We start from the raw sequence: 144,179 nt of genomic DNA, 5'->3' as shown, positions 1-144,179 counted from the left end.
AGAAGCCTGGTGGGCTGCAGTCCATGGGGTCGCTAAGAGTCGGACATGACTGAGCGACTTCACTTTCACTTCTCACTTTCATGCATTGGAGAAGGAAATGGCAACCCACTCCAGTGTTCTTGCCTGGAGAATCCCAGGGATGGGGGAGCCTGGTGGGCTACCGTCTGTGGGGTCGCACAGAGTCAGACACGACTGAAGCGACTTAGCAGCAGCAGCAGCAGTAGGGAGAAAGAAAATTAGCCAAGATGGGGTGTTCAGGCTCTCTGGCCCCACATTTAATAAATAATGACTACCTAACAGCTGAGATCATTTATAGCACTGCACAGGCACATCACGAGGTACTTGTTTGGTTACAGGCTACTTTGTGTGGTACACCTGTGTGAGCTCCACCTAAGAAAAGTGCCAGCAGGAGAGAATACTGTTATGACCACTGTGCCAGCCAGGAGAGGGGTTGCGTTATGTTAGGTTATGCTATGGCTGCTGCTTTGGCTGCAGCGTCAACCAGGAGAGAATGAATGTGTCTGCAGTTCCTGTGGCTCCTTGAGTCTCCTTCCAGCCTCTTGGCTTGTGCCTTGCTTACCCTGGGTTCAGCGAACAGTGAGGACAGTGAAATACAGTGAGACAACTGGTGCCAGGAACAGGATGAAGAGAAATACAACTGGCGTGGTTGGTAGATACCCAGTGGGTAGAGGAGCCTGAGGCTCCACTGGATGGAGGAAGCCAGTGCCCACTATGTGGCATGTGGTACCACATGGCCATGATCCTCTTGATGTGGGCTCTGGTGGAAGACTGGGAAACGGTGGATGGGTTATCAGATAGCCTTGAAAATGCATTACAAGCGGTGAGTTATCATTTTCCAAACAAGGTGGTATGCACTGCCACCCAGCATTTCTGACAGTGAGGTGGTAAGTGACAGTGATGATGAACATTGTGAGACTAAGGATGTTGATGATGAACGTTGTGAGACTGTGGGTCCCCACTTGACAGTGAGGCCACTCTGTAGCAGAAAGTGAAGCATGAGCAGCCTATAGCCTAGGGGGGCATCCTTAAAGGGTCCCCGATGTGATTGAGTTCACGATGTATTGAACATATAGTCAGGTGGAGCTGGTTGACTTGGGTAAGCAGTTTTGATAAACATAACGGGAAATCTTGGCAGCTTGGCTTTTGTGACTCTGGGACACAGGGTGGGCCTGGCACCTGTGGTGGAGGTTTGTGAGTCCTTACTGAGAGAAATAGAGGGACAGCATGTGAGATGCTATTTCGAACATGTGAGGACCCCAAAGAGGGCCTGAGCCGGCAGGGGCCCATCTGGGTTATGTGGATGCAGATGTGGGCTGATTTGTGTGGAGGTGTACTGTAAAGGTTGTCCTGTGATGTAGATTTAGGTTGTGTCTGTAGATTTAGTGGAACAGTGAACTGTGAAGGCTGTGTCCTGTGATGTGCTACTAACCTCTGATTCTTTTGCAGATTTATAACAATGTGAAAGCATTTGCAATCTTGTGGATGAGCTGTGAATGCCACAAAAATCCCCTCTTTGAAGTGGTGGACCCATGCCTGTGGGGGTTTTTGCAGGTCCTTAATAAAAAACCCTGCAGAAGTGGAGTTGCCTCTGTGGAGGCTTTCCTGAAATCTCACAAGGGCAGACGGTGGACTGGACTTGGCCATGGAAGACAAAGGGACTCCACGGGCAGTGGGTGGCTCTTCTAGCCCCATGAGGTCAGGGACTGCAACATGAGTTCCAGGTGATACCTGGTGTTGGGTTTTTGCTATGTATTGGGGCTGTAACTGTTTGTTTTTGTAGCTACTGATATTGTGAGATGCAAATCCAAGGGTTATTGTTACTTGCCAAGGGACTATTGCAGAAGATAGACTACGCATAGAACATGAGTTGAGAGACCCTGAAGGGGCAGAGAGTGGGGAGAGAGAAAATTGGCCAAGATGTGGTGTTCAGGCTCTCTGGCCCCACGTTTTGTAGATAATGACAATGTAACAGGTGAGATCATTTACAGCACTGCACAAGCACATCATGGGGTACTCACTTTGTCACAGGCTACTTTGTGCAGTACACCTGTGTGAGCTCCACCTAAGAAAAGCGCCAGGCAGGAGAGAATACTGTTATGACCACTGTTCCAGCCAGGAGAGAGGTTGTGTTATTTTAGGTTATGCTATGGCTGCTGCTTTGGCTGCAGCGTCAACCAGGAGAGAATGAATGTGTCTGCAGTTCCTGTGGCTCCTTGAGTCTCCTTCCAGCCTGTTAGCTCGTGCCTTGCCTACTCTGGGTTCAGTGAACAGTGAGGACAGTGAGATACATTGAGACAACTGGTGCCAGGAAGAGGATGAAGAGCAATGCACTAGGTATTTTATTCTTTTCGATGCGATTGTAAATGGAATTGCTTCCTAAATTTTTCTTTCTGATGCTTCTACTTCTTTATTACTGTATAGCAACTCAACTGCTTTCTGTGTATTGCTTTTTATTATGCAGCTTTGCTAAATTCTTGTATTACTTGTACTGTTTGGTGGTTTGATGTGGAAAATTATAATTCAAAAATCCCTTTGCTTCTACCATATCTCAAGTCATTCACAACATAGATGACATAGTAACTACTAATATAATCTTCACATATTACCTCTTAATAATATATAGATTACTACAGGAACAATCAGCTTAACCCTTTTGAGTAAACTGAATCTGAGTAAGGCTTGGCTGCTGTAATGAAGCTTGACATCTTATTTTACTTTTCTGGCATGGTACTGACATGTTTGTTTTGAAAAGTTATTTACTTTCTAAACATACAGAAAACTTGCAGTAGCAGTACAAGGTACTCTTATCTGTAAGTTCAGTGTCCTCAATCCTGATTGATTTATGACACACGCCAATTTAAAGGACAACTTCCACTATGTTTTACCCGCAAAAGGAACATTTTCCCAGGGAACTCCCACTTAACCCACAAATGAGAAATCACTGTGATTTTCACCTTCTATAATACATTCCACAGGCCCACTTCCACTTTTACCAGCTGCCCCAGAGCATGAAAATATCTTTTTCCATTCTCATCCAGTTTTGTTTTTCTTGAAGTGTTCTTGAGACTTTCCCTCATTTTCACAACCTTGATGGAATTAAAACACATAAGATGAGTATGACCTGGGTGGACTTTTCTGTATGACTTCTTTCACTTAGGATGTTTTCAGCAGTCATGTATAACATGTGTTAGTATGTCATTCATGTTTTTTATGATGAGTAAATCTATTGTGCATGCTTGTGTGCTCAGTTATGTCCAACTCTTTGCGACCCTATCAACTGTAGCCCACCAGGCGCCTCTGTCCATGGGATTCTCCAGACAAGAATACTGGAGTGGGTTACTATTCCCTTCTCCAGGGGATCTTCCTGACCCAGGGATTGAACCTGAGTCTCCTACATCTCCGGCATTGGCAGGTGGATTCTTTACCACTAGTGGCAGCTGGGAAACCGTTTAAAGTGCATAGTTCTGTGACATTAACTACATTTACATTATTGCACAAATATCTTTACCATCCATCTCATACTTTTTCATTTTTTCCAAGTGAAACTGCATCTGTTAAATGCTACTTTCTTCAATTCTTATCAACCACATTCTACCTTATGTCTCTAAATCTCACCTCTCTAGATACTTCATAAAAATGCAATAATATAATTGTCCTTTTGTGACCAGTTTAATTCAGTTAGCATGATGACTTTAGGGCTCATACATATTGTGGCATTGTCTGAATTTCCTTAGTTCTTGAGGCTAATTAATATCACTTTGTATATATATCACATTTTGTTTATAGATTCATTTATCCATGGATACTTGGGTTGCATTCACATTTTGGCTGGTTTGAGTAATGCTGCTATGAATATAGGTGTACAAATATGTTTCAATTTCTACTTTCAAAACTTGAATATATGTACTGAAGTGGAATTAACAGATTGTTCATTAATTTATGCTTAATGTTTTAACAAACCACCATACAGTTTTCTAGAGCAGATGTACCATTTTACTCCATTTCTGTATATGACAGAATGATATGGAACTTTATAGATCTACCCCCCTTTTGCTAATTCATTCATTCACTGATGGAATTGTTTTTATCATTGGGTCAATGTCAACAATGCTGTTGTAAATATTTCTGTACAAGTTTTTATTGAACAACTGATTTCAGTTCTTTGTGGTATATGTCTAGGAACGGCATTCTTGAACCAAACTGTAATTTTATTTTTTATCTTTTTAAGCAAATGCCAAACTACTGTACGTAATGTCTGCACCAATTTACATTTCCACAAGCAATGTGTTAAAGTTTCTAATTTCTCTACATATTATTGCCAGCATTTTAAAATGTGTTTGTTCTTGATTATAATCATTTATTGCATGTGAAAAAACAATCTTATCCAGTCCTAACAACCAGTTGTAACATAATGTAACATCCAGTTATTGTCTAGGATTTTCTGATGATTCATGGTGGTTTCTATATTGTGGATGTTAGGGGAAGGCCCTAGTGATTTCATTAGGTCCAGATGTGGCTCCTCTTAATCCATAGATCTGTGAGCTAAAAAGATTAGCTATGTGTTTTTCAAACCAAATATACAGTGGTTGAGCAGGACAAGTAGAATAAACATTCTTGTTTGGTAATAGAAAGGAAGACTCACAGAAGTCATGGTTCACAGCCATTCTAAGCATCATTATTAGGGAGAATTTGCAAGGGCTTGCTACCCTATTTGCCTCAGTCCTGATTCTGATTCCTAAGAGGGGTCCTCAGTCCATGGGTCTTTAGGCCTTAGCTCTAACATCTCTGGGGCTCTTCCTTTTTCATTACCCTCTTTGACTCTACCTGAGAATGTGCCTTCCCTTTGGTTGATCTGCTTTTCATTGAGCATCCTTTTCACAGGACAAGTCAAAGAGCCATTCTTAAAAATTCAAGAATTTCTTCTCCCCTTTCCCCACCAACTCTCTATTTCCTTAGTCTTCTTTCACAGGTTTCAGATTTATTTGACTTACAGGTATTAGTCCCCTCCATTTGCCAGTAAGCATACTCTATCTACAGAGAAGGCAATGGCACCCCACTCCAGTACCCTTGCCTGGAAAATCCCATGGACAGAGGGGCCTGGTAGGTTGCAGTCCATGGGGTTGCGAAGAGTCGGACATGACGGAGGGACTTCATTTTCACTTTTCAATTTCATGCATTGGAGAAGGAAATGGCTACCCACTCCAGTGTTCTTGCCTGGAGAATCCCAGGGATGGTGGAGCCTGGTGGGCTGCTGTCTATATGGTCGCACAGACTCGGACACGACTGAAGTGACTTAGCAGTAGCATACTCTATCTACCTATCTGACAGAGAACTACACTTAAGGTTTGTTTCTCCTTGAATAATTTTGACAAGTTGAAAGGATTTACACTGTTCCACCTTAATCCATTGAGAGATTTTTAACAATGAGTCTAAGGATATACCTTGATTTAATTCTTGCTGTTAGATTAAGTCTAATTTTTCTTATTTGAGATTGAGAAATACTTACCTCTTCCAGTTCTAGGAGTCCCTAAGTATAAATTTCAAGTCTCTGTTATTCCTGCTTAAAACTGGATCAGGTTTTTTATTTTTTTCCTGAGCCTACTTTTTTCTTTTAGTACTTTGCAAAGTACAACAAACAGCAACTGGGACACATTGCTAACCTCCCAGGAGAAATGCAAGGTCGTTAGATGTGGAGTCTGTCTTATAAATTATAGCATTCAGTGTCGTGGTGGTAAATGTTTAATAGCTGGCTCTTCATAAAAAAAAGCCTTGATTTGTAGTGCTTCTCAATTTCAGTGGTATAAATTCTCACACTATGGCAGATTTGTTAGCAACATGCATTACAAAACCTGAAGTTGGGAAGAGATACTTACTTATCTCTTGGATGCGCTTTTGGACACAGCCAGCTCTAGAACACTACTGATTGCAGGTGATTGTTTTACCAAATATTTCATAATTGCTTCACATAGAGTGTCATCCTTTCAGTGTCTCTCAACATGCTGCCTGGCCCAAATATAATGCCATAAACTTTAGATTATTTTTAATGACAACTCTTATATTCTAGATACTAACTTCTCTACTCATTAGAATAGATTGCAGTAGCAGATAAAGGCAAAATCTCTGTGGCTTAAAAGGAAAAAAAGGTTTATTTCTCACTTATACTGCCATGCCCATTCAAATATTCCTGGGACCAAAACCCAGGTACTACCATGGGGTCACCTGAACTTCTGGATGTTCAAGCTGATTTTATAAAAGGCAGAGGAACCAGAGATCAAATTGCCAACATTCACTGGATCATCAAAAAAGCAAAAGTTACTGAAAAATGTATATTTCTGCTTTATTGACTGTGCCAAAGTCTTTGACTGTGTGGATCACAATAACCTGTGGAAAATTCTGAAAGAGATGGGAATACCAGACCACCTGACCTGCCTCTTGAGAAACCTATATGCAAGTCAGAAAACAACAATTAGAACTGGACATGGAACAATAGACTGGTTTCAAATAGGAAAAGGAGTACATCAAGGCTGTCTATTATCACCCTGCTTATTTAACTTCTATGCAGAGTACATCATGAGAAATGCTGGGCTGGATGAAGCATAAGCTGGAATCAAGATTTCCAGGAGAAATATCAATAACCTCTTATATGTAGATGACACCACCCTTATGGCAGAAAGTGAAGAAGAACTAAAGAGCCTCTTGATGAAAGTGAAAGAGGATAGTGAAAGAGTTGGCTTAAAGCTCAACATTCAGAAAATGAAAATCATGGCATCCAGTCCCATCACTTCATGGAAAATAGATGGGGAAACAATGGAAAGAGTGGCTGACTTTATTTTTTGGGGGCTCCAAAATCACTACAGATAGTGACTGCTGCCATGAACTTAAAAGATACTTACTCCTTGGAAGGAAAGTTATGACCAACCTAGACAGCATATTGAAAAGCAGAGACATTACTTTGTCAGCAAAGGTCCATCTAGTCAAGGCTATGGTTTTCCACACAGGTGGTCATGTATGGATGTGAGATTTTGACTATAAAGAAAGCTGAGCACCGAAGAATTGATGCTTTTGAACTGTGATGTTGCAGAAGACTCTTACAAGTTCCTTGGACGGCAAGGAGATCCAACTAGTCCATCCTAAAGGAGATCAGTCTTGAGTGTCCATTGGAAGGACTGATGTTGAAGCTGAAGCTCCAATACTTTGGCCATGTGATGCGAAGAACTGACTCATTTGAAAAGATCCTGATGCTGGGAAAGATTGAAGGCGGGAGGAGAAGGGGACGATAGAGGATGAGATCACTGGATGGCATCACCAACTCAATGGACATGCGTTTGGGTAAACTCCGGGAGTTGGTGATGGATAGGGAGGCCTGGCATGCTGCGGTTCATGGGGTCACAAAGAGTTGGACACGACTAAGTGACTGAACTGACTGAACTGAACCACCTGAAACACTGTAAATCAACCTGATTGGGGTGGGTGGGAGAATTGTAGAGGGTGTGAACTGTCAACTGAGTGAATTGTTTTAAGATATACTGGGTACACTTTTGTTCACAATTCATTGACCAGGATTAGTGACAAAACTAAAAGAGGAAAGGAAGGAGAAATCAAGTGTGAACCTACAAAGTACCAGAACAGAGAATGATTTGTGGTCAATGCTAGCAGCTATCACAACTCTATAACAGTAAAAGAGCCTCCATCCACAGAGCTTACACAATTTTGAAGCAACTTGAGCAGTGTTTTCTTATTTTTCTTTATTTTATATAGATTTTAAGACTAAGAAAATACAAAATGGCACTAATTATATTTTACCAAATTCTTCATGTAATGATTCAACAAAGACTTTTGATTACTCTCATGGTGACTGCAGCAATGAAATTAAGAAACACTTACTCCTTGAAAGAAAACTTATGACCAACCTAGATAGCATATTACTTTGCCAACTAAGGTCCGTCTAGTCAAGTCTATGGTTTTTCCTGTGGTCATGTATGGATGTGAGAGTTGGACTGTGAGGAAGGCTGAGCACCGAAGAATTGATGCTTTTGAATTGTGGTGTTGGAGAAGACTCTTGAGAGTCCCTTGGACTGCAAGGAGACCCAACCAGTCCATTCTGAAGGAGATCAGCCCTGGGATTTCTTTGGAAAGAATGATGATAAAGCTGAAACTCCAGTACTTTGGCCACCTCATGCAAAGAGTTGACTCATTGGAAAAGACTGATGCTGGGAGGGATTGGGGGCAGGAGGAGAAGGGGGTGACAGAGGATGAGATGGCTGGATGGCATCACTGACTCGATGGACGTGAATCTGGGTGAACTCCGGGAGTTGGTGATGGACAGGGAGGCCTGGCGTGCTGTGATTCATGGGGTCTCAAAGAGTCGGAGATGACTGAGCAACTGAACTGAACTGAACTGAACTGATACTTTGCCAGAAATTGGTAAATACAGTATGATATCTAACAGATTAAGACACACATCAAATATCATAAGAAAATAATAGGAAAATTGCTATCATTGAAATCTCTTAAGTTTCATATTCTGTAGCTGTAGACATGTACCTCCTTTATCATGAGAAAAATTCAGATATTAAAATTAATTTTTCATAATATATTTTCATACAGCTATGTAAAAATATAATTACAGAGATGAGGGATCTAGAAAGAAGTGCATTAAAATATTCTGCATTTGTTCAGAGTAATAGAATTAGGTCTGTTTTTTAAAAAATATTTTTAATTTTTTCAGATTTCCTCTAATGATTGTCATTATAATTTAAAAATGTTATTATATTATTATTATTACATTTTCTCTATACTCACAGCTCACTCTCAAAAAGTTGAGTCTTTACCATAAATGCATGCTGACTTTTGTCATGTGGTTTTCTTATATCTATTGAGATGATTGTATAATTTTCATTCCTTTGTGTTGTTAATGTGGTGTATCACAATGACTGATTTGTGGATGTTGAACCATCTTTGAATTCCTGGAATAAATCCCACTTAATCACGGTATATGATCCTTTTAATGTATTGTTAAATTTGGTTTGTTAATATTTTGTTGAAGATTTTTGAATCATTTTCATCATGGATATTGACCTTTTATCATCTTTTCTTCGGTTATTCTTGTCTGGTTTTGCTATCAGGGTAATGCCAATCTTGTAAAATGAGTTTGGGAGAGTTTGAGAAGAGCTGATATTAATTCTTCTTTGAATGTTTGGTAGAATTCACCAAAATATCTGGCTCTGAGCTGTTGTTTATTGGGAGGTTTTTGATTACAAATTCAATCTTCTTACTAGTAATTGGTTGCTCAGGTCTTCTTTTTCTTCATTATACAGTCTTGATAGGTTTTATATTTCTAGGAGTTTATCCATTTCTTCTAAGTTGTCCAACTCTGAATGTAAAATTGAGCATAGTTAGTTTCTTCGAAACCTCTTTATTTCTGTGGTATCCATTGTGACATCTCAACCGTTTTTCTGGTTTATTTATTTGAGTTCTCTTTCTTTTTGTGTATATTTAAGTCTAGGATTCCTTGGTGGCTCAGCTGGTAAAGAATCCACCTGCAATGCAGGAGACCCTGGTTCAATTTCTGGGTTGGGAAGATCCACTGGAGAAGGATAGGCTATCCACTCCAGTATTCTTGGGCTTCCCTAGTAGCTCAGCTGGTAAATAATCTGCCTGCAATGTGGGAGACCTGGGTTTGATCTCTGGGTTAGGAGGATCCCCTGGAAAAGGGAACAGCTACCCACTCTAGTATTCTGGTATTCTGGCCTGGAGAATTCCATGGCCTGTATAGTTCATGGGGCCGTGAAGAGTCGGGCATGACTGCGTGACTTTCACTAGCTTCCCAGGTGGTACAGTGGTAAAAGAAGCTGCTTGATAATGCAGGAGACACAAGAGACACCAGTTTGGTCCCAGGTCAGGAAGATCCCCTGGAATAGGAAATGGCAACTCTCTCCAGTATTCTTGCCTGGAAAATTCCATGGACAGAGGAACCAGGCGGCTACACAGCTCATGGGGTTGCAAAGAGTTGCACACCACTGAGCATGCACATTATCTCAAAATTTGTCAATTTTACCTTTTCAAAGAACCATCTCTAAGTTTTATCAGTATTCTCAACTCTTTTTGGACTCTACTTTTTTTTACTTTGGCTTTGATATTTGTTATTTCCTTGGCTGAGTTCCACTGACTTGTCTTTGAATTCACTGATCATTTCTTCTACTTCATCTATTCTGCTTTTGAACAACTCTAGTATATCATTCAGTTCAGTTATTGTATTCTTCAACTCTGTGACTTTTATTTAGTACTTTCTTATATTTTCTATCTCTTTGCTGAGATTCTCACTAAGTTCATTTATTCTTTTCCCAAGTTTGGCTAGCGTGTTTGTTACCCTTATTTTCAACTCTTCATCTGGTAAACTACCTATCTCCATTTTGTTAGGGTTGTTATTATTATTATTATATTTTTTTTTTTAGGTTTCATCATATTCTTTCATTTGGAACACATTCCTGTTCATTTTGCTTGATTCTCTGTATCAGTTTATATACAGCAGATGGAACAACCATGTCTCTCAGTTTTGAAGACTGGCTTTGTGTAGATGAAACTTGTTATTGAATTCTGCCCTAGGTCTTAGTAGTCTCTCAGTCCTTCATGATTCCCCAAGTAGTTTATTATAGGCTTAATAACTTCTAATAGTTAAGATTTCTCCCAGAATTGTCAATGTCCCAAAAGGGAGGATCTCAACACCTATATTCAGGCTGATTGGAAGCCAGACCCTTTGACTAAGGCTATATTTTTCTTTAAAGTTTTATTTTTTTTTTGATGTGGACCATTTAAAAAATCTTTATTGAATTGTTACAATATTGCTTCTGTTTCATGCTTTGGCTTTTTGGCCATAAAGCACTTGGTATGTTAGCTCCCTGACCAGGGATCAAACCCACACCGTACACTGAAAGCCCTAACCACTGGACTGCCAGAGAAGTCCCCAAGTATGAAAATATATGCAGTCTCTGGAACTTTAAGAGTAAGTCCTGCTGGTCACTCGAGCAAGGCTAATAGAGATGTTCCTTGGATGGTAGTACCAAAAATGGGGCTCCAGATGAGTGTCTAAGCTCTTTTCTGGGAGATTCTGGTGAGTTGGGGTGAGGCAGATGGTGAGTGAAGGATGGCATCCACCATTCTATGTTCCCTGAGAGCAGCTCTGTAGGTCCTTAGTTATGAGTCAAACCTGAAGCATGACACTCAAGCTAAAGCTCCAGGACAAGCAGCTAGGCCTCTTTCACAGAAAGAGTAGATATGTGTTTCAGTCACTGTGCAGTGTACTTTGGGTAGTAGCCTACCCAGAATGGTCTCTCTGATTGTTACTGTCCTGTGGGATCCAGGAATGCAAGCTCCCATGACCACCAGAGCCAGGGATTGAGGCGTGTCCCCTTAGCAGCAGTCACAAAAATCAGAGCACCAGACATTAAAAGGCAGGGCAACAGAAATGTATAAAAGATCCCCTCTGGGAGATTTTGGCTTTCTTTTGTGCAGCAGCAGGAGAGACTGCACATAGCTCCTGCCTTCAGAGGTCTCTAGAAGGGATTACAGCCAGTCCTTAGATGTGAGTTTGATTGGAAGACTGCCCCTCAGGCTGCAGCTAGGATGATTAGGTAGCAGCCTTCTTTCACAGAAAGTCTGAGCTCTTGTATCTGTTGCTTCTTGCTGTGCCCTGGGTGTATGCATGTGTGTGTGTTAAGTTGCTTCAGTTGTTCCCAACTCTTTATGACCCTATGGACTGTAGCCTAGCCCGCCAGGCTTCTCTGTCCTTGGAATTCTCTACCCAACTGGAGTGGGTTGCCCTTTCCTTTCCAGGGGATCTTCCCAACACAGGGATCAAACCCATGTCTCTGATGTTTCCTGCCTTGGCAGGTGGCTTCTTTACCACTAGCACTACCTGGGAAGCCCGTGCTGTTGGGTTGGTAGATGTTTAAGAGATCTTTTTCTGTTGGTTACAGTCCTGGGGAATGGTGAGCATAAGCCCCATTGGCCACCAGAGCCAAACCATGTACCCTGATGGCAACTGCAAAAATGGGGGTGCCAGACAAGGGTACAAGCTCCTTTTGGGGGAGACACCAATGAGGCAGAGGGAGTGTTCTCTGGCCTCTGTTCCTTGAGAGCAAGCCACTAGAAGCATGTCAGACAGAGCCTGCCCTTCAGGGCAGAGTTTCTGCACGAGCAAATAGGCCTCTTTCATGGAAAACCTTAGTGTATGTTTCAGTCTACTGTCTGTGCAGTGCCTTGGCAGTGAGAGTTTGCAAAAACTCTCTACAATTGCTACAGTCCCATGGGACCCAGGAATGTAGTCTCCCCTGGTCTCCAGAGCCAGCAATCAAAGGGCATCCCCTGGGCGGCAGTCACAAAATTCAGGCACCAAATGTATGTAAATCCTGCCTTTTAGAAGATAGTGCTTTGGAGTGTGGCAGAAGGGGAGTGCAACATGGCCTACTGGCTGTGGAAAGGCAGAGGGAAAGTGTAGAGATCATATCTACAGGAAAAAGAAAAAAATAAGAGAAAAATAAAAGCCCTGGAATTAAAAAAATATATAGATGATGCCAGCTAGCTGGAGCCAGGCAGAGGGAGATTGTGAAAGCAGTGCCTGCTGTCTTAATCCCCAGAGAGGGTTCCAGCAAACTTCTAGATATGCACATTAAATTAGATGCCTGCCCCTCAGGGGAGCTTTCCTTGAAGCTCAGTCGGTAAACAGCCTGCAATGCAGAAGACTGGGGTTCTATTCCTGGATTGAGAAGATCCCCTGGAAAAGGAAATGGCAACTCACTCCAGTATTCTTGTCTGGGGAATCCCATGGACCATGGAGCCTGGCGGGCTACAGTCCATGGGGTCACAAGGGTCAGACATGTCTTAGGATTAAACCACCACTCCACTGCCCCTTAGAACCAGTGCTTTGGTATTAGCAAATGAGCTTCTTTCGCTTTATTTCTGGGTGTGATCTGTGGCCTCTGACCTGAGACCTTGGCTGAGACCTTTAAGAGTTGTTTTCTCAGATCAAACAGTCCTGTGGATCTTGTGTTTGAGAGCCCTGTTGGCTTTCAAAGCTAGATGTTTTGGAAGCTTGTCTTTCAAGAGCAGATCTTATAAGTTGGGGTGTCTGATGTGAGTTTCAAATATTTTGCTTCTCAGGGAGGAACTTCCAGGTTTTGAGTTCTCTGCAACTGTGGGTCACCGTGATGGGGGTGAAAAGTGAAAGTGTTAGCTGCTCAGTCGTGTCCGACTCTTTGCAACCCCGTGGACTGTAGCCCACCAGGCTCCTCCATCCATGGAATTCTCCAGGCAAGAATACCGGAGTGGGTAGCCATTCCCTTCTTTAGGGGATCTTCCCAACCCAGGGATTGAACCCAGGTCTGCTGCATTGCAGGCAGATTCTTTACCATCTGAGCCAACAGGGAAACCTTGGTGGGGGCGGGGTGGGGTTCATGATGTGATCGCATCCCGGTATCTTCTACCTATTTTGGTGTTTTTTTTCTTGTTTGCATTGCTCAGCCACCCTTTCAGTTTTTCCAGAGAAAATTGCTTCAGAAGTAGTTTTAGACTCAAGTCTTGTGGAAGGAGCTGAATTCAGGATCTTCCTATGCCATCATCTCGAACCAGAACTTTAAAGCTCAGGTCTTGATTCTAATATATAAAGAACTCTTGATTCCAATATATAAAGAGACTCAACAGTAAGGAAATTTAAAAATGATGAAAGACTTGGACTGGAGTGGGTAGCCTATCCCTTCTCCAGTGGCTCTTCCTGACCCAGGGATCATACTGGGGTCTCCTGCATTGCAGGTGGATTCTTTACCAGCTGAGCTACCAGGGAAGCCCAGTAGTCTTAACTCCTAGGTATTTAAACTCTAGAAAATAAAAACTTATTTTCACACACAAATTGTGCACGAACATTTATAGTAGCTTTCTTCATAATCACCAGAATTGAAAATAATTCCAATGTCATTCAACCTGTAATTGCATAAACAGATTATGCATAAACAGACTATACAATGGAATATTGCTCAGCAATAAAAAGAACTGAGTGACTGGTACACACTACCTTTTGTACCTATCAGACACAATCCCAAATGGTTATATACTGTATGATTCATTTATATGAAGATTTCAAAAATCCAAAGCTACAGGTGCAGAGCTACTGCCAGGGACTAAGGGTGAGGCAAGGTATTACTATCAAAGGATAACAAGAGGGAATTTGGCAGGATAATAGAAAAAATAAAAAACTCAGTTCAAGTTGAGAGGATTTCCATAGAAACATCTGTCATTAATTTCTTTCCACATTTACTTGATTTTCATTATGAAACTTACACTTAAATTATTTGTCCAGTTACTTTCTTTTGTTTAGTGAATTTCCTCAGAATGCCAGCTCCATGAGAACAGGCTCCTAATTTATCTTTTGCCCCATTTTCTTCCCAGCACTCAGATCGTGCCTGGCCCATAGTAGGTACTCAAACATTACTTGTTGAGAGAATAAATGGTGAGCAATGGACTGTGGTCTATTTTAATCAGGAAAAATGGTCATGCAAAGTAATAAAAGGAGCAACTGCCTATGTAGGCAAGACTTGGTTCTTGCCAGAAACTTAATGGTCAAAGGAGTCACATCATACATGAAACCCAAAATATTATCAAAGATCAAAAAGAATAAGGTAGAACAATAAGTCAGGAGTTTCCCAAGTGTAAGAGGAAATGATTTGTAAAATCAAACAATGAGATAACAAAATGTACCCTTACTGACTTTAGGAGGTCATTTAATTAGCCTTAGTGGCTCAGACAATAAAGAATATGCCTGTAATGCAGGAGACCCGGGTTGAATCCCTAGGTAAGAAGATCCCCTGGAGAAGGAAATGGCTACCCACTCCAGTTTTTTTGCCTATAGAATTCTGTAGACAGAGAAGCCTGTCAGGTTACAGTCCATGGGGTTGCAAAGAGTCAGACACAACTGAATGACTAACACTAACGCTTGATTAGGCTACAGTTCAATGTGCAGAACAAACAATCCCAATGTCACCAAAATCTCTGCTGTTGTAATGTCTAGGATAAGGTTGCATCTCTGGATATAATGTAGATTCTCTAATATCTATTTTTGCTATTCTACAGAATCACAGTAAGATAGCGTATATGTGTGGGGACTTTTTGAAGGTCCCAGAGGGTGCTACTCTTCTACATAAGTGTTTACAATATAATTCAGGACAACGTTCACTCCCCTGCTTCAGAAATTAAAACGCCCAAGGGCTTCAGTGAACTACATAGCATTGAAGATGGTGAATGAATTTTGTGCAAAAAGCAGCTTAAGAGTAATGAGAAGTTGGCTTAAAAGAGAACACTTCAAACATGTCAGTGTTAGAAGTTATGAAAATCAAAACTGTGTACAGACTATCACTACAGGATCTGTTTGCATAGCATAACTCTAAAACTTTTCTAAAGTTTCCAGTTAGTGAGTTTTTAGAATATTTTAATCCTTAGGTAAAATCTATTCCATAAGGTGTAGATTTTTCATCTTATTATGGTTATTTGGAGATGACTTGCTTTGGGCATCCTTCTCCTGAGATGGGACATAGACCAGGCTTGCCTCTGGGAACTTCATGTTTTTCCTGTGAGAAACCCATTCACTTTAGGGAGTGAATGTTTACCTTAGAATATAGTTAAATGTGTTCCCACATCATGTTTCCAGAGATGCCTCTTATCTACTCCATCTAAAATTGCTCTCTACTGACAAGCCATATTTCTTTTCTTCCTTTTCCTCCTGTGCACTTACCAATACCTAAAAAAGTACATATTTATTGTTTGTCTATATCCCCTCGAGTGTAAATTCCATAAGCATAGATATTCATGTCTGTTTAATTCACAGATTTGTCCCCCAGTGTCTAAATAGCATTTTGTCCATGATATCACTCATTGAGTTTTTTTTTGAATGAGTAAATTAATTTGTGCATTGAATTGGCATAGTACTGCAGAGCAGCTTTGTTAGTTTCCATAAACTTGGTAAAATGATGCTGCTATTATTGGAAATTTGCCAGTAATGATTGTCTGCCTCACATATTTCATAGTGTAAGGTCTATGATGGTAAGTACTTTGAAACTTCCTAGAACATAAGATAGTAAGAGTTACTTTTTTAAATGAATGAAAGAATAAATATATGAAATTATTTATAGAATTCCTCTTTTTTTAGAACTGCATTCAAAACCAGTCTATGGTGCAGATAAGAAAATCAACCTAATTTCACATCCACATATTGCTTTTAACCAAAAGTGGCCAAGCTTAGTGAGTTGTTTCTTACTAGAGAAAATGATGCCCATGTCATAACTTTGCTTATGGACAATATCCTATATGCTGAATTATGGACAATAAAAGATAAGAAAGGTAAACTAACACAGCTAAATCCTGTCAGGTGACAGTCTTGTAAAGCAGTTCAATTTAATACCTTGGGACATATTTGGTGATAAGCATTTGGCAAACCCATCTTACATTTTGCTATGGTGTGTAGCATAGCTTAGCTGAGATTCTTTAAAAACACTGGGAGAAAAGTACAAACATGAAATATTAGAAATTCTTAATGACATCTCCTGAGTCTATTCTGTTTGAAGTCTGGCTGCCAAAAATATCTGTACCTCTAACATTAACGGTCTTTTATTTTTAACTAACACATCAGGAATGTAAAGGAGATGTAAACCACTTTGGATATCTAACCAGCATGATTCATTTGATTTCTGCTCACTGCTGATAGCAGCACATTTATATTTCATGGTTTCTGAATTCAAAGTACTATAATATCCAGATGTGGTCGACTGCCTTCAAGACCAAATGATAAACAGCATTGTCCCTTGAAGTTAGATAGCTGTGCCGAAGAACAGTCCATTCAGCAACAAATCAAAAGATTTATATGAGTGGGAAAGTCAGGTTAATCTTGTCTAGGTATCCCTGGTGTCGAAAACTTATTTGTAAGAAAAGTGAAAAGTGTTATATGAAAGAAGTGGTTTACACACAGCCTATAAGGAACTCAAACCAAGGCTCTGTAACAACCTAGAGGGGTGGACGGTAGGAGGGTGGTTCAACAGGGAGTGGACATATGTATATCTGTGGCTGATTCATGTTGATGTATGGCAGAAACCAACACAATATTATAAAGCAATAATCTTTTAATTAAAAATAAATAAATTTCAAAAAATTAAAAAAAATTTAGCAGAGAAAGTGAAGTTGCTCAGTCATGTCTGACTCTTTGAGACCCCATGGACTATAGCCCATCAGGCTCCTCCATCCATGGAATTTTCCAGGCAAGAGTACTGGAGTGGGTTGCCATTTCCTTCTCCAGAGAATCTTCCTCACCCAGGGATCGAACCCAGGTCTCCTGCATTGCAAGCAGATGCTTTTACCATCTGAGCCACAAGGGAAGCTCCAGCAGAGAAAGCTGATATATAATTTAGAACTAGTTCCTGAAAACTATTTATAATGGCTAGCACAGCATCACAGTCCACAACCTTACTGTCGTTTTGCCAATCAGAAGGTAAATATGTAATTCTGGAATGTTTCACGATCGTAGAAAGAAGTCTATGTTAAAGACACAGTCATGTTAAATTATAGGTGGGATCCTTCTATGAGTTTTCAAGAGTATGATGCTTTCAAAATGCCATGGTGATGTGGGTTTTCTACTGCCACCAGGTTCTCTGCTGCTGAAGATGATTTTTTAATATTGCTGCTCATGGTTGTTGTAGGATAGAGCATAATGATCTAAAACTTGTGTGAGTGTTTTGAACAGGCAAGGAATTCTATATAATTCTATATATAGAATTCTATAAAATTCTATATAAATATGACATTTTCATTTCAGTATATATTTACATATATATGAAAAAAGTGCTCTTTATCATTTCCTTCTCATGCAATTTTAAGCCTGAAAAGTATATCTGCTCTGTATTTTGGCAAGCTTGCCTGTAGAGTAGATGGTAGGGTTAATGAGAGAAGAAGCTTTCTGATGAGACAAGAAACATTCTGCTTGGTTAATGAAGGATATCATTATTATAATCTCTAGGTATTTCATCTTTTCTAAAAATAGTACTTTAACTGTACTTGGTTAAGCTGAAATTCAAGCAGCAATCAATAGCAGCATAGACTTAAATTCTGGGGCATCTTAACTCAAAAGTCAATTTTTAGATCATGTTCCTTGGATCATTTCTCCCTTTTATTCTAAGTCATTATGTTCACTTAAGATAAGTTCAGTTGCTTAGTCTTGTCCAAGTCTTTGCGGCCCCATGAACTGCAGCATGCTAGGTTTCCTTGTCCATCACCAACTCCCGGAGCTTACTCAAACTCATGTCCATTGAGTTGGTGATGCCATACAACCATCTCATCTTCTGTCGTTCCCTTTTTCTCCTGCCTTCAATCTTTCCCAGCGTCAGGGTCTTTTCCAATGAGTCAGTTATCCGCATCAGGTGGCCAAAGTATTGGAGTTTCAGCTTCAGCATAAATTCTCCCAAAAATGAACATTCAGGACTGATTTTCTTTTGGATTGACTGGTTGGATTTCCTTGGAGTCCAAGGGAGGCTCAGGAGTCTTCTCCAACACCACAGTTCAAAAGCATTAGTTCTTCAGCACTTATCTTTCTTTATAGTCCAACTCTCACATCCATATATGACTACTGGAAAAACCATAGCTTTGACTAGACAGACCATTGTTGGCAAAGTAATGTCTCTGCTTTTTAATATGCTGTCTGGTTTGGTCATAGCTTTTCTTCCAAGGAGCAAGTGTGTTTTAATTTCATGGCTGCAATCACCATCTGCAGTGATTTTGGAGCCCCCCAAAATAAAATTTCTCATTGTTTCCCCATCTATTTGCCATGAAGTGGTGGGACCGGATACCATGATCTTAGTTTTTTGAATGTTCAGTTTTAAGCCAACTTTTTTACTCTGCTCTTTCACTTTCATCAAGAGGCTCTTTAGTTCTTCTTCACTTTCTGCCATAATGTGGTGTCATCTGCATATCTGAGATTATTATCAAGATCCTAGCAATCTTGATTCCAGCTTGTGCTTCATCCAGCCTGGCATTTCACATGATGTACTCTGCAAGGTGCAATATACAGCTTTGACATACTTCTTTCCCGATTTGGAACCAGACTGTTGTTCCATGTGCAGTTCTAACTGTTCCTGGACACAGGTCAGGTGGTATGGTATTCCCGTCTCTTGAAGAATTTTCCACAGTTTGTTGTGATCCACACAGTCAAAGGTTTTAGCATAGTCAATAAAGCAGAAGTAGATGTTTTTCTGGAACTCTCTTGCTTTCTCTATGATCCAACGGATGTTGAGAGTTTAATCTCTGGGTCCTCTGCCTTTTCTAAATCGAGGCTGAACATCTGAAACTTCATGGTTCACATACTGTTGAAGCCTGGCTTGCAGAATTTTGAGCATTACTTTGCTAGCGTGTGAGATGAGTGCAATGTGTGGTAGTTTGAGCATTTTTTGGTATTACCTTTCTTTGGGATTGGAATGAAAAACTGAACTTTTCCAGTCCTGTGGCCACTGCTGAGTTTTCAAAATTTGCTCCAAGATAGTAAGAAATATATGACATAAACAAACAGGGTCATGAGAGGAGTTTAATGAAGGTGTGGGCAGGGTTGAAATAACCCAAAAAGTATACTGGACAAGTTACTCTCAAACTGAGTATCAGGACAGATTAGTTGTGTAGAGGGTCACCTGAAGAAGGAATAGACTTAAATGGAGGGACATAGCCAACAAACTTACCTTATTGGAAAGGAGTTGGTGAATAAATATTTAAAATTTTATTCTTCTCCGCCCTATGATCTTCTAAAATATAAGTTCTATGAGGAGAGAAACTTTGTCTCATTTACTTATATACATAGCAAAAATAATATAAGGCATGTGATGCATTCTGTTTAATGAATGAATGAATGAATGAATGAAAAAATGAGTAGATGAGTGAATAGAAGACTCATACTGAGTTCCTTAGTCTCTTGAAAATCAAAAAGCAAATTCTACTTCCTTTGCCTTACTAATGCATATCAATGCCATGAGATCTCATTATTTTATTTTTAGAGAAAATGATCAATGAGAACATTGTGGTAGAGAATCCTCACTGGGACTTTTGAATTGAACACATTACTTAGCAAATGCTAACATGGGAACTTAGAGATTTTTAATGAACCTGCTGAAGTCAACACATTAATGCAACTGAAACCAGTAGAGAAGCAACTATCTGTTAACCTCAGCACTGTCAAGTCTAAAAAGTCTTTTACTCATTATTTGGGCTTGTAACCTGTAAAATAAATCAGAACATAATAACAGCTAACCATGAGAACTTTTTGACTACCTCCCAGGAGTTAATTTTCTTGAAGACAGCATAGTGTATGTGAGAGAAAAATCCTGTACTTTGAGTTAAGCAAAACTCTTATCAAACTCTTGCTCTGATATTTACTAATCATATAACATGAGAACTTTACTTAAATTAAAAAATCTTAATTATATAATTTATTAATCAGAATAATGTCATTTAAATATTGTGTCAAAAATTTAATAAGATGTATTTGTAGTGTCTTGCACATGGTATGTGTTCTGTACATGTAAGTTTACTGCTCCCCTTGGGGTTCATTAATTTTCTATTTTCTTTTAGTTCTCTTTGATTTTATAAAATTTTGGAAAATTCTTGATATTATTGTATTGTATGTATAGTTGATTGCATCAATTTCATAACCTCTATAAAAAAAGGAAGAAGAAGAAAAATGGCATTTTTTAATATTCGGAAGATTTATTTTTCTGTTAGATATAGATGGCCCCCAGTGATATTTGTTTTGGCTTTAAAATAGTTTTTAATTTATTTTTAATTGGATGATAATTGCTTTACAATGTTGTGTTGGTTTCTGCCATAAAGCAAGGTGAATCAGTCATAGTCATACATATATCACCTCCCTGGGGAGCCTCCCTCCCAGGCCCATTCCCATCCCTCTAGGTTGTCACAGAGCACTAGGTTGAGCTCCTTGCGTTATACAACAACTTCCCACTATCTATTTTACATATGGTAATGTATATGTTTCAGTGCTACTCTCTCAATTCATCCCACCCTACCATGGAGAAGACTCCTTGAAGACTCTTGAGAGTCATTTGGACTGCAAGGAGATCAAACCATTCCATCCTTAAGGAAATGAGTTCTGAATATTCGTTGGAAGGATTGATGCTGAAGCTGAAACTCCAATACTTTGGCCACCTGATGTGAAGAGCTGACTCATTGGAAAAGACCCTGATGCTGGGAAAGATTGAAGGCAGGAGGAGAAGGGGACGACAGAGGATGAGATGACTGGATAGCATCACCGATTCAATGGACATGAGTTTGAGTAAGCTCCAGGAGTTTTTGATGGACAGGGAAGCCTGGTATGCTACAGTCCATGGGGTCACAAAGAGCTGGACACAACTGAGCCACTGAACTGAACTGAACTGAACTGAATTGAGCCCCTCCCCCTCTGTGTCCACAAGTCTGTTCGTTATGTCTGCATCTCTATTTCTGCCCTACAGATAGGCTCATCAGCACCATTTTACTAGTTTCCATATATGCATATATATATATGTACATGCATTAATATATGACATTTGTTTTCCTATTTCTGACATTTCACTCTGTACAATGACAGCATGCTTTTACATAATGCTATCCCTTTTCCATTTATATTTTGAACCTGAGATCTAGAAATAGTCTTAATCCTGAGATGGTGATAACCACAAAACCTAATTTTAAAGTGGAAATAAACATAAATTATTAGATTTCATAGAAACCTTAATTCCTGTGTGCAAATGACTATATTGAGCAGAAATCCTGGAATTCTCATACAGAAAACTTAAATATTGCCATATCATTATTATATGCTATTTTTCCTGTTATAAAGGGAAATATAAGCAATTTTTGAATTCTTTTGTGCTTAATAGAATTCTATTATTCAGCAACATTGTTTTATAACATACAACAAAACAATAGTAGCTTTCGTGGATTTTATTCTTTTTGTAAATATTCACATTCAGCATTGAGTTAAGATGAGTTAACAACTCATTGGTTCTGGGGTAACATTCAGTTTTCTAAAAGAGGCAATAGGCAAATGAGGCCCTAAAAGAACAAATGTACATAATATCAACAAGTACTTTCCAAAAATGATTTATTTTTGCCAGTGTTTAGAAAATAAGACTTTTAAATTCTTCATACATAAACTCAGCTTACTTTATTTTATTTTTAATTTTTATTTCTACTTTATTTTACTTTACAATACTGTATTGGTTTTGCCATACATTGACATGAATCCACCACGGGTGTACATGCGTTCCCAAATATGAACCCCCCTCCTACCTCCCTCCCCATAACATCTCTCTGGGTCATCCCCGTGCACCAGCCCCAAGCATGCTGTATCCTGCACTGGACATAGACTGGCGATTCGATTCTTATATGATAGTATACATGTTTCAATGCCATTATTTTAAACACACAAAATTAATCTCTTTTTCATTAATTTGTTTATATGAATTATTTGTTAGAAAGTTTTTTCTATCTCAACTTCAAATCATAATATAGTATGATCCATCCCTTGAAGCTAAGCTATGCTTTACTCAGGATTCAAATGTGTTCTGACATGTCTGTAAAACTAGTGAGATGTTCTCCTAGCAACAGGGTCTGAAAAATCCCTCTGGAAAAGAGTTAGTCTTAAGGAAAGAAAGTCCAAGTTCATCTCTTGGTCCATGGATAAAGCTACGATCCGTTTACCAGAGAGGTTAAATGCCCAAGTGTAGGGCAATGGAAGTAGAGACTGGGGATGAGGTAGACGCAGAGCTGGTTTTGTGGGCTGGATGAGAGTAGAAGTCCATCTGTCTCAAGAGCAGGCATTACCTCCCTCTAGGAGGGTGAGCTGTAGACCAGGGTTATTAAAAGCTTCTGTGATTCTACTGATCTAACGTAGGACTGTGAATTATTGCATGCCCCTTTACTTGACCACTTGGGTAGATGGAGAAGGAAACTTAGAAGCAACAAAGATGGTATTTCTTTTGGAGCAGGAAATATTTGCCAATTTCCCTTTTTTATATTTGCCCAATCTTTAAAATTAATGAGATACAACCATCTACATGTTGTAATATCATTGCAAACACTTTGTATCTTTGAAGGCTAACCTACTTTTTTTGAAATAAAATATTTAATAAAATTTGCTTTCTAAAATTAAAAAAAAGAATTTAAACAAAACTTGAGTTGCAATGCAATAAAGTATTTGTGAAAGTATTAAAATATATAGCAAGCAGAGTCACGTTCTCTGAGTAGTCCCAAGGTGTTGAGGAAAACACAGGTTTATTGCAAATATTGCTCCAGTTCATACATTTTAGTCTCCTCAGACTGATCAATCAGCATTTGTACTTCCTATAGCCATTTTACAATCTCAGAGAAACATCATTTCCCCAGAAACAATGAAAAAGAGTGTTTGTAAATGTCTATACATCTCTATATTACATATATAGATTGTCTAACATCTTGAGAAATGCTTAATGGAAAAATTTTTTCAGAAAGCTGGTCATTCCCTTCTTAAATTGTTTGAAGAGCATTGACTCTAGATTTCAAATCTCAAAAAATATATTCCCCTTGCTACACAGAAAGTACTATTGTTTTTCATTGTTTCTGTGAAGCTGTTATGAGTCTGATACAAGATGCATGTGAATTGTTCAGATGTTTGGCAGGTATAATGTAACTATCAAGATTGAAACCAACCAAGGAACTCATTTTTCAGTCCTCTTCAGTCCCATATATGAAACATTTTGGCATACATCATTAATATAGAATTATACAGCTTCATGCTGAATTTCACTAAGGGTTACCAAGTTTATGATTATATCCAGAAAGAATTCTTTGTAATTTTTCTTTGCTAGAAAAATAAAGTATTTATTGTATCAATGAATAAGAAACATTAAGAGTGGATTTACTGTGCAGCTAATGAATTAGATTAAGCAATGTACTCAAATGGTCATGTGTTCTTGGAAAATCTGCAAAAGTTGTATTTTCTAAGAGCAATCACTTAAAATCTAATTTCCATCTCTTTTCCCTCTGATTTTTCCCCTTGCTACCCTCATGTCTGTGACACTGATGTGGTGGGAATTCTTGGAATCTAAGATGAAGTTGAGTTTCAGATACATTTAGTTTGGGTTTGATAGTATGTTTATATGGGTTTCAGTCACTTCTTGGTACAAATAAATTATTGCTAGATGTCATTGCAGGCCATTTCAGTGTACTAGTGTCCTGTCTGCCAACTTAACCATCATTAGGTCAGGAACACCTAGTGCCAGAGATCTCACGGTGATTCAAATGGCCCCTGCAGTACTTAATTCCAGGAGTGTGAGTAGCAGAGAAGACACAATATTTGAAAAGTAAAAACTAGAAACCAACTTAGGGAGAATTTTTCCAAACACCAGAATGTGTAAAATCTTAAGTAGAGGATTTGATTCGCATTGACACCTGATCAAAATGACTTTTTTTTAAGTAATATACTTGATAATGGAATACAGGTATCCCCTATTTTTTGAAAGCTTACTTCATGACCCTTTTCTTTCATGAGAGACCTGTTAATACATTAGTACATGTTTTCCCTAACTTTTTAAGGTTGAAAAAGTATTCTGTCATATATAGATATATCTCACATCTTCTTTATCTGTTCATTCATTGATGGACACTTAGCTTGTTTCCAAATCTTGGCTTTTGTGGATTTTTGCTTTTATGAAAAAATGTAGTTGCTTCTTTGCTATATGCTATTTTGGGTTATGGAAAACTTCATAGGAGCACTCTACTTTTGGACAGTGGAGGAAACCTGTGTTTAATGAAAAATGTACCATAATTTAGAATTTTTAATAAAAAATTTCATAAAATTGAATTTATCCAATTCATAAAAGCACAAAACAGGTAGCATATTACATATAGGGAGCACATCTGTAATGGTTTGTATGTAAAAGAATGGTAAAGATAGTCTCCAAATATGACAACTTCTTAAAAAGTCATGTGACATTACAGTAGTGAGTGGTGATGCTAAAAGAAACATTCATAAACCATCAAAAATAAAACCAAGCTTTAGTTAACCAGGCTAAAGGGAAGACTGAATGATCTTTTCACTTTTTCCGTGGAAAATGTTATAAAAATCATTCTATGAAGAAATAATCAAAGAGTATGCAGCCAAAAACGTGGGGAAAATGTACTCTAGAGACGCATCAGTTAATTAATAAAAATGTCACCTTGTTTTTTCTTAGTTTGTAATGTTTGTAGTTTGTCAGTTTTTTAACATCTGAAATTAGTGGTGGTTTAGTTTCTCATTCTAAATGATTCAGTTCAGTTCAGTTCAGTCGCTCGGTCGTGTCCGACTCTTTGCAACTCCATGAACCGCAGCACGCCAGGCCTCCCTGTCCATTACCAACTCCTGGAGTTCACTCAAACTCACGTCCATCGAGTCGGTGATGCCATCCATCCATCTCATCCTCTGTCGTCCCCTTCTCCTCCTGCCCCCAATCCCTCCCAGCATCAAAGTCTTTTCTAATGAGTCAACTCTTCACATGAAGTGGCCAAAGTATTGGAGTTTCAGCTTTAGCATCATTCCTTCCAAAGAACACCCAGGGCTGATCTTCAGAATGGACTGGTTGGATTTCCTTGCAATTCAAGGGACACTCAAGAGTCTTCTCCAGCACCACAATTCAAAAGCATCAATTCTTTGGCACTCAGCTTTCTTCACAGTCCAACTCTCACATCCATACATGACCACAGGAAAAACCATAGCCTTGACTAGATGGATTTTTGTTGGCAAAGTTATGTCTCTGCTTTTGAATATGCTATCTAGGTTGGTCATAACTTTCCTTCCAAGGAGTAAGCGTCTTTTAATTTCATGGCTGGAGCTGTTAATATATTTTTGTATTTTTTATTAAGGAGGCTACTCAAAATCTCTGAGTTTCTGGTTCGCCAGATCTGATATGCTTCTGTAGATGCAAATTATCTTAAAGTTTAACAGATGAACTTTATGGAGGTATAATTTATATGTAACAAAATGGTTACATTTTTATGTGTAGAGTTTGACGCTATTTGACAAATGTAAATAGCCATCTGGCCACCACCACAATCAAGATATAGACTATTTTATTCACTTCAAAAAGTGCCCTTGTGTCCCTTCTCAGTTGATACTACTTTTTGTCCCCAGCTCTAGGCAACCACTGATCTGATTTCTATCATCATAGATTAGACTTGTCTTTCCAAAAGTTTCATATAAATTGAACCATTCAGTATGTATTGCTTTGTGTCTGGGCTGTTTTTGCTCAGCTTAACATTTTGATATTCATTCATGATGCTGTTGAGAATCAATAGTTAATTCCTTCTTCTTGCTGAGTAGTATTTCTTGACAGACATTTGGATTATGCCCAGTTTTTGTCTATTATGGATAAAGCATTATTCTTGTACATATCTTTATGTGGACATATGTTTTTATTTCTCTTGAGTAAATAACTAGAAGTAGAAATGCTGGGTCACAGTCAATATTATATACATATAAAATTTTATTTTATTATTTATTATTATTTTTTTACTTTACAATATTATATTGGTTTTGCCATACATCAACATGAATCCATCATGAGTGTACACATGTTCCCAATCCTGAACCCCCTTCCCACCTCTCTTTTGTTGTGCTCATTAAGATCTAGCTAAATTTTTCATTTATTCATTCAATAAATACTTACTAAATACACTGTGCAAGATACCAGGGGATCATAGGTGAATATAGCAAAAACTCTACCTAAAGCACACTGAAAAAACATACAAAACTTTCAAAAGAGGAATTTCTCAGGACTGGTGGTCAGGAAAGACATGAGCTGGATCTTAAAGGAGATATAGGAATCCATTAAACAGGCATTGGGTGAGAACACAGCAGTCAGAATTTCCACATTCAAAGGCACAGTGTATGGATATATCATGGGCTTCCACTCTGGCTCAGTGGTAAAAAATCCACTCGCAATGTAGGAGACGTAGAAGACACAGGTTCCATCCCTGGGTCAGGAAGATACCCTGGAGGAGGGCATGGCAACCCACTCTAGCATTCTTGCCTGGAGAATCCTCAAGGACAGAGAGCCTGGTGGGCTCCAGTCCATGGGCTCCCAAAGAGTCAGATACAACTGAAGTGACTGAGCCCACACAGAAATTACACACAGCATGGTACATCTGGGAAACTTTCAGTAGCTGGTATTACAGGTAAGAGAAAAGTTAGATGAAAATATTACATAAAGATAGAGAAGAAAGTTGGGCAGATCAAGGAAAACACTTAATGCTACAGAATTTTTTTTTTTCCCTTTGTGAGGTCTCATCACACCCCTGATGCAGCTAATCATTTCTTTCCTGTGACTGCATCACATTTGGAGCATGGTTCTGTTTAACAAGGGCTTCCCATGTGTCGCTAGTGGCAAAGAACCCGCCTGCCAATGCAGGAGACACAACTGAACTTGGGTTCAGTTCCTGGGTTGGGTAGATCCCCTGCCAGAGGGTATGGCAATCCACTCCTTGCTTGGAGAATCCCATGGACAGAGGAGCCTGGCAGGCTATAGTCTATGGGGTCCCAAGGAGTCAGACAAAACTGAAGCAACCTAGCACAGCACACACAGCACAGAACTCTCTTTAACATATTGTATGATCTTTAGGGATTTGTCTTCTCTACTAGGTTCTTAGATGGTGTCTTTGCTATCTTTGGTGTGCAACACAATCCTTGGCTCCTATTAGGGCCTTAGAAAATTAGTTTCTGCAAGAATGAATGAAAAAATGAGATTTCATGGAATGACTTGCATTCTCCACCATTGAACACGTTCAGAAAATTTTCTTCTTTACCAGAAATCTATGAAACAACTTTTGTGAAGACACATTAGAAATACATATGTATTTCTCTACTGAAGCAAGGTCATGCATACAATCTTCTTATGAACTTGATTATTAATTTCAATTGCCTTTATGATCAATAGTGATTTCATGGCCTCAATGACTTTGGAGTGGTTTGCATGGATGGCTGAGATAGTTGAAATAAATGAATCAACTGTGCTTCAGTTGCCTTAATTTTGTGGTAAAATTGGCCTTAAACTTGTAACACTGAAAAAAAAAAAAAAAGACTTTGCTTAAAAGAAACTAGAAATATTTTGACCATAAACTGATGCTCTATTGTCTGAGTGTTTTCATTTGTTCCAGAACTCATAAAAACTCTATTTTTTTTTTTATGATCTTCATTTAGGCAAGGTCCAACCTTATTTACCAAAAGTGTATTTTGGCAATTTGTTTTCATAATAGATAGTATTTATTTCATCACTCATTCACTTTGGTAATGACAAAATAAATACAGAGTGGGAGAGAAAGGCAGTCTGAAAAATAAGGAAAACAGTTTAGCAAAATAGAATAAGAGCAGAACCAATTAAGAAGGAGATTTGGGGTATCCTAACTGACATCATGAGAAACGCTGGACTGGAAGAAGCACAAGCTGGAATCAAGATTGCTGGGAGAAATATCAATAACCTCAGATGTGCAGATGACACCACCCTTATGGCAGAAAGTGAAGAGGAACTAAAAAGCCTCTTGATGAAAGTGAAAGAGGAGAGTGAAAAAGTTGGCTTAAAGCTCAGCATTCAGAAGACTAAGAAATGGCATTTGGTCCCATCACTTCATGGGGAATAGATGGGGAAACAGTGGAAACAGTGTCAGACTGTATTCTTTTGGGCTCCAAAATCACTGCAGATGGTGACTGCAGCCATGAAATTAAAAGACGCTTACTCCTTGGAAGAAAAGTTATGACCAACCTAGATAGAATATTAAAAAAGCAGAGATATTACTTTGCCAACAAAGGTCCATCTAGTCAAGGCTCTGGTTTTTCCTGTGGTCATGTACGGATGTGAGAGTTGGACTGTGAAGAAAGCTGAGTGCTGAGGAATTGATGCTTTTGAACTGTGGTGTTGGAGAAGACTCTTGAGAGTCCTTGGACTGCAAGGAGATCCAACCAGTCCATTCTGAAGGAGATCAGTCCTGGGTGTTCATTGGAAGGACTGATGCTAAAGCTGAAACTCCAGTACTTTGGCCACCTCATGGGAAGAGTTGACTCATTGGAAAAGACTCTGATGCTGGGAGGGATTGGGGGCAGGGGGAGAAGGGGATGACAGAGGATGAGATGGCTGGATGGCATCACCAACTCGATGGACGTGAGTTTGAGTGAACTCCGGGAATTGGTGATGGACAGGGAGGCCTGGCATGCTGTGATTCATGGGGTTGCAAAGAGTAGGACACGACTGAGTGACTGAACTGAACTGAACTTATTATTGAATTAAAATTGGAACAACTGTATAATTAATCATCTGAATTGAGGTACTTTTGAGAGTTTTGAAAGGGGCATGGCAAATAATCTTGCCAGGACAATAGGTGATATGTGAACTGTTTCACAAGTTCTCTTCCCAAATCTTTTTGTTTCAGATTGTTATCACTTCTTATAACTGGCATCTGCTGTGCTAAGTCCCTTCAATCATGTCTGACTCTGTGTGACCCTATGGGCTGTAGTCCACCAGGCTCCTCTGTCCATGGGTTTCTCCAGGCAAGAATACTGGAGTGGATTGCCATTTCCTTCTCCAGGGGATCTTGCCCACCCAGGGACTGAACTGGCATTTCTTACCTCTAACCTTCATTGGAAGGCAGGTTCTTTACCACTAGTGCCATCTGGAAAGCCCTATAACTGGCATATAAAGTGCTAATTAGTGGATCCAAGATTATCTCTAGCTCTTCAATGTTTTAAAGCTTCCTACAAACACTTTTCTTAATGCAATGGCCAGGGTAGTATTAAGAAAGATATTGACCTCAGGGGATAGTTGATATGAAAGGATAAGAGTCAGTGGATGACAGTATTTTTTCATCGAATTATACTGTCTATTGATAATGAATGAGACAAATCTCAGTCTTCTTCAGGGTAGATGTATTCATTCTTTTATTTTGCAAACTATAAACATTGACTGTTACCCACACATGCTCTGTGGGCTTCTGGGAATACAATAGTGAACCAGATAGTCACTGGTCCTAAAGGACTAAGAGTGGTGATGGATAATGAGGTGAATATTAGTGAAAATAACTTTTGAGGGGTGTGATTCTGAAGTTACCTCTTGAAAAAAGTTAAAAAAAAAAAACAGTTTATCAGTATTCACATAGCTGAATGTAGAGAATTACAAAGGATGATGAGGAAAAATAATTCCTATTTAGATGCGAATGTTCTCTTATGGCTTGCTGTTTGACTTAATTAAGAATGTTTATCTTTCTTATTTTCCTAATTTCCAAGCATCAGTTGGCTTGTTTTGGGAAAACCTTTTGATATTCCTTAGCGTTTTTCCATAGTTTGAACTCAGTTTGTAATCTTGATCTTGCTTTTGAAGTATTTAAAATATAAGTCTCAGAATCTCTTTTTAAAAAGCAATTTGAGTTTTATTGATCTACAGAGCTTGAGTTTAGAATGCACAGATAGGCATTTAAATGCATTTTGGTAATAAACACTTCAAAATTAGATGGCTTGAGAGTTATTGAAGACAAAATTGAATTCTAGAATAAATCTGTTGTGAGATTAACAAGACAGCTTGTAATGTTTTTGCTTTGTATCTTTGGTGAGAATGCACTTTTGTGTATTTCTTTTACCTTGCCTACTTTTGTATTCTATGAAAGATATAAGACATGCAAAGAAATAGCTGGTCTACAGCATTTTACCAACCAGTATAATAGTTAAATCGTTGAGGGTTGAGGAGGGGAGCGCATTCTAGTGTCTTTAAGTCCTAGATTAGAGTATTAGTCTGCCAAGCCATGTAACCTTGATAATGTATTTAACCTCCTCTCACTTCTTTCATCTTCAAAGTGTTTTTTTGGTACCTACTTCATGGGGGTGATTAGGAGAAATAGAGGATTCATAAAAGTGTTTAGCCCAATACCTGGTACTCTAAAGAGCTCAAACAATTCTGGGGATTACAATATCATCACTGCACAGTTCTATGTCACAGGAGGATATGGTCAGTTGTACCAGAAAAGTGACTTTAAGAAACAGTTCATAAAAGGATAAGATAATATTCTGTTTCCTGAATCTATTAGACCTATGTTCCTGAAACTTTTTGGCACCAGGGCCCAGTTTCATGGAGGACAATTTTCCCACTAAAGTGAGTGGGGGGTGGTTTTGGAATGATTCAATACATTGCCTTTATTGTGCACTTTACTTCTCTTATTATTACATTGTGATGTATAATGAAATAATTACACAACTCACCATATTGCAGAATCAGATCATCAGGCATTAGATTAGCAGCCTAGATCCCTCACATGCTCAGTCCACAGTAGGGTTTGTGTTCCTCCGAGAACAGTATGCCACTGCAGATCTGACAAGAGGCAGAGCTCAGGTGGTAATGCGAATGATGGGGGTGGCCGTAAATAGCAATGAAGCTTTGCTTGCTCACCAGCTGCTCACCTCCTGCTGTGCAGCTGGGGCAAGGTGGGGAAAAAGATGTTCGGAGACTCCTGTGTTAGACAATGATCACAATTGTTTTTAGGAATGGATATTCATAAAACAGCTTGATGATGCTATTAATATTCTTTGAGGACATTCTGAAATATGAAACTTTCTCATAAACTACCTCTGATTTGCTTTTCTGTAGGTGATTATACTGCTTTTCTTGCAGGAACCTCTGTTCAGGTACAGTGTATTCCTAAAGTACTAGCAATTTCTCACAAATGAATGGCTAAGGACACAGATATTGACCTTCCTTGAAGGAAGGCATACAAACAGGGAGAAAGAGGGGCAAGGATGTTGAGACACCTTACTAATGGCAAGGGAAAACATACATAGAGTGTGCAGGATGTTGGTTTGTTTGATCTCAGACTCATTCTCTGTCATTTTCTTGTTTTGATCTGACTTCTGCAAACTGCATTTCTCAGGCTTCCTGGTGCTGCTTTCCAGTTTTGCTTTCTGTTGGGAAGCACTGGTGGAGATCAACATCAACATGTAAAGGTCTTGAGTCCTAATTTATCACTGTTGTCGGGGATGGAATGGTACAATTTCTAATTTATCACTGTTGCAGATGATGCAATGGTACCAGGGAATGCCAGCAACACTTAGTATTTATAATAGAGAGATAATTTGAAAGGAATTAGGGGAGTAAGAAAATGCTATTCATAGTATCCTAAGTTCAGTTCAGTCGCTCAGTCATGTCCGACTCTTTGCGACCTCATGAATCCCAGCACGCCAGGCCTCCCTGTCCATCACCAAAACCCGGAGTTCACTCAGACTCACATTCATCGAGTCCGTGATGCCATCCAGCCATCTCATCCTCGGTCGTCCCCTTCTCCTCCTGCCCCCAATCCTTCCCAGCATCAGAGTCTTTTCCAAAGAGTCAACCCTTCGCATGAGGTGGTCAAAGGACTGGAGCTTCAGCTTCAGCATCATTCCTTCCAAAGAAATCCCAGGGCTGATCTCCTTCAGAATGGACTGGTTGGATCTCCTTGCAGTCCAAGGGACTCTCCAGAGTCTTCTCCAACACCACAGTTCAAAAGCATCAATTCTTCGGCGGTCAGCCTTCCTCACAGTCCAACTTTCACATCCATACATGACCACAGGAAAAACCATAGCCTTGAAAAGACGGACGTTAGTCGGCAAAGTAATGTCTCTGCTTTTGAATATGCTATCTAGGCTGGTCATAAGTTTTCTTCCAAGGAGTAAGCGTCTTTTAATTTCATGGCTGCAGTCACCATCTGCAGTGATTTTGGAGCCCAAAAAAATATAGTCTGACACTGTTTCCACTGTTTCCCCATCTATTTCTCATGAAGTGATGGGACTGGATACCATGATCTTCGTTTTCTGAATGTTGAGCTTTAAGACAACATTTTTGCTTTCCTCTTTCACTTTCATCAAGAGGCTTTTTAGTTCCTCTTCACTTTCTGCCATAAGGGTGGTGTCATCTGCATATCTGTGGTTATTGATATTTCTCCCGGCAATCTTGATTCCAGCTTGTGCTTCTTCCAGTCCAGCGTTTCTCAAGATGTACTCTGCATATAAGTTAAATAAGCAGGGTGACAATATACAGCCTTGATGTACTCCTTTTCCTATTTGGAACCAGTCTGTTGTCCCAAGTCCAGTTCTAACTGTTGCTTCCTGACCTGCATACAGATTTCTCAAGAGGCAGGTTAGGTGATCTGGTATTCCCATCTCTTTCAGAATTGTCCACAGTTTCTTGTGATCCACACAGGCAAAGGCTTTGGTATAGTCAATAAAGCAGAAATAGATATTTTTCTGGAACTCTCTTGCTTTTTTGGTGATCCAGCGGATGTTGGCAATTTGATCTCTGCTTCCTCTGCCTTTTCTAAAACCAGCTTGAACACCAGGGATTTCACGGTTCACGTATTGCTGAAGCCTGGCTTGCAGAATTTTGAGCATTACTTTACTAGCATGTGAGAAGAGTGCAATTGTGCGGTAGTTTGAGCATTCTTTGGCATTGCCCTTCTTTGGAATTGGAATGAAAACTGATCTTTTCCAGTCCTGTAGCTGGAATATTGCTAAGCCTGCCTTCACATAGATGAATGCCCTGGACAAGTTACTTCACAGCAGTCTTCTTTCTTTCATAAAATGAGGGGCAAGAGAATATCTTGTTGCTTTGTATTCTTCCTTCAGTTCAGTTCAGTTCAGTTCAGTCACTCAGTCGTGTCTGACTCTTTGCGACCCCATGAATCGTAGCACGCCAGGCCTCCCGGTCCATCACCAACTCCTGGAGTTCACTCAGACTCACGTCCATCGAGTGAGTGATGCCATCCAGTCATCTCATCCTCTGTTGTCCCCTTCTCCTCCTGCCCCCAGTCCCTCCCAGCATCAGAGTCTTTTCCAATGAGTCAACTCTTCGCATGAGGTGGCCAAAGTACTGGAGTTTCAGCTTTAGCATCATTCCCTCCAAAGAAAATCCCAGGGATGATCTCCTTCAGAATGGACTGGTTGGATCTCCTTGCAGTCCAAGGGACTCTCAAGAGTCTTCTCCAACACCACAGTTCAAAAGCATCAATTCTTTGGCGCTCAGCCTTCTTCACAGTCCAACTCTCACATCCATACATATGTGGAAAAGCCATAGCCTTGACTAGACAGACCTGTGTTGGCAAAGTAATGTCTCTGCTTTTCAATATTGTATCTAGGTTGATCATAACTTTTCTTTCAAGGAGTAAGCGTCTTTTAATTTCATGACTGCTTCAGAAAGAGTGGGGACACTTTTCTGGTCATCAGTGGTTAAGAATCTGCCTTCCAAAGCAGGGGACATGGATTTGACCTCTGGTTAAACAGCAAAGATCCCACATGCCTCAGGGTAACTAAGACTGCAAGCCACAAGTACCAAGCCCATGCAACATAACTAGAGATGCCTGCATTCTTAACTAAGACTAGATGCAGCCAAATAAACAAATAAAAGAAATATTAGGAATAGGGTCTCAATATTTTTGTTAAAGTGAAGTCAAAACCATTCATCTGTAAATATGTTGGACTTTTACTTTTTATTATCTGTTTCTTTCTTTATAAGGCACAAGAGAAAAAGTCAGGTAGGAGTGAATATGAACTGATTGTGTAGTAGGGAAGGGAAAACCCAATATATTTGCTGGTGGTTTTATTTTTATTTCATTCAGATGCATGTCATTACTACTTTTCTTATAACTGCTGTAATAGCCCAGTGAATAATTCATCTTTGATGGTAACTATCTCCTCAGTTTACTCTTCCAGGGTCTAGACCCCCAAGTCCCGATTTGTACTTTTGTGTCTCCCATCCCTGTCTTATGCTGTTTGTTCAGTCACTCAGCTGTGTCTGACTCTTTGCGGGACTCCTCACGACCCCATGGACTGTAGCCCGCCAGGCTGTCTATTCATGGAATTCTCCAGGCAAGAGTGGAGCGGGTTGCCATTTCCTCCCCCAGGGGATCTTCTGGACCCAGGAATGGAACCCAAGTCTTCTGTGTTTCCTGCACTGCAGGTGGATTCTTTACCACTGAAATCCGCCTTATGCTCTAGTCACACCAGTTTCCTTTTTCAGTCTTTAAACAGTCCATGTAATTTCATTTTTCTTTGATTTTGTCTAGGCAGGTCTCTCATATTCCTCAAATGCCATCTCCTTTGTGATCTTTCTCAAATGCTCCATCACAAGAATTAGTTCCTTTTTAATTTGTATCTTTCAAAGAACTCTTCACACTGAATTGCAATGTGCGATGCTCTAGGTTTGTGAGCATCTTGGGAGTATGGGCCAATTTTACTAATCTTTTTGTCTTCAATGCCAAGCACTTTGCCTGGTAAATATTCAATAAATGAATATTGACCTACTAGTTCGTTCTGTCTTATCTTATATTGGATCATTTATATTTCAACCTCATTTACTAGATTGTGAGCTCCTTGTGGGGTGGGGAGGTAACCAGGAAAAGTAACACTTCTCCTTAATTCTGTTCTGGATTTGGGATTTTCACTACACTCATTGGTAATATATTACTTGGCAATATTAAGAGTTCAGTAAACTTTGATTGAATTTAGAAAACCTGGGGAGCTTAATCACAGAAGAAAGTTAAGATAACAGTCCAGTGAGAAATAATAGAAATATTTATATATAGCTTTCTGCCTCCAGTTCCTGGCACAGAGCTTCTAAAAATCCTTGTAATTTCCTAGTTGATAAGGTTACTAGGAGTGTGTTTTGATCTTTGACTCTTATTCCTGACACAGAGTTCCTCAATCCCGTGGAATTTTCTGAATGATGGGATTGTTTTTTGTTCTAATGAGGTGATGGTTAGCAGGCTGTTGGATAGGGGCTGGTCATCAAAAAGATCAAGCCACGATTGGAAACTTGGAAGCTTCAGCCCTTACTCAGCCCTTTTTCAAAGAAGGGGAGAATGGCTGAAATCTGAGTTAGTGATCGATCATGCCTACATGATGAAACCTCCATAAAATCCCCAAAGTGTGTGATTTGGGGGAGCTTACAGGTTGGTGAAGGCATTCATGTGCTGGGATGTGTGTGCTGGGATTCGTGTGATGTGTCCCAATTCCATAGAGACAGACTCTCTTGTTCAGGACAATTCTGGACCCTGGTCTATGTATTTCTTTACCTGGATGTTCATCCATATCCTTATAATATCCTTTATTATATAATAAACCAGTAGGTATGAATTATTTCCCCAAGTTCTCTGAGCTATTCTAGCAAATGATCAAACTTGAGGAGGGGGTCATGGGAACTTGATTTAGAGCTGACCAGTCAGAAGTGCAGATGACAATCTGGAACTTGCCCTTGGCATCTGAAATGGGAGGAACCTGGTTTGACTGTTTGAGCCTTTCAGTTGTGGAATCTGATACTAAATCCAGGTAGACAGTGTCAGCACTGAATTGAGTTGTAGGACACAACTCTTGTTGGAACATTGGTTGATGTAGGGGATAAACCCCACACATTTAGTGTCAGAAGGATTTTGAGTGTGACTCTCAAGGAAAACACAAGAGTGTTTTTCCAAGACACCCAAAACATTATTCAGCCCTTGGAAATCAAAACTGTTTTTGAGCAGATGCTTCAGAAAGTCTGTAAGTCACAGAACTGTATTGACCAATGATGGTTTCCCTTTTATAAACAGAATAATCTGGAGATACACAAAATGAGGTCTGACATTTCTATCAGCTTAAGACCAGATAACATTGAGACATTAACTTTAGGTTATTAGTCTTTTAGCGTCACTTAGTGTTTGTCTTGTCTAAACTGTGTTAATTCCTCAGTTGTGTCCTACTCATTGTAACTCCATGGACTGTACTCCATCAGGCTCCTCTGTCCACGGAATTCTCCAAGCAAGAATACTGGAGTGGGTAGCCATTCCCTTCTCCTGGGGATCTTCCCAACCCAGGGATCAAACCTGGGTCTCCTGCATTGCTGGCAGATTTTTTATTTTTACCATATGAGGCACCAGGGAAGCCTAGCAACACTTAGGCATGCATATATAATGTAATTCTCAATTATGGAACTCAGAGAAAAGCATTCAGATGCATCCATATTCCTTGATTGTGCATGTATACCACTTTATTCTTATGGGGTACTGTATCAGTTGAGATTCTTGAAAAAAACAGTTTGTACATTCAGTTTGTACTGGGCAATGTAAGCAGGGTTTAACAAGGGAAGTGCTTATAAAGTAAGCAGGGTTAAACAAACCAGCAAAGAAGAGTTCAGGGCCTTATACCTAGCAACTGAGGGAGCTGTTACCCAGGAGATGAAAAAAAGTGAAAAGTGAAAGTGAAATTCGCTTAGTCCTGTCTGACTCTTTGTGACTTCACGGACTATACAGTCAATGAAATTCTCAAGGCTGGAGCGAGTAAACTTTCCCTTCTCCAGGGGATCGTCCCAACCCAGGTCTCCCACATTGCAGATGGATTCTTTACCAGATGAGCCGCAAGGGAAGCCCGTCCACCAAGGAGATGAAGTAGTTACCAAACATGGAAAGAGAGCTATATGGGAAACACCTGCTGAAAGGAACACCGGGCTTTGGGAGAGCCTCAGCTAACTCGGTAGGAGGCAGTGAGTCAGGCAGGAGATGTCTTGATCACCTCCTTTTGTCCTCTGATCTGCCGGCACCTCATTGGGAGCCAGAAGGCATGAAGTCCATATTATGTAGATTCCCAGGGAATTTAGGAATTTTGTGACAAAGAGCAGAGGAAAACATGAGATAGCTAGTGTAGGCACTGCTTTTGAGGACTATAACCTAGAAGAGTGTCATTACCTATACATTTTCCCCTTGTTTCCAGAATAAGGACTGGTGTTTGTGTAGAAATATAGATAGCTTTTTCCTTGGATGACTCAGGTACTAATTATCACAGGATTCTCATAAGATCCTAGTCTCCTGGTAAGTCATAACTGGGTGTGAAGTTAATCCCCCAAATTTCTAAGGAGACCTTATTCACTGTAAAAATGCACTCATAATCTTCAAATTACCAAACCATCAGCAGAATTAGCTCATATAAGGCAGTTCATTTTCTGCTTCTGATTTACAGTTGAAGTGAGCAATCAGCAAAGGACTAGAGGAATCAGAAGTTGGAACTAGAGATAGACTTTGAAGACTTCCTCTACTCTTGTGGTTCAGAAGCATGAGTGCTGGCTTTCTACTCTAGTTTCTCTAATGCCCTAACTGATTTGTCTGAGGGTTTGGAGAACTAGACCAGTAACATTACACCTTTGCTTTCTCTATTTAGCTCAACTCTGTAGCTTACTCTGATAGAATTTATTTTCTGTTCCTTTATTCATTTTTCCTGCTCTTCTTTGGACTATTTCCAGTTCCTCCACATTCTTTCAAATATAGCTTAACTATTACAAAGGGCTATTCTGGAAAATCATTACTTAAAGGAAGATTGTTAAAGCATTTAAACGTTTAAAAATGGCTATGTAAATGTTAAAGAATGAAATGTTCCTGTCCAATAATGCTGATAGTGGAATTCTAGTAAATTAAATTACATCAGGTCAGAGCAAAATCTTTGAATGAGAGTCAAGTATATCAGGACCTGAGAAAGAAACCCTTTGTTAAGAGAAGTTTATTTTTGCAGAGAACCAAAAGTAAAACTAAGGAGAGAGAACTTTGTTCTATACCAATCACACAAAATCTCTTCTAAGATGAGGATCTAACTCTATGTTTCAGGAAGCTGCGATGCTAAAGTGAACACAAATTTCAAAGCCCAGATACTTTGTTATAACAGGGAAAGAAAAGGAAATTCATAATTCTACTTGGAATAAGTTTGTTACTATTTTATTAGAAGAAGGAAAGCTAACGAATTACCTCAGTATTTTATATAACAAGCAGTGTCCTAGGTGCTTTACATACTTTATTCCATTTTTAAAATCAATAATAAAGAGGTAGAATATTATTTCCCCATTTTTATTAAGATACTTGGCTTGATCCTAAAGCCTGCTTTCTCCTAAATGGTGCTATAGGTAACTTTCTAATAAAAAAATTAATGTGCCAGGAAAGTTCTACATTTTAAAGTATAGAATATTTTTGTTTGTTTATAGGTCAAGTTTTGGGCAATCTGTGATTTTGTGACTTTACAATGCTCAACATGATTGAAGAAAATTATCTTCAAAAATCATTACTTTATCTGTTGAGTCAATGGCATTAAATACATCTTTGCAGGGAAACAGACTGCTTTTTAATGAGAAAGGCTTGAGGAATATCTGATATACACAAATATGAAGATATGACAGAGGATGGAAAAATTCTAATTTTGTATAAGCAAGTTGATAAAATCTGGCGAATGGTGAATATACACATTTACATAGATCTTATCCCAAATTTCTCCTCAAATGTAATTAAATCTACTTGAAATATTTTCAGCACAGGTAGCTTGACATAAAAAGCATCTCATTTCTGGGTTTGAGCAAACAGGATTTAAGTGAATAATGCATCCTGACTCTTAACTATGCAGTAGTAAATCATTCATAGTGTCTTTCCTACAGATTAACTTCATTTTTTTGAGTTTTGAATGTGATACATAAATTCCTTGTTCAATTAAATATGGTTGACAGGCCAGTTTAAAAATTTCCGGTTTGACCTACCTATCATTCTATAAACAGCACCAGAAATTTTAATAGTTAGCATTTATTGAGCACTTACTGAAGGCCTGATATCATGCTAAGCACTTTTTATTATTACTTCAATGTTAAACTCAATTTTACAGGCTAAAAAAAGGTTTACTTCCTTTAAAGGAGATCCTATATAAATTTAAATTGATTAATTCATTATCAACTATTAAACAAAAGTTTTCAAACACCAACCATATGCTGTGCATTGTTCTGGATACTTCAAATACATGATTAAGAGATGATATCTGTGAGCAAAAACCTCCTTATATAATGGAAGCATGTATATACACACAGCTCAGAAGAGAACACCAAAGGGACCTTGGGGAGAGACAGTATTAGAATTAGATCTGCAAGGCTTTGGAACTTGTGGTATGTATCTTCTAAGTGTATGCATCTTCTAAGAAAAAAAAATTGGAATATTTTGAGCCCATGTATACAGGATTTTTGAATAGCCTAAGTTTAACAATTTCTGCATCATAATGTGAGTTGTTTGTGAGTGTCCTTGCTCATTTACTCTTGAGTCCTGCACTGTATGCATTCTGTTTCAGTTGACTGCCTTGGACAGGAGAGCTGGAGCAGTTAAACAAAGGAGCATCCGTGTAGCCCAGTTGAGTGTCTGCAGCTTGGCAGTATACACCTATGCCATAGTTTTGAAAATTCTCCTGTTACACATATGTAAGCCTTGATAACTTTGACTTCATACATTTTTCTTATTTCTCTTAACTTGTATATTTTTATGCAAAATCTCTTTAGTGATTTTGTCACACAGGCTAGACTTGTTAATAAAAATTAAAAGAATTTTATGTTGTCATTATTTTGTCATGGAGAAAAATCTGAAATTATTGGAAAAAGTAATAGTTATTCAGATAAAGGTTAGAGAATTATTGAGAATCCAATAATGATATATAATATTTTTATTATTGTTAGAAATATCTTCTAATTTTATATTTTCTTTGAGAGTAAAACCCTTTATATATCAACCTTTTTGTTTAACTGTTCTTGCTTCAAAGTCTATTATATCTGAAGCACACACTTATTTTGATAAAAATTTAATTTGCAAATATTTTTCCATCTTTTCACTTGAAAATTTTATGTTTTTAAAGTTTTTTGTGTCTCTTGAAATAGAATATACTTAACAATTCTTTAAGTCCAATAGGTAATCTTTGTCTTTTAATTGACATGATTAAAAGTATTGATAGTTTTGTTTTGTTTTTTTTTTGTTGTTTTTTGGTCTTATTTCTTCTTTCTCTCTTTAGAAGCTTTTTGTTTTCTCTTTCTTCTTCCTTTCAGGTAGGCGATCTGTTTTCTTTCTTCTCCCTCATTACAACTCCCTGCCTCACTTGCTTGGGAGTTATTCTTCTCATATTTATTTATTTGTTTGTGTGTATTTGTGTGTGCTCAGTTGCACAGTCATGTCCAACTCTGCAATCCCATGAACCATAGCCCACCAGGCTCCTATGTTCATAGAGATTCTCCAGGCAAGAATACTGGAGTGGGTTGTCATTTCCTATTCCAGGGGATCTTCTTGACCCAGGGATTGAACCCATGTCTCCTGTGTCTCCTGCACTGGCAGGTGAATTTTTTACCACTGCGTCACATGGGAAGCCCATTTACTTATTTACCCCTTGGCAAATTCAGAGGTAAGCCAAGATCTTTACCCTCTTCCCAAGCAAAACTTTGAAACAGAACACTAACTTAGATTACTGCCTTCTAAGTAGATGTTCCTTAAATATGCCCAATATATGTGTCAGATCATTTAGGCTGATCCTATTCCCCTTTCCATCTCACAAATTAGATATTACTGCTATTTTTACATGGTCACATTAGTTTGGATTTCCCCATATCAAATTTTTTGCACTATCTTGTATTCCATACTTCATATTTAGAATTATTTTCTTTCTTCCTGAATAACACCCTTTAGAACTTCTTTCAATGATGTCTGTTGATGAATTCATTCAGTTTTGTTTGTGTGAAAATGTCTTCATTTCTCCATTCTAAAAAATAGTTTAGGTTGGCATAGAATTCAGCTGGAATTCTTTTAGTACTTTCTCTTAGCATGTTGAAGGTTTTTTTCACTAACTACCAGCTTTTATTGCTAATTTTGAAAAGTCAGAATAACTTAATTAAAGCCACTACAGTGGATGTTGGAATACAGCAGTCTGTGTTGACCTGGGCTGGTGGGATGGCAGCAGGTGGGCTGCCAGTTTTCTGTGTCTAAAGGGCACCAGGACAAAAATTTGCAATGCACTTTCCTTAGAATTTCATAGCCTTATGAATTTAGAGAATTCCATTCATCATTGCATATTCTCATTCACTCCACCAAAGGTACACCCACTCTTCAGTATCTTTGCTCTGAGTCCATGTAATGCTGCTTCCTTGGCTTTCTGCCAGCACAGGGCAGAGAAAATCCATCCCGTCTTTCTGTAGGAACACTCAGAGAGCCTGGAGTCCCCACTGCATTCTCCATGCCTAATTTACCTACTGGTGCCAGACACTCAGAAGAGTTTAAAGATTCAGAGAGGCTGTTTACAATTCAAGCTGCCAATATTCTGGAATCCTAGACTCAAGTGTTATTTAGAACAATAAGAGGAAGACTTCAGGAAAGCTTCATGCTTTGTGGAATTGCTTGTCAGAAGCTAAGGTGTTAATTCAGATGAAATGTCAAATTCCTTCAGCATGATTTCAGAGAGCGGGTCCCTCATTTCCAAATGGAGTTCATAGTTTCTTTTTCATGAGACTTTATTCTACAGAAGGGTATTTTACATTTCTGAGGTTTTAGTATACTTGTATATGAAAATTTTCACTATTTTCTTATTAAGATAGTATAAAAATATGTTAATGTCTATAAAATATTTACTCAGGAACAGTGTAAAAAAATGAACTTTATGGTCATTGAGACCCAGCTCCTTATGTTGAATCTGTCTTTTATCAGTTGAGTGACATTGGGTACAAATCACTTGGAAAACCAGAACTGCAACCGACAAATCACCACAGCTTCAGTGATGAGAAGTCTGAGAGTTAAAAACTCCAGGGGAACCCATATGAGAGAGGCCCTTATGTTTTTGTGAGAAATCAGGTTTTCACAGTGAATACAAGAGAAAAATCTCCTTATGCTTCTAGCAGAGGGAGGGAAAAAGGAACCCTTTTGAAATGAAAAATGCCAGACCACTATCTTCTTCTTTACAAAGCCTACCCTTAGATCCTAACCAGCTGGGGTATTACTAGACCCCAACTCATCTGAGAGAAGGGAAATACTGAAGTCCAGTCCACTCCAGCCATCCTCTTCTGCCCAAGTGGGGGAGGAGAATGATAAGAATACCTGTGAAATTCACAGTTCATGGGAATAAGCTTACTAAAAGACCAATACCTAATTATTGGGCTCTAGAATACCTTACCTCCCATACTTCAACATCATATCATGAAAAGCATATTTATGATAGTTCCTTTTACTCAGTACACCAGATCTTGCTATCAAGAAAAAATTACCTGGAGACTAAAAGACAAAAAACACAATTTGAAGAGACAGAGCAAGCCTTAGAACCCGACTTAGCAGGGATGTTGGAATGATCAGATGAAGAATTTTAAACAACTGTGATTACTATGCTAAGGGATCTAATGGATAAAGTACACAACATGCAAGAACAGATGAACACTGTAACAGAGAGATGGAAATTCTAAGTAAAAACCAAAAAGAAATACTACAGATCAGGAACACTGTAGCAGAAGAGTAGAATAACTATGATGGTGTAATTGGTAGACAAGACATGACTGAGGAAAGAATGTCTGTGCTTGAGGATATCTCAGCAAAACCCACTGAAACCTTATCTAGTGAAGAACCATAACAGAAACTGCATCTGACTAATCCTGTGAAACAATTCAAGCAAGAAAAGAAAGGAATAGAGTATTTAAAGTGCTGGGAGAAAATAACCACTGACCTAGAATTTTGTAAATTATGAAATCATCCTTTATTTATTATATTTCTTAAATGTAAATTTATTTATTTTAATTAGAGTTTAATTACTTTAAATATTGTATTGGTTTTGCCATACATCAACATGAATCTGCCACAGGTATACATGTGTTCCCCATCCTGAACTTCCCTCCCTCCTCCCTCCCCTTTAAAATGAAGATGAAACAAAGACTTTCCTAGACAAACAAAAGTTGAGGGAATTTGTTGCTGATAGGGTTGCCTTGCAAGAAATGTTCAAAGAAGTTCTTTAGAGAGGAGAGAATAATATAGGTTAGTAACTTTGGATCTGCATAAAGAAAGGAAGAACACTGAGTATAACTTCATTTATTCCTCCATTGGTAGGCACTTAGGTTGTTTTCCATATGTTGGTCATTATAAATAATGCTGCAATAAACATGAAAGTGAATAATGAAGACTATCTCTTTGAGAGTCTGTTTTCATTTCCTTGACGTATATACCCAGAAGTGGAATTGCTGGGTCATATAGCAGATATATTTTTGATTTTTTTGAGCCATCTCCATATGGTTTTTGAGAGTAATTGAACCAACTTATATTTTCATCAATGGTGTACAAGGGTTCCCTTTTCTTGACACCTTTGTCAACTGGTGGTTATCTCTTATTTATGTGATGACAGCCATTCTAGCAAGTGTGAGGTGACAAGAACATTGTAATTTTGAATAGCAAGAAGAGATAAGAAAGCCTTCTTCAGCGATCAATGCAAAGAAATAGAGGAAAACAACAGAATGGGAAAGACTAGAGATCTCTTCAAGAAAATTAGAGATACCAAGGGACCATTTCATGCAAAGATGGGCTCGATAAAGGACAGAAATGGTATGAACCTAACAGAAGCAGAAGATATTAAGAAGAGGTGGCAAGAATACACAGAAGAACTGTACAGAAAAGATCTTCACAACCCAGATAATCCCGATGGTGTGATCACCCATCTAGAGCCAGACATCCTGGAATGTGAAGTCAAGTGGGCCTTAGAAAGCATCACTACGAACAAAGCTACTGGAGGTGATGAAATTTCAGTTGAGCTATTTCAAATCCTGGAAGATGATGCTGTGAAAGTGCTGCACTCAATATGCCAGCAAATTTGGAAAACTCACCAGTGGCCAAAGGACTGGAAAAGGTCAGTTTTCATTACAATCCCAAAGAAAGGCAATGCCCAAGAACGCTCAAACTATGGCACAATTGCACTCATCTCACACGCTAGTAAAGTAATGCTCAAAATTCTGCAAGCCAGGCTCCAGTAATATGTGAACCGTGAAATTTCAGATGTTCAAGCTGGTTTTAAAAAAGGCAGAGGAAGCAGAGATCAAATTGCCAACATCCACTGGATCACCAAAAAAGCAAGAGAGTTCCAGGAAAACATCTATTTCTGCTTTATTGACTATGCCAAAGCCTTTGACTGTGTGGATCACAATAAACTGTGGACAGTTCTGAAAGAGATGGGAATACCAGATCACCTGACCTGTCTCTTGAGAAATCTGTATGCAGGTCAGGAAACAACAGTTAGAACTGGACATGGAACAATAGACTGGTTCCAAATAGGAAAAGGAGTACGTCAAGGCTGTCTATTGTCACCCTGCTTCTTTAACTTCTATGCAGAATACATCATGAGAAACGCTGGACTGGAAGAAACACAAGCTGGAATCAAGATTGCCAGGAGAAATATCAATAACCTCAGATACGCAGATGACACCACCCTTATGGCAGAAAGTGAAGAGGAACTAAAAAGCCTCTTGATGAAAGTGAAAGAGAAGAGCAAAAAAGTTGGCTTAAAACTCAACATTCAGAAAACGAAGATCATGGCATCTGGTCCCATAACTTCATGGGATATAGATGGGGAAACAGTGGAAACAGTGTCCGACTTTATTTATTTGGGCTCCAAAATCACTGCAGATGGTGATTGCAGCCATGAAATTAAAAGACGCTTACTCCTTGGAAGAAAAGTTATGACCAACCTAGATAGTATATTCAAAAGCAGTGACATTACTTTGCCAACAAAGGTCCATCTAGTCAAGGCCATGGTTTTTCCTGTGGTCATGTATGGATGTGAGAGTTGGACTGTGAGGAAGGCTGAGCACCGAAGAATTGATGCTTTTGAACTGTGGTGTTGGAGAAGACTCTTGAGAGTCCCTTGGACTGCAAGGAGATCCAACCAGTCCATTCTGAAGATCAGCCCTGGGATTTCTTTGGAAGGAATGATGCTGAAGCTGAAGCTCCAGTACTTTGACCACCTCATGCGAAGAGTTGACTCATTGGGAAAGACTCTGATGCTGGGAGGGATTGGGGGCAGGAGGAGAAGGGGACGACAGAGGATAAGATGGCTAGATGGCATCACTGACTTGATGGACGTGAGTCTGAGTGAACTCTGGGAGTTGGTGATGGACCAGGAGGCCTGGCGTGCTGCGATTCATGGGGTCGCAAAGAGTCGGACACAACTGAGGGACTGAACTGAACTGAACTGATGATTACTGATAATAAGCATATTCTTAAATATCTATTGACCATCTGGATATCTTATTTGGAAAAAATGCATCTGTTTATTTTGCCCATTTAAAAATTGAATTGTTTGTTTTTTGTTATTGAGCTGTGTTCTTTATATACTTTGGATATTATTTCCTTGTTTGATAGATGATTTTCTAAAATGTTCTCTCTTTCTGTGGTTTGGCTTTTTGTTTTATTGATGATTCCCTTTGCTCTACAGACGCCTTTAAGTTTGATGCAGTCTCATTTGTTGATTTGTTGTTTATACTTTTGGTGTCATATACAAAAAATCACTGCCAATATTGATAAACTTCTTTCTTACATATTTTTTTTTCTAGGAGTTTTATGGTTTCAGGTCTTGTGCTTATATCTTTCATTCATTCTGAATTAATTTTTGTGAGTGATGTAAGACAGGAATGTAATTTCATTGTTCCTTTTATACCCAATCTACCCAGGGTTTTTATCATGAAAGATTGTTATATTTTGTGCAATGCTTTTTCTGCATCTATTGAAATAATCATGTGATTTTATTTTTCATTTTATTTACATGATGTGTTACAACATACTGATTTGCATACATTGAACTGTTCCTGTGTCTGAGAGATAAATTTGACTTGTCATGATGAATAATTTTCATGTGTTCTTAAATTTGTTTTGATAATATTTTGTTGAGAATTTTTGTGGTTTTATTCATTAAGGATGGTGTTCTATACTTTTCTTGTGATGCTCTTTTCTGTAATGCTGTAATGCTATCCTAATGGAATGAGCTTGAAGTGTTCCTTTCTCCTTTATTTTTTGGAAGAGTTTGAGGACTGTTGCCAATTCTTTAAATGTTTCGTAGAATTCACCAGTGAATCTGTCTGTGTTGGGAGGTTTTTCATTACTGATTCAGTGTTTTTACCCATTGTTTGTTCAGATTTTCTATTTCTTTCTGTTTCAGTTTATTTTGAGGAAGTTTTTTCTAGGTCATCTAATTTGTTGGCATACAGTTGTTCATTGTGCCCTCTAATGATGCCACATATTTCTGTAGTATCAATTATATCACTCCTCTTTCACTTCTAATTTTATGTATTTGAGACTTGTCTCTTTTTTTCTTGGGCACTCTGCCTAAAGAGTTGATTTTGTTTATCCTTTGGAAGATAGTTTGATGAAACTACTGATGAAACTTAGTTTCATCAATCCTTTCTATTACATTTCAGGTCTCTATTTCATTTATTTCTGCTGTAATCTTTATAATAATTTCCTTCTTTTAGTAAATTTGAGTTTAATTTGTTCTTTTGTTGAGGTTAGGTTGTTTATTTGAGATATTTTAAATTTCTTAATATATGCACTTATCAGTCTAAACTTTCTCCTCAGAACTGTTTTTGCTGTATCCCATAAGCTTTCATATGTTATAGTTCCCTTTTCATTTATTTCAAGATAAAGTTTTATTTTTCCTTTGACTTCTCCTTTGATCCATTGGTTCTTCTGAAGAGTGCTCTGTAATTTCCATATATTCATAGATTTTGTAGCTTTCCTATTGTTGTTGATGTGTAGTTCCATACCACTGTGGTCAGGAAAGACAGTTGGTATGATTTTAATCTTCTTAAATTTGTTAAGAATTCTTTTATTTCCTATTATTGTTCTTGACAATGTTCCATGACACTTGAGAAAAATGTGTATTCTGCTGTTGTTGGGTAGCATGTTCTGTATATAGCTATGAAATCCATTTGGTCTGAAGTATATCTTAGATCCAGCGTTTCCTTGTTGATTTTCTTTATAGATAATCTGTCTATTGCTGAGAGTAGGGTATTGAATTCCTCTACTACTATTATATTGTGTCTATTTTTCCATTTAGTCTTAGTATTTCCCTATATTTCAGTGCTCTGATATTTAAAAATTGTTATGTCTTTTTGTGGAGTAGGAAATGGCAACCCACTCTAGTATTCTTGCCTGGAGAATCCCATAGGCAGAGGAGCCTGTGGACTTCAGTCTGTGGCGTTGCAAAGAGTTGGACATGACTGAAGCAACTCACCATACATGCATGCATATCTTCTTGATGTATTGGCCACTTTATCATTATCTAATAACCTTCTTTGTCTCTTGTTGCCATTTTTGGCTTGAAGTTTCTTTTGTCTGATATAAGTATGTCTAGCTCCACTTTCTTTTGGTTTCCGCTTGCATGGAATATTACCTTCCATTCTTTCACTTTGATGCTATGTGTGTCCTTAGAACTGAAATGAGTTTCCTGTAGGCAGCATATAGTTGAGTGTTTTCCTTTTAAAAATCTATCCAGACACTCTGTGCCATTTTACTGGTGAACTCACCCAATTTGCATCTAGAGTGATTATTGATATGTCAGGACTTACTTTTGCCATCTTATTTGCCTTCTGGTGGCTTTGTACCTCCATTTTTTTTTTTCCTTCTGTTTCTGTCTGACCTTGTGAATTCATGATTTTCCAAGGTGATATGCTCAGTATTTTCTCAGCTATTGGATGTCTTTTTGGTTCAGTTTTGTCATTTCAATCTCTTGGTGAAGAATTTTTTCTATTCATTAAGTTTATTCCTGAATTTATTGAATTGCCTTTCTGAGTTTTCTTGTAGCTTTTTGATTTTTTTTTCTTTTGTAATAGGCATTTTTAGTTCTTTATCAGTTAGGTCACAATATTCCCTACCTTTGAGTTTGGTTGCTGGTTGTCCTGGTGAGAGGCATTTTTGTTCTGTTATAAATGTACGATTAGTTGTAAGTTAAAGGGGAGAGAAAAAAGGAATGACATATGTCACCATGATGCTGATGTCACTCCTCAATAATCACTTTGAAGGACAGTGTTCTAAATGCATCAATTAAAAGACAAAGGTTGTCAGAGTGGATTAAAAAAAAACAAGATCCAGCTATACTTTGTGTACAAAAAAAACCCACTTTAGATATAAATATAGATATACAGTAAAAGCAAATGCATGGAAAAGCATACAGGTATCCCCTGATTTCCAAAAGTTTGCTTATATCACTTTGCTTTTACAAAGGACATACATTAGTATAGTGATGACTTTTTTGTAAAAGTGAATATCTTCTTTGGATTTCTTTCAGTTAATAAGAAATGGGGGAGAAGGCAATGGCACTCCACTCCAGTACTCTTGCCTGGAAAACCCCATGGATGGAAGAGCCTGGTAGGCTGCAGTCCATGGGGTCGTGAAGTCAGACACGAGTGAGCGACTTCACTTTCACTTTTCACTTTCATGCATTGGAGAAGGAAATGGCAACCCACTCCAGTGTTCTTGCCTGGAGAATCCCAGGGACGGGGGAGCCTGGTAGGCTGCTGCCTATGGAGTCGCACAGAGTTGGACACGACTGAAGCGACTTAGCAGCAGCAGCAGCAACAAGAAATGGGTACTAATGTAGGGCATTTTTTTTTTTTTTTTGGTGGTGGTGTTGTAAAAGTGAAATGGTGTAATGTGAACTTTGGGAAAGCAGATACTCTTCACTATATGTCATTTGGATTAGGAAAGATTTCTAGTAGGTAAGAATGCTATACTTTCAAATAGAGAGGGAGCCTGTACTATGCTGAAACAAATAAAAAGAAAACATGTATTGCTATATTAACTTCAGACAGTAGATTTCAAATAAGGGAATTATCAGGGATACAGAGCATTACATAATGATAAAGTGGGCAATTCTTCAAAAAGACAAAACAATTCTTAATGTGTATGCACATATCAACAGAGTGCCAAACAACATGAAGCAAAAACTGATAGAAATTCAGAGAAACAGATGGATCCAATATTATAGTTAAAGACTTTAAATCCCCTGTATCAGAAATGGACACATCCATCAGGCAGAATATCAGTTAGGACATAGTTGAATTCAACAAAAATATCAATCACTTAGACACTGGACATCTATAGACTACTTTATCCAACAACCACAGAACACAGTTTTTTCAGTTCACATGGAAACTTCACCAGGATAGATTACATTTTAGGTCACAAAACACACTGTATCAAATTTAAAAGAATAAAAATTGTAAAATTTCTACTTTCAGGCCACAGTGGAATTCAATAAGAACAAAATGATAATGAGAAAATCTCAAAATATATGGAGATTAAGCAACACATTTCCAAATAATACAAGTATCAAAGAGGAAATCTTAGGAGAAATTTTTAAAACTTTGAATTAAATGAAAACATAATTTGTCAAAATTTTGTGGGCAGTGAAAGCAGTGCTTAGAGGGAAAATATATAGCATTAATGCATGTATTAGAAAAGATTAAAAGAACATAGCACATGCATTATTCCCTTCTAGTAGATTGTGATGACTTCTTTGAGACTTTAGTATTTATATAGCTGAATGCTCAAACTACTGCACAATTGTACTCATCATACACACTAGTAAAGTAATGCTCAAAATTCTCCAAGCCAGGCTTCAGCAATATGTGAACCATGAACTTCCTGATGTTCAAGCTGGTTTTAGAAAAGGCAGAGGAAGCAGAGATCAAATAGCCAACATCCACTGGATCATCAAAAAAGCAAGAGAGTTCCAGAAAAACATCTATTTCTGCTTTATTGACTATGCCAAAGCCTTTGACTGTGTGGATCACAATAAACTGTGGACAATTCTGAAAGAGATGGGACTACCAGATCACCTGACCTGTCTCTTGAGAAATCTGTATGCAGGTCAGGAAACAACAGTTAGAACTGGACATGGAACAACAGACTGGTTCCAAAGAGGAAAAGGAGTACGTCAAGGCTGTCTATTGTAACCCTGCTTATTTAACTTCTATGCAGAGTACATCATGAGAAACGCTGGACTGGAAGAAACACAAGCTGGAATCAAGATTGCCAGGAGAAATATCAATAACCTCAGATATGCAGATGACACCACCCTTATGGCAGAAAGTGAAGAGGAACTCAAAAGCCTCTTGATGAAAGTGAAAGAGGAGAGTGAAAAAGTTGGCTTAAAACTCAACATTCAGAAAACGAAGATCATGGCATCTGGTCCCATCACTTCATGGGAAATAGATGGGGAAACAGTGGAAACAGTGTCAGACTTTATTTTTGTGGGCTCCAAAATCACTGCAGATGGTGACTGCAGCCATGAAATTAAAAGACGCTTACTCCTTGGAAGAAAAGTTATGACCAACCTAGATAGTATATTCAAAAGCAGTGACATTACTTTGCCGACTAAGGTCTGTCTAGTCAAGGCTATGGTTTTTCCTGTGGCCATGTATGGATGTGAGAGTTGGACTGTGAGGAAGGCTGAGCGCCAAAGAATTGATGCTTTTGAAGTGTGGTGTTGGAGAAGACTCTTGAGAGTCCCTTGGACTGCAAGGAGATCCAACCAGTCCATTCTGAAGGAGATCAGCCCTGGGATTTCTTTGGAAGGAATGATGCTGAAGCTGAAACTCCAGTACTTTGGCCACCTCATGTGAAGAGTTGACTCATTGGAAAAGACTCTGATGCTGGGAGGGATTGGGGGCAGGAGGAGAAGGGGACAACAGACATGAGATCACTGGACAGCATCACCAACTCGATGGACATGAGTCGGAGTGAACTCTGGGAGTTGATGATGGACAAGGAGTCCTGGCCTGCTGTGATTCATGGAGTCGCAAAGAGTCGGACAGGACTGAGCAACTGAACTGAACTGAACTGAACTGAACATCCAAAATATATCTGTCAACAGTTGATGCTTAGTAAATAACTACTGAGCGTAAAAATGTGTGGCATAGATACTTGAGTAATAAGTCAAAGTAGCATTAAGTTAATATCAAAGGTCAACAGATATTGCTGCAATATCATACAGATACTGACTCCTTTAAAGGCAATGGAAGATCAGTGGTAGTTGGAACAAACAGGAGGTCTATAGACCTAGATAGTATCTTCAAAAGGAAGATAAGAGGTCGCAAAGAGTCGGACACGACTGAGCGAGTGAACTGAACTGAACTGATCAAGGGTAAAATAGAATGATTTTAAAGGTCATCAAGATTTGGATAAGAGCATGAAAGAAATTAGAAATTTTAGAAATTAACACAGTATGAGCATGAAAGTGGATGTGTTAGTCACTCAGCATGTCCAACCCTTTATGATTCCATGGACTGTAGTCCTCCAGTATTCTCTGTCCATGGAATTTTCCAGGCAAAATACTTGAGTGGGTAGCCATTCCTTTTTCCAGGGGAACTCCAGGGATCGAACCTGGGTCTACTGTAGTGCAGCATATTCTATACCATCTGAACTTGGACGTTTAGGAACTAGACCATGGAGAGATAAGACATTATTTTGTACATTGGAGAGACACTGAAAATTTTGAATGGTATACAGGCTTATATTTTAAAAGTTAATGTGCAGAATTTATTGTAAAGAGAAAAAAGTAGAAGTAGGGAGAAGATAATAAGGCTATTGAAGTAGTGTAGGAATTATGCAATAGAAACTTGGGCTAAGGTACTGGTAGGTAGGATAGATTAGTTTGTGTGTGTGTGTGTGTGTGTGTGTGTGTGTGTTTACAAAAGACTTCAGTTCAGTTCAGTTCAGTCTCTCAGTCGTGTCCGACTCTTTGCGACCCCATGAATTGCAGCACCCCAGGCCTCCCTGTCCATCACCAACTCCCAGAGTTCACTCAGACTCACGTCCATTGAGTCGGTGATGCCATCCAGCCATCTCATCCTCTGTCGTCCCCTTCTCCTCCTGCCCTCAATCCCTCCCAACATCAGAATCTTTTCCAATGAGTCAACTCTTTGCATGAAGTGGCCAAAGTACTGGAGTTTCAGCTTCAGCATCATTCCTTCCAAAGAAATCCCAGGGCTGATCTCCTTCAGAATGGACTGGTTGGATCTCCTTGCAGTCCAAGGGACTCCCAAGAGTCTTCTCCAACATCACAGTTCAAAAATATCAATTCTTTGGCACTCAGCTTTCTTCACAGTCCAACTCTCACATCCATACATGACCACTGGAAAAACAATAGCCTTGACTAGATGGACCTTTGTTGGCAAAGTAATGACTCTGCTTTTGAATACGCAATATAGGTTGGTCATAACTTTTCTTCCAAGGAGTAAGCGTCTTTTAATTTCATGACTGCAGTCACCATCTGCAGTGATTTTGGAGCCCCCCAAAATAAAATCTGACACTGTTTCCACTGTTTTCCCATCTTTTTCCCATGAAGTGATGGGACTGGATGCCATGATCTTCGTTTTTCGAATGTTGAGCTTTAAGCCAACTTTTTCACTCTCCTCTTTCACTTTCATCAAGAGGCTTTTGAGTTCCTCTTCACTTTCTGCCATAAGGGTGGTGTCATCTGCATATCTGAGGTCATTGTTATTTCTCCCGGAAATCTTGATTTGAGCTTGTGCTTCTTCCCGCCTCCTAAAGAGTTTAAAGGAAGACTATAAATTACTGAACACGTGATTCAGAGTGCATTGTTTCTAGAATTTTCTCTTTTAAGTGTGAGCAAATACTCATGAACTTTAAGTTATTCATTACAAAACATTTACTGTACACTTCGCATACTTCAGAGCATTTTAGACACCAGAGATGATAATATGGATTAGAAAGACAGTATTTCTGTTGTTTCAGATAATGTGTTAGTCTGGGAAATACAGAAGTTATTAGGAAAGCTCAAAACTGTAAAAAATGATAAAATAATTTCAGTGCTAAGAAATGACAGTATTTGATAAAGGGAGCTTATAAATCCTCTTTGAGAAAGTTCCATATTAACTGAGATCTGAAATCATGAAGAGGTGTCACTAAGCAGTGAAACAGAATTCTGAGGAGAGGAAAAAGCAGGTGAAAAGATCCTGAGGTAGAAATCAGTATGGTATGTTTGAATGTTTGAAAGAAGATTGATGAGGTTGGAGAATAACAAGCAATACCATTTCTCCAAATGGTAAGAAATGAAGTTCTAGAACTTTGTGGTAATTATAGATGCTTTTGAACTGTGATGTTGGAGAAGACTTGAGAGTCCCTTGGACAGCAAGGAGATCCAACCAGTCCATGCTGAGTATTCATTGGAAGGACTGATGTTGAAGCTGAAACTCCAACACTTTGGCCACCTGATGTGAAGAACAGACTCATTTGAAAAGACCCTGATGCTGGGAAAGATCAGGAGAAGAAGGGGACGACAGAGGATGAGATGGTTGGATGGTATCACCACTCAATGGACATGAGTTTGAGTAAACTCTGGGAGTTGGTGATGGGTAGGGAGGCCTGGCGTGCTGCAGTCCATGGGGTTGCAAAGAGTCGGACATGACTGAGTGACTGAACTGAATTGAATTCTATAGAATATTTTATTACTTATGGTAAGACATTTGGATTTCATTTTTAGTGCAATGAGAAAAAATAAGTTTTCAGTTTGAGGTGACTTGGTCATATTTATCTTGTTAAAGTATCATTTAGACTAGTTGAAAAAAATATGAGTAGACAACAATGAAGACAAAAACTAGCTGTCCTACAGTTAGTTGTTCAGGTGAGAACAGTGAGAATTTCTGCTATGACAGCAGTTCTGCTCCACAGCAGTGGAGATGGAGAAAATAAAGTTTGGGGATATGTTTCAGTGGCAGAGTTTACAGGACTTGTTGACTGACTAGATTGGAGATCTGAGGGAAGAAGAAGACTCCAGAATGCCTATTAGGTTTTTGATGTGAATAACTGGGTTATTGAGGTAGAGAATATGACAGTGAGATGAGTTTGCAGAAGCAAAGTAGAGAATTTTGTTTAAGACTTTTAAGCTGTGGAATGCTGGTAGATGTCAAGTGAACATACTTGTGAATGAATTTAGACAGTAGGGGTAAGGGCAGAGTCACAAACAGTTTGAATTTTCACTGTATAGATGATAATCAAAGTCAGTATAGAGAGGAAAATGAGATTACTTAGGACAAGGAAATAGAGAAGTGGAAAGTTCCAAAGATTAGAGATTGACAGTGGAGGAGGAACTAGCAGGTAAAACTGAAAAGGAATGGCCAGAAATGTAGGAAGGAGATGGAGGAGTTAGCACCTAGAGTTAGCACTTCACTTCATGAAGGACATTTGAGGGAGATGAGGGCTGAATTGTGACCATTGGATTGGTAATAAGGAGAATGGATGAAAGAGAAAGAGAAGAGTGAAAAAGTTGGCTTAAAGCTCAACATTCAGAAAACGAAGATCATGGCATCTGGTCTCATCACTTCATGGGAAATAGATGGGGAAACAGTGGAAACAGTGTCAGATTATATTTTGGGGGGGGGGGTCCAAAATCACTGCAGATGGTGACTGCAGCCATGAAATTAAAAGATGCTTACTCCTTGGAAGAAAAGTTATGACCAACCTAGACAGCATATTCAAAAGCAGAGACACTACTTTGCCAACAAAGGTCCATCTAGTCAAGGCTATGGTTTTTCCAGTGGTCACGTATGGATGTGAGACTTGGACTGTAAAGAAAGCTGAGTGCCAAAGAATTGATGCTTTTGAACTGTGTTGTTGGAGAAGACTCTTGAGAGTCTGTTGGACTACAAGGAGGTCCAATCAGTCCATCCTAAAGGCGATCAGTCCTGGGTGTTCATTGGAAGGACTGATGCTGAAGCTGAAACTTCAATACTTTGGCTACCTCATGCGAAGAGTTGACTCATTGGAAAAGACTCTGATGCTGGGAGGGATTGGGGGCAGGGGGAGAAGGGGACAACAGAGGATGATGGACATGAGTCTAGGTGAACTCCGCGAGTTGGTGATGGGCAAGGAGGCCTGGCGTGCTGCAATTCATGGGGTCACAAAGAGTCGGACATGACTGAGCGACTGAAGTGAACTGAACTGAACTCAACTGATGTGACTTCAGAAGTAATTTTTATGTAAAGTAGAAGGACTGGGAGCCTGAGAGATGAGTTGTTGCTATTGTTTAGCCATTAAGTCCTATCTGACTCTTTTCAACCTCATGGATGCAGCATGCCAGGCTTTCCTGTTTTTTTCACTATCTCTTGGAGTTTGTTCAAACTCATGTCCATAGAGTCTATGATGCCATCCAACCATCTCATCTTCTGTTGCCACCTTCACCTTCTGCCCTCAATCTTTCCCAGCATCAGGGTCTTTTCCAATGAGTAAGCTCTTCGCATCAGGTGGCCAAAGTATTGCAGTTTCAATTTCAGCATCAGTCCTTCCAATGAATATTCAGGGTTAATTCCCCTTAGGATTGACTGGTTTGGTCTCCTTGTGGTCCAAGCGACTCTGAAGTCTTCTCCAGCACCAAAATCTGAAAGAATCCATTGCAGCCATCTTTATGGTCCAAATCTCACATCTGTACATGAATACTGGAAAAACCGTAGCTTTGACTATCAGTTCAGTTCAGTTCAGTTCAGTTCAGTTGCTCAGTCTTGTCTGACTCTTTGCAATCCATGGACTTCAGCACACCAGGCCTCCCTGTCCATCACCAACTCCCAGAGTTCACTCAAACTCATCTCCATTGAGTTGGTGATGCCATCCAACCATCTCATCCTCTGTCATCCCCTTCTTCTCCTCCCTTCAATCTTTCTCAGCATACGGGTCTTTTCAAAGACCCTGTTCTTTTCCACCAGGGTATTCACATCAGTTGGCCAAAGTATTGGAGTTTCAGCTTCAACATCAGTCCTTCCAATGAATATTCATGGAATATTAGGAGTGACTGGTTTGATCTCCTTGCAGTCCATGGGACTCTCAAGAGTCTTCTCCAACAACACAGTTCAAAAGCATCAATTCTTCGGTGCTCAGCTTTCTTCACAGTCCAACTCTCACATCCATACATGGCTACTGGAGAAACTATAGTTCTGACTGTATGGATCTTTTTTGGCAAAGTGATGTCTCTGCCCTTTTAATATGCTGTCTAGGTTTGTTATAGGTTTCCTTCCAAGGACCAATTGTCTTTTAATTTCATGACTGCAGTCACCACCTGCAGTAATTTTGAGGCCCAAGAAAATAAAATAAGTCACTGTTTCCACTTTTTCCTATTTTCCATGAAGTCATGGGACTGGATGCTATGATCTTAGTTTGCTGGTGAATTTTAAGCCAGTCTTTTCACTCTCCTCTTTCATGCTCATCCAGAGGCTCTTTAGTTCCTCTTTGCTTTCAGCCATTAAAGTGGTATCTTCTGTATGTCTGAGGTTGTAGATATTTTCCCCAGCAATCTTGATTCCAGCTTGTGATCCATCCAGCCAAGAATTTCACATGATGTACTCTACATAGAAGTTAAATAAGCAGCGTGACAATACACAGCCTTGACGTACTCCTTTCCTAGTTTTGAACCAGTCTGTTCCATGTCCAGTTCTAACTGTTGCTTCTTAACCTGCATACAGGTTTCTCAGGAATGAAAGATGAGTGGATCATTATAATATGAAGATGGTGGGTATAAGCAACACTTCATAAGTTTTACCTGGGTTGGTGAGAAGGCATGTATAGGGAAATAGGATGTGAAGTCATGGGATTATTCTTTGATAGGAGTGGAGGGTTGTCTTCTTCTGGAACAGAAGTAGAGACAGAGTGAGAGAACAACTGTGGTAGCCTGGTGGATTTTGTGGGAGGTTGGGAGGTGCTCATAGGATTTTTTTCAGGGAAATATGAGTCAAGTTTGAAGGGGAAAAGGAAGATGTAGGGGTGAAAGTTTGAGGAAAGAAGACAAAGGGAAAATATGAAATTGTCTGAGAGTAGAAGAGCAAATTTACAAATGAGAAGTAGGAGGGTTGCCAGGCTGTGCTGAGAATCTATAAGATTATGGAGATAAATTTAAAGTGAAACCAGTCAGCACAGTCTTATGATTAAGTTAAAGATCCTTTTAGCCTTAACAAAAATTCTATTTGGAGATAAGTTCATAACAACTAACAAGATGGTAGGAGGAAATAAGATTTGGGGTCAGCAGACCTGCTTTCCAGCCCCTGCTATGTCACTAAACTGTGTGACCTTGAAAAAGATTTTTAATTTGTCTGAATTGTCACTTCTCTTTCAATGGAAAGGGAATAATATTAAAATGCAGCTCATGAGATTGTTGTGATGAAATGGCATATATGGAAAATGGTTTGCAAGTCATACAATCCAATCTAAGTTTTAGTTGTGAAATCATTTTCACAACTGGTTAACATACTGGTTATCAGTATGTTAAATATTATTATTATATCAAGAATGCAATGTGCATCTAAAAATAAACTGTCTTCCTCTACCCAGTGAATATCATTTTGAAAACCTTTAACAGATTTAATAAAATGACTTCATGCATATGTCCCTAAAGTGTATACTAAAGAAAAAGGAAAATTCTAAAAAGACAAAAGCTAAATAAACATTCATTCAAGGAGCATATATTATATAAAATTTGCAATTCAAACACAGACATATACATAATTGATATTTATTTTTACCATACTGAATAATATATTAAATATACAGAAGATAATTTTATTACAAATGAATCAAAATTAAAGAAAATTATTCTTCTATTAGCCATATGTATTTTAAAATAGAATTTATTTGAATTTTGCCAGCCTAGGTAGGATAGCCCTTTTTAAGTACTTTGAAAAAGAAAATGAAAGTAAAATGATTTTAATACTTTAGTCAGATTATTCTAAACCCAATTAATATTATTTAAAATTAGACAAATTTTGTCAGCTGTTCAAAAGAAAGCACCGTAGGTCCTCCAAAAAATTTTTATTTTTTAATCTTCCTTTGTGTGATACAACTTAGGCTTATGAACAGTAAAGTCTGGCCTCTCAGCAAAGTGAAATTATCTTGTTTATCTGCTCACTGGCTCCAGAGTAGTCACCTTTATGCTGCTTGCATTTGCTAAACCAGGACCTAAAGATACCTGCCTCTTAAATAACAAGGAGAGAAGCGAGGTCTAGTGGCTAGAGTATTATTCTGACATCAGCCTTCAGGGATCTGTCTTCGACTAGCTCTTTCATTTAATCATTTGACTGTTTTCATCCTGCAGTTTGTGCATAAAGAGAAAATATTCATCCCATGCCTTAAAAATGTTCCAGGACTTAATTATTGCTTGCAAACTTCCTTGAGCTTTCTGAAAGAGGATAGACATAATTATTCAGTCTTACAGATATGCTCTGCTTAGGGATTTTTCTGAATGCAGAATGGAAGATTATCCAAATTCATCCTGGTGATGTGTGAGAAGTTTTGTGATGTTGATTACATATCACTGGGGATCAAATTAAGCCCATCAAATGCCTTGCATATCAATCTCAAATCACAGTGTACTTGAACCAGGGGCCTGGTGTTCTATTTACTAGATGATCACTTTCTTCTTCAACGAATTAGCTCTTCAACAATTGGCAAAGTAGTTTAGCAGGCCTGGGATTGTGTGTTTCTTGACAAAAGAAGACTTCTTGATGCCTATCTTTTGTGGTGGTATTTTAAAACTGTTAAATAAAATATCAGCCTGCACTATCGATTATTCATTAAAGAACAGGTTAAGCTGAGGATTGTATATTCAGATTTATAAGGGATCATGAAAACATTCTAATGCATTTGAAACATTACCCTTTGGAATATATGAATGTCTATGATTTTTATGAAGTACAGAGAGGATTGGGGGAAGAAATCAATCTACAAATACGTATTTTCATGACTATCAGGTCTCTTTGTATTTTAAAAAATATGAAGTCAGCAAGATAAAATTGACAGCAGAAAGATTAATAACTCAATGGAAAAATAGACAAAGGCTATAAAAAGCCAATTCAGAGAAAAATAATCCAAATGATCAGCAAATATATAATAGAAGCTAAAGTTTTATAGTGGTCAAGATAATGCCAATTAAAGTTAATAGTGAGCTATTACATTATTTATTGCTACTCAATAGCAAGGCAAAAGAATGCCGAATGATTATATCTTGAGTTGGAGCAAATAGGGTGGGAAAAGAGCACTCTGTCACATGTATTACTAGTGGAATTGCAGCGTATTATGACACACTTGGGAAAGCAATGTGACCACATTTATTAAATCATACTTCCATTTCATGGAATTTTTGTAAACAAAAACACTAGTAAGATAAGGGTAAATAAAAGAAAATAAAGATAAATCATTAGGGGAAAGGTTAAAGATATTTAAAAGACGCTTACTCCTTGGAAGAAAAGTTATGACCAACCTAGATAGCATATTCAAAAGCACAGACATTACTTTGCTGACTAACGTCTGTTTAGTCAAGGCTATGGTTTTTTCTGTGGTCATGTATGGATGTGAGAGTTGGACTGTGAAGAAAGCTGGGCACCGAAGAATTGATGCTTTTGAACTGTGGTGTTGGAGAAGACTCTTGAGAGTCCCTTGGACTGCAAGGAGATCCAACCAGTCCATTCTGAAGGAGATCAGCCCTGGGATTTCTTTGGAAGGAATGATGCTGAAGCTGAAACTCCAGTACTTTGGCCACCTCATGTGAAGAGTTGACTCACTGGAAAAGACTCTGATGCTGGGAGGGATTAGGGGCAGGAGAAGAAGGGGACGACAGAGGATGAGATGGCTGGATTGCATCACTGACTCGATGGACATGAATCTGAGTGAACTCTGGGAGTTGGTGATGGACAGGGAGGCCTGGCGTGCTGTGATTCATGGGGTTGCAAAGAGTTGGACACCTCTGAGCAACTGAACTGAACTGAACTGAAGATATTTTGGTAAGTCCATATTGTGGTGAAAGTGCCAGTTGACCACCAACATTTATTTTTTCCTTCTAAAGAAGTCAGGGCAAATCTGGGATGTATGTGGCTGCTTGGCCAGAGTCTTCCAAGGCAGCCCCTCACCCCCCCCCCCCCCCCCCCCCCAAATCCCAAAGCTAAGCGTGGCCTTATAAATTAGTTCTTGTCAATGGGTTGTGACTAGAAGTGACTTATTCAATTGCCAGATCCATATGCATCCTTCAGACTTGTTTCTCCATCCAAGGTGGGGCTAGAAATGACTAGAGCAAACCCTGGAAGCTAGGTGTCCAGGACAGGAGAACTGCCATCAAGCTGGACCCCAAACAGCTGTATGAAACAAAGTAGCCAGTGTATGGAAAGGGAAAAACTGTCTGGAACTATAAGATGAAAGGAAAAAAATTTTTTTTTTTTATCATTGGCATTTTTAGATCTCTTCCTTTTCACAATGTAGTCATATACTCTAATGAGTAGCATACCATGAAATATTATGCAACCATTGGTAAGAATGAGTTAGATCTACACCAGCTGAGTAGAGAGGATTTTATTACAGTGGATAAACTTTATATATGAGCCAATTTTTGTAAAATAAATGCAGAAGTATATGATGTTCAAGCTGGATTTAGAAAAGGCCAAGGACACAGAGATCAAATTGCCAACATCTGTTGGATCATTGAAAACGCGAGTGTTCCAGAAAACATCTACTTCTGCTTTATTGATTACACCAAAGCCTATGACTGTGTTGATCACAACAAACTGTGGAAAATTCTTAAAGAGATAGGAATACCAGACTACCTGACCTGCCTCTTGAGAAATCTGTGTGCAGGTCAAGAAGCAACAGTTAGAACTGCACATGGAACAACAGAGTGGTTGCAAATAGGGAAAGGAGTACGTCAAGGCTGTATTTTGTCACCCTGCTTATTTAACCTATATGCAGAGTATGTCATGCAAAATGCCAGGCTGGATGAAGCCAAGCAGGAATCAAGATTGACAGGAGAACTATCAATAACCTCAGATATGCAGATGACACCACCCTTATGGCAGAAAGTGAAGAGCCATTAAAGAGCCTGTTGATGAAAGTGAAAGAGGAGAGTGAAAAAGCTGGCTTAAAACTCAACATGCAAAAAACAAAAACTATAGCATCTGGTCCTATCACTTGATGGTGAATAGATGGGGAAACAATGGAAACAGTGAGAGACTTCATTTTCTTGGGCTCCAAAATCACTGCAGATGGTGACTGCAGCCATAAGATTGAAACACGCTTGCTCCTTGGAAGAAAAGCTATGACAAATCTAGACAGCATAATAAAAAGCAGAGACATTGCTTTGCCAACAAAGGTGCATCTAGTCAAAGAGATATATATATTTTTTCCAGTAGTCATGTATGGATGTGAGAGGTGCACTATAAAGAAAGCTAAAGTGCCAAAGAATTGATGCTTTTGAACTGTGTTGTTGGAGAAGACTTGAGAATCCCTTGGACTGCAAGGAGATCAAACCAGTCAATCCTAAAGGAAATCAGTCCTGAATATTCATTGGAAGGACTGATACTGAAGCTGAAACTCCAATACTTTGGCCCCCTGATGTGAAGAACTGACTCATTGGAAAAGACCCTGATGCTGGGAAAGATTGAGGGCAGGAGGAAAAGGGGACAACAGAGGATGAGATGGTTGGGTGGCATCACCAACTTGATGGACATGAGTTTGAGCAAGCTCCTGGAGTTGGTGATAGACAGGGAAGCCTGGTGTGCTGTAGTCCATGGGATCGCAAAGAGTCGGACATGACTGAATGACTGAAGTAAATTGATAACTCAGTAGAACACATAGAAATGACTGAATACTGAACTATTAAACACCTAGCCAACAATTCAAGTTAAAATGATCAAGGCAGGAGTTACATAGGTGCTGTATAGTGCAGGATCTGAAAGGAACCATAGAAGTATTAAATGATCTTTTTTTCCAATTTTGTGATTTCAATTTTTACTTGATTACTGAACCCTATCTGTTCTTTTTTTGTTGGGTTTCCAAATGTCTACTTAGTATCAGCACTTGGATGTCCTATAGGTACTTCATAGGTAAAAAGAAGTTAATTGTCTTCTTGGGAAACTACAAAGGATAAACATATGTTGAACAAGTATTTTTGAGCACATACAAAGTGTCAGATCTTGTGATACATGCTGGGTGATACAGAAACTAAAAATAGCCCCTTCCTTACAAGAATACATAGTCAGATGAGAAAGGAACCATGAAGAGGTAATTTCAATAAAATTTAGCAAAACCACTATATTGCTATGCACAGACAAATGTAGAGTTAAAGAAGGGTCCCTTACTCCATTTTAGATGCTCCTGAATTTTCAGGGATAAGTTATACTGAGCCTCTGCTTTGGTGATACATTGTTACTAATTTACAAACATTTATTATATGTTACTGAAAGTTTGTTGCTGAATGAGAAGACACCGGGATTCCTGGCCTCCAGAGAAGAATTCAATCTGGGGCCAGAGACGACCTTGATGGCTCAGAGCTTTTGTGTAACAAAGTTTTATTAAAGTACACAGGAGATAGAGAAAGCTTCTGCATCAGAAGGGGGCAGAAAGAGTTCCCCCCTGCTAGTCTTCAGCTGGATGTTATATAGTCACTAGCAGTTTGTTAATGAAAGAGAGAAATGTTTTAAAACTCAGAATGACACCAGGCCCCTCATCCATAAGATGCATTTTGGGATAATCTTGGGACCAGTCCATTCATCCTGGGCCATAAAATGATTGACTTGAATCTTGTAGAAGGGCAGATTACCATACAAATAGTTTTGTTTACATAGATTAGGGGAACAATATCTGAGTATAACATACTGGTTTGTCAAGTAGGTTCTGAGCCATTAGGCAGAACCAAGTTGAAGACAGCATCTGGGGTAAATGCATAGTACATTAACATAGCTTAAGATAAACATTTCCATAAGAAAAATGCATTGGTTAACTCAAGGTTTGAGAATAGTTAACTTCAGGTGGAACCAGGTGTCATTATGGCAACACAGTATTTTAAGAGAAACCTTCTTTTAAATTTGTATAGAGAAGGAAAAAAAATATCGCTAGTTTGTTTCCTCCTGCCGCTTAAGAGAGATAAAAATATCTGACACTTGCAGCCTATTTCCTCTGTTTGGAGACCCCTGGCCTTCCTGCCTGTTACCCTCTCATCACTATGTTAACTTACTTGTTGGGAGGTAAATTTCAGTTTTGCTCACTACTCCATCTCCAGGCAAAGCACCATGCCTACATTGCTGTATGATGTAAGGGAAAGTGATAAAATAAACATGATTCTTGTCCTCAAGGAACTCAAAGTCTATGGGAAGTAGAGATATATAAGAAAAGGTGTGAAAAAGTGTTCAAATAAATTCAAATTCAGAGAGTATTTCTTTTCTGTTGCTACAAATATTTATCAGGACTAAGATACAGTTCTTCTGGCTCCCAGCTGAGGACTGCTGTTTTATGTTCCACGTGGTACAACCTGGCTTCCGGGCTTCCCTGATCAACACAGACCCTTTGTATTCAGGTGTGTCTTGAGCTTTATAGGAGCTTCAATATCTGGGGTCAGGAGCCAGGCCCTGGAGAGCAGATGACTTAGGAAGCATGGGAGAAATCAACTTTGTACTATACTGATTAATTCCTTTACAACGCGTGTGACTCAAACACATGGGACAAAACCAACCCCCCAAATTATTACAAACCCATCAACTTCCTTCTAGCCCTATTTCTTATATACTGAGGACAAGAATTGAAGCTTTTCAGTTTGGAATGCTTTTGTCACACGAGTGTATGCTCCCATATAGCATCTCATAAGGACTAAGACCAACCTGTTCGTTAGGGGCAATGCAGGTGTGGAGGAGGGCTATTGGTAAAGCCTCCTCCCATCCCAGGGAGGTCTCTTGGGTTATCTCTTTTATCGCTGATTTTAAGAATTGATTGGCTCTCTCTACTTTTCCTGAAGACTGAGGCCTCCAGGCACAACGGAGATAATAAGTAATGCCCAATGCTTTAGAGACCCCTTGGGTGACCTTAGAAGTAAATGATGTCCCATCAACACTTTGTAATGACCTGGGCAGACCAAATCTTGGAATGATTTCATGGATTTTTTTTTTTTTTTTTTTACCACTTCCTCAACCTTCTCAGTCCCTGTGGGAAAGCCTTCAATCCATCCTGTGAATGTATCTATCATGACTAATAAGTATTTATACCCTTGAGAAACTGGCATCTGGGTGAAGTCCATCTGCCAGTCCTCTCCTGGATAGGTCCCACTTTGTTGGACGGGCTGGGCCAGCTGGGGTCTTCGAGCTCCTTGGGGGTTGTTTAATTGGCAAGTGGGACAAGAGGAGACCACTTGTCTTATAGTTGTTTGGAAGCCTGTTCTTCTGAAGGACCTTTCTAGTAATCTTTGGAGGGCCTTTTCCCCTAAATGAGTGGTGGCATGTAAGGAGTTAACCAACTTCTATTGGAGGTTCCCAGGCAGAAAAAGGAATCCCTCCTTTTGGAACCACCCCATATGATCTTGAAAGCCCTCACTCTTAGCTTTAAGAGTCTCAGCTTCAGTATATGAAGGAATTTCTGGCAAGTTAGTCTGTGGAACTAGGGTGGCAACCCCTATTAGGTCATTGTTCTATAACGCTGCTCTCTTATCTGACTGATCAGCTGCTTGGTTCCCTCGTGCCACTTCTGTGCTCCCTTTTTGGTGTCCTTTACAGTGGGAGACTGAAACCTCAGTGGGTAGATGCACTGCCTCCAAATGTCTAAGAATTTGATCACCATATTTGATTGGGGACCCTGGGGTGGTCAAGTGGCCCCTTTCTTTCCAAACAACCGTATGTGCATGTACCACCAGAAAGGCATACTTGGAGTCAGTGTAAATGGCTATTCTTTTTCCTTTTCCCAACTCTAAAACTAGAGTCAGGGCTATGAGCTCAGCTAATTGGGCTGAAGTACCTGGTGGCAGAGGCTTAGCTTCTAAGGTCTCAAAATTGGAGACTACTGCATACCCGGCTCTTCTTATTCCATCCAAGACAAAGCTGCTTCCATCAGTGTACCAGATTTCCTCAGGATTGGTCAGAGGATCTTCCAACAATCCCTCTTGGGGTTTTGTCCAGTGGTCCAAGTTTTCTAGACAAGAGTGAAAGAGGAGAGAGCCCTTGGGGGGCAGGGAGGAGGGTGGCTGGGTTAAGAACCTCACAAGGGGGTATAGTGAGACCTGGATTTTCCATCAGCATTACTTGATATCTGAGGATTCTTTGATCAGACATCCATAAATGGCCTCTCCCATTTAGTTCAGTTCAGTTCAGTCTCTCAGTTGTGCTCGACTCTTTGTGACCTCATGAATTGCAGCACGCCAGGCCTCCCTGTCCATCACCAACTCCTGGAATTCATTCAGACTCATGTCCATCGAGTCAGTGATGCCATCCAGCCATCTCATCCTCTGTCATCTCCTTCTCCTCCTGCCCCCAGTCCCTCCCAGCATCAGGGTCTTTTCCAGTGAGTCAACTCTTCACATGAGGTGGCCAAAGTACTGGGGTTTCAGCTTTAGTATCATTCCTTCCAAAGAAATCCGAGGGCTGATCTCCTTCAGAATGGACTGGTTGGATCTCCTTGCAGTCCAAGGGACTCTCAAGAGTCTTCTCCAACACCACACTTCAAAAGCATCAATACTTCAGCGCTCAACCTTCTTCACAGTCCAACTCTCACATCCATACATGACCACTGGAAAAACCATAGACTTGACTAGGCAAGCCTTAGTCAGCAAAGTAATGTCTCTGATTTTGAATAGGCTATCTAGGTTGGTCATAACTTTTCTTCCAAGGAGTAAGCGTCTTTTAATTTCATGGCTGCAGTTACCATCTGCAGTGATTTTGGAGCCCCCCCCAAAATAAAGTCTGACACTGTTTCCACTGTTTTCCCATCTATTTCCCATGAAGTGATGGGACTGGATGCCATGATCTTCGTTTTTGAATGTTGAACTTTAAGCTAACTTTTTCACTCTCCACTTTCACTTTCATCAAGAGGCCTTTTAGTTCCTCTTCACTTTCTTCCCTAAAGGTGGTGTCATCTGCATATCTGTGGTCATTGATGTTTCTCCTGGCAATCTTGATTCCAGCTTGTGTTTCTTCCAGCCCAGAGTTTCTCATGATGTACTCTGCATAGAAGTTAAATAAGCAGGGTGACAATAGACAGCCTTGACGTACTCCTTCTCTTATTTGGAACCAGTCTGTTGTTCCACGTCCAGTTCTAACTGTTGTTTCCTGACCTGCATACAGATTTCTCAAGAGGCAGGTCAGCTGGTCTGGTATTCCCATCTCTTTCAGAATTGTCCACAGTTTCTTGTGATCCACACAGTCAAAGGCTTTGGCATAGTCAATAAAGCAGAAATAGATATTTTTCTGGAACTCTCTTGCTTTTTTGGTGATCCAGCAGATGTTGGCTATTTGATCTCTGGTTCCTCTGCCTTTTCTAAAACCAGCTTGAACATCAGGGAGTTCATGGTTCATGTATTGCTGAAGCCTGTAGAGTGCAGCGCTTTTTCTCTGAATCCTAACAAATCCACTTCTCACTTATCGCTTTGTCTTTCACTGAATTTTTGCAATGAGACATCAGAGCCTGAGCTTCATTAGGTCCTGAAGTGATGCATCCTGGGTTTTGGTTGGGCTCAAGTCCTGGGAAAGAGAGCTGAAGGACAGGAGGAAAAAGCAGTGGGAAAAACGTGCTAAGGAATCCCCTTTATAGCCTGCTGGAAAATCTGCTAGATATCTGACCGGTCCTCACAGTTTTTGTTAGGGGAATCACACTGATTGAAACTGCCCACCTTGGCCAGGCACTATAGTAAGCCTTTGCATGTTTTATGACGGGAGATCCTGATAAGGAATACGGAACTAATAAGCCACTACCAACCAGAAGAGTTTGGGAAAGGTCGAAAGGAGACACCGTACACTTCCCAGAATCCCTCTTGCTAGCAACCATCTTGGCTGAGCGATGCGTGCACCACCAGGAAAGACTCTGAATTAGAATGATTGACCAAAGACCACCCGAAAACTAATCCCATCACCATAAAACCTGAGACTGTGAGCCATGAGGCAGAGAAGTTCTCCTGGATTCCATTATCCTAATCTTCTCTACCCGGGTGCCCTTTCTGAATAAAATCTCTTACTTTGTCAGTACATGTGTCTCCTCAGACAATTCATTTCCGAGTGTTAGACAAGAGCCCAGTTTTGGGCCCTGGAAAGGGTCCCCCTTCCTGCAACATTTTCATTGGTTTGATTCTTGGCACAGAGAAGAGTAAGGACAGAAGAACCCCCACCGGCTTGGGTAACAGCTACTAGGGCTCAGCAGATAGCACCTTTGGGACATACTGAGGAGTAGCCTCTCCAGAGTCCCTCAGTTGTGCCCACTGTTGCCCGCCGGTTCATGGGAGATTCAAGGAGACAAGAAACGAGAGATTGTAAAGGAATTAAGATTTCATTAGGCATATATCCCTCCAGCCATAGGAGCGAGGACCTCCAACCTTAACCAGAGGTCTTCTGGAATTTGAGACTGGGTCGTGTGAGCTTTCTGCTGAGTTCGTTTTTTGGTGTCCTGGTTTCCAGCATGATGGACCTTCCCCTACGCTGGATTTTCTTCACGTTCTGGTTCTACCGAGGGAGCTTTCGCTGAGTTGGGTTCCTGCTGTGCTTGGCCACTTCCGTGCGGAGGTTGTTTCAGCCAGGTTAAACCCGAGTCATGGCACCATAGATGTCACGCAAGTGTATGCTCCTCGGTTCTTTGTCTCGTCACAACAAAGATTTGGAGTGATGGACATTAAAGCCCCCTCAGCGTGTCACAGCTCTCAGGTCTTGGACAGACCATATTATAGCTCTCAGGTCTCGAACGGACCGTGTTATATCTCTTAGACAAATCAGTGTTACAACTCAGTGTTACAGCTTGATTTTATTTAGAAGATAGCAAGAAAATCCATCTTCAAGGCGTGAGGGCACATCGATCCAAAGACACAAAGAGAAGTGCACCCCATTGCATGGGACAGAGAGAGAGCTAGCTTTGGCTCCTCTTTTTATATATCCCCCCCCCCCCCCCAACCCCCGCCTGGGCCTGTCCTATGTAAACTAGGCCAGCCAGGAGTATTGTTTGTTTTACCTGAGGTCTTCACTCCAGTCCTCAGACCTTCCTTTGTTCTATTTTCGTGGGCTTTTCCCTTCCTTGTCTTTTAGCCACCACCATTTTGGACTCCTTTCCCCTATTCTTGGACTCCTTTCCCCTATTCTACCTACCTAACAATTTGAAGACTATTCTAAAGGGCACACTACTTAATAGATGATTTCCTTACTGCTTAGTGAAATTCTGCAGGAACCGATACACCATCTTTCTAAAAAAAAAAATTACTAGATCTGTGTGAAAAATAATTCCAGAGAGAAATAATCTTAGAACTCCAGAGCTATAAACATTCAAAGATGGAGGTATTTAAAGGTCACTCAGTTTAACCTCTCACTTTATGCTTTTAGGTCAAATTTCTGTGATGACATTTCAGGTCTTCCACAGACTAGCCTCAACCAGCTCAACGTTCTCGTCTCATATTGTTCATACTTGCTAGTAGGAAGGTTAGAGAGCTAATGTCCATTTAAAAGACATGTCTGGCGTGTTTATGTGCTCATGCAAGCTACCATCTTATCAGCATACTCATATAGGTAAGTGAACAAAAACTTTCATTTGAATTGTTATTATCTGAAAATTTCACTTTCAAATTTAAGTAAGCATATATATAGGAAAAGGAGGGAGTACGTCAAGGCTGTATATTGTCACCCTGCTTATTTAACTTGTCTGCAGAGTACATCATGAGAAACGCTGGGCTGAAAGAAGCACAAGCTGGAATCAAGATGCCAGGAGAAATATCAATAACCTCAGATATGCAGATGACACCACCCTTATGGCAGAAAGTGAAGAGGACCTAAAAAGCCTGTTGATGAAAGTGAAAGAGGAGAGTGTAAAAGTTGGCTTAAAGCTCAACATTCAGAAAGCGAAGATCGTGGCATGCCGTCCCATCACTTCATGGGAAATAGATGGGGAAACAGTGGAAACAGTGTCAGACTTTATTTTTCGGGGGGGGGGGGGGGGGGCTCCAAAATCACTGCAGATGGTGACTGCAGCCATGAAATTAAAAGATGCTTACTCCTTGGAAGAAAAGTTATGACCAACCTAGATAGCATATTCAAAAGCAGAGACATTACTTTGCCAACAAAGGTCCGTCTAGTCAAGTCTATGGTTTTTCCAGTGGTCATGTATGGATGTGAGAGTTGGACTGTGAAGAAAGCTGAGTGCTGAAGAATTGATGCTTTTGAACTGTGGTGTTGGAGAAGACTCTTGAGAGTTCCTTGGACTGCAAGGAGAGGCAACCAGTCCATTCTAAAGGAGATCAGTCCTGGGTGTTCTTTGGAAGGAATGATACTAAAGCTGAAACTCTAGTACTTTGGCCACCTGATGGGAAGAGTTGGCTCATTGGAAAAGACTCTGATGCTGGGAGGGATTGGGGGCAGGAGGAGAAGGGGATGGCAGAGGATGAGATGGCTGGATGGCATCACGGACTCGATGGAAATGAGTTTGAGTGAACTCTGGGAGTTGGCAATGGACAGGGAGGCCTGGTGTGCTGTGATTCATGGGGTCGCAAAGAGTCGGACACGACTGAGCGACTGAACTGAACTGACATATTTATAATGCAAAATCTCACTTATGCTTTGTATCTTGAAATTCCTGTGAGTCACTTGGGAGCATAAGTATAAATTTATTACTACAACAAGGGAATGTTGTAAAAATTATTGATTGTGAAAGCTGCTAATATTGTGCAAACATTGACTATTAGGTATATTAAAACAATATGATATAAATGGGTTGATTACTGTGGAAATGCTAAAAGAGTAGATTAGGTAATTTTAAGAAGAACATTATTTTTTTTTGTCCCCCAAAAGTGTATTGAAACAAAGTTGCAAGGCAGAAGAATGGAAAATATATTGTGATGCAATTTCTACTCTTAATTGAAAAATTTTATATTAAGCAAAATAACTTTAAAAAATTATACTGAATTTTAGATTACTTAATGTTGTTAAGGTTTTAATGACCTACCTAAATCCAGTGGTCATTTCAGTTCTCATATTACTTGGAATATTATAAATTGATACAATTGATTACCACTTTTTGAAATTTTTTTTTCACTTGAATTTCAAGACACCACATAATCTCCTGTTTCTGGATACTACACTCCTTTTTGTTAAGTAAATAAAGCAGTAATTGACATGCTTATGAAGAAGTTTTCAATTTGTTGGTAATAAATAAGAATAGAATTGGTAGGTCATAAATGTATTAAAAAAATCTGCTATTGTTTTCCAAACTGATTGTACCATAGATCCATTAGATCTAAGTGCTTCATATCCTTTTGTTATAGTCAGCCATTTTAATGGTTGCCATTCTCTTGCATGTGTAGTGGTATCTCATGGTTTCAATTTATATTTCACTCATGACATATGATATGAAACTTTTACTTGAATATATTTTTTTAAATTTTTATTTTTACTTTATTTTAGTTTACAATACTGTATTGGTTTTGCCATACATTGACATGAATCCACCACGGGTGTACATGCGTTCCCAAACATGAACCCCCCTCCCACCTCCCTCCCCATAACATCTCTCTGGGTCATCCCCGTGCACCAGCCCCAAGCATGCTGTATCCTGCATCGGACATAGACTGGCAATTCGATTCTTACATGATAGTATACATGTTTCAATGCCATTCTCCCAAATCATCCCACTCTCTCCCTCTCCCTCTGAGTCCAGAAGTCCTCTATACACATCTGTGTCTTTTTTGAATATTATCTTTTATTTGTATGGTGACTTCCCTGGTGGCTCAGATGGTAAAAGTGTCTGCCTGCACTGTGGGAGAACCGGTTCGATCCCTGGCTTGGGAAGATCCCCTGGAGAAGACAATGGCAACCCACTTCTGTACTCTTGCCTGGAAAATCCCATGGATGGACGGAGGAGCCTGGTAGGCTACAGTCCACGGGGTCGCAAAGAGTCAGACACGACTGAGCGACTTCACTTTCACTTTTAATTTGTATGTCTAATTTTTTAAAGAACTTATTAGAATTCTTTTGTGCATTTCTAATTGGCTCTTCAGTCTTTTTTGTTATTGATTTGTAAAAGATACATTGTTGAATGTATATATATGCATGGCAAATAAAAGAGGAAAAAGTGAAACAGTGATGGGTTTTATTCTCTTGGGCTCCAAAATCACTGCTGATGGTGACTGCAGCCATGAAAATTAAAAACTCTTGTTCCTTGGAAGAAAAGCTAGGACAACTCTAGACAGCATATTATAAAGCAAGGACATCACTTTGCTGACAAAGTTCTGTCTAGTCAAAGTTATGATTTTTCCAGTAGTCAAGTACGGATGTGAGAGTTGGACCATAAAGAAGGCTGAGTGCTGAAGAACTGTTACTTTTGAATTGTGTTGCTCGAGAAGACTCTTGGGAGTCCCTTGGACAAGACAGTGAGGAGATCAAACCAGTCAATCCTAAAAGAAATCAGTCCTGAATATTCATTGGAAGGACTGATGCTGAAGGTCCAATACTTTGGCCACCTGATGCAAAGAACTTACTCATTGCGAATGACTCTGATGGTGGGAAAATTTGAAGGCAAAAGGAGAAAGGAGCAACAGAAGATGTGATGGTTAGACAGCATCACTGACTTAATGGACATGGTGGACAGAGGAGCCTGGCTTGCTGTAGTCCATGGGGTCCCAAAGATTTGGACAGGACTTAGCGACTGAACAACAACCACAATTTTGGATATTTTCTCCCAATCTGTCTTTCCTTTTCTTTTTTTCTTAACAATGTCTGTTGTTTATACTGTTTACAATGCATAGTTTTTTATTTTTCTCTTATGTTTAGTTGTCTTTAGGTTTGCAACAATTTTCTTGCCTACCTGTCTCACATACTTCTGGATTCTATTCTGTTCCATTCTATTTTTCTGTCTTTATGTCTGTATGATACCATCTTAACTACTGCAGTTTTATAGTAACTATTAGAACCAAGCTGTGTATTTTCTTCAATTTTGTCCTTCTTTCTGAAGTTTGCTTTGCCTGCCCTAGGTCCTTTGTATATCTATATACATTTTAGTATTGGCTTGCCAATTTCTCCATAAAATGTGTTGGGATTTTGACTGGAATTGTATTGAATTAGTAAATCAATATTAGGACAAAAAGCATCTTTACAATAGTGAATTTTCTAACCTATTGAATGGTGTGTGTTTGTGTCTGTGTGTGCATGGACACATGCACTCACTCATTCATTGCCCAACTCATTGTGACCCCAAGGACTGTAGCCCACCAGGCTCCTATGCCTATGGAATTTTCCAGGCAAGAATACTGGAATGGATTTGCCATTTCCTACTACTGGGGATTTTCCTGACCCAGGTATGGAACTCACGTCTCTGAGTCTCCCGAATTGGTGAGTAGATTCTTTACCATTATGCTACCTGATACACCTCCTTATTTATTTAGTAGGTATTATTTATACAGTTTCTCTCAGAATATTCTATAATGTTCTATAGTTTTCTATATAGTGGTCTTAAATGTCTTTTGTTAAGTTTATTGCTGGTTATTTTAGATTTTTTTCTGCTACTAAAAAATATGCTAATTTAAAAATGTTTCAATCCCCATTGTTTGTTGCTGACATGAACAAATATATTTCATATATTAACCTTGTACTTAAGACTTGGTGGGAGCTTCCCTAGTGGCTCAGACAGTAAAGAATCTGCCTGCGATACAGGAGACCCAGCTTCATTTCCTGGGTTTAGAAGATCCCCTGGAGAAGGGAATGTGAACACACCCCAGTATTCTTGCCTGGAAAATTCCATGGGCAGAGGAAACTGGCGGGCTACAGTCCATGAGATTGCAAACAATAGGGCACAACTGAGCTTGGTAGAATTCATTTATGAGATCTAGTACTTTTTTTTTTGTAGAATCCTTTGAATTTTTTAGGTGTACACTTGTTTAAAGTCTTCCCAGGTGGCATTAGTTGTAAAGAACCTGCCTGCCAATGCAAGAGATGTAGGAGACACGGGTTTGATACCTGGGTGGAGAAGTTGCCCTGGAGGAGGGCATAGCTACCCACTCCAATATTCTTGTCTGGAGAATCCCATGTACAGAGGAGCCTGGCGGGCTACAGTCCATAGCATCACGGATAGTTGGACACCACTGAAATGCCTTAGCACACATGCACCCACACTTATTCAATTTAGAAACAATCACATTTCCCTTTTTCTTTTGTAATTTTTATAAGTATTATTTAAAATTGTTTCCTTACTCTATCAGATAGAACCACAGTACAATGGGAACAGAAGTGCTGAGAGCAGAAATACTTCCTGGGTATTTTTGTGACTTGAGTTAACAGTGTTTAATATTTTAATACTGTGAAGTTTGCTGTAGACTTTTTGTGGAAGTTGTCTATCAAATTGAGGATATTTCCTTTTATTTCTAGTTTTCTGAGAGTTTTTTTTTTTTTTTTAAAGCAGTGCTGGATTTTGACTAACCCTTTTATTACATTTATTTAGGTTATGTAGTTCTTCCCTTTGTATTATTGGAATTAATTCCCCTTCTTATTTTACTATCCTTTTAATATAATACTGGATTGATTTGCTATTATTTTATGTTTTACATTTATGTTTATGAAAGATGTTATACCATCATGTGCTTTCCATGTAATATCATTATCAAGTTTTGATTTTATAGTACTATTGGCTTCAAAATAGATTGGAAAGTGTTTCCTTTTCCTGTTTTCTGAAAGTGTGTAGGTGGTATTGGGTGTTTTTTTTTTTTTGTAAACCTTAATGATTGATAGAACTCACCCCTGAAGCCATCCTGGAAGGAGCTTCCTTTTCAGAAAATTTAAAAATGATTGATTTAATTTCTTTATCAAAGAACATGCTATATATGTTATCTATTTCTTGCTTTAATTTTGCTAATTGGTGTATTTGAGGGAACTTGTTCATTTAATGTACTTTATCAAATGTATTGGATTTTTGCTGTTCAGTCACTAACTTGTGTCTGACTCTTTGTGACCTCATCGACTGAAGCATGCATGCCTAAAGGTGTTAATTATATTTCCTTTTTTTTAAAAAAATGTTTGTAAGATCTGTCTTGATGTACCAGTTTCCATTATTGATATTAGTACTTTGTGTTTCTTGCTCTCTCTCTCTATCTCTCTTTTTTTTAAAAGTTGATCAGAATTGCTAGGGATTCATCAATTTTATATCTTTCAAAAAGCCAAATTTCATTGTTGAGTTTTTTTTTAAAATTTTTGTTTTCTGGTTTTTGATCTTTATTAATTTAGAGAAATTATTTTTTCTATTTTATTTCTTGTATTTACCTTGGATGCGTGTATGCTAAGTCACTTCAGTCATGTCTGACTCTTTGTGACCCAATGAACTGGCACCCACCAGACTCCCCTGTTCATGGGATTCTCCAGGCGAGAGTACTGAAGTGAGTTGCCATGCCCTCCTCCAGGGGATCTTCCTGACCCAGGGATCAAACCCACATCTCGAGTCTCCTTCATTGGCAGGTGGGTTCTCTACCACTAGCACCGCCTGGAAAGCCTTCTATTTACCTTAGGTTACTTTAATCTTTTTTCTATAACTTCTTAAGGTAATGCCATAAGTGACATCTCACAAAATCTGACATATTGTTTTCTTATTATCACTAAGTTCAAATATTTTCTAACTTCACTTTAGATTTTTTGTTGACCTCTAGGATATTAAGAAATGTATGCTTAATTTCCAAGTATCTGGAGAATTTCTAGATACATCATTATTGTTGAGTTCCAGTTAAACTTCTTTGTGGTCAAAAATACTTTGCATAGTTTCAATACTTTGAGAAATTTGAGGTTTATTTTGAGGTTATGTCATATGGTCTGTCTTGCTGAATATTCTATGTGCTTTTGAAAAGACTGTGTATGCTGCAGCTTCTGCGTGTGTTGCATTATCATTTGATTAGGACAAGCTGACAGTATTATTCAAAGTTTTCTTTAAATTTGCATTGATTATTTCACCTAGTTCTTCTATCAATGATAGAGGAGTACTGAAACCTCCAAATGATCTTTTTTTTCTTTTAGTTTTGTTAATTTTGTTTCATTTACTTTGATGCTCTGTTTTAGGTTCTTATACATTAAGAACTACTGTTTTCTTGATAAACCATCAACTATCTTATTATTGTGAAATGCCTTTCCTTGTCTTGGGAAATATTCTTTGTTTTAAAGTCCCCTCTGTCTGGTATTAATTGAATCATACCAGCTTTCTTTTGATTAGAGTTTTAATAGTATGTGTATTTCCATCTCTTCTCTTTTAACCCATCTGTGTCTTTATTTAAAACATGTTTCTTATTAACAGTATGTAGTTGGGTTTAAAAAAAATCTATTCCCAAATCTCTATCTTCTAATTGAAGTGTTTATTATATAAAAACATACTTATGGATCTCTCTGGGTTTAAGTCTATCATCTTGTTTTAGTCTCCAGTTTGTTACCCTTTGTCCCCATATTCAGGTTGTTATTTTCACCAGTTTTCCTTCAGTTTTAGAACTGTTTTGTGTGTTCCAAGCCCCTGGCGCATGTTGGTATTATGCGTATCAGAGAACAGTCACGAAACCTCTGGGTAACTAAGCCCAGATACTGTAAGGAAGGCATTTTTGCTCCTTCTATTTCTATCAAAATGTAGCATTTATCTAAGATGTGTTCAATGACAATTGTCAGCCTTTTACAGTTCTCTTTTACCAGTAGGGAAGCTTTATCCTATTTAAGCAATGAGTTTGGCTCTGGATCCTCACCTTGTGTGGGAGTAGTTTTAATTTCAATCCCTTTCAGGAGTCAGATTCCATTGCCTACTTTCAGATGTGAAACCCTGGAGGCTGCTTTTTTTTTTACCTCTGCTTTCTGCTTTTTATTTTTGTTGCTTTTCAGGAATATATAGTCATTAATATTATATTTGAAAATGGCTACATCTCTATAATGTTTCATTTTAAGTTTTATCAAGTCTTTTTGGAATATCAGTGACAGTTGGCTGAACATGTGTGTGTTTGGTGCATAAGTGTGTGGTTTTTGTGTGGGTGGATGTGTGAGTGTACATACCTTACAGAGACTTACCATGCTATCTTGACTGGAAGCCTTGTTTCTTTATCTATAAGATAGAGATTATAATATTTCATTGTAAGTTCATTGCAAGCTTTGAGTGATATAAGGCATGTTGTGTGCTTGGCAAAATACCTGGCATATAAAAATACTCAGTAAATATTATGGAGCATTTTACTATGAAATAGAATCACTCAGTTCATTATAAAATGGTAGATAAGAGCATGAGCATGAGTGAAAATAAAAATTGCATCAGATGCTGAAAATCATATTTGAATAAATGCTTTTTATACAACTATTTTCTGAGGGTAGAATGTATGAGTGGGGGTGTGGTACTTCCTTTGGTCTATGAATATTTTTGGAAGAAATGTTAATCCCTTGGACAGCCATTAGTGAAAGGCAGTGTTGGGAGACAGTTCTCCATGGTATTTTGTTTTTCTACTCATTTGCAAAATGAGTCACTGGATGACCTTTATTCTGATCTTTTCAAGGATGTGTGTCCAGCATCCAGTGAACAGCTCTACAAACTGCTATCTAATATCAGCTCAATTGAGATAGAGAATTTCTGCATTCTCCTTGATTAATTTTTCATGTACCTCACACTCAAAAGGGAACTCTAATATTCCAGGCTTTCATAGGTCCCACCAGATGGTAGAAATAAAACAATATCCTTGGGGACTACCAGTATTAAGCTCAAAGGCATATCCTACTGTCATCTGGCCTGGGCAGCAGAGTTCTTGCCAGTTTTACCAACCTAAGCACTATGGTCTCTCCTGAGCATGCCTTTCAGTGGAAGTAAATCTTCAGAGGTCATCAAAATATATAATTTGCCCCAAGTGGGCATCCTCTTTCCTTAAGATTTCTCTTGTAGTTCCCTTTACTCCCTCAAACTCCTGTACATCTGCAGATGATCTTAAAATATAGGGTCATTTATAGGACTCTTTAGGATTCTCTCACCAACGTCCACCCCATGCTGTCTCAATTGTGAAATCTCCATGTAGTTTGGTTGGGATTAGACTCACCTGCTTCTCCTCCTGTAACCTTGCTCTTCTAAATACTCCATATGCATTTCTGAGTTAGAGAAGAGGTGTAGTGAATTTTCATAATAACATACATGTTAAAAATTTTTTGTAAATCTTGGGTAATGTCAACTGCCTTCTGTTTTATTCACAGCTTATCAGATCTCTAATTTTATCCCTTTAGAAGCTTAGAATTCTAAGAAACACCGTCTTCTCCTTTTATACATTTTATTGTGACAAAAGCTCTCAGAGCTGTCTATTGCATGCAGCGGTTTCCTATTTGAAACATTTGCCTGGTATTATTTTTCTACCTCTGGTTTAGCAGTAATTTCATCGGAACATTAGCTGTCAGTTCACCATCCTCACTCTCTTTGACACCCCTCCCTCCAGCATTGACTCTTTGGTGGTGAGAGGTGTTATGAGAGAGCCACCGGCAGACAGATGATGGATTATTTCTTTTTTATTCTCACTTTCCAATGATCATTGAACTTGTTTTCCTAGATGAAAGTGGAGTTGCTTCTGCAAGCAATTAAGTTGTCTTAAGCAAATGAATGTAGTGACTTGCATTTACACACAACATAGTGTTTCACATTTACTGCATCTGGGGTTTGAGAAAAACCACACTTTAAAGCAATAGAAAATGTGTTTTGCAGAACTGATAGGGATTTAGTATTGTATAGAAGATTACATAGGGTAAACTACAGAGAAATCAAAAGTAAATAAGTGTAAGAACATCTTATATGGTGGGATAGGGAGAAGACATGAAAATAAAAAGTACATATGGCCTTTTAGGAGTGATGAAAGAAGGAGAAAATATCAAGGTAACAACTGTGGTATCTAAGCACAGATTCTACTTTTGACATGAATTTAGACAGGACTGTCAGAATTCTGCATTTCAATTTTAAAGTGTCCTGTTTTTATTTATGTTACAGTTTTTGTTCCTTTCCAATAATATCTTAGAAACATAATCTTAGAAGGAATTTACTCTTGATTTTTACATATATGATGAATGCCTTCAAAGATGTTAACACACTGTTGTTGAACCTGAGAGTCATCTCTCAAAGTTGATAGGCTACACCTAGGAAACAGATGATAAGAAGAAGTTGGCATACAACATGGATGATAAATCAACCTAACCACTATACATTTTCTGACCCAGATACTAAATGATAACTGGTTTACTTAAGAGACAGTTCTCTAGCCATTTTTGTCAATTTTCTGAGTGATGACACATATATAAATTGTCCCTGTTCTTATTTATTGATACTGGCAGAAGAATAAATGTCACTTTGTACCAAAAAATGTCCAAACAAGTCCTCCTTTTGAAGACCTTACTATATAATGATTACAAATATATATTTCAAGCTTGATGACCTTGAAGAAATTCTTGATAAGATTATCAAGGGGGAGGAAGGTTGTCAAGCACATAGACATTATGAGGAGATTTACAGGTACCTAGCAAAGAAAATTCTTGGCACTTGTTAGTCAATCTGTTATATAGAACCAAGAAACAACAAAACTGGTGGTAGTAAATAGTGTATTCAAAATTTAACATTTCAGAAAGAAGCAAAAGGACCTTGTGAATGAATTACAAAAGGAGGAGAAAAATTGAAGGAAAATTAAGTTGTCAGTAGCACATAAATGGATTTTGAGAATGTTGGGCTGCAATTTCCATTCTTATCCATTATGAAGTTTATGGCAATAGAACTAACTTTATCTTTTAAAAATATGTATATTGTCTTCTGAAAGTAATATTAATTTTGAAACATTAGAATTTAAAACACTGGTAAAAATAACAATAAAATCTGAACCCTAACAATATCTGATGATATGGGAATCTGAGTTGACCCTAGAGGAAAATTTGTTGTTGTTGTTCAGTTGTGTCTGACTTTTCGAGACCCATGGACTTCTGCATAACAGGTTCCCTGTCCTTCACTATTTCCCAGAGTTTGCTCACACTCATGTCCATTGAGTCAGTGATGCCATCCAGCTATTTCATCCTCTGTTACCCTCTTCTCTTCTTGCCTTTAATCTTTCACAGCATTATGGTCTTTTTAAACGAGTCGGCTTTTTGCATCAGCTGGCCAGAGTACTGGAGCTTCAGCTTCAGCTTCAGCATCAGTCCTTCCAATGAATATCCAGTGTTGATTTTCTTTAGGAATGCCTGGTTTGATATCCTTGCAGTCCAAAGGACTCTCAAGAGCCTTCTCCAGCACCACAGTTCAAAAGCATCAATTCTTTGGTTCTCAGCCTTCTTTATGGTCCAACTCTCATATCATGACCCCTGAGAAATAGCAGTAACTAGAAGGATCTGCAAGCCAGTGTAAGAAAGGACTGCAGAATGATGGAGTAGGACCAGGAAAGGGACTTCAAGCCAGAGTGTTCAGGTTGGAGTGAAAGCTCTGCTAATTACTCTCTGTTTTTAGTTACTTTAGAGAAGTCCTTTAACATATCTGAGTCTCAGGTTCATCATGCATGAATGTGACAATTATATTGCCTTTTCCACCTCTGAGGATTACTGATAAAATTAATTTTTCATTTCCAACAGAGACTACAGTTCATTGCTCCTAGGCCTTTTAAACCATCCCTCATCTGTTGATGTCCTTTCTTCTTTCCTTATTCAGAATAGATTCTATGACCTATGGTTATAACGACTCCCTTTTGTATGCTCTCAACTCCTTTCCTCCATTTGCTTTTCCAATGCATTTGGCAAAACCACCAGCTTGGCTAAATTTAACTCTCGACATGCTTTGCACCTGCATTCATGAAACTCAAAGTAGCTGGGGAGGCACAAAATCATGAGGGGTGATTTTACTTTAAATTCATGTCCACTAACTTCAAGTAAGCTCTTAGTGTTTCTATAATAATAATACTAGATTTTAATTTTATTTCCAGTTAGAGTTTGGAACTAAGATTATGTTAATGTCATAAATTTTAACTTCATAAAATGATCTTTAAAAATGTTTTATTGTCTTTAACATGTTCCCTATGATGTGAATTCTTCTTTGATATTTGGTAGAATTCATCTGTAAAACTGTCTGGATTTATGTGTATGTGTGTGTGTGTGTAGATTTTGGACTATCATTTTATATTTTAAAATGAGTAGAGATATTTTAAAGTTTCTTATTTCTTCTTGTGTTTTACAAGTGCCATTTTCTAGGAGGTGTTGAATTTCAGTTGTAAGTTCAATTTGGTAGCATGAAATTATGCATAACATTCTTATTTGCTTAAATATCTACTGTATAATATGCCCCTTTTAAAAATTAGGTATTAGTTAAGTATTACTTAATTTTACCTCCTGTCTTATTTTTCATGAACAGTTTTGCCAGATTATTTTATGTGTCTTCAAATATTCAGTGTTAACATTGGTCTCATATTTCAAGCAATATTTCTCCAAAATATTAACTTTTACTTTTCTCTCTCAAGTTTTTCTGTTTTCTTTTTTATAACTTAAGATTTATGTTTGACTCTCTAATTTTTCATTTCCATTTTCTAATAGATGCATTTTCCCATACCTAATACCTTGTTTTTGTCCCCTGGGCTGTCAAAACTCAAACTTGGCCATCCTAGATACTGTCAATGACTTCAGGACAACTGAAGTTTTATTCTAGTATAAACCCCTACTTCTATTTCATTTTTATTATTGAGTCATCTTTGTATCTCCCTCTCTTTTTTGTCTATTTCTTTTTGTGTTTGAGAATTTCCTTTATGGTTTCACCACTTCATCTGTATATTGACACTTTAAAAAAATCACATTTTATTTTGAAATTATGTTTTTGAACAGATTTTTTTCAGAGACTATAGATTTTAATGTTACCCCAAGTAGAAATATTTCTTAAATAATTAATTTTTGTTTTTATAGACTTTTTTTTCATATATAGCTATTATTTCTATGACTTCTCTGGTGGCTCAGTGGTAAAGAGCCCACCTGCCAATGGAGGAGATGTGGGTTCAATTCCTGTGTCAGAAAGATTCCTCGGAGAAGGAAATGGCAACCCACTCAGTATTCTTGTCTGGAAATCCTATGGACAGTCGAGCCTGGCATGCTATAGTACAAGGGGTTGCAAAAGAGTCAGACGTAGCTTAGCGACTAAACACACACTCACACACACACAATTATTTGTATATTGTAGCTCATGATGTACCTTTCATGTCTATCATTTGTGTTTGATTGCCTTTTCCCCCTTTTCCATGATCCTTTTGTGTCAGTTGCTAAATCTGATTACTTATCTTATTACTTTTCTACAGTGAGTTTTCAGATTCCTTTCTTTCTCTCTTTCAGATTATTTTTGTAGTATTGCCCATTTGTCTTTCCCTCAAACTCTTGTATATCATCTCATTATATCTCCCCCTACCCTGCTCCTCTCTCTCTCAATGGAATCCACATCTTTTTTTCTGTTGTTACTGCTGAAAAACAGTTGCAGGTTGAATCTCCTTGAGTACCATCACTCTCTCCTTGGGGATCTTTTGAATCTTTGGAACCTATGTAGGAAGGTAAGTTTATATTAACCATTTGGTCATCTTTGTCAAGCAGAGATGAGGATAGGAAGCTGGAACCTGAGTCACTGCTGTAATAAACTCTGCTTTTGCAGGCTTATATTCATATTTATTGATTCACTTATTTTTACCCTGCTTCTGGGCACATGCTCTGCTAAAGTGGGGGGATTATTCTATTCCTCTAAGAGCATATATTTCATCATTATTCTCCTCAGTCATGGTGGCTTGGCTATTTTAGATAAATTCTGATTAGGAAATACATTCCATTTATAAACTTTCTCTCTGCGAACATGGGAGACATTGCTAGTTATTTATTCAGTATGTATTTAACATTTATTCTTATTAGCTGAACTTTGATTCTATTCAGAGTGGCAAACGGTTCACACGAACATCCTATCTCCCAGCCTCTCTTGTAGCCAGTGGTTGCCATATGCCACATTAGGTTGAATCATACACTATATTTATTTTTATGTTGTTATTGTTTGGTCAACCAGTGGTGTACTACCCTTTGTGATCCCATGGACTACAGCATGCCCGGCCTCTCTGTCCCTCACTAACTCCTGGAGTTTGCCCAAGTTCATGTGGTCACATTAGTGATACTGTCCACCATCTCATCCTCTGATGCCCTCTTCTTCTGCCCTCAATCTTTCCCAGAATCAGGAATTTTTTCATTGAGTTGTCTGTTTGCTTTAGATGACCAAAATACTGGAACTTCAGCTTTCAGCATCAGTTCTTTAGTGAATATTCAGGGCTGATATGCCTTAAGATTGACTGGTTTGATCTCCTTGCTCTCCAAGGGACTTTCAAGAGTCTTCTCCAGCACCACAGTTCAAAAGCACCAATTCTTTGGTGTTGTGCCTTCTTTACAATTCTGCTTTCACAGCCTTACATAACCACTGGGACGACCATAGCTTTGACTATACAGACCTTTGTCAGCAGAGTAATGTCTCAACTTTTCAATGCACTGCCTAGGTTTGTCATCTTTTTTCTGCCAAGAAGCAATCATCTTCTGATTTCATGGTTACAGTCACCATCTGCAGTATAAACACAATTGATTATCAGCAAAAATTATGTGACCAAATATAATATTTTTGGTCAAGAAGATGTAAATGAATATCACTAGGTGGAGTTTTTGTGAAGCAGTTTATAGGAGATATGTTTTGCTTGCTTGTTTTTTCAACTCTCTGTTCTTTGTCTTTTCCCCTTACTTATTCTTCTTTGGTCTTTAACTCAATAACTGGCATTGCAGTTACATCAACTCTGGACTGCATACCTCTGGATGTTATTATATTAGAAAAATAAGCTTCTGTTTAGTTACTCTAGTCCCTCTCTCATCCTCATCATTGTTTTTGCCGATGATGACTCATAGCTAAGAAAATGGCTCCAAATAAATTTGGCTGATTTCCTGTCTACAGGCACTCTCCCTTATCTTTAGTCCTTGATTCTCCAGATTGAGGGGTGGGGAGGTTCATTCTTGAATTGAAGTGAATTTGTGATACTATTAGAGAGATGCATGCTCAGAGAACTATAAAGAAAGACTGTTCCGGGATTTCTCAGGTGGTCCACTGGTTAAGAAGAATCTGCCTTCCAATGCAGGAGACATGAGTTCAATCTCTGGTCTGGGAACTAAGATCCCACATGCTATGAGGCAACTATGCCTATGTGTGCCACAACTACCAAGGCTTGTGTGCCTGAGAACCTGTGCTTCTCAATAAAAGAAGCCACTGCAATGAGAAGCCTGCTTGCCACAACTCTAGTTGCCTGCATGCAGCAACAAAGCACTAATCTGCCACCATGAAGACCCAGCAAAGTCATAAATAAAATAGAGAAAAAGACTATCCTTTTTGACTACACCTGCCTATGTCCCAAAGCACTGGCCATATAAACCTGGAGATAGAAGAAATTATTCAGATTTCTTTCATTTACTTTCTGTGACACTTTGCTGCTGCCTTTGCGGGAAGAGCACGTGGTGGTCCTATATACGGAGCTTAATCTGGGTCATGACTGATGTGTTTGGTGATTAATGGGCTGTAGCATGCATGGAGCCGACTCTGGTCCTGATTTAGGGCTAACAGCATGGTAATTAGTTAGTTATTGTTAGTTGCTAGTCATGTCTGATTCTTTGAGACCCCTTGGATTCTAGCCTGCTGGTCTCCTCTGTCCATGGGATTCTCCAGGCAGGAATAATGGAGTGGGTTGGGATTCCCTTTCCCAGGGGATCTTCCTAACCAGGAATTGAACCCAGGTCCCACATTGCAGGCAGATTCTTTACCATCTGAGCTACCAGGGAAGCCCTGAGCTTTGCTGTTAGCAGGGTATGTTACATTACAGCATGGTAATGGCTACTCCTAATTCAGTTCCTACCTTGTGTCAGATACTGTGCTAAGCAATTGACCTATATTCACTGTTTTAACTCTTATAACAATATAAGGGTTGTATTATTAACAACTTCATTTTCAAGATAAAGCAACTGAGACAGTGAGAGATTGAATTATTTGCTCAGTGTCACATGGTTAGAGTGAGGCTGAGCTGGATTGGAAGTATGGCAGCGGGACTCCAGAATCTGTGCTGTCATCCATAACCTGTTGGCTACTTCTTCTGACCCTTTCCTTGAAAGTTTGAACCACGTAAGTAAAGAGTCTGTGCTGAGAGAGGTATGAGAGAAGAAAAGAAAAGGAAAAAAATACAAGTTGCTGGAGAGGAACAGACACTGAAAAAGCTACCAGGACATAAAAACAAGACTCTCCCCACTCTGACGCTCTGATTTTATCCCTGTTGTTGTTTAGTTGCTAAGTCATGTTTGGCTCTTTTTAACATCCTGGACTGCAGCACAACAGGCTTCCCTGTCCTCCCCTGTCTCTCAGAATTTGCTCAAGTTCATGTCCATTCAGTTGGTGATGCCACCCAACCATCTCCTCCTCTGCCACCCTCTTCTGCCTTCAATTTTTCCCAGCATCAGTTCTTTTCCAGTGAGTCAGCTCTTTGCATCAGGTAGCTGAAGTATTGGAGCTTCAGTATCAGCATCAGTCTTTCCAATGAATATAGAGTGTTGATTTCCTTTAGAATTGACTGGTTTTCTCTCCTTGCAGTCCAAGAGATTCTGAAGAGTCTTCTCCAACACTGTAGTTCAAAAGCACAAATTCTTCAGTGCTAATCCTTTTTTATGGTTCAACTCTCACATCTGTACACGACTACTAGAAAAGCCATAGCTTTGACTATATGTACCTTTGCTGGCAAAGTATGTCTTTGCTTTCTAATATGTTGTCTAGTTTTATCATAGCTTTCCTTCCAAGAAGCAAATATCTTCTAATTTCATGGCTGCAGTCATCGTCCACAGTGATTTTGGAGCCCAAGAAAAGAAAATCTGTCACTGCTTCTACTTTTATCCTACTGTGTACTATATCCAGAAGAAAGTTCAGTTCAGTTCAGTTCAGTTCAGTCACTCAGTCATGTCCGACTCTTTGTGACCCCATGAATCGCAGCACGCCAGGCATCCCTGTCCATCACCAACTCCCGGAGTTCACTCAGATTCATGTCCATCGAGTCAGTGATGCCATCCAGCCATCTCATCCTCGGTCGTCCCCTTCTCCTCCTGTCCCCAATCCCTCCCAGCATCACAGTCTTTTCCAATGAGTCAACTCTTTGCATGAGGTGGCCAAAGTACTGGAGTTTCAGCTTTAGCATTATTCCCTCCAAAGAACTCCCAGGGCTGATCTCCTTCAGAATGGACTGGTTGGATCTCCTTGCAGTCCAAGGGACTCTCAAGAATCTTCTCCAACACCACAGTTCAAACGCATCAGTTCTTTGGCGCTCAGCCTTCTTCACAGTCCAACTCTCACATCCATACATGACCACAGGAAAAACCATAGCCTCGACTAGATGGACCTTAGTCAGCAAAGTAATGTCTCTGCTTTTGCTATCCACTGTTAAATGTCTCTGAGATTTTTCCATTTCAGGCAGAGATGTATCAGACTTTTCTCTCCCACTGCCATCCTTCCATCAAAATCTGAGGCACTTCTCTGACACTCGATCCTACTTTGGCTTCTGTGGAGCAGCTTGGTGTCATAGGAAACCTGATTCTCTGAAGTGTGATGGTCTTGGATTGGTTATCCTTTTCAGCTACTCACTAACATTTCTGATCCTTGACCTGGATAAGTTACTGAATGGCTTTCAGCCTTTGTCTCCTTCTTCATCTACTGGGAATGTGAGTTGTTACACACAGCCATGTTCATTCAATCAACAAATCTGTGTTGTCTGTTTTGTGCTGATCACTGTAAGTAACGTTTTGTCACAAGAAGTGAAATGAAAGTGAAAGTGTTAGTCACCCAGTGATGTCTGACTCTTTGCCCCCTCATGGACTATAGCCTACCAGGCTCCTCTATCCATGGGATTCTCCAAGCAAGAATACTGGAGTGGATAGCCATTTCCTTCTGCAGGGGGTCTTCCCAAACCAGGAATCAAACCTGGGTCTCCTGCATTGCAGACAGCAAGTAGATATTAAAGAATATTTTATCTTATCCATAATGGAATTTATAATCCAGTGGAGAAGACAGATAAGTAAACACACAATCACCCCTCCTGTGGGCAGTGATGAGACTGGGGTGAATACAGGCTTCTGTGGGGAGGATTATGGAGCAACCAGTTGGTGAGAGGCACTCAGCAATTGTAGGTGCTCCTTTGCTTCTTCTACCTCCTCCCTTATTCTGCTGCCAACCCTTAGATACACATGTCGGGTTTCATTTCAGAAGACTCCCTGTAGCCTGTGATATCTTTTTAGCTTCAGCGTACGATGTGGTTCTGAGATGATGCTGTCTCATGACCTTCAAAATCCAAATGAGGTGATTTGTGTCATGTGCAGTTTGCACCTTGGGCAACTATTTTTCTCATTAGTCCTCATGTGTTATTTAGCATATCAAACTTAAATTTTCTTTAAGAGAAAAAAAATTGAGAATTCAAGAGAAAACTGCAACAAGCAAATCTTAAAATTTGAGGGAAAATGAAATCAATTTTTTTTTTTTACCTTCTTATTGTTTGTGTATTATACTTACAGAATTACTTACTATGGATTTTAAGGTCTGCCTCTCAATTATCCCATTTCAAGGTTTAAATGTGAAAAATGTGAGAATTTGGGAGATTAATTTCTCCCAGAATTGACATTAGATTTGGATGCTTCTGCTTCATGAGTTTTGTTGTCAGATCAGACTCTCCATTGTCACAGGTAAGTACATATGACCTCATGTACTTGTTTGAGTCATCATGAAAATAGTCTAACATTCAGAATGTTGTCCATAAAGATCAGGGAGAAGATTTTACATATATATATATATATATATATATATATATATATATATATATAAACTTTTATTTTGTTCCAATCTCTCTATAGACTCACCGTGATTCTGTAAAACCATGAGATGGAGGGGCTATATGGAATGTAGTGGATCTATTTTCAATGTTTATGAAAGGGGTGATGTAAATACTCTTAGCTTAGAAAATAAAGGGAGATGAATATTATAAGAAAATGTGTAGACTGACTAGGGGAGGATGAAGGAAATACTGAGGACCACATTAATTTGTAAACAACTTGATCCAAAATGATCTGTTGACTGTTTAGCATGGTGACTAGAAAGCTTTTTATTTCCAAATGGACAAATATTACTTCAGATCACTTTATATTAGTAGTTATCTTTAAAAAATATGTTATAAAAGCATTTTATATGAAAATATCTATATTTACCTGCTACCAACACTGAAACCAAAGGAGGCAATATCCAGAGCTTTTTTTCCTTGTAAGCAAGTAGGAGCTCAAAATATACAAACTCACAGAGTGGTGGGATTGGGGGTCAGTGGTAGGGAGATGGGAGGAGGGCTCTGCAATGGGTCTTCCAAACTCACTGTGCAAAAAAGAAGAAAAAAAAAAACACTCAGTCTTTTGCAGTTTAGGAGTATTTTGCCATAATCAGAATAATTTAATCTTGAATTTTCAATGCAGATAATCTATATGAAATGGGCTAGCAATGCCACAAGCTATTTCCACAGTTCCGTTTGTGAAATATCATTAAGCAAATATCCTACGAATGCTCTGTAAGTCAGTGATTACATAGTCAAAACATTTCACTCTGCAATAAAACCTTTATCAAGATTTAATTACCATGAAAGCAGAAAGGCATGAGGAGTTGGGATCTTTACCTTAAATCATAATTAAAGCCCACAAATATTTAGGATTTTATTTAATTGAGCCCAAGACAAAAACAAAGCTAATGAATGGCAAAGTTCACTATGTAACTTCTAATTAATATAACACTATGATTGCTCAGAAAATTGATTTAAACATACACACAGACATATATGTAATACATACATGTCTATATTATTGTTATTTCATATAAGATATGTACATATAGCTGTGTGGCGGAGTGGGGGTGTTGTGTGTAGTTGTGTGACATGTTATGTTGTTTTCATGGCCAGATTTATTCTTAAAAAAGTAGAAGTTTTTTTTTTTTTATGACAATTGCATCCTACTTCCTTGAATGTGGCTTTTAGAATTTCATATCCTGCTCTTCTGTGAGTTCCATTTTCTGCTTTAGAGTCCCAAAATAGGAATATAATAAAAAAACATTAAGCCTCCTTGGTTGACTTAGAAAATTGCAGAGTGATATTCCCAATAACCAATCCCATAAAGTAGGAGTTGTTTTATAAGCAAAGATGTCCAAATAACTTAAACATAACCTCATTTCTTGGAAAATTGTGAAGCCTGCCTTGATTCCTCATTCTATCCTCTACTACACATGCTTTATAGTGAAAGTGAAGAAAACTAAAAAATATTAGTGCAGAAGAAGCACAAAATAAAACAAAGGGGTTGGATGCTCTTAGACTGAATACTGCACACTGAACATGTAACTACATCAGATCCAAGGAGAATGAGTTGAAGACCAGAGATGTCTGTTAAGGACCCTGGTGCCTTCTCATTCATTTGCTACAACCTCTCCAAGAGGAGCCTATTGCAGGCTCTCTGCCATTCAGAATGTTTTTTGAAACCCTTTACTGGGGTGTGAAATAACATTTTTGCCCCCCAAATAGACTAAGGATCTCATCCTTTATTATCTCATTGCTTATAATATAATGCTGAAAATAAAAGTTTGAGCACAATAAAGGTATAGATTCAATGAAATCTAATTGAATGAATTTAGAATGCAAATATATAAACCTTAAAGAAAAATTCAAAGTAATGCACCACTGCAGGGGAGCAATTCATTTGGAGTGCTAATCATGCACATTCAAAGGTTGCTCTCAGCTGTTAATATCCTTCATATGTTAGCTTAGCTCAGTGTTCACTACACTTGTATAATGAACAGACCTCCCTTAAACAAAAAGTGTGAAAATTCTTTGGCATTGTCTTTCTTTGAGACTGGAATGAAAACTGACCATTTCCAATCTTGCGGCCACTGCTGTGTTTTCCAAATTTGCTGGCATATTGAGTGCAGCAGTTTCACAGCCTCATCTAGGATTTGAAATAGGTCAACTGGAATTTCATCATCACCACTAACTTTGTGGTGATGCTTCCTAAGGGCCGCTTGACTTTGGACTCCAGGATGTCTGGCTCTAGGTGAGTTATCACACCATCGTGGTTATCTGGGTCATGAAGTTCTTTTTTGTATAGTTCTTCTGTGTATTTTTGCAAGCTCTTTGTAATATATTTGATTTCTTTTAGGTCCATAAAATTTCTGTCCTTTATTGTACCCATCTTTGCATGAAATATTCCCTTGGTATCTCTAATTTTCCTGAAGAGATCTCTAGACTTTCCCATTCTATTCCTCTGTTTCTTTGCAGTGATCACTGAGGAAGGCTTTCTTATCTCTCCATGTTTTTCTTTGGAACTCTACATTCAAATGGATATATCTTTCCTTTTCTCCTTTGCCTTTCACTTCTCTTCTTTTCTCAGGTAATTTGTAAGGCCTCCTCAGACAAAAAGACAGTTTTGTGTTTTTGCATTTCTTTTTCTTGGGGATGGTCTTGATCACTGCCTCCTGTACAATGTCACAAACCTCTGTCCGTAGTTCTTCAGGCTCTCTGTCTATCAGATCTAATCCCTTGAATCTATTTCTCACTTCTACTGTATAATCATAAGGGATTTGATTTGGGTCATACCTGAATGGTCTAGTGGTTTTCCCTACTTTCTTCAATTTTAGTCTGAATTTTGCAATAAGGATCTGTGCCACAGTCAGCTCCCAGTCTTGTTTTTGCTGATTGTATAGAGCTTCTCCATCTTTGGCTGCAAAGAATATGATCAATCTGATTTCTGTATTGACCGTCTGGTAATGCCCATGTATAGAGTCTGCTCTTGTGTTGTTGGAAGAGGATGTTTCCTTTAACCAGTGCATTCTCTTGGCAAAAGTCTGTTAGCTTTTGCCCTGCTTCATTTTGTATTCCAAGGCCAGATTTGTCTGTTGTTCCAGGTATCTCTTGACTTCCTACTTTTGCATTACAGTCACCTATGATAAAAAGGACATCTTTTTTTGGCTGTCAGTGCTAGCAGGTCTTGTAAGTCTTCATAGAACTGTTCAAATTCAGCTTCTTCAGTGGTACTGATCAGGGCATAGACTTGGATTACCGTGATATTGAATGGTTTGCCTTGGAAACGAACAGAGATCATTCTGTCGTTTTTGAGATTGCATCCAGGTACTGCATTTCAGACTCTTTTGTTGACCATGATGGCTACTTCATTTCTTCTAAGGGATTCCTGCCCACAGTAGTAGATATAACAGTCATCTGAGTTAAATTCACCCATTTCAGTCCATCTTAGTTTGCTAATTCCTAGAATGTCGATGTTCACTCTTGCCATCTCCTATTTGACCACTTCCAATTTGCCTTGATTCATGGACCTAACATTCCAGGTTCCTATGCAACATTGTTTGCTACAGCATCGGACTTCCATCACCAGTATATCCATAAATAGGCAGTGTTTTTGCTTTGGCTCCGTCTCTTCATTCTGTCTGTAGTTATTTCTCCATTCTTCCCTAGTAGCATATTGGGCACCTTCTGACCTGAGAAGTTCATCTTTCAGTGTCTTATCTTTCTGCCTTTTCATACTATGCATGGGGTTCTCAAGGCAAGAATATTGAAGTAGTTTGTCGCTCCCTTCTCTAGTGGACCATGCTTTGTCAGAACTTTCAACCATGACCGGTCCATCTTGGGTGGCCCTACACAGCAAGGCTCATTATTTCATTGAGTTAGACAAGGCTGTGTTCCATGTGATCTGTTTAATTAGTTTCTGTGATTGTGATTTGCATTCTGTCTGTCCTCTGACAGAGTAGGATAAGGTTATCTGTGAACCCTGAACTTCCAGATGTTCAAGCTGGATTTAGAAAAGACAGAGGAAACAGAGATCAAATTGCCAACATCTATTGGATCATCAAAAAAGCAAGACTGTTCCAGAAAAACATCTACTTCTGCTTCATTGACTATGCCAAAGGCTTTGACTGTGTGGATCACAACAAACTGTGGAAAATTCTTAAAGCAATGGGAATACCAGACCACCTGATGTGCCTCCTGAGAAATCTATGTGCAGGTCAAGAAGCAACAGTTAGAACTGACCTGGAACAACAGACTGGTTCCAAATTGGGAAAGGAGTACATCAAGGCTGTATATTGTCACCCTGCTTATTTAACTTCTACACAGAATACATCATGTGAAATGCTGAGCTGAATGAAGTACAAGCTGGAATCAAGATTGTTGGGAGAAATATCAATAACCTCATATGTGCAGATGACACCACCCTTATGGCAGAAAGCAAAGAAGAACTAAAGAACCCCTTGATGAATGTCAAAGAGGAGAGTGAAAATGTTATCTTAAAAAACTCAACATTCAGAAAACTAAGATCATGGCATCTGGTTCCATCACTTCATGGCAAATAGATGGGGAAGCAATGGAAACAGTGAGAGTCTGTATTTTGGGGGCTCCAAAATCACTTCAGATGGTGACTGCAGCCATGAAATTAAAAGACATTTGCTCATTAGAGAAAAAGCTATGACCAACCTAGACAGCATATTAAAAAGCAGGGACATTGCTTTGTGGAAAAAGTCCATTTAGTCAAAGCTATGGTTTTTCCAGTAGTCATTTGTGGATGTGAGAGTTGGACTATAAAGAAAGCTGAACAGTGAAGAATTGATGCTTTGAACTGTGGTGTTGGAGAAGATGCTTGAGAGTCCCTTGGACTTCAAGGAGACCCAACCAGTCCATATGAAAAGAAATCAGTCCTGAATATTCATTTGGAGGACTGATGCTGAAGCTGAAACTCTATTTTTGCCACCTGTTGTGAAGAATGGACTCACTGGAAAAGACCCTGATGCTGGGAAAGATTGAAGGCAGGAGGAGAAGGGACAACAGAAGATGAGATGGTTGGATGGCATCACCAACTCAATGGACATGAGTCTGAGCAAGCTCTGGGAGTTTGTGATGGACAGGGAAGCCTGGCGTGCTGCATTCCACGGGGTCATAGAGTCGGACATGACTGTGTGACTGAACTGAAGTAATTTTTGAGTATCCTTGATGTTGACAGATAATGTATATTTTATATTTTTAAATTAGTATAAACCAAACTATCAATAAACTTATACCCAGGGCTCATATTTAACTTTGAAAACTGAAATTATTGAAAATTAAATAAAATATAAATATTAAACTAAAAAAATCAAGACATTTTAATCTATTGGACTGAGTTGATTTCCAAATATATTTAGCAAAGTGAAATATTCAAAGAAAGTCCTTCTGAACTCCACATGTTATTATCATCTTCCAGTGTTTCATGGTTTACTAACCATACAATATTTTTATAGACCTCTCAGTGTCATTTGTTCTTCATTTGTCATGAATATAATTTTTACACATTCATTTGCTTCAGTTATTTTTTTCCATTAGATTGCAATACGTACAGTAACACTGCACAATGCCAAATATACATTAGTATAGAAACCAAAACTATTTGTGTACTCGGTAATTAAAGTGTTACTTAAATAATACAGATCAACACTCTCCAATGAACTTTCTGCAGCAATAGAAATGTCCTGTATCTGCAGTCTGTAACATTGTAGCTACTAGCCACAAATGGCTAGTGAGAATTTAAAATATGACTAGTGTGACTGAGTTGTAGGAGGAAATGGTATCCCACTCAAATATCCTTGCTTGGAAAATCCCATTGTCAGAGGAGTCTAGCAGGCTATAGTCCATGGAGTTGCAAACAGTCAAATATGACTGAGCAAAAGAGCACACACATTGTCACTGAGGAACTGAAATTTTATGTTTATTTAACAAAAAATTAACACTTAAATTTAAATAATCTTGAATGGCTACCATAGTGGTTAGCGTATACTTAGAATATGTTAATTTAAAAAAAATTATCATCAAAATAAAAAATGAAATGTTATGATCTCATAAAGAAATGTCAGATACTTTAGAATGCACTGATTGCAGTTTGAAAATCAACTGCTGTAGGTGCTGATTTCATTAGTCCTGGGTATCAATGTGCCTTGCTGTGTATATTCTCTCAACTTCATGAGTTTTGATCTTCCAAGTCTTTGGAAACTTTGATTCAAGAATAGCTCTAGTATATTTAAAGGAATCACCAGGACAATGGTAACTGAGGTTTTCAAGGAAAATAAATCTAAGGAGAGAAACATCACAAAATGCTGCCTCTCTGAATAGCATATGCAGAACCAGGAAGTGATGAAACAGTGTGGTCTATATTATGAGAATAAAAGGGTTACTAAAAACAACATATGCTGTATTTGAAAGCAGCTAATTTTTTTCCAGTAAGGTGTAATAGTCATGTAACATAATGTTAGTTTAAAGTATACAAACTGATGACTTGATATTTTCATATATTACGAAATGATAACCACAATAAAGTTAGTAAATACATCCATGACCATCTCACATAATTACTATTTCTTTTTTAGAAGGAGGATATTTGATATTTCAGCAACTTTCAGGTATACATTATACTATGTTAATTATATATGTAGCATGTTATACAGGCTTCCCTGGTGGCTCAGATGGTAAAGAATCTGCCTGCAATTCAGGAGACCCAGGTTTAATTCTTGGATTGGGAAGATACCCTGGAGAAGAGAATGGCTACCCACTCCAGTCTTCTTGCCTGGGAAATCCCATGGACAGAGGAGCCTGGTAGGCTACAGTCCAACGGGTCATAAGGAGTTGGGCACAACAGACTGACTAATACACACACACACACACACACACACACACACACACACACACAGCAATACTGTACTGTAGAGCATTTTAAAGTCTATTTGTTTTTGGTAGTAGGTAATATCTTTTTCAGGCTTTTCCTGACCTCAAACCTCAATTTATCCCTAAAGAATATGGTGTCTTGAAGTCCATGACTATCTTCCAAGTCAGGCCACTTTAGTCAGGCTATATTTGGAGAGATGGTGGGATTTCAGATGGAGACTTAACAAGGCTGATTCCTGCCTAGGTGTACTATAGGGAATACTTCATTGAGGACTTAATATACATAAGATAAGTGGAGGTTATACAGTAGTATGCAAGTAATACCTTCTAAAAAAGATTTACAATTTAGTATGGAGATAAGTTGTAAAGGTGATCCTTTGTAGTTAAAGATTCAAAAAAATCATATACCTAGATCCGAATGTGTGATAAGATGGTTGAAGTTCAGAAGAGGGAGAAATTTGGATGATCTGGAAATGCCAGGAAACCTTCTTAGACTCATGTCTTATACACTCAGACTTATCTTAAATATTACTTAATCCTACCTATCAGGGTTTATGCCCTTTGAAATTTGTTTTTAAGGTGACTGACACAGGATTAGACATTTACAAATATCCAGTAAATTGTGATAAGATGTGAATAAATAGTATTCAGGGAATTTTTTTTAAGAAGTAAAAGAATTAGAAGAAATATCAAGAGCTAAAGGTCTATGATAAAATATGAACACAAAAGAAAGAAAGCTGAGAATTTCTACAAACATATGCACTGTAAACATGCTTTCAGGTAGAGGAGAAATATTTTGTTCTTATCTGTTAGTATCAAGTTGGTAATGCATATATAGAAATCAAACATAACTGTAGAAAAAAAGGGTAATAACTATAAAGACAAAAGGAAAAAAGAAAAAAGTGCTCTCATTGTAAGTTAATAGTCTGCAAATCAATAGTCTGAATGCTCACATTGAGAAAAGAATGATATTTTCTATTGAAATATGATTTTTTTATATTGTTAGATCCAGTGTTTAGTACAAAGCTCTATAAAATATTCAAAAGAGCAGGAGTAAGGAAGCTGCCAAATCTATCATCCATTCTGATCGTAAGTACGTGGTGTGTCCTTGACCATGGCCCCAAACGATGACCTGTGGGAAGGTGAGCTACTTGCTCTCTTTAGCAGTGCTTGGATCCCCCTGATTCTCTTGAGAGGTCCAACATCCTGAATGAAATAAAATACTTACTGACCAGATCGTGTTTTGGGGGTCATAAATTCTCTTGGAATAAGTGAAAAAATATGATAAAAGACCTTGAAAACAAACCCTAAACACATTTTGCCTATTGAAGAAAATGTAGTGGAGAACTGAGCACTTTCTGTTGCTGCAAACTTTAATAGTTCATATCTAGAAATAATACAACAGAAAAGAGACTTTAAATAACAGCGACGATGCTAAAAGGTAATGCATGCATTCCACTGCAAGCCCTCTGAGCAGGAAGTCAGCCTAATTCTCTGCTTTGAATATCATTGCACTTTGACAATTCAAGAATTATGAGAAATAAACACTTACATTGAGGTGAAATATGCGAGAGACTGATTGGAAGAAATGTGGGTGAAAGATAAGAGAAAAGGTATCAAGAGTAAGCAAGGAGAACCTTCAGACTGAAATACATACCTGACACCTGTAAAAGAATAGAGAGAAGGAAGGATTGGATAAGAAGACACTCAGACTGAAGCTCAGTTCTGAGAAAGGTCCATTCAAGCATAAAGAGAAGCTCCTGCGTCAGAATTTCGTCCTGCATTAGACACCAGTGTTCTGTTCCAGCCCTCATTGTGCTCAGGCGTACCCTGGGAGCAATCTTGAGGAAGCATGGCCTGGTGTGAATGGTGTGATAGATCTACAGGCATAGCAGTTGAAAGCTGTCAGTCAACATCACTCCTTGAAGGAGATCTGAGTAGGACACCTCCATGGATAATGTGGGCACATGGCACTTGGCTCAGCACAAAATTTTCTTTGAATTTTCTACTCTGAACTAGGAACTGAAATTTTCCTCAGTAGGAGCTTGAGAAGATTGATCTCTACCAGGATTGTGTTAACTCCCTCCTATCCCAAACATGTTCCTCTAATTGACTCCTACTCATTGCACATTCTTATTTTGAGCTTTATGTATGAGTACTAGAGACAGATTCTTGAGGAAGATTTTAATACAGGTAAACTTTTTTTTGCAGAGATATTGCTTTGCCAATGAAGAGCCATATAATCAAAGCTGTGGTTTTTCCAGTAGTCATGTCTGGATATGCGAGTTGGACCATAAAGAAGGCTGAGCACTGAAGAATTGATGCTTTTGAACTGTGGTGTTGGAGAAGACTCTTGAGAGTCCCTTGAACTGCAAAGAGATCAAAACAGTCAATCTTAAAGGAAATCAACCCTAAATATTCACTGGATGGACTGATGCTGAAGCTGAACCTCCAATATTTTGCCCACCTGATGAAAAGAGACAACTCATTGGAAAAGACTCTGATGCTGGGAAAGATTGAGGGCAGGAGGAGAAGGGAGGGACAGAGGATGAGATGGTTGGATTTCATCATGGATTTAATGGACATGAGTTTGAACAAACTCCAGGAGTCAGTGAAGGGCAGGGAAGCCTGGCATGCTGCAGTCCATGGTGTCTCAAAGAGTTGGATATGACTGAGTGATTGAACAACAACAAACATTTTTTAAAACATAAATTTCTTTAAAGTGCTAGTAAGGTCTTTCTGTAGGCAATATAATAAGGCTTGGTAGTTGAAGGACTCAAGGGATGGCCTTCTCAAATGATCTCACCTGTAAGTATATACTACAGCAAGAATCTATAGTACCAATGGGCTATAAAGCCAAAGGCAGTTGCCTAGATTTTGACCACAGGGCTACAAATTCAGGCTTGCAATGTTCAGCTGGGAATGAGATATTTATCCACTGCTCCTCTACTGTGTGTTTATTGTCCTGAGGGGCTTAGCACATGTAGCAACCTATCATTGATTTTGGACAACCAGAGTGGTTGAAAGAAGCTGTTTGGATTATTATGGAGAAAACTTTTGGCAGGTGTGTATCCTGAATAAATGAACAAGTTGATAATTACACACCTGGAACTCAAACAGCAGGAATGTAGATAGTGACTTACTGGAATGGAGGCTGATCACTACAGTGGTTTTGGATGAGTCCATGGATGGTTTCTACTTTCTTGTTTTGAATTAATTGGCAGAAGGAACATGGCTCACAAACCATGGTACTACTCTGAATTATATTACTAATCTCTTCCAACTCTGCATGGATGTGTGTCTGAGTTATATTTTCTATCTAGGCTGCTTTTTACTTGGCATTTACTTTTTGTCACAAGAGGATGCAGCAATGATCATACAATTCTCAGAGTAACAGTTTTAGAAAGAATTTAGTAGAATAAAAAATTTGGATACAATGTTCTTCTTCATTCCAAAGGCATTCATTCATTAACTGCTGTTGAGGAATTAATATGTGCCGGAATATATGGAAGATGAAAAATCTTCCATAAATAAATAAGATGTGTCTATACCTTTGAGAAACGCAACTTGGAGACAATTTTTGCAGACAACAACCAACCAGCGTGAAAAGTGTTGGTTTCTACAGTGAATTCTGACTGATACAGAATCCAAGATGATCATATCTCATTACTGTTTGAAATTCTTGTCTGCACAGTTCTTAGAAAAAGTTTCTCTGCCTAGAAATGTTAGCTAATATTTATTGAGTGCATACTGTGTGAAGGATACTATTCTAAGTGTATATAAATTAATTCAATTTTACATCACAAAATCCTGATGTAGGTACTTTACTGATGAAGAAAATGAGGCATAGAAAGATTAAATATCTTTCCCAACATAAAACAGTTAGGAAATTTTAATAGTTAGGATACATTCTAAGCAGTTTAGCTTCTAAACTGTAATTGAACCCATTATTCTATGCTGCAAAATGGTCACAGCTCTTGTCAAGAATTAGAATTAGAACCATCTCTACCCTGTTACACATTATATATTCCTTTAGATATACAAGCTTCCTATCAAGTTGTTTCTCATATTAGTGTTTTTACACAAACTGTCCCTTCCCTCAACTTTAATTCAATAATGATTTACTTAGCTCTTGTTTTTATGTCACGACGATTCAAGATACTGGGTATTATTACACCTATTAAAATGACAAATGCTGTCTTTGCCTTTATGTTGGTTGCAGACTACAGGGACTTGAAAGCAAATAAAGAGAGGTTATAGTGTAGAATGATAGGTGAAAGTAAATAAAGAGTAAATTACAATTGTAGTGTTATCATGAGAACTGAAAAATGTCCAGGAAGCACACATGGGGAGCACAACTTGAGCTTGAAGGATTAGAAGAAGCTGAAAATCTACACAGACAGCTGCATGCCTGGCATTTTCAACACCTTCCCTATGTGGCTAATTCCTAGGCATCGATCAAGGCTTAATTTCTTTCTTGAGAATCCAACCTTTCCCCCAATCTGATTAAGATGCCTTTTATTAAGTCCCCTTAGCAATTTGAACAGAAAGCACTTTATTATCTTGCACTGTTACTGTTTGTTATTGCTTTTTTTTTTTTCTTCCTCCTAGAAAACTGAATGCTTCTCGAGGGCCGTAATTATTACTTGCTTATTTTTGTGTCCACTTAATCTACTACAGTGCTTGCTTAGCATACGCCTTCTATAAATGTTTGTTAATGAATGAGGAAATAGTTGAGGATGAAGCAAGAAATTAAAAAGTCATCAATTCAGGATGGGTCTTCTATATACCCTGATAATGATTAAATTTTTTCCCAGATGATCAGAGATCCTTAGAGTTGGCAATAAAAATGATTGTATTTCATTTATATTTTGCAAGGATTTGCATCCTTGATTCAAACTGGTTTGTTAGGTTGCTTAAAACATTACAACGATGAGGTTAAAGCAATAAGTTTCATTTTTGTACAGACCAGTTTCCTTCATTTACGTCTGTAACTAGAGATTATGCTATACAGCTTGGCCAATTGACCTGCAGGTTTATGATTTTGGCTACAAACAAAAGCAAATGAAAAAGCATGTGTGGATCATTGCAAATCAATTTCCATTCATGGAAGAATAGCAATCATGTATGTAACCTAGCTGGAGAAGGCAATGGCATCCCACTCCAGTACTCTTGCCTGGGGAATCCCAGGGATGGTGGAACCTGGTGGGCTGCTGTCTATGGGGTCGCACATGGTTGGACACGACTGAAGCAACTTAGCAGCAGCAGCATATAACCTAGCAATGGCAAGCCGATAACTTCATCTTTACCTCTTCAGCATATTATATGCATAAGTCCAAGTATAATATTATTTCTCTATTTTATTATACTACATTTGAAAATAAAGCAATAGATAAGCCTCCAGGGTTAACATAATGTGACAACGCACATCAAATATAATCATAGACTTAGAAAAATTACTTGAATTAATTAATGTATAATAACCTCTGAATTGTCAGGAGAATTTTATGATTTATATGTGTTTTGATAAAAAGACTTTCTTTGATTGTCCCCACTTACATTATTAGTTATATTGTGTTACAAAAGGCTTTTTTATTATTCGATTCTTACCTGAGTAATTTATAGATCATACCATTTTTTTTTTTTTTTTGTTAGGCTCAGGCTAGGGCCATAAAACTGGTTTCTTCTGAAAACGATTGATCTTGAGGTACTTATAGATATGTAGATAAATTACACTCTGGACTATGTTTGTAGCAGATACAGTATTAAAATCAGAAAATTTGGATACCTTCAATTTTAAACTTGGCAGGAATAACAAAGTTACTTAGGGTTGTGCATATGTGCTAAATCGCTTCAGTCCTGTCCAGATCTTTGCCACCCTATGGACTGTAGCCCACCAGGCACGTCTGTCCCTGGGATTCCCCAGGCAAGAATACTGGAGTGGGTTGCTATGCCCTCCTCCACTAGTGCCATGTGGGAAGCTCTTGTGTGTGCTAAATTGCTTCAGTTGTGTCTGACTCTTTCCAATCCTACGGACCATAACCCACCAGGATCCTATGTCCATGGGATTCTCCAGGCAGGAATACTGGAGTGGGTTGCCATGCCCTCCTCCAGGAGATATTTCCAGCCCAGGGATCAAACCTGCTTTGTCAGGTAGGTTCTTTACCACTTAGTGCCACATAGGAAGTCAGGGAAGCCCTTGCTGCTGCTACTGCTGCTAAGTCACGTCAGTCGTGTCCGACTCTGTGCGACCCCATAGACGGCAGCCCACCAGGCTCCCCGGTCCCTGGGATTCTCCAGGCAAGAATACTGGAGTGGGTTGCCATTTCCTCCTCTAATGCACGAAAGTGAAAAGTGAAAGTGAAGTCACTCAGCGGTGTCCTACTTGTAGCGACCCCATGGACTGCAGCCTCCCAGGCTCCTCCATCCCTGGGATTTTCCAGGCAAGAGTACTGGAGTGGGGTGCCATTGCCTTCTCCGAGGGAAGCCCTTAGTTAGGGCTAATTCCCTGGGCGGGGGGTGGGGTGGGGGTGGGGGTGGGGGTGGGAAATGGCTATAATTAAAATGACCTTTATGGGCGCTTTGTAGAAAAATGTCAGTAAAATTAGGACAAAAAGCTGAAGACTTTGCATCTGGCAAATGTTAAAATATCATGGGTGTTATTTCAGGAGGAATTTCTGGGGAACTAGATTCTCCCCAGAAATACTGTACTTTAGATTTTTTTAAAAAGAGAGTGAGCTTGCCCTGTCAAATGCAGCTTAATCGTTTATCGGGCATTCTTAGTTCATTAGGTTATAGTGCTCCTGAGGCTATTTTTGGTGAAACATATAAGGTGTATAAAGATAAATTTATCCTTGTGCTGTATGTCTGATAAGGAGGTTGAAAAGATTCAATCAGAGATGTGACACACGGTGATAGACATAGATGGAGCATTGATTTTCACTCCATGCACAAAACACAGTTGAGCCTCAGGATCCTGTTGAAAAGGTGCTTTAAATTGTCCACTAAGTAGATATGACTCATGGTTGCAGATATTTGAGCATACTTATCCAAAAATAAACATCATTCAGAATTTACAGTGAATTTAATATTGATGGAGGATGAAAGAGGAAAATAAAAACCAGCTAGTTTTTACTGAGCTTTACTGTCTTTGTTCACTGTTTTAGTGCTTCAGAGGATAACAGCATGTGAAGAGCTTCCAGTCCTCCTGAAACTTATACTTATTCAAGAAGAGACATTTATAGGCCATAAATGATTCACACACACTTAATGCTCATCTGCATTTGCCCCTTCGTTTGCCAGATGCAACACACATTTTCTTCAATTAGGAGAAAAATGAAAGAAAAAAATCTTCCTTATGAGATATAATCGGCCTGAGAATAAAAGATTCTTAAACTTGTAAAAATAATGGAACCTTTTACTTTTCCTCTTAAATGGTATATTAATGATGAACTTCAAAGTAAAAGGGGAGAAAGAAGAGTGAATCTAGTAGAAATAGAGAAAAAGTAGAGGGTCAAGTGTCCCAGTAGTCCAGCCTCAAGGGATGTGTTCTAAACATTTTCAGGGGACACTGAGGACTTGCTCTCTGGAGACCCTTGTCTTAGATCATTGCTAAGGAAAAAAAAAAAAATTAACTAACATATGAGGCAATGCAGTACCAGATGTTTAAAAGCACCTAGGGAGAGGGGTGCTTTGTTTGTTGCTGGGTGGTAGTACTTGTTAGTGTGCTTTGGGGAAAAATTCAGTGATGAAGGTGTCTGATTGGTAGAAAATTGCCAATAACAGGAAGGAGAAAACTTGCTGAATTATGAGTGTCCAGTGAAATGAAACCACGTAGTGTCTTGCCAGGGTCCAGCCCTGGTGGATCCAGGGTGATTCGGAGGTGGGGACGGAGTCGGCGTCCTTGGAAATAACTTATTTAATTACAGATAGAGAGGGATTAGAAAACTAGCAGAGAAAAAGAGGCTGAATAACTTGGTTTGCATGAAATACCAATCACCACCTACAAAGGCCGCAGGCATCTTCCCGTTCTCCCGAAGGAGAGGAGGCATTGAGGCCTCCCCGGTCCGATCTTAGAAGCCCAGGCAAAATTAGCAGGTTTGGTGGGTACCCATGCACCAGATGGGAATTCGGCCAGAAAATAGTAGGAGAGAAAAAGAGGCTGAATAACTTGGTTTACGTGAGATACCAATAAAATTCCAAGACAAGGAATTTGCACCATGTATGTTGGGCCACCAGTGCCACTTGAATATCGGAAGGTGCCCCTCCTTGGGCTCCTTCTCGCGTGGGCTTGAAAACCGGGGCAAGTAAGCAGACATGGTGAGCACCCACGCTCCAGATGGGAATTCAGCCAGAAAAACGGGGAGCAAGAAAGAACGACATGGGGGAATCAGTCTTTCTGAAAACTGATCCCATTTCTTTATTTTTAAAGTTTGCTTATATACTTTTTGTTACACATAGGGATGAATACAGAGTCACATGGGGGTCAGCAGTCCTGACCTTTATCAAAATCAGGTGCTTCTTATAAAAAAAAAGATCTTAGGGGTTTGACATCGTCTTCCGGCCATGAGGCCTGCTGGCATTTTACAACCGTTTCTTTCTGATAACCAAAAAACTTATTTTTTCCAAGGGTGTTTTTTTTTAAACCAGGCACCACCCTCCAAATAAAGTTGCATTCCTATAGGGTGAGGGTGTAGTGAGTTACAATCAAGAAAGGAATTTATTTAACCCAAGGTTAACATGATTAATCTTAAAGGTTAATACTTATTTCTCCTATATGCTTAAAGGTTAATACTTATTTCTCCTATATGTTAGTTATATTCATTATAAGGACAGGGAATATGGAGATTTAGCAGCAAACATCAGCCCAACAAATGAAAATCCTTTCCCCAATGTTCCCCTTAAGATCTATTTAGTCTTAAGATAGTGATAAAGTTACATTTTTACATAGCAAGGACACAGTGATTTATAACAAAGTATAGTGATAACAAAGTACAAAAGAGAAAATTAATTAACTCAAAAAGTCTAGTATTGCTAAGCTTAAAAACTACTATATTTCCTTTTCTATATTCCAAATACATTGATTAATATATTCCCAGGTACCTAAGGATATGGAGGCCTGGTGGCAATCATTGACTCAACAATGAGAAAAGCCCTATGCTAATTAAGACTCTCAAAATACTCCAAAACTCTCTGTGCTGTTTATGGTTGAGAGGTAGTAAACAATCATGTGCATAGTGGCAGGAGTATGAATAATCCTGTCACACAAGCTAGTCTGTCAGCAGAGAGGTTTGACCTGCTACACCTTTGTCACACCCAGGGCAGGGAATTAGCAGCAATTATTGGCACAACAAATGAAAAAACCCTTCACCAATATAATTCCTAACCAACCCACTATACTGACAATTTCCAACTTCCCAAAGGAATTTGCCTTTAGTAAGTCTCCTGCCTCTCAGGTTGGGAGACTGTAAACAATCAATCACATGCGGCCAGAGGAACCTATACAGGCAGGCTAGATAACCTTCAGAGGAGTCCGTAAGCTGAAACACTCTTGTCATGCCCAGGAATTTTTATTGACTTGGAGCTGCAAGTTAACTCCTTCTCCGAGAGAAATGGTGATGGGGGAGAACCCCCCGTAAAGTCAGAGGTGTAGGCGAGAGCATGAAACAGTAAAGTAGATTGACTCTGGTTTTAGGGGTAGACGCTAGGGAACAGGGGGTTTTCTGAGGCTTGATCACGCCTTTGCATATGCTAAGCCTCCTTCCTCATGACCTTTGCCGTGGGTGGAGTTCCTCACGCAGTGTCTAATCTGGCCTGTGTGTGCCATTGTTCTACCCTGTCTCTACTCCCTCAGACATGGTGCCTATAAAGTAATAAGCAATAGTGATGTATTTGTCCCCATAAGAGGGTTTTTTTTTTTTTTTTTTAGTGGGAACACACTAAATTGTCAACCGTGTGAAGCAAAAAAAAATTGGCATGGGGATCATTAAATTAAGTTCTTTGCAATTATTGTTTACTGTTTCCTTTAAAAATTAATGTTTGACAACCAAAAATCCATTTAAACATTGGCATTTTAGGTAAATTATAAAGGAGTAAGTAAAATATCATGACAGCATTTATTTACTCTGAATAATTTTGCTATAGCTCTTAACATTTGCTTTTATTTATAGAAATATTCTTTTTCTTAGTTTCTTTCAAGCTAAATATCCTTATAGCACTGCATTTGGTACTTTCTGTTGTTTAATATAAGATGATTGTTTTCACATACCAAACATTATTAGATGATTCAATGCAATGAAGGGAAGACCTTCAGATTTTCACTGTTAGATGCTTTAAAAGAACATAAAATTATGATGATAAAATTAATCATGTCACTTTAAAAAGTATGTCTGTGCATTTTTATCAGAAAAAAATTAGCTTATGGACTTTGTTTCTATTTTTAAAATATTAATGTGCCCTGACATTGAAAAATGAAGTGAGATTAAATAACTGTTGTGTCTGGGGTAACAGTATTCCAGACGTTAAAGCTGAGCTGGGAAGATGATGACTGGGAGATAAGTTCACCTACAGCAGCAAGAAAGGTTTCTCACATTTCAGAGACATTTCTATCCCTAAAAACCTCCCCTCAATAATACAGTAAAGCTTGAACTAATGGGATACTTTAGATTTGATATAATTAAACAAATCAGCTGAGTGCAGGACTGAATTTCCAGCTCTTTGCAGAAATCTCCCCTTTGTAATTCAAAGGACATATAATCCTTTCCATTAACTTGACAAGGTGTATATACTACCATTTCTTTTTTCTCCTTTGTCACCCTTCACTCCCTTCAGTACACCAGGAATCCTTACATTCTAACCACTCTGGAAGCCAAGATTATGAGTCCCTAGGCTGAGACTCCTATTCTATGGATAATTTCTTTTGGCCTCCCTGTTGCTGCCAAAGAAGTAGGAGAGGAATGTGTTGCCAGAGCAGTGAAATCCTCTTCTCTTTCAGCAATAATATCTGGCAGGGAGAGAGAGACAGCTCAGGGCTGACTGGTTCACAGTGCCAGGAGGTGGGGGCCCTACAATTGGAAGAGTCTCTGGGATGAATCTGCACCACTGTGAATTCTGACAGAATGCATTTTAGTTGGAATCTGTATCCTTCCTCTATCCTTTTGATATTAATAGTTAATATGATTCATGAATTAAAGAAAATATTTCTTGAATTTTTTAACTTATTAATGCATTCATTTGATACCTTTCAAATGATCAAATTTACTTTAGCTAATTTATTCTACCTCCTTGAGAAGATGTCCTGCGCTAAGTATGTGAGATTTAGCAACATTCTGGCCTGTGGTCTCTAGATTAGGAATTTGGCTTTCATCACTTAATACACTGCTCACAACACACTGAGACCCACTTTAGGGCATACTAGCCTCTCTTAATAATTACTTGTTGACTGACTGACCTGCCAAATAGGCAGTTTATAAATAGACATATATAGGTTAGCCCAAACAGATGCTCAAACAACCATAGAGAAGGAGTAACCTGAAACCCTGGAACCCTGATGGCTCTCTGTAGGGTTACTGCTGTCCTGTCATAGTTCCAGCTTCTTTGCTTTCTCAACCATGAAGCCATCTTAATTTGGTCCACGATAAAATAGCTGCCTCTTCACACAGTCACTCTGCTTTTCATTGTCCTTTAATCCAAATCATAAATCTATTGGGTCTATATGTAATAGTTACATAAAATCATCCATTTATAGTTAGCTTAGTTAGTTAACTTCATAGTTAGGGTCCACAGTTAGCTTCATTAGTTGCTGGCTACTTTATCAGCTTACTGGACTTGTTGGTTCTCTCTGAAAACAAAATTATATTAATGAAGCAAAAGTAAAGCAATTAAAAACAAAAAGCAAGAATATAGAAAGGCACAGGTAAATGCAGACAACACTCATAATATACTGTTATTAAAGTATTTCCCCAATCATAAGTTTTTCCAATTATCTCTGTATGTGTTCTGAAAGTAAGACTGCAGCCAAATTTCTTAGTAGAATACTAATTTCAGTTCTTCAGCAAATCTTACTGCACAATGTTTTAATTTAAAAGTATCAAATTTTCATACCATATTTTGTGGACAAGTCAACCATATTTTTTTAATGTAAAAAACAATACATAATCATTTACCAATTGTTAAAAAAACAAAAATAAATTTTGGATAAAGTTGTAGTCCATCATTAGAGCTCTCAACATGTCAGATGGGACTGTCAGTCACTTTTGAGTATTAAGCATATTTATATCTATGCTAATATCCTTGTCTATGTCTATGTTTATGTCTACATCTATATCTTAAACAACCTCCAGGACATACTAGGCTTGCAAACTTCTTAGGAATCAGTTTGACTATCTCTATACCCTGGCATTAAAAAGGAGACAATAAAATACAAAGCGAATGTATGATGATAGAGTTAGGAAAATGCCATCAATTATTTCCCTGAGCAAGCTGACTTTGAACTTTTGTCAGACAATTGAATAAGTATCACAACAGTCCCTTATTCTATGTAAGTTTTAAGATTCCTTCATTTCCCCTCTCTGAGAGGTCTCTCCTCCTCTATTTTACTCCTGTTATTGAGGCCATCACTTCTAGGGTCTTAGAAATGTCTTATCTCTTCTACCTGTGCTTACTTTTGTCATTTTGCACATGCTGTTGATGCGCCATGGCTGTATTTTTCATTTCTATATGATAATAATTTCTTAACAGTGCTGCTCTCTACCAAGGTAAGCATACTCCTGGAACCACACATCAAATACTGAAATATGTGATTACTACATAAATCATTGAATCTCATTATCTCATTCCATGAAAAAATACCCTATATCTTTGGCTCCTATATTAGTCAGATTCTGCTCAGTAATGAAGGAACTATGCAAAGTCTTTCAAGATGGAAGAGTGTAATTCAGGAAACTGGTTATGCAGGTGTTGAAAATCTGAAAGAGCTAATAAAGAAAGATTAGTACTTGCTGGAAGTTGCTGTGGCACTAGAGGTAAAGAACCCCCTGCCAGTGCAGGAGGTGTAAGAGACTTGGGATCGATTCCTGGCTCAGGAAGATCCCCTGAAGGAGGCATAGCAACCTACTCCAGTATTCTTGCCTGAAAAATCCCATGGACAGAGGAGCTGAGGTGGGCTACAGTCCATAGGATGGTAAAGAGTCAGACATGACTGAAGTGACTTAGCATGCATGCAGTCTGTTATTCAAGTCTGGAAAAACAACAGGGAGGAGATCTTGTTAATCACAACTTAGAAGTGAGAAGGAGGGATCACTTCCTCAAAAATCCCAGTGGCCTAAAGAAATATCATCACTTCAGGAGCTAAGACTGTGGATGAGAAATCACAGTTTCAGAGACTGGGCCCATGGAGGGGGCATCTGATATCCTAATGGGTGCCAGGCAGTTGCTGCTGGGACACTTAAGGGAGTGTGTCAGTGACACACTTGGGGCCACTGAAGCCATGCCTTTTGGCTTGTTCTAGGAGTGCTGGCTTCCTGGATGGAGGGCATGTTCTAGGGCATTTCACTTGGCTCTTCCTACTGTCACATTCAATTTGTCCAGTTGCCAAATAAGTCTGTTGAATTCAATCATTTACTCACTGAAAAGACAATGCATAATGGTTTTGTAGAATTATTTTACTCATTGTGAGAGCTGGGCCAAAATGTTTTCTCTTTACCTCAATAATCTTTCCCTTTGTTGGTGGACCTCTAATGTTTTGGATACTTCCAAATTAGATAGAGTGCCTGATGAACTATGGAATGAGGTTCATGACATTGTACAGGAGACAGGGATCAAGACCATCCTCATGGAAAAGAAATACAAAAAAGCAAAATGGCTGTCTGGGGAGGCCTTACAAATAGCTGTGAAAAGAAGAGAGGCGAAAAGCAAAGGAGAAAAGGAAAGATATAAGCATCTGAATGCAGAATTCCAAAGAATAACATGAAGAGATAAGAAAGCCTTCTTCAGCAATCAATGCAAAGAAATAGAGGAAAAGAACAGAATGGGAAAGACTAGAGATCTCTTAAAGGAAATTAGAGATGCCAAGGGAACATTTCCTGCAAAGATGGGCTCGATAAAGGACAGAAATGGTCTGGACCTAACAGAAGCAGAAGATATTAAGAAGAGGTGGCAAGAATACACAGAACTGTACAAAAAAGATCTTCACGACCCAGATAATCATGATGGTGTGATCACTCATCTAGAGCCAGACACCCTGGAATGTGAAGTCAAGTGGGCCTTAGAAAGCATCACTACGAACAAACCTAGTGGAGGTGATGGCATTCCAATTGAGCTATTTCAAATCCTGAAAGACGATGCTATGAAAATGCTGCACTCAGTATGCCAGCAAATTTGGAAAACTCAGCAGTGGCCACTGGACTGGAAAAGGTCAGTTTTCATTCCAATCCCAAAGAAAGGCAATGCCAAAGAATGCTCAAACTACCGCACAATTGCACTCATCTCATATGCTACTAAAGTAATGCTCAAAATTCTGCAAGCCAGGCTTCAGCGACACATGAACTGTGAACTTCCAGATGTTCAAGCTGGTTTTAGAAAAGGCAGAGGAACCAGAGATCAAATAGACAACATCTGTTGGATCATGGAACAATCAAGAGAGTTCCAGAAAAAACATCTATTTCTACTTTATTGACTATGCCAAAGCCTTTGACTGTGTGGATCACAATCAACTGTGGAAAATTCTGAAAGAGATGGGAATATCAGACCACCTGACCTGCCTCTTGAGAAATCTGTTTGCAGGCCAGGAAGCAACAGTTATAACTGGACTTGGAACAACAGAGTGGTTCCAAATAGGAAAAGGAGTACATCAAGGCTGTATATTGTCACCCTGCTTATTTAACTTCTATGCAGAGTACATCATGAGAAACACTGGACTGGAAGAAACACAAGCTGGAATCAAGATTGCTGGGAGAAATATCAATAACCTGAGATATGCAGATGACACCACCCTTATGGCAGAAAGTGAAGACGAGCTAAAAAGCCTCGATGAAAGTGAAAGAGGAGAGTGAAAAAGGTGGCTTAAAGCTCAACATTAAGAAAACGAAGATCACGGCATCAGGTCCCATCACTTCATGGGAAATAGATGGGGAAACAGTGGAAACAGTGTCAGACTTTATTTTTTGGGGCTCCAAAATCATTGCAGATGGTGACTGCAGCCATGAAATTAAAAGACGCTTACTCCTTGGAAGAAAAGTTATGACCAACCTAGATAGCATATTCAAAAACAGAGACATTACTTTGCTGACTAAGGTGAGTCTAGTCAAGGCCATGGTTTCCCCAGTGGTCATGTATGGATGTGAGAGTTGGACTGTGAAGAAGGCTGAGCGCCAAAGAATTGACACTTTTGAAGTGTGGTGTTGGAGAAGACTCTTGAGAGTTCCTTGGACTGCAAGGAGATCCAACCAGTCCATTCTGAAGGATATCAGCCCTGGGATTTCTTTGGAAGGAATGATACTAAAGCTGAAACTACAGTACTTTGGCCACCTGATGTGAAGAGTTGACTCATTGGAAAAGACTTTGATGCTGGGAGGAATTGGGGGTAGGAGGAGAAGGAAACAACAGAGGATGAGATGGCTGGATGGCATCAGTGACTCGATGGACGTGAATCTGAGTGAACTCCGGGAGTTGGTGATGGACAGGGAGGCCTGGCGTGCTGCAGCTCATGGGGTCACAGAGTTGGATACGACTGAGTGACTGAACTGTACTGAGGGCCAATATTTAATGATCCCTGAAAGATTCCTTTTCCTGTGGAGAGTCATCTGGAATAATTTAGATCCCTTTAAGGCAAGCTTGGAGTAATATTTCAGTATAGTCTTGGGCAGCATCATTGCATTTTTCTTAAAGTGGATTCCTTTTGTTTGGGTAACTGAGCAAGAAGCCGTGAGTCTACATTATAGTGTCCGTAAGAACTGGAGTTTTTTTAATCGAAATCAAGTAATACTTTAGTAAGATTTTCACCAATTTTCTTTCCAGAGATAAGGTGATTAGTTAGTCATTACCAAACATCTACAGGCCAGTGTTCAAACCTTCTGATTGCAGCTCTGGTTCTATTTCCTATTATGCTAATTTGCCTATCTTAAAAATTCTGATATTCCACTATTTCCATTACCACCGGAATCTGGTTATAACTACAGAATCTCCCACCATCATTCTAACTTTCAGAGGACAAGTGTCACAGATCTTTGTAATTTATGCAATAGAAAATTTTCTTTATTAAGTCATTTCCCAATTCCTGGTTATGGAATGTCCTATTTTGTGGAAGACATAGTGAGGTGTGCATTTTCAGGTTATGTGATCTTCCTAAACCTTTTATTTCTTTTATATTAACTCAGGGAGTGATGACTCAACTTCGTTAAAAGCAGCTCACTGATGAGTCTCTATTTCCATCAAACAATCAAATAAACTATTAGAGATACTCCCCAACTTCTTGGAGTCATACATTAAGTCTAGAATCCTTGAAAAGGTGAAATATATGTGTATATGGGGTAAACTGGGTTTTCCAGGTGGCTCTGTGAGTAAAGAATCTGCCTGCAATGCAGGAGACATGGATTCAATCCCTCGATTGGAAGATCCCTTGGAGGAGGGCATAGCTACCTACACCAGTATTCTTGCCAGAAAAATCCCTTGGACAGAGGAGACTGGTGGGCTAGAGTCTATAGGGTTGCAAAGAGTCAGACACAACTGAAGAGGCTGAGCATGCATACATGCACCTGGGGTATATACACATGTATGTGTCTGTTTGCTCATTTACGTCTGACCCCTTGGGATCCCATGAACTATAGCCCACTAGGCTCCTCTGTCCATGAAATTCTTTCCAGGCAAGAATACTGGAGCAGTTTGCCATTCCCTATTCCAGGGGATCCACCTGACCCAAGGATCAAACCTACTTCTCTTGAATCTCCTGCATCGGCAGACAGATTCTTTACCACTGCACCATCTGGGAAGCCCATGTATAAAAATTGCATCAATAAAGCTGTTTTATAAATGCATATGTATAATTTTATTCTAAGGGTGTTAAACCAAAGAGGATGAAATACAACATTGGAGCAGATTGCTAAATATTTTCACTCATTCCAGCACTACTTGTTGAAAGGACTGTTTTGTTGCTCTGTATTTTTAAAGCCTTTCAAAGTTTAGGAGTATAAGCTATATATATATATATATATATATATATATATATATATATATATATATATATATTTTAGGTCAGGCTCAACAGTTATCTTCCTGGGGTATATTGATATCTGATTACAGTTATAGGATTGGAAGCAATGAATGAAGGTTTATGGTTTGGTCCTTGAGGAATTTCTTGATAAGGTTGGACAGAAAACAGCAAAATTCTGTAAAGCAATTATCCTTTGACAAAAAAAAGAAAAAGAAAAAGAAAAATGAATATCAGGGCAACTAGTCCCATCACTTCATGGCAAATAGATGGGGAAACAATAGAAACAGTGAGAGTCTTTATTTTCTTGGGCTCCAAAATCACTGCAGAGGGTGACTGCAGTCATGAAATTAAAAGACAATTGGTTTTGGAAGAAAAGCTATGACCAACCTAGACAGCATATCAAAAAACAGAGCCATTACTTTGTAGACTAAGGTTCATCTTATCAAAGCTATGGTTTTTCTATTAGTCACATATGGATGTGAGAGTTGGATTATAAAGAAAGCTGAGCACCAAAGAATTGATGCTTTCAAACTATGGTGTTGGAGAAGACTCTTGAGAGTACCTTGGACTGTAAGGAGATCAAACCAGTCAATCCTAAAGGAAATGAGTCCTGAATATTCATTAGAAGGACTGATGCTGAAGCTGAAACTCCAATACTTTGGCCACCTGATGTGAATAACTGATTCATTGGAAAAGACCGTATTGCTGGGAAAGATTGAAGGCAGGAGGAGAAGGGGACAACAGAGGATGAGATGGTTGGATGGCATCACCAACTTCATAGACCTGAGTCTGAGCAAGCTCTGAGAGTTTGTGATGGACAGGGAAACCTGGCGTGCTGCAGTCCATGGGGTCGCAAAGAGTAGGACAAGACTGAGCAACTGATCTGAATGGAACTGAATATAATGTTCATGTAATTTTTCTTTCCTTTCTTATTCCCTCTCATAACATAAATATGTTTTCTTTACATGGCTATATTTAAGATATGAGATATCAAGAAGGAGGGTAACCATCACTTTCCTCTACTTGCTCATCTGGGGAAGGGGTTAGGGTATTTTCAACTTCAAAAAAGAGAGTTGTATCATGTTAGGTGGATTTTGACCTTGGCTGATTTTATTTGGAGATCAAATATGGTATAAGGAGATGCATATAGGTGCCACAGGACTGGAAAAGTTCAGTTTTCATTCCAATCCCAAAGAAGGGCAATGCCAAAGAATGCTCAAACTACTGCAAAATAGCACTCATCTCACACGCTAGTAAAGTAATGCTCAAAATTCTCCAAGCCAGGCTTCAACAATATGTGAACTTTGAACTTCCAGATGTTCAAGCTGGTTTTAGAAAAGGCAGAGGAACCAGATATCAAATTGCCAACATACACTGAGTCATTGAAAAAGCAAGAGAGTTCCAGAAAAACATCTGCTTCTGCTTTATTGACTATGCCAAAGCCTTTGACTGTGTGGATCTCAATAAACTGTGAAAAATTCTGAAAGAGATGAGACTACCAGGCCCCCTACCTGCCTCTTGAGAAATCTGTATGCAGGTCAGGAAGCAACAGTTAGAACTGGACATGAAACAACAAACTGGTTCCAAATTGGAAAAGAACTATGTCAAGGCTGTATGTTGTCACTCTACCTATTTAACTTATATACAGAGTACACCATGAGAAACAGTGGGCTGGAAGAAGCACAAGCTGGAATCAAGATTGCCGGGAGAAATATCAATAACCTCAGGTATGCAGATGACACCACTCTTATGGCAGAAAGTGAAGAAGAACTAACGGGACTTTTGGTGAAAGTGAAAGAGGAGAGTGGAAAAGTTGGTTTAAAACTCAGCATTCGATAAACTAAGATCATGGCATCCAGTCCCATCATTTCATGGCAAATAGATGGGGAAATAGTAGAAACAGTAGCAGACTTTATTTTTAGGAGCTCAAAAATCCCTGCAGATGGTGACTGCAGCCACGAAATTAAAAGATGCTTACTCCTTGGAAGAAAAGTTATGACCAACCTAGACAGCATGTTAAAAGGCAGAGGCATTACTTTGTCAACAAAGGTCCATCTAGTTAAGGTTATGGTTTTTCCAGTAGTCATGTATGGATATGAGAGTTGGTTATAAAGAAAGCTGAGCACCAAAGAATTGATGTTTTTGAACTGTGGTGTTGGAGAAGACTCTTGAGAGTCCCTTGGTCTGTAAGGAGATCAAACCAGTCAATCGTAAAGGAAATCAGTCCTAAATATTCATTGGAAGGACTGATGTTAAAGCTGCTGCTGCAAAGTCGCTTCAGTTGTGTCCGACACTGTGCGATCCCATAGACCGCAGCCCACCAGGCTCCCCCGTCCCTGGGATTCTCCAGGCAAGAACACTGGAGTGGGTTGCCATTTCCTTCTCCAATGCATGAAAGTAAAAAGGGAAGTCGCTCAGTTGTGTCCAACTCGTAAAGACCCCATGGACTGCAGCCTACCAGGCTCCTCTGTCCATGGGATTTTCCAGGCAAGAGTACTGGAGTGGCATGCCATTGCCTTCTCCGGATGTTAAAGCAGAAACTCCAATACTTTGGCCACCTGATGCAAAGAGATGACTCATTTGAAAAGACCCTGATGTCGGGAAAGATTGAAGGTAGGAGAAAAAGGGGACAACAGAAGATGAGATGGTTGGATGGCATCAGTGACTCGATGGACTTGAGTTGATGATGGACATGGAGGCCTGGTGTGCTGCAGTCCATGGAGTCGCAAAGAATCGGACATGACTGAGCAACTGAACTGAACGGAACTCAACTGATATAGGTGCTAAGTGGACAAGGGTAGAATTTTGATGGCTAATTTTATGTCAGTTTGACTGGATAGTGAGTGAGCTGATATTGGTTACACATTATTTCAGGATGTGTCTGTGAGGGTGTTTCTGAATGAAATTAGCATTTGACATGATGACCACCATCGCTTTAGCTTTAGACTCTTACTACTCTTACTACCATCACATCACCACTTCTTTTTTTGTGGTTCAGTTTAGTTCAGTCACTCAGTCTGTCCAACTCTTTACAACCCTGTAGACTGCACCACGCCAGGCTTCCCTGTACATCATCAGCACCCGGAGCTTGCTCAAACATGTCCATCAAGTCGGTGATGCCACCAACCATCTCATCCTCTGTTGTCCACTTTTCCTCCCACCTTCAGTCTTGCCCAGCATCAGGGTCTTTTCCAGTGAGTCAGCTCTTTGCATCAGGTGGCCAAAGAATTGGAGTTTCAGCTTCGGCTTTAGTCCTTCCAATGAATGTTCAGGACTGATCTTTAAGATTGACTTATTTGATCTCCTTGCATCCAAGGGACTCTCAAGAGTCTTCTCCAATACCACAGTTGAAAAACATCAATTCTTCAGTGCTCAGCCATGCTTATGGTCAAACTCTCACATCCACAAATGACTACTGGAAAAACAATAGCTTTGACTAGATGGACCTTTGTCTACAAAGTAATGTTTCTGCTTTTAAATATGCTGTCTAGGTTGGTCATAGCTTTTCTTCCAAGGAGCAAGTGTCTTTTAATTTCATGACTGCAGTCAACATCTGCAGTGATTTTGGAGCCCCAAAATATAGACTCTCACTCTTTCCATTGGTTCCCCATCTATTTGCCATGAAGTGATGGTACCAGATGCCATGATCTTAGTTTTTTGAATGTTTAGTTTTAAGCCAACTTTTCCAGTCTCCTTTTTCACTTTCATCAAGAGGCTCTTTAGTTCTTTACTTTCTGCCATTCGGGTATTGTCATCTGTGTAGCTGAGGTTATATTTTGTGTTAAGAGCATTTAAAGTCTACTCTGAACAGCTTTAGAAAAAGTTTTAGCTCCTCAGTTGTGTCCAATGCTTGCAACCCCATGGACTATAGCCCACCAGGCTCCTCTGTTCTTGTAATTCTCCAGGCAAGAATACTGGAGTGGGTTGCCATTCCTTTTTCCAGGGTCTTTCTCTGACTTATTTATCTTAGCATATTGACTTCAAGTTTCAATTACTGGACATAGTAAAGAAATTTGTCTTCCTCAATTTGAGTGGCTATCATCTATTCAATTGAGGGCCTGAAAAGAGAAAAATATTTGATTGCTTCATCTAGGACATCAGTCTTCCCTCAGTGCTGCTAGTTCTCAGGCCCCTTCAGACCTGAGCTAGAATCTACACCATCAGCAACCTTGACTCTCAGGCCTTCAGACTTGGGTTGAATTATACAGTCAGCTTTCTTGGGTCTCCTGGTTGCAGATGGTAGATTGTGGGACTTCTCAGGTGCTATAGCATGAGCTGATTCATAATAATAAATTTCTTAAAACATATATATATTTCTAACCATATGAATTAATGTTATTACTCTTATTAACATTGTCTCTCTGGAAAACTTTAACTTAGCTTCTAAAAATATCGCATAGTTTTATAGTATATTAATAATGAAACTTGTATACTCAAATTGTGAGTACTGGGTAAAGGACTGTATTCTTACCTTATGTTTAGTACAAACTTAACAGTGCATGGCGTATGGAGCTTCATTAATTAAGTTGTATTTGCCTTGCCCTGTGTCACCTGTATTAGTTAGTCCTTGTTCTCATCTTAACTTTGCTTTTTCATCTCTGTATCCAAAAATCCCAGGAGATATTAATCTACTTTTCTCATACATACACATACAGATACACACAAACATATAAATATACACTTTGTCTACCTTCTGATTGTCAATTGTCTGGAATTGTTCCCATTCTTTACCCATCCAGTAGATTTCTGTTTCCAATTTAAATGAGAGCTTCCCATGTGGCTCAGTGGTTAGAATCTGCCTGCCAATGCAGGAGACACAGGAGACATGAGTTTGATCTCTGGTAGAGGAAGATCCCCTGGAGTAGGAAATGGCAACCTAGTCCCGTATTCTTGCCTGGAGCATTCCTTGGACAGAGCAGCCTGATGGACTACAGTCCATAGAGTTGCAAAGAATCAGACATTACTGAGAGACTGAGCATGTATGCACACATGACACTTCTCTAGAACAGAGAGTTTATCTTATGATTTGGTTTTGTCCTTCATAATATCTAATGTATGTTTTAGGACACAACTGGTATCCTATATTTGTTGGATAAAGCATTGATAACTACTCCTGATACCTTCTCTGTGTACAATCAAATCTATGTATTTTGTCACTCTGTCTTAGTATCACAGAAGCAATATTTAGAAGCACTGAACATGGGCTAGGTGCAAAGTGTTTCCTCATCAAATCAGAATGACTTCTTGTTCATCTCAAAGTAGAGAGTACTTAAATTTTCGCATTTCCTGATTAAAGTGAAAAACGATTTTAATCTGAGATGTCTGTGGGTGTTTGTATTTAGCTTGAGTAAATGTTTTACACTTTGACATTTAATTATGGTGTATTTTGGATACATATTTAGATTTCTACTTACCACAATATACATTGAATTGTAGAGATGAAGAGTTTGAGTGTAACAGATGGTAACTTAAGCTCCAAGATAAAATAGATAGATGTTAATGCCATGCACTGTTTTTATTATTAGAATTTCCACACCCAGTAAATCTTTGTCATTGTTAAGACTCAGTGGGAATGAGACGTGCTTTGGAAGTTGCTTGGACATACAATTTCAATATAATTTGATTTTTCTGGGCTCCAAAATCACTGCAGATGGTGATTGCAGCCATGAAATTAAAAGACACCTACTCCTTGGAAGAAAAGTTATGACCAACCTAGACAGCATAGTAAAAAACAGAGATGTTACTTTGTCAACAAAGGTCTGTCTAGTCAAGTCTATGGTTTTTCCAGTGGTCGTATATGGATGTGAGAGTTGGACTATAAAGAAAGCTGAGAGCAGAAGAATTGATGCTTTTGAACTACGGTGTTGGGAAAGATTCTTGAGAGTCCGTTGAACTGCGAGGAGATCCAATCAGTCCATCCTAAAGGAGATCAGTCCTGGGTGTTAATTGGAAGGCCTGATGTTGAAGCTGAAACTCCAATACTTTGGCCACCTCATGCGAAGAGCTGACTCATTGGAAAAGACCCTGATGCTGGGAAAGATTGAGGGCAGGAGGAGAAGGGGACGACAGAGGATAAGATGGTTGGATGACATCACCAACTCAATGGACATGGGTTTGGGTGGACTCCGGGAGTTGGTGATGGACAGGGAGGACTGGTGTGCTGCGGTTCATGGAGTTGCAAAGAGTCGGACACGACTGAGCGACTGAACTTGACTGAACTTGACTGAACTGTAAAACTAACTGCTACAAAAAGTGACACATGCCCATAATAAAATAATTCAAGGTATAGTAAAGAGAAAGTAAAAATGTCCCTAAGCTGTATAATTCAGAAAACACGATTAATTAACATTTTTGTAACTATCTTTCCAAACACATCTCTCTGCACACATATACATATAAGTAAATACATATACTTTTAAATGAAATACTACGTTGCATATGATGTTTTAAGTTGCCTTTGACTCTATACAGTATTATTGACTATTTGCTATGTCAATAGAATAGGGGAACCTCTTGTTTCTAATGTTAATTTTCCACGTGTTTAAATAAGGGCATACAGGTTATTTTCATTTCCTTTCTAGTATGAACAATTATATAGAAAAAAATTTTGCCCCAATTCAATTTCTCATCTTGTCCTATTCTTAGTTGAGTTTATTCATTTATGCATTCATTCATTTAACATTCATTTATTAGCTTCAGCCATGTCAGTCACTGAGATGCTGCAGGATTATTTAACAATAATCCAGTTAGACAAAAATCTCACCACTAGTGAATTAATAGGTGTGCATATTTAATGATGTGATATGCACTTTTAAATTGACCTGTAGAAATATACTAATGTAGATGTCTTCCTTGGTGGCTCAGACAGTAAAGAATCTGCCTACAATGCAGGAGACCTAGGTTCAGTTTCTGGGTTGGGAGGATCCCCTGGAGAAGGGAATGGCAACTCAGTCCAGTATTCTTGTCTGGAGAATCCATGGACAGAGGAGCTTGGTGGTCTACAGTCCGTGGGGTCGCAAAGAGTCTGACAGGACTGAACTTTCACTTTCAGGTGTCTACCAACTTTACAGGAAAGAATCTGTTTGCATAAAATAATTCCAGTTTTTGTTATACTTCCAAGTTTGGTGAGTGAAATGGGATCTTTTAGATGTTTATTTATGTTTCTTTTATGGAAGTTGAATACTTTCTCATGGGCATATCTTCATTTGTATGTTGCATAACCACACATTTATATTAAGATATTTGAAGTTTCTTTCTAATGATTAGTAGGAATCTTTGTGTATATAAGTAGTAATCTCCTTTCAGTCATAATATTGTTGAATATGGCAAATATTGTTGAATATGACGTGAATAAAGTATATAGTAGGTAGCCTTTTAACGACTGGCTTATTTTGCTCAACATTATGCTGTGAGATTCATTTATTTTCTTGTGTTTGGTTGTAGTCACTCTCTTTGCCATATATGCTTTTATTAAATGATGATACCAAAATTTATCTTTCTGTTTTACAGTTGATAGACATTTCAGTTGTTTCTATTTTTTTGTCCTGCTATTAGTATTCTTGTACATGTCTTCTGGTAAATATTGGTTCATCATTCTGTGATTATACATTTAGAAATAAAGTAACTGTCATAGGAACTGCCATGTTCAGTGTTCAGTAAAAGATTCTGCTTGTTTTTCTGAAGTGGTTGTTCTAGTTTTCACTTTTGAGTTCTGCTTTTTATACTTTTTAAGCAAACAATTTGGTGGGTATGTAGCAGTATTGCATTTTGGTTTTAATTACTGTTCCCTAATAATGAAGTTGAACAAACACATTTTATGTGTGTATGGACCTTGAAAACACTTCAAAATACAGAGTTTCATGTCCCATTACAGACCTGCAATACCAGAATCTCCAATGAGAGGAACTCAACCATCTGTACTTTTAAGAGCTTACCAACTGTCAGCATTCATAGAATCATTGAGCATAAATGTAATTTTATTAGAATAGGAAAATATCCAGCTTGTATTGTAGTTAAACCTACAGGAAAATTTGATGTTTCTATTTAACAGGAGTACAAAAGTTATGGTGAAAACTGTAAAAATTACACTCATTCTATTATGAACTTTGAATATATAATATATCAAAGGCTGTTACAGGGGCTTTTCATTTGCCATAAATTAGGAGACAATTCACCATGGATCTCTCACATTTCTGCATGTCTTGTGAGCGGAGGCCTTGTTTGTTCTAGTTCTGAACTATCCTTTCAAGGGTGCTTGTATGATGAACAGCCTTTGAAAATAGAATTAGTATTTCCCATGAGCAAAAGGAAGGACTATTTACTCTTCAACGTAATAAACGTGTCCCTTTTTGGTAAGGATCAAGCAGGTTTACTATCCATTATGTAAGGTTCAGATTGCCTAAGTTTGACTTCTTTTCCTGAAATGCAACCTAATGCGTGTACAGGCACACCTATCTCTCTGTATGTCAACCTATGGAAACTGTGATTCAGACAATTTAGAAAATGCTAGTACCCTGGCTACTGCTCATATTATCAGTAATGAAGTCCTTTATCTCTGACTGAAGAGGCTGGTATCAGTGAACTTGTGGCATGCTCTGCCCTTAATTTGCAAGTAAAGTAAAATCTCAGACACTTTCAAGGTTTTCATTATTTTTTACTTTCTCAAATTTCATTTATTTAGAGAGTACCAGAAAAACATCTATTTCTGCTTTATTGACCATGCCAAAGCCTTTGACTGTGTGGATCACAAGAAACTGTGGACAATTCTGAAAGAGATGGGACTACCAGACCACCTGACCTGCCTCCTGAGAAATCTGTATGCAGGTCAGGAAGCAACAGTTAGAACTGGACATGGAACAACAGAGTGGTTCCAAATAGGAAAAGGAAACGAAACGTCAAGGCTGTATATTGTCACCCTGCTTATTTAACTTCTAGGCAGAGTACATCATGAGAAACGCTGGGCTGGAAGAAACACAAGCTGGAATCAAGATGGCCAGGAGAAATATCAATAACCTCACACATACAGATGACACCACTGTTATGGCAGAAAGTGAAGAGGACTAAAAAGCCTCTTGATGAAAGTGAAAGAGGAGAGCGAAAAAGTTAGCTTAAAGCTCAACATTCAGAAAACGAAGATCATGGCATACGGTCCCATCACTTCATGGGAAATAGATGGGGAAACAGCGGAAACAGTGTCAGACTTTATGTTTTTGGGCTCCAAACTCACTGCAGATGGTGATTGCAGCCATGAAATTAAAAGACGCTTACTCCTTGGAAGAAAAGTTATGACCAACCTAGATAGCATATTCAAAAGCAGAGAGATTACTTTGCCAACTAAGGTCCGTCTAGTTAAGTCTATGGTTTTCCCTGTGGTCATGTATGGATGTGAGAGTTGGACTGTGAAGAAGGCTGAGTGCTGAAGAATTGATGCTTTTGAACTGTGGTGTTGGAGAAGACTCTTGAGAGTCCCTTGGACTGCAAGGTGATCCAACCAGTCCATTCTGAAGGAGATCAACCCTGGGATTTCTTTGGAAGGAATGATGCTAAAGCTGAAGCTCCAGTACTTTGGCCACTTCATGCAAAGAGTTGACTCATTGGAAAAGACTCTGATGCTGGGAGGGATTGGGGGCAGGAGGAGAAGGGGACGACCGAGGATGAAATGGCTGGATGGCATCGCGGACTCGATAGACGTGAGTCTGAGTGAACTCTGGGAGTTGGTGATGGACAGGGAGGCCTGGTGTGCTGCGATTGATGGGGTCGCAAAGAGTCAGATATGACTGAGCAACTGAACTGAACTGAACTGAATGCTTATATTATGCATTGAGTAAAATATTGGTTGAGATAACTAACTTTAATGAAGCATTATTGGTAAGGCAACTAATATGTCTTTTAGGTTTCAGTTCTGTTCAGTCACTCAGTCGTGTCTGACTCTTTGTGACCCCATGAACTACAGCACGCCAGGCCTCCCTGTCCATCACCAATTCCTGGAGTCCACTGAAACCCATGTCCATCGAGTCGGTGATGCCATCCAACAATCTCATCCTCTGTCGTCCCCTTCTGCTCCTGCCCTCAATCTTTCTCAGCTTCAGGATCTTTTCCAATGAGTCAGTTCTTTGCATCAGGTGGCCAAAGTCCTGGAGTTTCAGCTTCAGCATCAGTCCTTCCATGAATATTCAGAACTAATTTCTTTTAGGATAGACTGGTTGGATCTCCTTTCAGTCCAAGTCTTCTCCAACACCACAGTTCAAAAGCATCAATTCTTCAGTGCTCAGCTTTCTTCACAGTCCAACTCTCACATCCATACATGACCACCGGACAAACTATAGCCTTGGCTAGATGGACCTTTGTTGACAAAGTAATGTTTCTGCTTTTTAATATGCTGTCTAGGATGGTCATAACTTTCTTGCCAAGGAGTAAACATCTTTTAATTTCATGGCTGCAGCCACCATCTTCAGTGATTTTGGGAGCCCCAAAAATAAAGTCAGCCACTGTTTCCCCATCTATTTCCCATGAAGTGATGGGACTGGATGCCATGATCTTCGTTTTCTGAATGTTGAACATTACGCCAACTTTTCCACTTTCCTCTTTCACTGTCATCAAGAGGCTCTTTAGTTCTTCACTTTTTACCATAAAGGTGATGTCATCTGCATATCTGAGGTTATTAATATTTCTCCTGGCAATCTTGATTTCAGCTTGTGCTTCCTCCAGCCCAGCGTTTCTCATGATATACTCTACATATAAGTTAAATAAGCAGGGTGACAATATACATCCTTGACATACTCCTTTTCTTATTTGGAAGCAGTCTGCTGTTCCATGTTCAGTTCTAACTGTTGTTTTCTGACCTGCATACTGGTTTCTCAAGAGACAGGTCAGGTGGTCTGGTATTCCCATCTCTTTCAGGTTTACTTTTAGGTTTACTTTTAGGATACATGTGTATAAAAAGGTATATTAGAGTATATTGACACAGTACACTTATTTCCTGGTTGTGGTTGAGTTGTTAAGTTGTGTCCGACTCTCTGACACTCTGTGGACTGCAGCACACAAGGCTTTGCTGTCCTTCATTATTGCCCAGAGTCTGCACAAACTCATGTCCATAGAGTTGGTGATACCATCCAACCATTCTATGGTTGAGAAAAGCAAAAACTCTTGTCACTTATTTTATCAACTTTTTGTACTATGCTTGAAATCCTATTTAATTTATGCAATTTAAAATATTCTTCTGTAGACAAGTTGATGAATGCTTTAGAGAGATAATACACTTTATTTATTTAGTATAAATTTAGACTAAATATTATGAATGGTATCTCCAAATTATGGTGCCAGAGTTTAATGAGGTGTAATCATAGGTCCTAAGATATTCATATGAAGAGCAAGCTTACTGTACATCCTTAAAGTATTTTATGTATGATGATGACTGACACAACCCATTATAGAATTTGAATAAACCTAATTGTCCCAGAAAAATAATTGAAAATAATCCTTTAGATGTCAAAATACAGCAATTTATCATCTGATTCTATCCACTGTTATTTAATGCCTTTCTTAGGTACAGACATGGTTTTTTGGTGGCTCATTAGTTACATCAGCAGGAAAGCAATATTTTTAGTACTGTTCAAGATGCAAACTTTATTCTCAATATGTTGAAATATAAACTGTAAAAGAACATTGACATTAAAACAATGTAATATTATCAGAGTTAACTGGATGTTTTGCTAATGAAAGGGTAAAACTGAAAATAGACAGAAGTAATGATAATTAATCAGTTGTTTTTCTGAATATTTCTGTAAACCTTAACTATATTTTTGGGGAGCTTCTTTCATTACTATTACATGTATCATTCAATTGAAGATAGACCAATAATAAGAACAACTCTATTTTTAGAGTTCGCTGCATCTTACAATGAAAGGTAATTGAAGGGCATAAGGTCAAAGGGAATCAAATCAGGAGGAACACAATGAACCCTTGGGTTAGATTAGCACAGATTAGTGTATATTTCTGTGCAGTTGCTAAAACTGAGATGCAAAGTTGCCTCTAAGATATACCAGGTTAAACAAAGATGGAGATGAAATCACTTACAAGTTTTAGAGTATCCATGAGTTAAAGCCAATCAGTTTATCAGAGAAGCATCACTCTTCTTGTCCTTGACGTATGCAAAATTATCTCAGAGTGAGCTGTTTATTTAAACTGTCCAAAGATACAAGGAAAAAGCTCAACTTGTTACAGTAGTTCGTCGAGGGACTGCTGCATCAGAATGTGGTACACATTCTCAAGACTTGAGTATGAATATTAATGTTCAGTGTTAATTTGGAAGCCATGAAGTAGTGGGTAGACTGCCTATCCTTCAAAACATCACCCGTGAATAGTATGTCTGGCAATCGGGCTTTTGACAAGGGTTAAATAGCTCATAACTCAGGGTTATATTTTCTGGCAAGAACCTGGGATCCAGATAGGTATTATATAGATAGAGATATTATAACAGATAATATCTATGCATGTGTGCCAAGTCACTTTAGCAGTGTCCATGTCATTGCAACCCCATGGACTATCTTCCACCAGGCTCCTCTGTCCATGGAATTTTACAGGCAAGAATACTGGAGTGGGTTCCATTTCCTCCTCCAGGGGATCTTCCCGATGCAGGGATCGAACTTGTGTCCCCTACGTCTCCTGCATTGGCAGGCGGATTCTTTACCACCAGCACCACCTGGGCAGCCCTATATAATATCTATAGTCATTATAAAGATTACATAGATATTATATAATGTCTATCTAATTTTTAATGTTCTTATGTATTCAGTTGTGTCTGACTCTTAGTGATCCCATGGACTGTGGCCTGCCAGGCTCCTCTCTCCATGAGGATTCTCCAGGCAAGAATACTGGAGTGGTTTTCCATGCCCTCCTCCAGGGGATCTTTGGGACCCAGGGATTGAAACTGCCTCTACTGTGTCTCCTGCATGGCAGGTGGATTCTTTACCAATGAGACACTTGGGAACCCAATCTTTAATGTTATGATATAAACATTAGAATACTATATATATATTCACATATATACACACACACATGTGTGTGTGTGTGTATGCACGTGTAATGTTTAAATGAGTTGTGTGTGTGCAGTCAGATGGCAGAAAGCAGGCTTAAAGTGTTCCTAAGAAATAAAGAAGAGTAAGGGAATCACCTGCCTGTATAAGGATATTGCACTTCCTCTTGGAAGAGATAGAAAATATATGTATAGGCAGAACCACCTATATACTATTTAGATATCAATAGAACTTAAAATATTCTATTACAATATACTTTTGAATGGAAATTGAAACTGTAATCAGAAATCTTCCAGCAAACAAAAGCCCAGGTCCAGACGGCTTCACAGCTGAATTCTACCAAAAATTTTGAGAAGAGCTAACACCTATCCTACTCAAACTCTTCCAGAAAATTGCAGAGGAAGGTAAACTTCCAAACTCATTCTATGAGACCACCATCAACCTAATACCAAAACCTGACAAAGATGCCACAAGGAAAGAAAACTATAGGCTGATATTACTGATGGACATAGATGCAAAAATCCTTAACAAAATTTGAGCAATCAGAATCCAGCAACACATTAAAAAGATCATATACCATGACCAAGTGGGCTTTATCCCAGGGATGCAAGGATTCTTCAATATCTGCAAATCAATCAATGTAATTCACCACATTAACAAATTGAAAAATAAACACCATATGATTATCTCAATAGATGCAGAGAAGGCCTTTGACAAAATTCAACATCCATTTATGATAAAAACTCTCCAGAAAGCAGGAATAGAAGGAACATACCTCAACATAATAAAACCTATATATGACAAACCCAGAGCAAACATTATCCTCAATAATGAAAAATTGAAAGCATTTCCCCTAAAATCAGGAGTAGACAATGGTGCCCACTTTCACTGCTACTGTTCAACATAGTTCTGGAAGTTTTGGCCACAGCAATCAGAGCAGAAAAAGAAATAAAAGGAATCCAAATTGGAAAAGAAGAAGTAAAACTCTCACTGTTTGCAGATGACATGATCCTCTACACAGAAAACCCTAAAGACTCCACCAGAAAATTACTAGAACTAATCAATGAACATAGTAAAGTTGTGGGATATAAAATCAACACACAGAAATCCCTTGCATTCCTATACACTAATAATGAGAAAGCAGAAAAAGAAATTAAGGAAACAATTTCATTCACCATTGCAACAAAAAGAATAAAATACTTAGGAATGTATCTACCTAAAGAAACTAAAGACCTATATATAGAAAACTATAAAACACTGATGAAAGAAATCAAAGAGGACACTAATAGATGGAGAAATATACTATGTTCATGGATAGGAAGAATCAATATAGCGAAAATGAGTATACTACCTAAAGCAATCTACAGATTCAATGCAATCCCTATCAAGCTACCAGCAGTATTTTTCACAGAGCTAGAACAAATAATTTCACAATTTGTATGGAAATACAAAAAACCTCGAATAGCCAAAGCAATCTTGAGAAAGAAGAATGGAACTGGAGGAATCAACCTGCCTGACTTCAGGCTCTACTACCAAGCCACAGTCATCAAGACAGTATGGTAGTGGCACAAAGACAGAAATATAGATCAATGGAACAAAATAGAAAGCCCAGAGATAAATCCACACACATATGGACACCTTATCTTTGACAAAGCAGGCAAGAATATACAATGGATTAAAGACAATCTCTTTAAGAAGTGGTGCTGGGAAAACTGGTCAACCACTTGTAAAAGAATGAAACTAGAACACTTTCTAACACCATGCATAAAAATAAACTCAAAATGGATTAAAGATCTAAATATAAGGCCAGAAACTATAAAACTCCTAGTGGAGAACATAGGCAAAACACTCTCCGACATAAATCACAGCAGGATCCTCTATGATCCACCTCCCAGAATATTGGAAATAAAAGCAAAAATAAACAAATAGGATCTAATTAAAATTAAAAGCTTCTGCGCAACAGAGGAAACTATAAGGAAGGTGAAAAGACAGCCTTCTGAATGGGAGAAAATAATAGCAAATGAAGCAACTGACAAACAACTAATCTCAAAAATATACAAGCAACTCCTGCAGCTCAATTCCAGAAAAATAAATGACCCAATCAAAAAATGGGCCAAAGAACTAAATAGACATTTCTCCAAAGAAGACATATGGATGGCTAACAAACACAAGAAAAGATGCTCAACATCACTCATTATCAGAGAAACACAAATCAAGACCACAATGAGGTACCATTTCACACCAGTCAGAATGGCTGCGATCCAAAAGTCCACAAGCAATAAATGCTGGAGAGGGTGTGGAGAAAAGGGAACACTCTTACACTGTTGGTGGGAATGCAAACTAGTAAAGCCACTATGGAGAACAGTGTGGAGATTCCTTAAAAAACTGGAAATAGAACTGCCTTATGACCCAGCAATCCACTGCTGGGCATACACACCAAGGAAACCAGAATTGAAAGAAACACGTGTACCCCAATGTTCATCGCAGCACTGTTTATAATAGCCAGGACATGGAAGCAACCTAGATGTCCATTAGCAGACGAATGGATAAGAAAGCTGTGGTACATACACACTATGGAGTATTACTCAGCCATTAAAAAGAATATATTTGAACCAGTTCTAATGAGGTGGATAAAACTGGAGCCGATTATACAGAGTGAAGTAAGCCAGAAAGAAAAACACCAATACAGTATACTAACATATATGGAATTTAGAAAGATGGTAATGATGACCCTGTATGCAAGACAGCAAAAGAGACACAGATGTAAAGAACAGACTTTTGGACTCAGAGGGAGAGGGAGAGTGTGGGATGATTTGGGAGAATGGCATTGAAACATGTATACTATCATGTAAGAAACGAATCACCAGTCTAGGTTCAATACAGAATACAGGATGCTTGGGGCTGGTGCACTGGGATGACCCAGAGAGATATATGGGGAGGGTGGTGGGAGGGGGGTTCAAGGTTGGGAACTCATGTACACCTGTGGTGAATTCATGTCAATGTATGGGAAAACCAATATAGTATTGTAAAGTAAAAAAATAAAATTTAAATTAAAAAAAGGAATATAATAGTAGATTTCCACTTAAGGGTTACAGTCTGCTTTTTGCTTTGTATCTGATTCACTTAGTGAAGGTATGAGCCTAAATAGTCCACTGTAGATGGTTAGAAGATACTATTTCTCCACTTTGTATTGAATAGGAGTGAAGACTTTTGAGAAAAGATTTTTTTTTTTCCATCAGCACAGAGGTCATTTTTTTGTTTTTCCTTTTGGGTATTTTTGCTTTGCTTTATGACTAACACTTGAAACGTGATAGATTTATTTGTAAGGTATCCTCTTTCATCTGCAAAGAAAAATTTCTTACTGCCTCAGGAGCTCAGGTGCTTTTTTTTTTTCTGCTTAAATCCTTTTTTCATTCTCTATCATCTCATCATACTTAAAGTCATGCATTGAACTTTCAGCTTGTTTTATTGCCATTTGAATTAGAAACAGTCCTTAAGAGCCTATTGCTGCAAACTTTCTTGTGAGCTTAGACTTTACGTTGCTCTTGTGGTGGAGGAAAAGTTAAGAGTATCTTCCTCTTTCTCTTCCCAATTCTGTTTCAAGACTGGAGGCATATATTAATATTTGATTCTTTCTTTGGGATTTCTAGGGCTAAAAGATAACTCTGACTTCAAAGTCCAGCAAATTCTATTAATGTAAATTTTTTCATATTAATGATTGTATTACAAGGAACACATAATACATCATTAATATGAAAAAACTTTAAAAAGCTGAACAGTAAAAACAATTATAAGGAATGCAGGCATTTAATCAAAATCAATCAAGTAGGATAACTTTTAATAATTTCTAAACAAAAATAATATAGCCTATAATGAAACTTTGAAATCCTCCACTGCATTTTATTGTTGTTTAATTGCTAAGTCATGTCTGACTCTTGGCAACCCCATGGACTGTAGCCTGCCAGGCTCCTCTGTCCATGGCAATAATACTGAAGTGGGTAGACATTTCATTGTCTAGGGGATCTTCCCCACCAGGGAGTGAATCTATGGCCCCTGCTGCACCCCTGCACTGTTTTCTTTACCCCTGATAACAGATTCTTTACCCCTGCTAGCAGATTATTTACCACTGCTAGCAGATTCTTTGAGTTTCCTACTAACTTCAGCCACTTAACAGACAGAGACAGTAAAAGCTCAGGGGTAGAAGTCCTTTCCGTTCCATCTTTAAGAGTTATTCCTGGGCCTTCACTAGTGGTCCAGTGGTTAAGAATCTGCCTTTCAATGCAGGTGGCACGGGATTGATCCCTGGTTGGGGAATGAAAATCCCACATGCTTCTAGGCAACTAAGCCCTTGGGCAGCAACTATTGAGCCTGCATTTGGGCACCGCAACTAGAGAGAAGCCCACTTCCCACAAGGAAGATCCTGTGTACCATCTGCTAAGACATGACACAGCCAAATAAACATGAAAAAATAGCCGTTTCTTGCTCACTGCTGGCTTTGACATGAAGAAACTGAGGATCCTATTTGCCTTCCTTTTCTTTTCTTCATGACTCATAAAGAGGAGTATTGATTTTTTTAATTTCTAAATAAAGCTTTATTTTTTAAAATTTTACTTTATTTTACTTTACAATACTGTATTGGCTTTGCCATACATCAACATGAATCTGCCACGGGTGTACACGTTGATCTTGTTACACCAAATTTTTTGAAAGATCTGTCTAAGTTAAACATAAGCTTTGAAATAATCATTCTCTTTCTTCCACTGATTTATGCTTGAATGTCTAATTAGATTGGGGATTTAAAATTTAGACTTTGGAGGCCAAAATAAAGCAACTTTATGGAGCATTGAAGAACTGATGCTTTTTAACTGTGGTGTTGGAGAAGATTCTTGAGAGTCCCTTGGACTGCAAGGAGATCCAACCAGTCCATTCTGAAGGTGATCAGCCCTGGGATTTCTTTGGAAGGAATGATGCTAAAGCTGAAACTCCAGTACTTTGGCCACTTCATGTGAAGAGTTGACTCATTGGAAAAGACTCTGATGCTGGGAGGGATTGGGGGCAGGAGGAGAAGGGGATGACAGAGAATGAGATGGCTGGATGGCGTCACTGACTCGATGGATGTGAATCTGAGTGAACTCTGGGTGTTGGTGATGGACAGGGAGGCCTGGCATGCTGAAATTCATGGGGTCACAAAGAGTCTGACACGACTGAACGACTGAACTGAACTGAACTGATGGTGTATTTTGACTTATTGCTATTTTACTTAAGGAAAATGATTTTTCTAGATAGTCAAAGTACTGGAGTTTTACAATAATGTATTGGCTATACATTCTTCTCATAATGACATAGCTTTCTGCTTTGCTTGACTTGCGTGTATGCTCACTTGTGTCTGACTTTTTGTGACCCCATGGACTGTAGCCTACCATGTTCCTCTGTTGAAGGAAATTTTCTAGGTGAAAATACTGGAGCAGGTTGCTGTTTCCTACTCCAGGTTGCTTACTTCTCCACTGGAGTTTTTGGAGAAAGGGGAATGAGGTAGTCAAGGCAAAATTTCAATATTCCTGGGTCCTTTACATAGTACCATCTCAGCAGCACATCTTAGTAGTCTTATTATCATGGATTTCATGAAGTCATAATGTGAGTTCGCTCTTTCTCTGAGTGAATGCCTTGTGTTTCTATACTTGGGTTGAGGTAAGAAAGTGGTTATTCTTAGGCATAGTTGCTGACACTGACTATATTGATAAGATTTTCTAAATGATTACTATCAAAATAAAAATTGAACAAGTAAGAAAATTGATTTGTTCAGATTACTTCAATAAGGGGGATACTCCAAATCCAAAGTTCAGAATGTCTCAACAAGTAGTATTGCCTTAAGTCTTAAGAGGAGAGATAAAATAGTGGCAGAGGGGATGACTTTTAAAAGGAAATATTTTTCTCTGTGTTATTTGGCTCTAATCTAGCTAATCATTTGTAAGATGAAATTTAGGTAGTTGGAATATCTGAGTCAGTTCTTGTCAACAGGTTCAAGCAAAAGAGGGCACGAACATTACTCCTTGTCAGTCCCAACTCCTGCTCAAGACAAACACTGTTTTAAAATAATCATAGGGTTTTGGGTCAACAATAGGTGATATAGTCCATATAGTCAGCAATTTCTTACTGGATTGTTCTTGGAGAAGTAGCTGAAGCGTCTCTTATGCTCTGACATCTGTCTGTAATTCAAAAAACATGCTGGAGGCAAAGTATTTAATTAGGACCTATTAAAAGAAGGGGCTTCCCAGGTGGTACTAGTGGTAAAGAACATGCCTGCCAATGCCAGGAGACATAAGAGGCATGAGTTTGGTCCCTGGTCAGGAAGATCCCCCAGAGGAGGGCATGGCAACCCACTCCACTTCTTGCCTGAAGAATCCCATGGACAGAGGAGCCTGACAGGCTGTGGTCCATAGGGTGACAAAGAGTCAGACATGGCTGAAAAGACTTAGCACACCCACACGCTATTAAGAGAAGCAGAAAAATGATCATTAGAGGTTATAGGGAGGAATAAAATCAAGACTTGCAGCAAGCTGGCAACGATTTTAGTGACTCCTGGGAAATTCATGTGGAAAGGGCCCTTGATAATATAATTACTATGGTGGCAATGCAATAAATTTCTTGGTTACAATCTCAAATGTTCTTGTGTATGATGTGGAGGTCAGAGAAGTTTTGGGAACAAACATGCAACAATTGCTTCTGACTACAGGGTATATCTTCCCTCTGGTGCCCAGAATCATTTGAAGTAATGGCTGGTGTGGAGTTTGTACATTGAATCTCTTGAAGTTATTAAGGGAGGAGGCCAATGATTTGTTTGTGTGTGTGTGTGTGTGTGTGTGTGTGTGTGTGTGTGTGTGTGATGTTGTCCACTTTAATGATTATTTCCTCTAATGGGGCATGGAAGCCACTTCTGGAGTGGCTCAGACTATAGTACATTCTCCAATTGCTCTGGGTACTGTGTCACCCCAAGTGTGGTTGCATGCAGCCACCAGGTTCTCCCAAGCAATGAACTTTCCTTTCAAGGGTGTCTTCAAATCCAGAGTAAAAGGAAGAGTATGGGGAGGGGATGTGTGTGGCCAATAAGGTTGAGTGGGAAGACACTGAGGTCATCTCCTCCTTCGGGCACACCAGAAGTATACCTATTCACAGATCAAATATTGATGAGAAAGACTGATTTCTAGTAAGAAAGGTCATCTACAATTAAAAATGTAAAAAGAATCACAACAAGATGAATAGGAGGGGCAGAGAAGCAGTATAGTTAAGACTCACACTGGGTGGATGACCCACAAATTGGGAGATAATTGCAGTTGCAGAGGTCCTCCCCAAGAAGCAAGGAGCCTGACCCTCTCATCAGGCTCTCCAGGCCAGGGATCCTACACTGGAGGATCCTACACTGAGTTCCTAGAACATTTTTCTTTGAAGGCCATTGGGATTGTATTCCCACTTGGCTAGTTGCTTGGCTTAGCCTGAGCTGATTATGCCAAAGCCTTTGACTGTGTGGATCACAACAAACTGTGGAAAATTCTTACCAGACCACATGATCTGCCTTCCAAGAAATCTGTATGCAGGTCAAGAAGCAACAGAACAGTACACGGAACAACAGACTGGTTCCAAATCAGGAAAGGATTATGTCAAGGCTGTATATCGTCACCCTGCTTATTTAACTTTTATGGAGTTAAATAGTTAATGCAGTTAAATGTAAAAGTTAACTTATTTAAATTATACATCATGAGAAATTCTGGGCTGGATGAAGCACAGGCTGGAATCAAGATTGCTGGGAGAAATATCAATAACCCCAGATGTACAGATGACAACACCCTTATGGCAGAAAGTGAAGAAGAACTAAAGAGCCTCTTCATGAAAGTGAAAGAGGAGAGTGAAAAAGTTGATTTAAAATTCAACATTTAGAAAACTAAGATCATGGCATCTGGTCCCATCACTTCATGGCAAATAGATGCGGAAACAATGGAAACAGTGAGAGACTTTATTTCTTTAGGCTCCAAAATTACTGTAGATGGTGACTGCAGTCATGCAATTAAAAGATGCTTGCTCCATGGAAGAAAAGCCATGACCAAACTAGATAGCATATTAAAAAGCAGAGACATTGCTTTGGCAACAAAGGTCCATCTAGTCAAAGCTATGGTTTTTCCAGTAGTCATGCATGGATGTGAGAGTTGGACTGTGAAGAAAGCTGAGCAATAAAGAATTGATACTTTTGTACTGTGGTGTTGCAGAGGATTCTTGAGAGTCCCTTGGACTGCAAGGAAATCCAACCAGTCCATCCTAGAGGAAATGAGTTCTGAATATCCATTGGAAAGACTGATGCTGAAGCTAAAACACCAGTACTTTGGCCACCTGATGCTAATAACTGACTCATTGGAAAAGACCCTGATACTGGGAAAGATTGAAGGCAGGAGGACAAGGGGATGACAGAGGATGAGATGGTTGGGTGGCATCACTGACGTGATGGACATGAGTTTAAGTAGGCTCTGGGAGTTGATGATGGACAGGGAAGCCTGATGTGCTGCAGTCCATGGGGTCACAAAAAGTCAGACACAACTGAGCAACTGACCTGACTGAACTGACTGAGGTGTCCAACTATTGATGCTGAAAGGCAAGTGGGTGGGCCAGGTCATGGTATTAACTAGGTTTTGCCTCTTGCCTCTCCAAGATCAACAGGTGGGCCTGACCCAGGATCCTTTCAAATTACGTTTTCTACCCCATGTTCTGGAACATGTGGGCTTTTTGCATGGGCCCTTTGAGAGTGGAATCTCTATTTTCCACAGTTTGGCAGATCTTCAAACGATCAAACTTAGAATTACCATTTGATCTAGCAGTGCCACACCAGGTATATATCCAAGTGAGATGAAATGTATACTTACACAGTAACTTATAAACAAATTTTCATAGTAGCATTATCATTAATAGCATAGCTTCAAAATGGAAACAATCCAAATGCCTATAACTGATGAATGGGCAAATAAAATTTGGTATATCCATGCAATGGAATATTATTTACCCATAAAATGGACAAAATACCAATTCATGCTACTCTGTAGGTGGGCCTTGCAAACATGAAGCCGAGTAAAAGACGTCAGAAGCAAACACCCACAAATTGTACAATTCCATGTATATAATGTTCAGAATATACAAATCCATAGAGACAGAAAGTAGATTGAGGGTTGCCAGAGGATGGGAGAGGGAAAAATCAAAAGTACTGTTAATGAGAATAAAGTTTTTTTTTTTAAAGTGATGAAAATATTCTTGAATTAAATAGCTGTGATTGTTGCACAAACTTCTGGTTATACTAAAAGCCACTGGATTGGATATCACTTTAAAAGCATGCATTTTATGATGAACTATTCCTCAAGAATGTGATGAGAAGACAAAAGAGATTGATGGAGGATCTAGTGAGAGAATCCTACAGGATCTTATTCTAGTACCTGCAAGTGGAAGCTGCCACTTTGTGATGGCATCTGTTTGGCCCCAGTTTCACAGAAAATAAGTATACTTCATGTTGTCAACTTCCTCTAGAAGCTCTTGAAAGAGCCTTAGTTTAGGGTTGTTTATTTCTATGGATTTCTGTTCATAATATAACCTGTATTTTTCAGTTATGCAACGTGAGCCCAAATTGCACTCTTTGTAGTTTCACTTTGCCATTGGTGCTCAGGAGAATAGCGTAATGCCTCTTCCACCTGGGTTCAAGATTGCCCTACTGGTATCTTCCAGAGTACTAGGTCTCTGACCTGAAGATGATGTCAGGGCTATGGTCATATGTTTGGGGAAGGGCAGACTTGACTGATGGTGATAAATATGTATGCATTTAATGATACCTTGGAAGTAGTGAAGCCTATCATATTGGATTAATGTCTCCCCAAATCCATGAGGAATAAGGGATCCTAATTGGCTTGCTGGTAATTATTTCATAAGAGGATAGTTAAAACTGACTGGGCAGTGGGAGGATTAAAGGATCAATAGGGCTAAAGGTTGGGTCAAGACAGATTTAGTTCCTCAAAGAGTTTGAAACTGTGTTTTATTTATTTATTTGACTGTGCATACAGTTTGGAGGATATTAGTCCTCCAACCAGGGATTGAACCCAGGATCATGGCAGTAAAAGCACTAAAATCCTAACCACTAGATCACCAGGGAAGTCCTGAAACTGGGTTTTAGAGTACCACTAATTGGTATAGTCAGCCACTTGGTTGTGTCTGACTCTTTTGTGGCCCCACAGTCTGTAGCCTGTCAGGCTCCTCTGTCCATGGGGTTCTCCAGGCAAGAATACTGGAGTGGGGTGTCATTTCCTACTCCAGGGGATCCTCCCAAGCCAAGTATTGGACCCACATCTCTTCAATCTCCGGCATTGGTGGTGGGATTCTCTACCACTAGGGCCACCTGGGATGCCTGGAGAACCACTGGTCCATTATATTTTTCTAGAGATTTGAGGGTGGTAAAGATAGTTTGTTTCTGTGACAGTGGAAGTACTTTTTAAATATTCTTAATAACCTTTCCAGAGAATAAGCTTTCCTTTTGCTAGGGAAAAACAATAGTATTCCCCAAGTGGGGAAAATTCTCTTTTAGTAGCAACTTAGCCATATCAGTGGAGAGGGCAATGGCAACCCACTCCAGTACTCTTGCCTGGAAGATCCCATGGACGGAGGAGCCTGGTGGGCTACTGTCCATGGGGTCGTGAAGAGTCAGACACGACTGAGCGACTTCACTTTCCCTTTTCCCTTTTCCCTTTCATGCATTGGAGACAGAAATGGCAACCCACTCCAGTGTTCTTGCCTGGAGAATCCCGGGGATGAAAGCCTGGTGGCTGCCATCTATGGGGTCGCACAGAGTCGGGCACGACTGAAGTGACTTAGCAGCAGCAGCCATATCAGTGGTGGTGTTTAGTTGCTATATCATGTCGACTCTTGTGACCCCATGGGCTGTAGCCCACCAGACTCCTCTGTCCATGGGATTTTCCAGGAAAGAATTCTGGAGAGGTTTGCCATTTCCTTCTCCAGGGGATCTTCCCAACACAGGGATCGAACCCAGGTCTCCTGCACTGCAAGCAGATTCCTTACTTTACTAACAGGGCAGCCATATCAGTGGAAACAGCCTATTTGTAGCGAAAACTTCCAACCAGCTGAAAACTTTCAGATGAAGTTAGAACATATTTGTACCGATGGGACTTTGGGAATTGAATAAAATCCATTGCCAAAGAAAAAGGGGCAAGACAGGCAATTCTCACCCTTGTTTTATCTTTAGATTTTTACCAGGATTGTCTTCCTAGCAAATGGGGAATGTTGAATTTACCTGTACAATATGAGGGCTGAAGAGTCCACACCACTATATGTGTAGAAGATCTTTTAAGATTTTTCTTTGCTGTGGGATTTGCTGTGGCTATGAACTAAATTTCAGACATGTTCAAGGAGAGACAAGTAGCATTTTGGTGTCTCCAAAGCTCATCTGAGTAGATAAAACATTCAGCTTGTTTCCAATAGATTTTTAATCTCAGATGTAAGTAGTGGCCAATAGGCTATTTAATTATCAATATAAGTTTATATCTCTAAAGAAGAGTGATCAAGGGGAAGTATTCAGATAAATGAGAAAGAATTTTCTTGTGAAGCATTTATCTTAGTGTATTTGTCATCTAAGAGGTTTCTTTAGTGTTGAGAGACTGGCTAATGCGAGCTCTAGTTTTGTTGTTCAGTTGCTAAGTCGTGTCTGACTCTTTGCGATCCCATGGACAGCAGCATGCCAGGCTTTCCCGTCCTTCACCGGCTCCTAGAGCTTGCTTAAACTCATGTCCATTGAGTCAGTGATGCTGTCCAACCTCTCCTCTTCTGTCGCCTCCTTCTCCTCCTGTCCTTAATCTTTCCCAGCATCATGGTTTTTTCCAATGAGTCACTCTTTGCATTAGATGGCCAAAGTATTAGAGCTTCAACTTCAGCATCAATTCTTCCAAAGAATATTCAGAGTTGATTTCCTTTAAGATTGACTGGTTTGATCTCCTTGCAGTCCAAAGGATTCTCAAGTCTTCTCTAGCATCACAGTTTGAAAGCAATTCTTTGGTGTTCAGCCCTCTTTATAGTCCAACTCTCACATTCGTATGTGATTACTGGAAAGAACATAGCTTTGCCTATACTGACCTTTGTCTAGCTTTAGTTTTGATAGTGAGTAGTAGTGAGGTCTCTAATAGATTAACTACTTGAGTTCTATTTTTGTTGAGTGTCTTTGTAGCTGTCACAAACAATTCTCATTTCTATACCATACAAAAATCATGTACAACATGGAAAGGATATCTTCTACTTGTGTAAATGTTAACTGTCTTATCTTGTTTTAGTGTACAAGACTGGTGAGGGCTATGAATTCAGCAAATTGACTGAATTAACCTTAGACAGGTGTTTGAACAGTGGTTTGTTGAAAATCTGTGATAGAATATCTTTATTCAAATTTTCCATTTGTGTGTCTGAGGTAGGTACCATATGCAAAGAAGGTGGCAATAGGGTCTTTGAGAGGAGTTTCAGTGAGGTTTGTATAAAGAGGAATTATAGATTGTTTGATGGTGGTGCAGCTGTGAGCTTGCTCCTTAGATAGGAGGGAAAGAAGGCTAGTTGGATGGAGGTCTAGATAGTGCTGAATAGTCATGCAAGAGAGAGAAAGCAGCAGGATTTCATAGGATATGAGTTGGAGGCAGAAAATTTTGGGTGTTCTTGGTAAGTAGCAGGTCTGAATTGCATGGGGTACATAGAGATTGAGTGAATGACTCAAAACTAAGTCAGCAGTGGCTTCAATTAATTTTGCAGCAGCGGCAAATTTGTATAAGAAAGAGGAAATCCCCTCACCATAAAATCTAAAGTTTAGCTGAAGTATCCAATAGGCCTTTGGCTTCCATTGTATTTTTGGGTGAAAAGTTGTAAAGTATGCCCATCCTTTGTACATAGAAAAGCAAAAGGGTAATGATGTCTTATTTAACTTATATGCAGAGTACATCATGAAAAACGCTGGAGCGGAAGAAGCACAAGCTGAAATCAAGATTGCCAGGAGAAATATCAATAACCTCAGATATGCAGATGACACCACCCTTATGGCAGAAAGTGAGGAGGAACTAAAAAGCCTCTTGATGAAAGTGAAAGAGGAGAGCGAGAAAGTTGGCTTAAAGCTCAACATTTAAAAAATGAAGATCATGGCAATCTGGTCCCATCACTTCATGGGAAATAAATGGGGAAACAGTAGAAACAGTGTCAGACTTTGTTTTTTATTTGGGCTCCAAAATCACTGCAGATGGTGACTGCAGCCATGAAATTAAAAGACGCTTACTTCTTGGAAGGAAAGTTAAGACCAACCTAGATAGCATATTAAAAGCAGAGATATTACTTTGCCCACAAAGGTCCATCTAGTCAAGGCTATGGTTTTTCCAGTGGTCATGTATGGATGTGAGAGTTGGACTGTGAAGAAAGCTGAGCACAGAAGAATTGATGCTCTTGAACTGTGGTGTTGGAGAAGACTCTTGAGAGTCCCTTGGACTGCAAGGAGATCCAACCAGTCCATTCTAAAGGAGATCAGTCCTGGGTGTTCATTGGAAGGACTGATGCTAAAGCTGAAACTCCAATACTTTGGCCACCTCATGCGAAGAGTTGACTCATTGGAAAAGACTGTGATGCTGGGAGGGATTGGGGACAGGAGGAGAAGGGGACAACAGAGGATGAGATGGCTGGATGGTATCACTGACTCGATGGACATGAGTTTGAGTAAACTCCAGGAGTTAGTGATGGACAAGGAGGCCTGGAGAGCTGCGATTCATGGGGTCTCAAAGAGTCGGGCACGACTGAGCAAATGAACTGATCTGAATGAATAATTGGGGAACCCAACAGTAGGAAGATAGAAAGTTATGGAGGTGAGGTTTTGAAATTCAGACTTGGTAGAAGAGACCTAATTAAGAGGTTTGGAGATGAACTCATAATTGTGGTGTATAAATAAATGGGAAATGATAGCAGAAAAGTCAGGGATATAATTTTGATATTAGTGAGAGGGTAAGAGACAGGACACAACTGAGCGACTGAACTGAACTGAGGAGACAGGAAGGCTAGCGGTCTCCAAGCGAGGAAATAGGCTGCAAGTATCAGACGTCTTTTCCTCTCTTTTAATGGGCAAGAGGGAACAAACCGCAAGTGTCAGACTTTTTTTTTTTTCTCTTCTCTATACAAAATTAAAAGGAGGTTTCTTTTAAATTTCTGTGTTGCCATGATGACACCTGGTTCCTCCTGAACTTAACTTTTCTCAAACCTTGAGCTAACCAATGCATTTTTCTTACGGAAATGTTTCTCTTAGGCTATGTTAATGAAGCTATGTATTTGCTTGGAAATCTGCCATTCTTCAAGATTCATGTCAGTTGTTTTATGATCCAGGATGACTCACCTTGTGCCAATACTGTCCCAAAATGCATGTTGTCAATGAAGGGCCTGGTGCCACTGTCTCAGTTTTGAGACATTTCCTTTCTCTAATTAGCAGCTTGCTAATAGGTATATAACTTCTTGCTATAAAGTAGCAGGGGGGCACTCTTTCTGCCCACTTCTGATGTCTATGTCAGAAGTTTTTATATCTCTTTTATACTTTAATAAAACTTTATTAAACAAAAGCTTTATGCAGTCAAGCCTCATCACTGGCCCCAGATTGAATTCCTCTCCTTCAGGGGCTAAGAGTCCTGGCATCGTTCACGGCTCATAGCGGCAACCTTTTAAGTGACTAATCCTTTTAACACTTGGAGTTGTCTTTTGGTCTCAGGGATAGGGAACTTGATGATGGTGTTGTTTAGGGGATAAACATTCTCTTCAGGGGAGATATCAAGTCCTAGATAATGCGCTGGAAGGATGTATAATTGCTTTGTCTTTAGTGGCCTTATGGGCAGAGACTTGGAGTAGTTATTGAATGTGACAAGCAAGCTGTCAAAAATCACATGAGCAGAGAAGGTCACCTACATACTGGATAAGAGTTTCAAGATAAGGTAAAATTTCTCAGGTTGGCATTAAGGGTCTAAAACAAATAAGTAGCAGCTTTAGTAAACTCCTGAGGTATAACACATTCTGTTGATTTTTTTCATAGAAACCAAAAAATATATTGTGAAAAAGTATATTGAAAAAATCAGAGACTTCCCTTTTGGACAAGTAGTTAGTTAGGACTTGGTGCCTTCACTACCCGTGGCTCAGGTTTATGCTCTGGTTGTGGAACTAAGATCCCACAAGCCATATGACCTGGCTATAAAACAAAGCAAACAAAAAAATAGAACATAGGGCAATGACTATAAATGAATAGTATTGGGCTGTATAGAAACTAGAATAGTGTTAGGGTTAGAAACTATTAATAGAAAACCATGAGGTGACTTAAATATATGTATAGTGCTTCCTAGGTGGCACTACTGGTAAAGAACCCAACTGAAAGTGTAGGAGATGTAACAGACTGTGGGTTTGATCCCTGGGTTGAGAAGATCCCCTGGAGGGAGGCATGGGAACCCATTCCAATATTCTTGCCTGGAGAATCCCCATGGCCAGAGGAGCCTGGTGGGCTATAGTCCATAAGGTTGCAAGGAGTTGGACATGACTGAAACGATTTAGCACACATGCACATGTATGTATATATATATATATATATATATATATATATTTATTTATTGAAGTATAACTGATTTGCAATGTGTTAGTTTTCAGATGTACAGGAAATGATCCAAAAGTGTGTGTGTGTATATATATATATATTCTTTTTCAGATTCTTCTCCCTTACAGGTTATTATAAAATATTGGGTATAGTTTGCTGTGCTATAGTAGTCTTTGTTATCTAATTTATGTATAGTAGTGTGTATTTGTTAATCCCATCTTCCTAATTTATTCCTCCACCATCCCTTTCACTTTTGGTAACTGTAAGTTTTTTCCTATGTCTGTGGGTCTATTTCTGTTTTTTTTTTTTTTTTTTTTAATTGAAGGATAATTGCGTCACAGAATTTTGTTTTCTGTGAAACCTCAACATGAATCAGCCATAGGTATACATATATCTCTTCCCTTTTGAACCTCCCTCCCATCTCCCTCCCTATCCCACTCCTCTAGGTAGATACAGAGCCCCTGTTTGAGTTTCCTGAGCCATACAGCAAATTACTGTTGGCTATCTATTTTACATATGGTAATGTAAGTTTCATGTGACTCTCCATATATCTCACCCTCTCTTCCCCTCTCCCCATTTCCATAAGTCTAAACAAGTTCTTTTGTATCTTTTCTTTTTAGATTCCACATATATGCAATATCATATGGTATTTGTCTTTATATATTTCATTAAAAAAATAGGAATAGAACCTCCATGAAAGTGAAAGTGAAGTTGCTCAATCCTGTCCAACTCTTTGTGACCCCCATGGACTGTAGACTGCCAGGTTCCTCTGTCCATGGGATTTTCCAGGCAAGAATATTGGAGTGGGTTGCCATTTCTTTCTCCAGGAGATCTTCCCAACCCAGGGATTGAACCCAGGTCTCCCACATTGCAGGCAGACTCTTTACCATCTGAGCCACCAGGAATTCCTAAGAACCACCATATGACCCAGCAATTCCACTACTGGGCATATATCCTGAGAAAACAAAACCACAATTCAAAAAGACACTTGTACTCCAGTGTTCCTAACAGCACTATTTATAATAGCCAGGACATGGAAGCAACCTAAATGCCCATCGACAGAGGAATGGGAGACTCTTTTAACCATTGCTTTCAAGTCTTGGACTAGCTGGCATTTTTTGCCAAAAGTTATTTACTTGGAAGATCAGGATACTAGATGAGGGGAATAAGAGGTCCTTGTCATGGAGAACTTGAAATGATGAATGAATTCTTTTCTATTCTTATGGGAATTCAGAAAGTTCTGAACAATAGCATGTAAATCTACTTGTGACCAAAGGTTAGAGTACTTGTTCAGGTGGGTGTGCTGGTCACTGGCTTTCAGCAGGGAAGGAAGGGATGCATGCTAAGGTGGGGCAATAGGGAGTGAGGTAGTTAAACTGATGCAGGTAGGGGAAAGGAAAAGGGAATTCTTGGCATAGGCAGAGTATTCGGTTGGGGACAGAGATGAGGTGGTGCATGTGGAAAGTTCTGGGTGAGGAAAGGGGTTGTGAGGTTTTGATGGGGGTAAAAGAGGAGCAGGAGAAATGAGCTGCTAGTGAGATAATTCTTGAGGGGTCACAGTTTGAGATATTTTAGCGACATTTTCTCATTGTTTAATCTGTGTTTCAATTAAATGAAAAAAACTGATCATTGATAAGAAGAGATGTCAGAGCCCTTGGATTTAAAGGCACCTCATAGATGGACACATTTAGAGAGTTCCCAGGTGTCCCAAAGACACCACTGGAGTTCTACATTGTCCTTAGTGAAATTCAGCCATTTTTGGAAACAAAGAACTGAATTGTTACTGTAGTGGTGAGCATGTAATTAGCAGAAGTTTTTAAAAGGCATGAGAAGAGAGTTGAGAAATTCTCATAGAACCATGGTCTAACAAAAACTGGCAAGAAAACAAACCCAAAGAGTGTGCAAACAAAAAGTCAAAATTGAAACTTTACTGTGCTATCATGGACAGATATCTGAAGCTCAGGGATCAGGATCTGTCCTTAGTGGGGACTTCAGAATTGCCAGCTAGGGAAGGAACACAACAAGCTTAAGAGGTCTCAGTACTTGGGTGAGAAGACAGGGTCCAGGGGTGGGCTTCCAGTTCAATTCCAGTTATGTTACTGAGCTGTGGAAGACAAAAACTGGACAAAGAAGGAGACTGACTTTATTCAGGGTGTCATAATAAAGAAAATACCTGAGGTCAGAGCATAAGCAGAGTTTCAAACTTTTCTAGGGAGAGATAAATCATTTACAATTGAGATGATTTACGATTGGGGTTAATTTTGCAAGAATGGAAGTTTCATTCTGTTATCTGAACAAGAAATGTTTTTCTATGGGGTTAGTTTCTGTGGGGTAAACAGTTATAATCTTAACTAATGAGTCATAGACAAAGAACAGGAACCTGGAGGGTCTGTGAACTTATCAGCAGATTTCAGGCAAAAGGAGAAAAGTCCATGCTTTTCCTTGTGATAACTAAGGCCTTATTATAAGTCTGCTTTTTTTAGAAGTTTATTCAACTATCTTGCAGAATAGCTATTCAAAGTTACACATCATTATATATATTAGGAAGCATAGATCACAGTTACATCACCTTTATATGCACAGAAGATATCTTGAGGGATTCTTTTTCTCTTAAACTTCTCACATGATTTGCCAACAAAACATCTTAGTTCTTCCATGAAAATATATCTACACCCTGATCGTTTCTCATACCTTACATGCTACACCTCTAGTCCAAGCTTCCATCATCTCTCACTTGGATTATGCCATCATTGGCTCTGACTTTCTGTTTCAACCTTTGATTCCAAATATTCTATTTTCAACTCTATTTCAGTCCTATTCAAATCCAGTGTATATTAAGATACTCCTCTGCTGAGAGGTTGCCTGCAACCCTCCAGTAATTCCCAGCTCTCTTGCCAATGTCCTTACCATAGACTATATGATCTCGCTCCCTATTTTTGCCCATATTGTTGTCTGTTCTCCTTTTGTTCTTTCTGCTCCTGCTTGCTTCCTGGGTTTCCTTTGAAATTGTCAGGCATGATCTCACCTGTGGGCCTTTGCATTCACCTTCCTCTCTACATCTGGCATGAATATCTGGCGTGTCAGAAGTCATTCTCGTTCTAGTCTTCACTGAAACATCATTTTCTCAGAAAAGCCTTACCTGATTATTTAAAATTTCGGCTTCTCCCCTTGAACTACCTATCTCTCTGCTTTGCTTTATTTTTCTCCATAGCCATTACCAACTTCAAACATATGAGGGAGTTTATTTTACTCATTGTTTTTTCCCTTCAGAACAAGAATTTTATTAGGACAGAAACTTTTGTCTGTTTGGTTAGTGACAAAATCTCCAGCATTTAGTAAATTTATTTCCACATGTAGATACTCAGTTAGTATTTGGTAAATGAATGAATGAGTGATTTATTGATTTGGACAAAACTTAAATTTATTGTTAGAACCAAAAGATTTGGTTCACTTCCATTTTTGGGTTTCTCACCTTATTTGAAAACTACAGTCTACCACTATTGTCTCTTCCTTGACTTAGCTAGCAGAATAATTTATATAATATTATGAATATTGTTGTATATAGTATTATATCAAATACAATAACATTTATCTAGGTGATTATGTATGATCTGTCAAGGC

This window comes from Budorcas taxicolor, chromosome 15 (assembly GCF_023091745.1).
Source record: "Budorcas taxicolor isolate Tak-1 chromosome 15, Takin1.1, whole genome shotgun sequence".
NCBI lineage: Eukaryota > Metazoa > Chordata > Mammalia > Artiodactyla > Bovidae > Budorcas > Budorcas taxicolor.
Note: the sequence above shows the minus strand (reverse complement) of the source record.